The 144,179-nt window shown below is 42.1% G+C and overlaps 1 protein-coding gene and 3 pseudogenes across 4 annotated transcripts; 3 read left to right on the top strand and 1 right to left on the bottom strand.

Moving 5' to 3' along the window:
• Positions 1-10,289: 10,289 nt before the first annotated feature.
• Positions 10,290-11,128, bottom strand: LOC128576710 (60S ribosomal protein L6-like; annotated as a pseudogene).
• Positions 11,129-67,066: 55,938 nt separating this feature from the next.
• LOC128577851 (high mobility group protein B3-like) lies at positions 67,067-67,669 on the top strand (annotated as a pseudogene).
• An 8,707-nt stretch (positions 67,670-76,376) lies between these two features.
• On the top strand, positions 76,377-130,994 carry SMPX (small muscle protein X-linked). Of its 4 annotated transcripts, none has more exons than XR_008377715.1 (6): positions 76,377-76,585; positions 80,571-80,627; positions 91,161-91,244; positions 97,866-98,016; positions 101,626-101,669; positions 130,573-130,994. XR_008377715.1 is itself a non-coding variant. In XM_053580988.1 (5 exons), the coding sequence occupies exons 2-4, from the start codon at positions 80,589-80,591 to the stop codon at positions 97,998-98,000; spliced, it is 258 nt and encodes an 85-aa protein (XP_053436963.1). In that variant the 5' UTR covers positions 76,377-76,585; positions 80,571-80,588; the 3' UTR covers positions 98,001-98,016; positions 130,573-130,994. The 4 variants fall into 4 exon arrangements, 2 of the variants coding, with proteins under 2 accessions (XP_053436963.1, XP_053436964.1); XR_008377714.1 differs by having other exon boundaries at positions 97,866-98,020; XM_053580988.1 differs by lacking the exon at positions 101,626-101,669.
• LOC128576709 (max dimerization protein 1-like) lies at positions 126,269-141,485 on the top strand (annotated as a pseudogene).
• Positions 141,486-144,179: the final 2,694 nt, after the last annotated feature.

The following is a 144,179-nucleotide window of genomic DNA, read 5'->3' as shown; positions in this document are numbered from 1 at the left end:
GTTGCTTTAGACCAGTGGTTCTCAATTTTCCTAATGCTACCACCCTTGAATACAGTTCCTGTGGGTTGTAACCCACAGGTTGAGAACCGCTGCTTTAGACTATGACCTTCCTGAGGTTGAGACTATAACTTTGTTTTGCCACCCTGTCCCTAATATAGTGCTTATATATGGGAAGTACTCATTTTGTTTTTATTTGATGAATGTATACATGACGAAGAACAAATAACTCAGAGTACAGTTTGGTTTCAGGATCTGCTCAAAGGGATTTATTTCGAGAAATGTAGTGCATAGACATGGCCTAAAAACTCATGGTAATGAATATGTGAACAGTGTTTGCATTTTTCATATCCTCTTTGTTCTCTGTTTATTTTCATTACACAAAATCTCCCCTTTTTTAGACTTACATCATTCACATACTACATTGCAAGACAGCCTACAGGTGACCCTGGTAGTTTGAAGAGAGACTTTATCCTGTGGCTATAATAAAAAAGACAGATTTGAGCTGGTGATATTTGCAACAATTCAAAGGATGCAGCCCCCCACATGATCAGCTCTTATGGCTGATTGGATGCCAAGGGAGAAGGGAGGTGGTGATAGAGTTGCCCTTATAAGATACAGTACTCCAAGTTATTTGTTTATAGCAAGAAAACAAATTCTTTTTTTTTTTTTTTTTTTTTTTGTAGAGACAGAGTCTCACTTTATGGCCCTCGGTAGAGTGCCGTGGCCTCACACAGCTCACAGCAACCTCCAACTCCTGGGCTTAAGCGATTCTCCTGCCTCAGCCTCCCGAGTAGCTGGGACTACAGGAGCCCGCCACAACGCCCGGCTATTTTTTGGTTGCAGTTGAACCTGCCACCCTCGGTATATGGGGCCAGCGCCTTACTGAGAAAACAAATTCTTAATAGATGCATTTCTGAGTGAAGAGATCCAGATGTTATATGCTAATTTTCTTTTTAGAGTGTGTCAATTTATGCAATTCTGGCTTGAGGGCCATCAGGCACACCTGACTAACTGCTCTGCATGAAAATATGAACAATAATGTTTTGTCTCTGAAATTTGAGGAAGAAAATCTCATTAAAAACAGGAGCCATTCCTAGTCCCCAATAAAGGGCAGCTAAAAAGGCTGATTAAGGCTTTGAAAGTGATTGGTTGGTGAGTGGTGTGGGGTGGGGATGGGGCTGTAGGGGGTGTAGGGGGTATTGGGGGAATGGGAAAAGTAATGGAAGAGACCCAAATCTTCCCGGGTCCCAGCACATGGATTTGTTTACTTTAAGAGGTAATTGCCAGCTAAGGCCTATGTTCTTGTAGCTTATTTCAAATTTTGATGATAGAGAAATTATTCCTTTTTCTGATAAGAAATTTGATCCAAGTTGCATAGGCTTAGAAATATCTATGCTAGTAATTTGCTAGATTTAAGGATCTAGTATTTCACAATTAGATTCTCATTTAAGAAAAACCGTCTTGCTTTGTTTAGAGAATTAGTCTTTTATTAGTCAAAATGGATTTGCTTCTGAAGCCTAAACTATTTGGACTCATTTCAGGCAAATGTTTTCTAGGAGCTGGGTTCTTAAATTGAAAGAGAAACATGGCCAACATAATAATATATTTAATGAACTGCATGAATGCCCTGGAAAATCCCATCCTGGCCAAACATTAGAACAGAAATCAAGACTGAAAGTGCCAAATGGTTTCCATTTCCCCCAAAGGCCAAATCATCTTAGGTTACGGTATGCAGACTTATGCTTTTATTTATTTTTTATATTCTGAATTTCTTCTTGTATAAAGCCTGATCCTTTAAAAATTTGTCCTGATTTTCCTGGCTCACTTAAGGGCAAATTTGGCAACAGTGAATGGATTGTTTTTCAAATGAGAACAGTAATTAAGAAGAGAGCGTATGTGTGTGTGTTTATGTATGTTAGCATGGCAGAATTATGAAGAGACTTTGGGAGCTGCACTTGAAATGTCTAAGCAGGGATTACTCTAGACAGGATGATTAGCCTCTTCCAAATTGTGTATCTCCCATCCTTTGTGTTGTGATTCTTTTTTTTTCTTTTTTTATTGTTGGGGATTCATTGAGGGTACAATAAGTCAGGTTACACTGATTGCAATTGTTAGGTAAAGTCCCTCTTGCAATCATGTCTTGCCCCCATAAAGTGTGTGTTGTGATTCTTTATCTCCCAATTGTTTCAAAAGTTGCCATGAAATTCTCAGCACAGCTGCTTGAACTATTAATAAATAATGGCCTCGGGGGCTTCCCCTCTTCCGCTTTATTCACTCACCTTGAGAGTGAACTTCTCCAAGTCTAGGGGGGAGCTGTTCAATGGCCAAGACAGGAGCCTGGCAGGGTGGGTCCTGGGCGAGGAGTGGTGGTAAGGAAGAGAGGGTTGAGAGTGGAGGGAGAGGGTCCTAGCAGGATCTGGAGTACTGGAGGATAAAGAACTGTAAGGTGAAGAAATATCGCAATGTATAGATTTCTTTTTTGTGTGTATGTGTGTTTTGAGATAGAGTCTCACTCACTTGCCCTGGGTAGAGTGCCAGGGCATCATTATGGCTCACACAACTTCAAACTCTTGGGCTCAAGCAATCCTCTTGCCTCAGCTTCCCAAGTAGCTGAGACTACTGGTGCCCCCCACAACTCCCGGCTATTTTTTAGAGACAGGGTCTCACTCTTGCTCAGGTTGGCACCATATTCAGCCTATGTACACATTTCTTAAATTCCAAGGAGGACCCCTGGAAAGAGAATTTTCATGGATGGATGATCTGCTGACCATTTTGTTCTGACTCAGCCCTCCTAAATATTACTTCTCCTTGGAGTTCTCTCACTGGTGATGCTGCCACTACCACCAGCACTGTTAGAGCTCTTTTTTTTTTTCAGTTTTTGGCCAGGGCTGGGTTTGAACCCACCACCTCTGGTATATGGGGCCAGCACCCTACTCCTTGAGCCACAGGTGCCACCCTGTTAGAGCTCTTATAAATGAATCTAGGTCATCAAGGCTGCTTGGTAATCGCCATGTTCTTTGGTTAGTATAGAAAAATACAATCAGAGATAGATAAGTATCACCTACCCTGCAGCCACGTGGGATTTTTAACTGTAAAAGCAAGCACAGACCAAATTCTGCCAAATAACAAGTGCTTAAGAGCAAACAGTCGTGAAATAGGCAACCTGTGCGCGTGAGCTCAGTGACCCTCTTACCCCCAGTCCTGCAGGCATTCCAACAGGCACCAAAGGTTTCATGCAAAGCAGTTTCGGCAGTACTGGGCAGCACCTGTGGCTCAAAGGGGTAGGGTGCTGGCCCCATAAGCCAGAGGTGGTGGGTTCAAACCCAGCCCCGCTCAAAAACAAAACAAAACAAAAAACAGATTCAGCAGTACTCTGAAGACAGATGAGAAAGCCTTTTACTCCTATGAGGCTCCACTGTCCTTCATGAAGGGAGGAGGACACTAGATCAAATAGGATGCTGAGCCTAGATGTTAGTAGGCTGCTGAGTGTGCTAGATTCTTCTTTTCATTTATGCAAGAGCTGTGAGTCCTGTGCGGTCTTTCTGGCCCATCACTTACATCAAACACCACTCATTCCATTGATGAGAAATTATTTATAATACCTCTTAAGTTAATATAGAAACCCCAGGGCAGATTCAGATGGCCACATTTGCATAGCTACCCTGAAATGTGGATTACTGGCCATGGCCCTTTAATGTTAACTGGCTGCCCCTGTAGTGTATGTGAAAAGCCATTTTCACTCATAGCAATTCCTGTGTTCTTCTCTCCTCACCAGTCTCCATAAACAATATTATAAACATCATTCATGGAAATAAAATAATTCAATAAAAGTCCCTGCCATTGACTCAGCACCTGTAGCTCAGCGGCTAGGGCGCCAGCCACATACATTGGAGCTGGCGGGTTTGAATCCAGCCTAGGCCTGCCAAAACAACAATGACAACTGCAACCAAAAAATAGCCGGGCGTTGTGGCGGGCGCCTGTACTTCCAGCTACTTGGGAGGCTGAGGCAAGAGAATCACTTAAGCCCAAAGAGTTTGAGGTTGCTGTGAGCTATGACACTACAGCACTCTACCCAGGGCTACATAGTAAGACTTAAAAAAAAAGAAAAAAAATCCCTGCCATTCAGGGTGAAGCCGTGTGCAAGTTGGTAAGCCATTGTTTCTCAGTTCCAAACTCTTCTTTGTGATGCCCAGGCTAGGACTCTGGAAAAGACATTTTTGATTTGCTGGCTGTCTCTCTTAGGCTCTGCCTAGAGAGGCACTAGAGAGAGACTGCAAGTCCTGACAAAGAAGAAGGAACTGTTCTTTCATGTCCGCTTCCTGTGTCTGTCAGCATCAGCCCATCAACTGCCCTCACTTTGTCAACAGCTTCTGGTACTAGCACAACTGGTTCTACTTTCCAGGTGGATTTTGGCATTCTTGGAGCCAGCCTCTCATGCTTTCCTCAGAGGCCTGGGTCTCAGCCATGAGACCCACTTCTTAGCTTCTACAGCACCTGCATCAGCCAAGCAGAGGTCTAGGTCCCACCTTCATATGGGGTCCCCCTGCTTTGTGCTTCTGGGCTCTGCAGGTTTATATACTTTTTTTTTTTTTGCATTTTTTGGCTGGGGCCTGGTTAGAACCCACCACCTCCGGTATATGGGGCCGGCGCCCTACTCCTTGAGCCACTGGTGCCGCCCTGAAGGTTTATATACTGAAAAGCAGTATATAAACCCCTAGACCAGCCCCCGTATAGCTGGAATTTCTCTATCAGGTCCTTGATCTCATGGTTTGAAGAAGGAAACCACGGACCATGCAAATAAGTGAAATGACAGAGTTCATTGAAAGATATAGAAATACAGTGGGTAGGGCGCTGGCCACATACACTGAGGCTGATGGGTTCGAACCTAGCCTGGGCCAGCTAAAACAACAATGACAACTGCAACAAGAAAAATAGCCGGGCGTTGTGGTGGGCACCTGTAGTCCCAGCTGCTTGGGAGGCTGAGCAACAGAATCACTTAAGCCCAAGAGTTCCTGTGACCTGTGACACCATGGCACTTTACCCAGGGCGACAGCTTGAGACTCTGTCTCAAAAAAAAGAAAAAGAAAGAAAGAAAAAGAAAAACTGAGGCAAAAGGATTGCTTGAGCCCAAGAGTTGGAGGTTGCTGTGAGTTATGACACCATTGCACTCTACCCAGGGCAACAGCTTGAGACACTGTCTCAAAAAAGACAAAAACAAAACAAAAAAACCCCCTGTAATCCTAGCACTCTGGGAGGCTGAGACAGGTAGATTGCTTGAGCTCACAGGTGCAAGACTAGCTTGAGCAAGAGCGAGACCCCCATCTCTAAAAATAGCTGGACGTTGTGGCAGGCACCTGTAGACCCAGCTACTTGGGAGGCTGAGGCCAGAGAATCTCTTGAGCCCAAGAGTTTGAGGTTGCTGTGAGCTATGATGCGACAGCACTCTACTGAGGGCAATAAAGTGAGACTCTGTCTCAAAAAAAAAAAAAAAAAAAGAAAGAAAGAAAGAACAGAACCAGAACTGATGAGAGCTAAAGTTCTCAGCACGCAACCATGAGGCCTGAGCTGCCATAGTATCAACCTGATTCAGAAACACCAGATTTCTCAAGAACAAAATCAGAACTGATGAGAACTAAAGTTCTCTGCATGCAACAAGAATAAAGCAGGTAGACCTCAGTGACAAATGGCAGGTGTGTGAGTGCAGAGCCACTCAAGAAATCTCCTGGCCACTCTGCTAGGAGTATTCAAGCACTGTACCCCTGGGCCTGCTTGTCCAGGCAACTGTTAGGGGTTCCTTCATGGTCACCAGAAATGTTATTGGATGAAGAGGATCTGGCTGCTTATTACTGTCAGTTAATATGTAGAGACAGGTGTTGTGCCCAAGAGTTCTCCCAAAGACCACATAGCCAGACAAGCCAAATTTGCAGGGGAGTCCTTTATCAGAGAGCGGGCTGGAGACTGCTTCAGTCTCCCAACGTGGGGTTTCTGAGAGCAGCCCCGAATTGTCTGTGGCTCTGGTTATTATAGGGAAAAACTTTTCTGGGGGGCAGGGAAGTGTTATTACAGAAGCGAAAATAGCAGTTAAAAGGGTAGGGGAAATCACGAGGATAGGAGGGTAGTCATTTTACACAACACTATGATCACGAGATCGATTAGTGATTTTTTTTTCTTCCTTACAAAACAGGTACAATCCACAATGTCCTGAGGGGGAATGCAGGGAAGGGAACTTATAGGTAAGGGTCATAAATGGCATGATCATAAAAAGCTATAATCACAAGGGCTATATGGTCAGTTACTTTCATTACTAACAATTTTAGCTAAAGGCATTTACAGTTACAATGGGAGGGCAAACAAGAAGAACTAGTTTTGAAGGTAAAAAGGAGTAAATAGTAAAATGGAGTTAAGCTTGTTCTCTTAACACTTCAATATTATATACAGATGGTATGAAGACCACCTTAACATAATCACAAGGGTTGTTGTCACAAGGGTAGTTAGTGACTTTCTACACAATATTAATAATTCTAACAGTTCTAATCGGGTACATTTAAAATACTATGCAATGGGTGGGGAGGCAAGTGGAACCAGTTTTTTAAAGCAATAAAATGTAACAAAACAACAGAATGGAATCAGGCCTGCTTTGCTTTCCCACTGATTCTCAGGAACAAGAATAATAACAAAATGGAATTAGGCTTGCTTCTCTTTCACCTTAACACAGGGATAGATCCACCAAATTTTATTTGTTTGGAGGCCAGGATTTTGGAGAAAAGTGAGAGTTGTCTTTTTAAGACTTTTTCTTATTTTTACATTATATATATATATATTTTTTGAGACAGAGTCTCACTATGTCACCCTTGGTAGAGTACTATGGTGTCACAGCTCACAGCAACCTCAAACTCCTGGGCTTAAGTGATTCTTGTGCCTTAGACTCCAAGTAGCTGGGACGACAGGCGCCTGCCACAACGCCTGTTTTTGTTGTAGTTGTCATAGTTGTTTTAGCTGGCCTGGGCCGGATTCGAACCTGCCAGCCTTGGTGTATGTGGCTGGTGCTATAACCACTGTGCCGTGGGCGCCGAGTCCTTTTTCTTATTTTTAAAATTATAGTTTTATAGGCCAGGCTCCGTGGCTCATGCTCGTAATTCTAACACTCTGGGAGCCCGAGGCAGGTGGATTGCCTGAGCTCACAGGTTCCAGATCAGCCTGAGGAAAAGCAAGACCAGGTCTCTAACAAAAATAGAAAAACAAGGCGGCGCCTGTGGCTCAAAGGAGTAGGCCACCGGCCCCATATACTGGAGGTGGTGGGTTCAAACCCAGCTCTGGCCAAAAACTGCAAAAAAAAAAAAAAAAATTATGGTTTTATATATAAAAGTTTAAAGATCACATCAACTCCCATTTTAAATAGTAATAAGTATAATTTAGTGACTTATAACATTTTAATTTAAAAGTCAGTTTCTTAAATTAATCCACCTAAACTACTCAAAACAGGTATCTTTAGGGTGGGAGCTAAATTTATAAAACAATAAGAATGGGAGACAAGGGGTGACGGTCAGGCCGGATCTAAACTGACCAGACCAGCTGTATCATATCTGTCCTACCCTGTCTGACTCCATTTTATTTTTACTACATGTGTTTTTTTTTCTTTCTCTTTTATTTTTTATTGTTGGGGATTCATTGAGGGTACAATAAGCCAGGTTACACTGATTGCAATTGTTAGGTAAACTCCCTCTTGCAATCATGTCTTGCCCCCATAAAGTGTGACACACACCAAAGCCCCACCCCCCTTTAATGAGACTGATTTCTGAGCTCACCCAGGCCTAGAAAATGGGGGTCCCTGTCACGCCCTGAACGGTAGAACCCTGTATCACCAGGGTTGGTGTCTGCTTCTTATAGTTTATTATCTTTGTCTTACCACCCTGTTCCCTTTTTGCTTTTTTAGTCTTTTAATACCTGTTTTACTAAATCTGTACAATTTTCTCTGTTAAGAAACTGGTGTGGTGAAGGAGCTAAGGAAATTTCACCTCAAAATATGACTACTTTGTATAAGGAATACTTTGCATTAAAGACCACTGAGATCAGAAAGCATTGGAAGGGGCTTTCCCTTTATCTACATAAAACCTGACCTGTTCAAAAGACCAAAGGGGGCAACTGACTTCCTTTTCTCTCAGGGTTATCTCAATGTGTTGCAGGAAAGATGATCAAGAATGCTAACAGACTTGTGGCTCAAATCATTTAAAACAGGCCTGTCTCTCAGGCCAATTTAAAAGTCAATCTGTCTCCCTCATCTATTGTCCCTAGCATCCACTTACTGCACCTGTAAGCCACATTTTCTGCCTCCCTTCCAAAAGGCATGTCTAAAGGTATCTGACCAGCACTGAGACGCGGGGTAATCATTCTTGTGATTCTCTCCAGGTATGTGGTATTTGGAAATAAACATTTCTCCTATTAATCTGCCTTAATTGTGAGTCGATCTTTCAGCAAACTTTTGGGGGAAAAGGGCAAGTTTTCCCTTGCCCCTACAGTGGTTTCTGTATTCCAGACTGGATCCTGAACCCTATGGTTATGAGGGCATATGGTGAGAATAACATGGCATCAGTCAGGCTAGGGCCTACGTGACACAGCTGGTGTCATCAGTTTAGGTCCTATGTGACCTTTACCTCCTGAAAGGGTGGCACTTGACCGACCAGCAGAGATCTCACAGACCACCAAGGCTTGTACAAAAGGTTTTTATTGGTGAGGGAGGGATGCTGCAGAGCAGCACCAAGGAGGAGAGAAAAGAAGAAAGAGAGAGAGAGGGGAGAGAGAGAGGGGATAAAAGAGGAGGGTGGTGCCTGTGGCTCAAAGGAGTATGGCGCCAGCCCCATATAATGGAGGTGGTGGGTTCAAACCCAGCCCCAGCCAAAAACTGCAAAAAAAAAAAAAAGAGAAAGGGAGAGGGGGAGTGGGGGCAGGCAAGAGCGCTCCCCTTTATATAAGTTCTTTAGGGGGAAGTCTTAGAATGGTGATGGAATGGTAGAAGAGCCAATAAGGAGTTACTGCTCTGGCGGAAAGAGTCACTAGGGGCAGGCCATAAGTTTGAAATTTTCAGTGGGTGGCTGTAACTTTAAGAGTGAGCTAGCTAGTCTTGGTCAGTCAGTCAGGAAGGGGCTTTCTGGGGGAGGGGCTTTCTCTGGGGCAATTACCTAACACCTCCTGTCTCTCATTCTTGTTGTTTTGTAAACTTAACTTTAACCTAAATCTATATATTTTGAGTAGTTTGGGGCAATTGATTTAGGAGATTAACTTTTGAATTAGAAATGTTGTTTTGGGCAGTGCCTGTAGCTCAGTGGGTAGGGCACCAGCCACATGGACCCAGGCTAGTGGGTTTGAACCTGGCCCGGGCCAGCTAAACAGCAATGACAACTGCAACAAAAAAAATACCTGGGCATTGTGGCAGGCACCTGTAGTCCTAGCTACTTGGGAGGCTGAGGCAGGAGAATCCATTGGGCCCAAGAGTTTGAGGTTGCTGTGACACCACAGCACTCTACCAAGGGCTACATCGTGAGACTCCGCCTCAAAAAAAAAATGTTGTTTTCGGTCATGGGTTATGTCAATTATTATTTATTATGGGTCATGGGTTATCATGACCCATAATACAGTTTGAGAGGTCAAAGACGGAAAATAAAAGATTATTCCAAAACATGAACAAAAGGAAACAGAGTCCAGGTTCTGTGTGGGCAATGTCAGCCTTTATTCCACGGGATGCAAGTGGGCTGAGTTGGAGAATGAAGTTAGCACATGGGTTAAGGTGGATGGGAATTTATTGCAGTATTTTTTTTTTCTTTGCTAGGGCCAGGTTTGACCGGCCACCTCCAGTATATGGGGCCGGCGCCCTACTCACTGAACCAAAGGCGCCACCCTTAATTAAATTATTATTATTTTTTGAAACAGAGCCTCAAGCTGTCACCCTGGGTAGAGTGCTATAGCTTCACAGCTTACAACAACCTCCAACTCCTGGGCTCAAGCGATTCTCCTGCCTCAGCCTCCCAAGTAGCTGGGACTGCAGGTGCCTGCTACAACGCCCGGCTATTTTTTGGTTGCAGCCGTCATTGTTGTTTGGCAGGCCCGGGCTGGATTCGAACCCACCAGCTCAGGTGTATGTGGCTGGCGCCTTAGCCGCCTGAGCCACAGGCGCTGAGCCTAATAAAATTATTTTTGAAAGACATTCAAAGCACAGTAAGTATATACTGTTTTTACTCTCTCTCTCTCCCTCTCTTTTATCTATTAGCCATTTAATTAGGTTCTTTTTAAGAAATTTAAAGCACCATTTTATGAGGGTAAGCTCCATTTGTCAGGGCAAACACACATCGCAGGTAGCCGTGGAGCTGAGGAATAGCCTTGATTTTCGGTAAAATTTGCGAGTCCATAGCTTTTTAATCAACCTTGCGCTGTTCTGTTATCTCGTATTTCTCTTTTTCCATGGTGAAGATCTCATCTTCCTGGTGTCTGGGCTTCCAGAACTTCTGCTTCTTGAAATAAACATCAGTAAGATGCTTCCGGATTTTAACATTACTGATGTCAATTTTTGTGGTGGTGGCGATGACAAATTTTTAGTGTGTCCTTCGTAGAGGAACTGGATTGAGGGACAGAGGTCCAGTCACAAGTAGCAAGCCACTGCCCAGTTGCTTTAGGAAAACCACTCTCTTGCCTCTGTGGCGCCCAGTGAGGATAATTAGAATGATCCCAGGTGTGATGCTACATCTCAGTTTTCTCACATGCTGACTAAATGCTTTTTTGCCATGGCTCAACAGCTTTCGAGGCTCATCTTCTGTGGGATAAATAGGCGTTTTGTGAAGTTTAACCACCTGAGTATGGTTTAACCACCATTCTTGTCCCCACCAACTGGTTGTGTAACAGTGGCAAGGACCTTCGCCTTCCCTTTCTTTTCAATCTTTGATTTAGCTGCTTTGTATTTCCTCTTAGACATCGCCTTTCTCGAATACAAGGCAGATGGGGAATATCTGCCTATTCCTCTGAGGAGAACAGGATTTTGGCTGCAGTGGGGCTACCCTTTCTTGGCCTTAGGCCTCTTCTCTTTATTAACAGGTTTCTTCTCCTTAGAAACCTGCTTCTCAACTTTTTTCATCCCCACCATCTTGCAAGACAGGAAAGAGCTTTACTCTTTTTTTTTTTTTTATCAGCGTAACTTAAGTATGCCATGAATTTAAGTATATGTTCCAGTGTGCTGTGAAATAAAAAAGATTAAAAAACAATGACTCGGAAGAACAGAGTGATTAAATGCTGAGGGAACAAAGCACTAAAGATCTTATTTTCTTAGCTGAGGTTTTAATTTTTGGAATATGTGTGCTATGGACTTCCTTTAAAGTCCATGTCTTGTAAACTTAATTGACAATGCAACTGTGTTGAGAGGTGGGACCTTTAAGAGGTGATTAGGTCTCATGGATAGATTAATACCATTATATGAGAGTGGATTAATTATCTTGGGAGTGGGTTCCTGATAAAAAGGTTCCTGCCACCCTTTACTCTCCCTCCCTTTCTCTCTCTCTTCCCCACATCCCTCAACCCACTCATGAATGTGTGCACACATAAATTACCAGTCTGTAGTATTTGGTTATAGAAAAACAAAACAGACTAAGACATCATGACTTAGAATTCTCTTGCTTTCTGGATAGCTGCTTTTCCTCAAGTAGATGAAGAATAAGGACCTGCATTCCCTGGACAAGAGACAAGATAACAGAATAGAAAGAAATGTGTGAATAAGACTCAGCAAAAGCTGGAAATCTTATCAAGAAGTGGTCAGGAAATAGTATTTAGCTATAAAAAAGATGGAGACTTTACATCTTTTGTATTAACCTGGATAGAGTTGGAGAACGTTCTCTTTAGTAAAGTATCACAGGAATGGAAAAGCAAGCATCCAATATTCTTAATACTAATATGAAGGCAGCAGATGAACTAATACATGCTCATACAAGAGAAAAATTCAATTTAATTCAAGTTAGGGGGAGAGGGAAGGAGGAAGGGGGAGAGGGAAGGGGGAAGGAGGAAGGAGGGAGAGGGGAGAAGGGAGAGGGATTGGTGAGCTCTCAGCTAATGGACACAATGTAAGTGTACATGGCACATCTCCTGGGTGAGGGGCACAACTACAATAGGGACCTTACTGTTGGTGAAATTTCTTTCTGCAGTAGGTCATTGGACTAGCAGATTTGAAGAATGGACCACAGAGATCAGTGATAAGATAGGATTTATTAGATAGGAAGGAAAGGCACCAGAGCCTCTGGTGAGGAGTGGGGGACCCAAGTGGGAAGTCCCCCCATGGGTCTTTTTGTCCAGGGGTTATTCTGTTTTGTAAATAGGGAGATCTTGAGAATTACATTTGGCTGGGAATTGGCACTTCAATGTTGATTAGCAAATGAATGTAGTCCTTCCCAGCTCAGGGCAAAAAGGCAGGAAATCTACTCCAGAAGAGGCCCAGCTTAAAGTGACTTACTTTTAAACTGCTTTTCTCCTGTCTTGCTTCTATTCAGAGAATGCAGTTGAGAGAAAAAGTCTGTTTGCTTAGACCTGGAAAAAAAGGAGCCCTTACCCAGCCCTGAATGGGGGGAACCCTGTATCATTACCTAACAAATGCAAGCATTGTAACCTAATCATTTGTACCTTCATATTAATCTGAAATTTTAAAAAAGAAGTAGTCAGGAAATCGTGAGCTCCTGTGAATCTGCAGACATTTGGGAAGGGCTTGGAATTTTTCACAAGGTTGGGAGAGGCTTGAGTAGATCTCCAAATGTAAAGAAAAGATGCAAAATACAATTACAGCCTTTCTCAAATGGATTCCATGAAATAATTAGACTTCAGTGTGCTCTGGGTATCCATTGTATGCAATGAATTAACTTCTTTCCTGTAACTGTTGTCTCAGAAGTACCTTCTAGAATGGTACTTGCTATCACCTCTCCTTGGGAGAATTGAGAACAGAGTCACTCAAATTATCTTCTGTGTTTTGGGATTCAGATAAAGAACCCCTGTTGAGACATCAGGCTTCTTAAAACCCAACTAAGGTATCTTCTGTAGAGCCAGAAAAGTTTTCTTTTTATTTATTTATTAGAAACAGAGCCTTACTTTGTCGCCCTCTATAGAGTGCTGTAACGTCATAGCTCACAGCAACCTCCGGCTCTTGGGCTTAGGCGATTCTCTTGCCTCAACCTCCAGAGTAACTGGGACTACAGGCGCCCGCCACAATGCTCAGCTATTTTTTTGTTGTAGTTTGGCCAGGGCCGGGTTTGAACCCATCACCCTTGGTATATGGGGTGGGCAACCTACTCACTGAGCCACAGGTGCCGCCTCAGAAAAGTTTTTAGGGAAAAACTTTGGTGGTGTGCTCCAGTCCCTGGCTGGTAGGAGAGTCCTGGTTGTAGCCATCAGGAGTCTCTGATCACAGTTTCCAAGTTAGAAGGCACTTTGAGAGTCATGGAATTCAATCCCTTGGTTTTTTTTGTTTGTTTATTTTGTTTTGTTTTTTAGACAGAGTCTTACTCTGTTGCCCATGGGCAGAGTGCTGTGGTATCATCATAGCTCACAGTAATCTCAAACTCTTGGGCCCAAGCAATCCCCTTGGTTTAGCCTCCTAAGTAGCTGGGACTATAGGTGCCTGCCATGATGCCCAGCTAGTTCTTCGATTTTTTTAGTAGAAACGGGGTCTTGCTCTTGCTCAACCTGGTCTCGGACTCATGAGCTCAAGGAATTCACCTGCCACAGTCTCCCAGAGTGCTAGGATTATAGGCATGAGCCACTGCAGCTGGCCCCTTTATTTTTTTAATTGTGAAAGTGAAGCTCTGAGAGTTGGTTAGATAGCAGAGCTGGAAGTGGAACTTTTTTTTTACTCTAAGCCTTTTTTTTTTTATTCCTCAGAGAGATAATTCCATTACTTGTGGTAGATTGTGTTACTATTCCCCAAATATTCTTTTCTCCAATTCCTTCAGTGCTCCTGTAGTTCGTGATCTTACTTTTCCTTTTCTCTCCAGAGCCTAAGTGTGAAAGGTTCTGGACCCAAAGATAAAAGATTATTCTGAGACAAAAGGAAGGCAGAGTCTCGGTTTGTACAATTAAAATGGCTTTTATTCCACCTGGGTGCAGGTAGGGTGAGGTTCCTGATCGGGAAGAAATCCACATGTGGGCTATGGTGCATGGGGATTTTAAAGTATTAGACAGACTGGGATTGGTTCGTCCACCACTTCCCGGGGAGACATACACTCGATTCTGCCTGGGTGGGTCAGTAATCTTATTCTATCAAAGTATATACCACATCGTACAGAGCTGTGATAGATATGTAGTGTGAATGAGAATTACTTTTTTCTTGTCTTAAGCCAGGAAGTTTTGGAGTTGTTACTACAGACAGCTTAGTTTATCCTAACTATTGCAGTTTTCTTCTGCCTTGCAGGCAAGCTGTCTTGCAAGTGAGGGTCTATGTGGAAACTACCTTTCTCTTCTAGCTATTCAGAATGTTAGTACAAGTTTATTTTCTGAGTCTAGTTTGCATGAGCAGTGTCTGAACAGATCTAATCAACCTGGATAAAAGGAACATCAGAGCCAGGAGTTCAGAAAACTGACAGTGACCTTGAGGCTGTTGGGGGTCTCAGGGAAACTTGTCCATTCCCCTTAGGTTGGTTTGCTAAAAAGATCAACTCATAGTTATGATAGATTAATAAGAGAAATATTTATTTCCAAATACCATGCACATGGGGAGAACCACAAGAATGATTTCCCAAAAGTTCCAGTGATAGTGTAGGATAATATTTAGAAATAAACATATCCTACATCAAGCACACAAAGTGAACTCAGTGTGAGTTTAAAATGACTTGCTATTCTTCCAGAGGCTTAAGGGACCTGGGCCCCCCTGGGACACACACAGAGTTGGCTTACCTGGAGTTAAAAATTCCACAAGCCCATTCTCTGAAGCTGTGCACCCCGTGAAGCCTGAGATCAAAGGGCATGCTGCCCTTCCTCAGAGATACGGACCAGAGGGTTGACGTATGTTAACAACATATTGTCAGAGGTCTATAGGTGCTCTGCCCTGAGGAAAAGACACAATCATTACTTCATACTGAGTAAACTGAGTGAATGCTTGAAGATATTCTTCCATTAACTCTGTTCCCCTGTGGCTACTTTCTTCTTTATGATCTCTATTTAGATATCTACCCAAAGATTAGTCAGTGTCTAGAAGAAGATGTTTACTGCAAAAGTGATTGTGTTGATATGGTAACAGGATATTTCCTTTAAAGTTAATTTCAGATAGGTAAAATGAGGTAATGATGAAACTAACAGAAAATAGATTAAGTGTGTACGTGACTAGAAAGGTATAAAATCAAACCCCTAAATAAAGAACTTCGCTACATGCCATCCCATCCCGTGTAGTCTGTTTCTTGACTTAATAATTACAGGAGCGAGTTTACACCCATGACAAAGCTGCTGTTCGTTCACGTCTCCGGTCACGCAACAGATAGTAAATGCCTTTTAGAGAAACTGGAAAGTATATGTGTAGCAAGTGGTTGCTGGGGGGGACGGGTAGATGGAGGGAAACATATTGATTAGTAAATTAACCTGAAAGATAGCTATTGTGCTTCACATGACCGTTAGGGCCAGGTCTATTAGCATATGATAAGGAGTCTACCAGCCCTTTAAGATTTTAGGTAGATAGAGGAAAGTCTTCCTTCAGAGTTCCCAGATTATGAACAGCCTTTAATTCAAAATAATCTTTATACCAAGGAATCATATTTTGGGGTGAAATTTCCTTAGCTCCGTTTTTGTGTGTGTGTGTGGTTTTTGGCCAGGGCTGGGCTTGAACCTGCCACCTCTGGCATATGGGACTGGCACCCTTCCCCTTTGAGCCACAGCTGTCACCCACCTTAGCTCCTTTAAGACCTTTCCTGACCATCTCTTTGTCCACTAGAGAGGAAGCAAGGGAGAGAAATGGGAGGGTGAAGGGAAGGGAGCCAGGCCAAGAAAGGGACTTGAGAGATTGAAGACAGGCAAAATTTCCTGACTTCACACTTTACTGTAGGGCCAGAGGAACTTCTGAGTTGGTGGCTTTTGGACTAGATCCTAAATGTTAAATTTCATTTTCTGTCTTAGCAGTGCAAAACAAGATCTTCATTCTATATTGCTGATTTTTTCGTAATCAAATGTTAAATTATTGAAGCAATTGAATTAGGGTAATCATTGGTGATTATCACTTATGTCATTGATGTCACCCATTGTAAGTCATTAGAGTCAGACTAAAGTGAGGTAATGGCAGCCCCAGAATTGGATTATGTCACTAGAGAGTCACTCTTTAGTTTAATATATTGTTTACCTGCCCTGTGATTTACACATCCTCCAGAAGCAAATCCTAAGTCCTTGATTTAGGTTAAATATTATTATTAGTTTTTTTTTATGCTGTGTTGTTTTTATTTGTATTATTTATTATTGTTGTATTAGTATTTCTTTTTCTTTTTTTATTATTAAATCATAGCTGTGTACATTGATATGATCATGGGGCATCATTCACTAGCTTCACAGACCGTTTCACACGCTTTCATCACACTGGTTAACATAGCCTTCCTGGCATTCTCTCAGTTACTGTGCCAAGACACTTACATTCCACATTTACCAAGTTTCACATATACCCTTGTAAGATGCACCACTGGTGTAATCCCACCAATCCCTTTCCCTCCACCCACGTCCCCCCTCCCTCCCCTCCCTTTCCCCCTTCCCCCTATTCTTAGGTTGTAACTGGGTTATAGCTTTCATGTGAAAACCCTAAATTAGTTTCATAGTAGGGCTGAGTACATTGGGTATGGCTTAAGTGATTCTTTTGCCTCAGCCTCCCAAGTAGCTGGAACTACAGGAGCCCGCCACAGTGCCTGGCTATTTTTTGGTTGCAGTTGTCATTGTTTAGCTGGCCCAGGCCAGGCTTGAACCTGCCAGCTTGGGTGTATGTGACCAGTGCCCTACTCACTGAGCTACGGGCCCCAAGCCTCCATTTAGACTTCTTATTAACACAGCATGCTGCTGTTCAGATGGAGTGGTCCTCATGGCCCAATAGGTGCCATCGTGAACTACCACCACAGCACCAGACCCAGGGGGCTGATGAATGAATGAATGAATGTCCACTATTCTTTCTTCATTCACATGTTCACATTTCCTACTACCTCTGTGAGCTGCATTTTTTTTTTTTTATTTGCTGTGTTTGGTCCAAGCACTGCCAAAGTTAATCCTCTTGGATAAGAGGCATTGTGGTGGTTAAGAGCATGTATTCTGGCTCCGCGCCTGTGGCTCAAGCGACTAAGGCGCTAGCCATATACACCTGAGCTGGCAGGTTCGAATCCAGCCCTGGCCCGCCAAACAACAATGGCTGCAACCAAAAAATAGCCGGGCGTTGTGGCAGGTGCTGTAATCCCAGCTACTTGGGAGGCGTGGAAGCAGGAGAATTGCTTGAGCCCAGGAGTTGGAGGTTGCTGTGAGCTGTAATGCCATAGCACTCTACTGAGGGTGACAGGGTGAGGCTCTGTCTCAAAAAAAAAAAAGCATGTATTCTGGGGCCAGACTCACCAGCTTCAAATCCTGGCTCTGCCACTTACTAGTTGTGTGACAGTAGGAAGCTTCTTAATCTTTATATGCCTCAGTTTCTCATCTGTAAAATGGGGTGATGACAGCAGCATCTACTGACAAGATTGTTGTGAAGGCTAAATGAATTGGGCATATCAAGGGCATAGAACGTGTTTCTGGCTCATAGTAAATGCCACATAAATATGCTGTGACTATTGCCTCTGGTTACAGTTGCTATGATTTGGAATTGCATCTGTCAGGAGAGGGTTTATCTAGTTTATCAGGACACTCAGTTGCCAAGATACCTAGAAAGCCCACCACAGGAACTAATTTGAGGCCCTAACCTTCCAAGAGGCATCTGAGGAGGCCATAGTCTTTGGGGGCAATTTCATTAAACTTTGTTTGTTGAGCGGGGCATGGCAGCCCCAGGTTGGTAATGCCACCCTTCACCTGAGGGGGGCCAGGGCAGGCCTGGAAGGATGGGTTTCGGCATTATTTCTTATATCAACAGAGTATCTTGTACATGCAGTTTTAAGTTAAGAGGATTTTTTCTAAAACCATATGTTGTGCTAAAGACCTTAACCAAAGGTTTAGTCCTATATGGGCCCTGAGACATCTGAATGAGAGTTTCAGAATCCCCTTCCCCACAAGGAAATAGGGATCTGGAATTGGTCTGGCTGTCCAAGCCTGCTGCCTGAGATGCTTAAAGGGTTGACCCTGGACCCCAGCATTTCCCATGAAGCTGCAGCCTCCCTGCCACACTGTGGTTGCCTGCTTATTCAGTAACCATTCCTCCTTGTCCTTTGCTTGCTTCACACTAGAGAAATAAAAAAGTCAAATACTACTTGTTCTTGTGGGTAGTCATTTGACACAGCTCTGGCTAGTGAGACATAGAACTCTTCTGAGAAATATTTTTCCCCTCCTTTTTGTCTTTGGGGCCAGTTATGTGAGTATGTCATGCTTATAGCTGTGGCAAATATTTTGTGAACATTAGGTATTATAATATTTCCAAGGGCAAAAGAAGTCAGTATGTTGAAGAATGATAGAGAGGAAGGATGAAAAAAGCCTGCAATTTCAATGACATTATTGAGCTGCTTAACAAATCCTAGGACTGCTTATCTCTGGACTGTACTCAGTAAATAATGCTGCTAAGGTTTAAACCACTATTAGTTGTTTCTCTGTTATTTATAGCCAGAAGCATTCCCAAATGATACCTGAATTCTCACCCGGTGTGTTTAGCCTGAACTGCTGTTTTTTCCTCCTGAATTGGAGCCTTGTTTGACCAGGCTTGGATAGTCTTCCCGGCTCTTATATTTTTCTCTCTGTCTACGGTGCTGGACTTGACTATTCTCAAACACTGGCTGAGACCCAGAACACCTCACTTCTATACACTAGTATGGAGAATCTGGACAGAGATTCTGACCAAGGAGTCCCATTCACTAACTTGCATCCCTTCTGTGTTGATGTCCATTGAAACCCAAGGCTTCCCTATAATTTTGTTTTTCCTTTGTGAGACAGAATCTCACTCCATCACCCTGGGTAGAGTGCTGTGGTATCATCATAGTTCACAGCACCCAAACTCTTGGGCTCAAGCCATCCTCTTGCCTAGCCTTCTGAGTAGCTGGGACAATAGGCATGGGCCACCATACCTGGTTAGTTTTTCTTTCTTTTTGTTTTTACTTTTTTTTTTTTTTTAGTAGAGACAGGGTCTCACTCTTGCTTAGGTTGATCTTGTTAAGACCAAATTCTGCCACTGAGAGATCACCAGACACACATGCAAAAAAACAAAGGGGTGACTTTATTCAAGCATGCTTGGGCCGTACCTCCAGCAGAACTCTGCTCAGAGGGGATAACCCCGAGGTAGAAATGATGGTAGGTTTTATACTCTTTGGCGTGATGCATTTTGGGTTGCAACAAAATGTGGGGGAAATTTCCTGGGGGAAACCAGGACCAAGTTGGGGGTTGGTCGCAGCAGGGACTGAGGTAACTTGGAGGTTTAGGATTGGCTGGCTCTATACAGGACTGGCCCTACCTGGAGGCTGTGAGAACAAAGGAGTGCATGTTGGATTGGCTGGCTCTATCTGCAACTGACCCAGCCCGGAGGCTGTGAGACTCGGGAGGGCAGGCTTTCCCTGGTTTTGGCTGGGGCACAAAGGCCAACTCTCACCAGCCCCTGGTGAAAGACTGACTCTGCCCCCACCTCCTCACCCTGCTAACTAGCCTTTTTACCTTCTCTCTTTCTTATATCCCCTATGTCTCCCATTGCCCTTAACATCTCTGGGTGGGAGTTAGTTAACATTGTAGTGTTGCAGTCAAAACCCTCTCTTTCCAACGATTAAAGAGTTACTACAAAGTTTGTTAAAAACTATTTTTTCTAGCTGCAAAAAACAAACAAACAAACAAACAAAAAAACTGTGGTTGCTATGTTACAAGTAGTTTTGAGATAAGGTGCTGGCATTCCGCAGAAGACCCAAGGTCAATTACTCATTTAGAACTAGAGGGAAAAAAAATGGTCTTTTAAAACTGTAGCTGCTTTTCCCCCTCTCCTCCGCCCCACTGAATGGTTAGGATTTGCCACCGGGCCCTTCAGTCTCAAACTCCTGAGCTCAAGCAATTCACCCACCTCAGCCTCCCAGAGTGCTGGGATTACAGGTGTGAGCCCCTGCAGCTGGCATAGCTCCCCTATAATTTTTTTTTTTTTTTTTTAGACAGAGCCTCAAACTGTCACCCTGGGTAGAGCGCTGTGGCATCACAGCTCACGGCAACCTCCAACTCCTGGGCTCAAGCGATTCTCCTGCCTCCCAAGTAGCTGTGGCTACTGCCACAACACCTGGCTATTTTTTGGTTGCAGCCGTTATTGTTTGGCAGCCTGGGTTGGATTCGAACCCACCAGCTCAGGTGTATGTGGCTGGCGCCTTAGCTGCTTGAGCCACAGGCGCCGAGCCAGCTCCCCTATAATTTTGAAAGTAGCACTGTTGTCTTTGTGCTTTTACTTTCCATGTACAAATGGCTTGCACTGCCATTTACCTATTTAGAAAGTAAATTTTATTTTATTTTTTTTGTAGAGACAGAGTCTCACTTTATCACTCTTGGTAGAGTGCCATGGTGTCACACAGTTCACAGCAACCTCCAACTCTTGGGCTTAAGTGAGTTTCTTGCCTCAGCCTCCCAAGTAGCTGGGACTACAAGTGCCTGCTACAATGCCCGGCTATTTTTTTGTTGCAGTTTGGCCAGGGCTGGGTTTGAACCCACCACCGTCGGTATATGGGGCCAGTGCCCTACCCAGTGAGCCACAGGCACTGCCCTAGAAAGTAAATTTTAAATCTAGAGACAAAATAAAAATTATAGAGTACACCTTAAACACATTATTTAGAACATTAGGGACATTTCTCTAAGTACCCATGGTGTCTCATTAATTGTGAGGTTTGGTGAGTATAACGAAAATTTCCCTGGAGCCAATCTTTTTATTTTTTTTTTTGGAGACAGTTTCATACAGTCACCCTGGGGTTGAGTGTCATGGAGTAATAGTTCACAGGAATCTTAAACTCTTGGGCTCAAGTGATTCTCTTGCCTCAGCCTATCTAGTAGCTGGGACTACAAGCACATGCCACAACATCCAGCTATTTTTTAAGAGACAGGGTCTCATTCTTGCTCAGACTGGTCTTGAACTCCTGAGCTCAAGCAGTCCACCCACCTTGTCCTCCCAGAGTGCTAGGATTATAAGCATGAGCCACTACTCCTGGCCAGGAGCCAGTCTTAATTGGAAAAAAACAAAAAAAAAAATCCACATTCATGTCCCCTCAGGGTTTTTTAACACACCAGAAATAAATTACAGAAAGGAGGGAAAAAAAGCACTAAATAATAGTTCTGCCCAGCTGTAAACCTTACTGTGTATGTGAATTAAGTCTTTGATCCCTAAAAATCCATTTTGCTCTTAGACAAGTTCCAGATTCATTGCCCTCTTGGGGAAGCAATAGTGCCAGGGACAAAATTACTGTTGAGAGTCAAGGTTTCTTTTACAGTGGTGCTGATCCAAGAATGCAGCTTGAGGAACAGGGGTGGGGAGGGGGCTCAGTGTTCCTACTCTGGCATAAGATGGTGCCTTATCCCCCAGCCCCCTTTTTTTGAGAAAGAGTCTCATTTTGTTGCTCTCGGTAGACTGCTGTGGAGTCATAGCTCACAGCAACTTCAAACTCTTGGGCTCAAGTGATTCTCTTTCCTCAGCCCCCCAAGTAGCTGGGACTACAGGTGCCTGCTACGACAATGCCTGGCTATTTTTAGAGACAACGTCTCACTCTGGCTCAGGCTGGTGTGGAACCTGTGAGCTCAGGCAATCCACCCACCTCAGCCTCCCAGGCCTTACCCCTTTTCAATTGACTCTGTTGCTTTTCTCTGCCATCTTCAGAGACATAGTCCTTGACTCTTTCCATGATGAGTGGATTTATCTTTGTAACTCTGCAAGGAAAGGCCATGGCACTCTTGCTCAGTAAACTCTGCTTGAAGTGGTAAGGTCTTTAGTGTGTAGTCAGTTACATTCCTTTTTTTTTTTTTTTTGCAGTTTTTGGCCAGGGCTAGGCTTGAACTCGCCACCTCTGGTGTATGGGGCTGGCGCCCTACTCCTTTGAGCCACAGGCACTGCCTATCAGTTACATTCTTATATAATAGCGGTTCTCAAACTGTGGGTCGCAACCCCTTTTTAACAATGAAAGTACATTGCAGCATTAGGAAGGTTGAGAACCACTGTTATATAAGCTCTTCTGTTTCTGGTATCTGAGCTATCTATGTGCCAACTATGGTCCACAGATGTATTGAGAGTCGAAGTGGGTAGAGGGCACTGAAAGGAGAAAACTTCTAAAAAGCAGTTTCTAGAAAATTGAAAAAGAAGAGACTTAAAACAACAATTTTAAAAGAATCATAGTAAATTACATTGACAATGCTGTGTAACCATCACCACTATCTATGCCTAAAACTTTTCCATCATCACCAACATAAACTCTGTACCCATTAAACAATTCCTTACTTCCCTGAGCCTCTTGTAACCTCTATTTCATTTTTTATTTCTATGAATTTGCCTATTCTAGATATTTACTACATTTTGTTTATCCATTCATTAGTTATGTACATTTGGGTTGTTTCCACATTTTGGCTATTATGAATAATGCTGCTGTGAACATTGATTTACAGTTGGATTTCCTGCTTTCTTTTGGACATATACCTGGGAGTGGGATTGCTAGATTACCATATAGACATGGTATCAGTAGTATTGCAAAGATGGGACAGGTAGCCACGTCCAGAGAGCTGAGGCAAGGGTCAAGTGAAGGATCAGACCAAGTGCAAGAAGAGTTGGAAAAGATGGACTATGTGTGATTCAATCAGGCCAATGGTGATGGCAGAACCTTTAGGAGCCCAGTGAAGTGTCCTTTTATAGAAAGACTACAGGTTTTCCAGGGAGGGCAGGCCAGAGAAGACAGACAGGGAGACTGAGCAGCCAGGAAGGCAACAGGGAACAGGGAGGCACCACTGAATCTGGTGGAGGTAGCAGGAGGACTAGCTGCTGGTCAAATGCTGGGTGTGTAATCAAGAGCCAGAGAATCCATAGGAACCTAGTGGCGGGGCACAGTAGGGATCAGGGGCCAAACAAGCCATCCAGGAAGCAATATGGGCCCTGGCAACCAAAAAACCTTGATCTTGTGGGATTTTTTCCCAACCTAGAAAACCTCTTGTATCCCTCCTACTGATACAAGGAGAAAACGCCTGATGCTCTTGGTTCTCAGAGGAGGTATTGAGATATATAGTGCTTGGGTGCAGTGGCTCACATCTATAATCCCAGCACTCTGGGAGGCTAAGGTGAGTGGATCACCTGAGCTCAGGAGTTTGAGACCAGCCTGAGCTAGAGTGAGACCCCATCTCTAAAAACAGCCAGATGCTGTGGTGGGAACCTATAGTGCCAGCTACTTGGGAGGCTGAGGCAAGAGAACCACTTGGGCCCAAGAGTTTGAGGTTGCTGTGAGCTATGATATCACAGCACTGTACGGAGGGTGACAAAGTGAGACTCTTTCTCAGAAAAAAAAAGAAAAAGGAAAGAAAAGAGATACATAGTAAGGACAGATCCTGACAAGGAAGCTTACTTGTGTGAATCTCTGAAGCAATTCCCTTTGGAGACCAAAATGAGCAGCTAAAGCGTCAAGATGACCCACCATCCTGGACTATAATATGAACAACTACTACAGAACAGTTTTATTAATGTTACACCTGAGGACAAATATATTGCTCATGTACCAAGAAACATTTTCCATTACAAGGCCAAGAAACACATATTAAATTCTATGTGATGACTAATCCCCCACTACCTGGCTTAAAAATAACTGCAAAGGCCATTCAAGGCTACCGCAGTTAGTAATTCCATGAGGGTACATATCAGGTGGCATCCTAATCCCCCTGACCTACAGCCTGCTGGGAAGGGAGTTTACACCTCATTTTTAGGTTTATCCCTAAAGGTCATCTAGTGAAGACAGCCAGGAGAACAGCTGCCTGGGACACATCCAGAGTAGGTAGGCTCTTAGCCTGGGATCAGGCAGCTATACACTTCTGGGCTCACCAAATGAGGCTATATAAACCTTGGATGGTACAAAACCTACTTATATGGAAATTCCAGGTGTTTTTTCATCAAAGGGGCCTTCTAGACAAATTCATTCTGGGGTGATAAGTTGCAGAGGACAATCCAGCCCAATCTGTGAGCATTCATTGGGACTAATTTATGCTAAAATAACATCCAGATGTAATTAGAAAGGTTCTCTCCTCTGCCATATTCCTGCCAGATAGAATTGCACCACTGCTGTTCAGAAAGCACACAGGCATTGCTTTGAATTTGCAAAATGCTCTCTGGGAGGGGAATCCACATTATGGGAGAATTTAGTTCATGTTCTTTAGAGAGTCCCTTCCCCTAAGCATTCTAAAATAGTAATAAGTCCAACTGTAGTAATTTGGACTCTGAGAAAATTCTGTGTTTTCCAGCTTCTGATGTGTTTATTTAGGCCAGCCCCTTTCTCTGGTGGGTTCTCCCACCCTCTCCATTTGTACAAATTGGAAACTTCTTGAGGTTCAAAGATGCCTTTTACGATACTCTCTCTGAGATTGCTTGCTGCTCCCAGGGGTCTCTGCTTCCTCTGAAAACTTAATGGCAGTTCCGTATTCTGTTTTATCTGTGTATCTTTAAACCTCTCCCATATGGTAAACTTTTGAGGACACATGTTTTTCTTCATTATCTCCCTTTTCCAGTATGTACTGCACTGAAGAGACATGCAATAGATATTTATAGAAATAATGAATAAACTCATGAATATAGGAGCAAATTATATTTAGTATAACTTTTTGAAATCCCTAGTTCATAAAATGGGATGTGCCAGTATATTTGGAGGAAGTGTTTTTAAGTATCTGATTTAAATTCCCAGTGTTTCAATATATCTATTTTTTTCTTGTTTTAGTAGAAAAAGCACCATCTGCTATATATTTACTTAACTAATTAATTAAATGATTGATGAAGTCCTAAGTATCTCTGTAGCTCCTCCTCCTTCAGGCTGGCTAACTCCCATTCTTTTCCCCCTCCTTTCCTACTCCCGTGCCTTAGTTTTCTCAGCTGTGAAATAGGTCAGTATATTACCTCACTGGGTAGTTGCTATTAGGACAAAATAATATGGTACTGTGGAGGTGTTGGAAAAGTGAATAGTGCCAAAGCGATACTGGACTATGAACTTTTCAGCGTACTGCTAGCATGACACATTTGACTGGAGAAGACAGCTCCATAGAACAAGTTCTTTGCCCTAATGACATCTTGGGGAGGTCATGAGCCTCAAGAGTCGAGGGAGGAACGGGCGGAGAGCAGGACTAAGAAAATTTCTCCCATTAATCATGGTACTGAGAACAGAACTCTCTGGTATATCCTCTTATCAAAACAGCACACCTACCCTCCAAAGCAGACAATCCCTAAAACGCACAGTGCGTTATTATTTCAAAGTTGCAGGAGTTACCTTCCAGAACAAGACAGCCTATTTAAAAATGAGTAATGTGCATTTCTTCCTGGAAAGAACAAATCAATACCCCTCAGTGGGCCCAGTGCCACACACCAGTCTCCATACAGTACTTTGCCTTTATCAAGAAGGGGGGATGGAAACACCTGCTTTTCCATCCCCCCTTTTCCTCCCTCCAACTCACCCGACTCACCCGTTTTGCCCCAGTAGGAGCACTTCTTATCTATACTCTCCCCTTGGTGGCCTAGTTGAAGAAAAAAGTTCATCTCTCTCCTCTTCCCCACAGCACATTATTCATTTCAGTTGTGCTGGACACATGGAGGGCACACATTCTTTTTTTGAGATAAGAGTTTCACCATGTCGCCCTTGGTAGAGTGCAATGGAGTCACAGCTCACAGCAACCTCAAACTCTTGGGTTTAAGCAATTCTCTTGCATCAGCCTCCCAAGTAGCTGGGACTATAGGCGCCCACCATAATGCCCGGCTCTTTTTTGGTTGTAGTTGGCATTGTTGTTTGGCAGGCCTGGGCTGGGTTCGAACCCTCCAGCCGGCGCCCTAGCCACTAAGCTACAGGCACTAAGCCCACATATTCTCTTCTGACCAAGTGCACTTGGGTGTCAGATTACTCAGAGAGGTACAGTTGTCCATTTTGTAGATTCAACTACAATCCCTTGGCAGTTCAACAGATATTTATTTTTAGGTTAATATATATATATATATATATATTTTTTTTTTTTTTGCAGTTTTTGGCTCGGGCTGGGTTTGAACCCGCCACCTCCAGCATATGGGGCCAGCGCCCTACTCCTTTGAGTCAAAGGCGCGCCCAATTTTAGGTTAATATTTTTGAGCATCTATGTACTAGACACTGTGCTAAGCACTTTCCATAAATTGTGTCTTTTAATTCTTTCATTTTATAAACAAGGAGACTGATATCAGAGAGGTTAAGTTGTAAGTGTGCCCAAAGCCACACACTTAGGGGGTACAGCTGAGTTTTGAACCCAGGTCTGTGTGGCTTCCGAACCCTTGCCTTTAACCACTGGGCTCTATCAGTCATACACTGTGTGCGAAGCCCTATATTAAATGCTGGGGCCCAGAAATGAATCAGATTTGCTCCTTGCCCCTCCCCTTCCCCCAGCAAGTGTGAGAGACTGGCATATTATCTTGCCAATCTTACCTACCTTTCATTTAAAGTTCAGTGGACTGAGTTCCACTCTGAGGTGCAAACTGCAGTGCCCCAGAGTTTAAGATCTTGCCCAAAGTTGGGTTAGTAGGTGACAAAGTGGGAATTCAAATGCAGGCAATCTGACTCCACAGTCCACATGCCTAACTACTGTGCCATATTCCTCCCTGCAAATATTTGTAAACAGATATTCACTAAAGGCGTGGTAACATTTTTTCACAGAGGTAAGTAGATGCATAGTGTAACATAACCATTGCTTGGGTCAAGCAGGCAGGGACACCAGATTTGGAGCTTCAATAATGCCACCAAGGGAGGTGGCCTCCATGCAGGAGGCCTCAAAGACCAGAAGAGTGTATCTGTGTCCCTCATGTATATTTCCTCATGCTGGTCTTATTCGAAGTGACCCAGTAGCCCCTACATGGCATAATAGACTTCCCAAACCAGTGGGGTTTTGTTATTTGTGTGTTGTTTTAATTAATTTATTTTTATTTTTATTTTTTTTGCAGTTTTTGGCTGGGGCTGGGTTTGAACCCGCCACCTCCGGCATATGGGGCCAGCGCCCTACCCCTTTGAGCCACAAGTGCCGCCCTGTTTGTTGTTTTTAACTTTTTATTGATGTTTTACTTACATACTGTAAAGTGCACTGATCTTAAGTTTGATGAACTTTTTTTCTTTTGAGACAGAGTCTCACTTTGTCTCCCTGGGTAGAGTGCTGTGGCATCATAGCTTACAGCAACCTCAAACTGCTGGGCTCAAGCAATCCTCTTGTCTCAGTCTCCTGAGTACCTGGGACTACAGGTGCCTGCCACCATGCCTAGGTATTTTCTCCATTTTTAGTAGAGACAATGTCTCACTTTTGCTCTGGCTGGTCTTGAACTCTTGAGCTCAAGCAATCTACCTGCCTTTGCCTCCCACAGTGCTAGGATTACAGGCATGAGTCACCATGCCCAGCTAGCTTGAAGAATTTTTTCATAGATAGCTATATACCCATATAAACACACCACTCAGGGTAAGATATAAATTAATAATTCCCAGTTAGTTCCCTACCTTTCACCCGATATTATCAGTATTCTGATCTCTGTCACCTCTATGGTTGGTTTTGCCAGTTCCTAAATTTCACATAAAAATAATCATACACACTATGTATTGTGTTGTGTCCAGCTCAACAAAATGTCTCTAAGATTCCTTTGTGTGATTGTGTTTAGCAGTAGTCAATTCTTTTCAGGGCTATCTCATTTCCAATTGTATTAACATACTTCGATTTACTCATCCATTTTAATGTTTATGGACATTTGAGTTGTTTCTAGTCTTTGGGTATTATAAATAAAAGTACTATAATCATTCTTTCACATGTCTTTGGTGGACACGTGCTGTCATTCATTTGAGGAATGTCAGCCCAAAAGATATACACACACACAAAATATATATATGTAAATATATGTATATATATATATATATATTTTTTTTTAGCTTTAGTAGGTTTAGCCAAACTGTTTACCAGAGTGGTGACTGTATTAATTTGTACTCTCATCAGCTGTGTATGAAAAGTTCCAGTTACTCTGCATTCTTTTTTTTTGAGACAGAGTCTCAAGCTGTCACCTTGGGTAGAGTACCATGGCATCATAGCTCAACTTCCAACTCTTGGGCTCAAGAGATCCTCTTGCCTTAGTTTTTCCATTTTTAGTACAGATGGGGTCTCGCTTTTGCTCAGGCTGGTCTCAAACTTGTGAGCTCAAGCAATCCACCCACTTCAGCCTCCCAGAGTGCTAGGATTATAGGTGTGAGCCACCACTCCCGGCCTGCTAGCCTTTCTTGACATCACTCTGGCAGGGATAAGGAGGAATGCTGCCTCATTACTACCAGGTGATGGTAGAAATCCAGGTTCTCTGTTGGCCTCTACTGATAGCTGGGGCTTGGGGAGGGGCTTTTGATTATTGCTGGGTTGAGGTAGGAGTTCAGATTCCTTCCCTACTAGGCCTCTGCTGATACAGCTCTGGCTCGGAGGAACAGAAATAGCTATTTACTGCTCCCCTTGTAGCCTCCACCGACACCATGGGTGAGCGGCCCTATCACCACTGAGTGGTGGTGAAAGTCCTGGCTCTTCACTAGGCCTTTTCTGATACCATTCCAGTGTGTGTGTTTGTGGTGTGTGGGGAGGGATGCCTCATTACTGCCAGGTGTGAGCCACTGTGCCCAGCCTCTGAGTCGTCTTTTTTTTTTTTTTTTGAGACAAAGTCTCACTTTGTCACCCTTTGTAGAGTACTATGGCGTCATAGCTCACAGCAACCTCAAACTATTGGACTCACGCAATTCTCTTGCCTCCGCCTCCCTAGTAGCTGGGACTACAGGTGCCTGCCACAGCAACTGGCTATTTTACTTGTTAAATGCTAATTGGCCATACAAAAGGCACTTACTTAAAGGGCCTCTGCAATACTGTCCACTTACTTAAAAGGCCTCTCTAATACTGTCCGATATAGCAAGCAGCAGGTACATGAGCATTTGAAATATGAATGTGACTGAGGAATTTAATTTTATTTAATTTGAATTACAACTTTAAAAATAATACTTGATTCAGTTATTGGTAAACATTGATATATTCTTGGAAGAACTTGAGTATTAGTATTTGGAACACCTTGAGTATGGAACAACTATAAATGTTATGAAATCTAAATACAGGTCAAGCATTTCTTTTTTTTTTTGAGACAGAGTCTCACTTTGTTGTGCTCAGTAGAGTGCTGTGTTGTCACAGCTCACAGCAACCTTCAACTCCTGGGCTTAAGTGAGTCTCTTGCCTCAGCCTCGCAAGTAGCTGGGACTACAGGTGCCTGCCACAATGCCTGGCTATTTTTTTGTTGCAGTTATCATTGTTGTTTGGCAGGCCCAGGCTGGATCTGAACTTGCTAGCTCCAGTGTACCTGGCTGGCGCTCTAGCTATTGAGCTACAGGCGCCAAGCCAAATGGCAGTTTCTTAAAGGTTGTAATGTGGAATCAGGAACTATCAATGAACTTTTCACATTCCATTAAATTAAAATTCATTGTTCAGTCTTACTTTTTTTTTTTTTTGAGACAGAGTCTCACTATGTCACCCTCGGTAGAGTGATGTTGTGTCACAGCTCACAGCACCTCAAATTCTTGGGCTAAGTGATTCTTTTACCTGAGCCTCCCAAGTAGCTGCGACTACAGGTGCCCGCCACAATGCCTGGCTATTTTTTTGTTGCAGTTGTCATTGTTGTTTAGCAGGCCCAGGGCCAGGTTTGAACCTGCCAGCCCCGGTACGTGTGTCCAGTGCCTTAACCACTGATCTACGGGCACCAAGTCAGGTCAAGTATTTCTTTTTTTTTTTTTGTAGAGACAGAGTCTCACTTTATGGCCCTCAGTAGAGTGCCGTGGCATCACACAGCTCACAGCAACCTCCAACTCCTGGGCTTAAGCGATTCTCTTGCCTCAGCCTCCCGAGTAGCTGGGACTACAGGCGCCCGCCACAACGCCTGGCTATTTTTTGGTTGCAGTTCAGCCGAGGCCGGGCTTGAACCCGCCACCCTCGGTATATGGGGCCGGCGCCTTACCGACTGAGCCACAGGCGCCGCTCCTAGGTCAAGTATGTCTTTTCTTTCTTTCTTTCTTTTTTTTTTGCAGTTTTTGGCCAGGACTGGGTTTGAACACACCACCTCTGGTATATGTGGCTGGCACCTTACTCCTTGAGCCACAGGCGCCAAGTATTTCTAACAGAAATTTAGTGTCTGAATTGTGTTATGCTGTAAGTGTAAAATGCACTGGATTTTGAAGACTTAGTATGAGGAAAAAATATATAAAATATTGACGACTTTTATATTTTGTATATATTGAAGTGATACTATTTAGGAAATATGGAATAAAATAATTTTAAAATAATTTTATTCCATCCTTTTTATTTTTTAAATGTGGCTATTAGAAAATTTTATTTATTTATTTATTTGAGACAGAGTCTTACTTTGTTGCCCTCGGTAGAGTGCCGTGGTGTCATAGCTCACAGCAATCCCCAGCTCTTGGGCTTAGGCGATTCTCTTGCCTCAGCCTCCTGAGTACCTGGGACTACAGGCACCCACCACAATGCCCGGCTATTTTTTGTTGCAATTTGGCCGGGGCCGGGTTTGAACCCGCCACCTTTGGTATATGGGGTTGGCGCCCTACTCACTGAGCCACAGGCACCACCAGAAAATTTTAAATTACATATGTGGTTTATGTTGTATTTCTATTGGATAGTGTTGCTCTAGAGCAGTGATTCTGAACCTCCCTAAGGCTGCGGCCCTTTAATACAGTTCCTGTGGGTCGCCACCCCCAGGTTGAGAACAGCTGCTCTAGAATGATACTTAAATATGATGCCGGTAAGTAAATTGCATACTTTTAACTTTGGTGAGACAGAGTGATTCCTTTAGATCAGTGGTTCTCAATCTTCCTAATGCTGCGACCCTTTAATACAGTTCCTCATGTTGTGGTGACCCCAACCATAAAATTATTTTTGTTGCTACTTCATAACTGTAATTTTGCTACTGTTATCAATCATAATGTAAATATCTGATATGCAGGAGACCCCCAAAGGGGTTGTGACCCACAGGTTGAGAACTGCTGCTTTAGATAGTTTTATCTGCTTAAGCTATTAAAATATTATTTTCCTAAACAACTGAGGATTTATGGGATATGTATAATTTTTGCCTAAAAATTAGCTGACTGAAGTGGTGAGATATAAACTCCTCTCATTATTAGTAGGAATATAAATTGATACAATCCTTACCAGATGACCATTCATTCAGGAAATGGTTTTTGAGCTTCTGCTGTGTACCAGCCACTATACTGTGTCTGCAGACACAAGGGTAAGTAGATATAAGATGCCTGGCCTTAGAGAAGTTACTAGTTACAGGGAATAACTCATGGCTAGGTGTGCAAATATCTGGGACATTACTAAACACTTTGTTTTTACGGCATATGGTTATGGCTACCATGTTTCCCAAACTAAAAACATAGACACATGTTCTTCACAAAAGATTTTTACACTTCTTTCAGGCATGAAAGACAGTGAGGGAGATATACATTGGGAGGCAAAATGTTGTAATTTACTGACTACTTGGAAAATCAGTCACTTGAAGAATAATCACAAGTATAGTCATTTAGTTGCAATTGTGATAGGTTTTGCAGAATAAATAATACCACTAAAAAAACCTTTTAAAATGAGCATCTCATTTGTACAGAAACTTCTCTCCTAGGAATTATCCTAGAGAAATAATCATGGATGTGCCCAAAGATGTATGTACAGCAATGTTCCCTGAAGTGTTCAAAATAGCAAAATACCTAGAGATAACCCAAATGTTCAACCATTTGGGACTGGGTATTTACATTATCTATTTGATGGAATACTCTGGAGCTAATGAATATCACATGGAGAAAGACACTGAATAACAAAAATGTAGTTACAAAAGCAATATGTGCAGTATGATTCTGATTACATAAATCATACAAATGCATAGAAAAGTACAAGAGCAATCATCACCAACATATTAATAATGTTTATTTCTCTGGTGGGGCTGTGAGAGATTTACTTTTCTTATTTCTTTTCTTTTTTTTTGCAGTTTTTGGCCTGGGCTGGGTTTGAACCCACCACCTCCGGCATATGGGGCTGGCACCCTACTGCTTTGAGCCACAGGTGCCACCCTTTCTTTCTTTCTTTTGAGATGGAGTCTTACTTTGTCACCCTTGGTAGAGTGCCTTGGTGTCATAGCTTACACCAGCCTCGAACTCTTGGGCTCAAGCAGTCCTCTTGCCTCAGCCTCTCAGGGAGCTAGGACTATAGGCGCCTGCCACAACGCCCAGCTAGTTTTTAGAAATGGGGTCTTGCTGTTGCTCAGGCTGGTCTTGAACTCCTGAGCTCAAACAATCCACCTACCTCAGCCTACCAGGGTAGAGATTTACTTTCTTGTTTGGCTTTTGTGAAATTTTTATATTTCTTTTACAATTAACATCTATTACTTTGCTGCCCCCATGAGTTTGATATATATATTTTTTAAGTGAGCTGACTGAATCAGGTTATATTTCTTTTCACAATTTTGTTGAAGTGGGAAAGAAGACAGGGAATGGAAAGTGGGACTGCTAGTCTTTTTTTTTTTTTTTTTAAGACAGAGCCTCAAGCTGTCACCCTGGGTAGAGTACTGTGGCATCACAGCTCACAGCAACCTCTAACTCCTGGGCTCAAGCGATTCTCTTGCCTCCACCTCCCATGTAGCTGGGACCACAGGCGCCCGCCACAATGCCTGGCTATTTTTTTGTTTGTTTGTTTTGGTTGCAGCCGTCATTGTTGTTTGGTGGGCCCCAGGCTGGATTCGAACCCTCCAGCTTAGGTGTAAGTGGCTGGTGCCTTAGCCGCTTCAGCCACAGGCGCCAAGCTGGGACTGCTAGTCTTATAGGATTTCATGGTTAATAAAAAACTTAGACCATGTTTATTCTATATTCATCACTTATTATTGTTTGAAACAATAATAATGCAAAAAATTTTTATTTTATTTAATTTTTATTTAATTTTTCTTTGTTTTTGTGTATCCAAGTTCTTTTGTAAAAAAAAAAAAAATAAATTTAAGGTAAATGAAAAAGAGCAACCTCAGCAACCTGAGTGAAAGAAGAAATGATTGTTTCTTCTGTGCTTGGGTTTGTCACCATATGCCAGATTTCTCTGCACAATTCACTTTCTCAGGAGATGCAGTTTGCAAATTCCAGATGCTTTATAAATTCACGATGAAGGTATTTAATCAAAGCTCGGATTTGGTCAGTTTCAAAGATTAAAGGTCCCATTCAACAAAATGAAGATTATAAGTAAATTATAAAACAAGAAGCAGTCTCCATTTTTCAGCACCTACTTGATTGATACCCCTTAGCTTATCCTATGTTTCATGGGACCAGGATTGTGGTTCTCTCCCGTTTTACCTGTTCTTTGGGCTACTCCTTCTAGTGTCTAAATAAGAAACTGCACAAGCCTGTCTAGAATGGAGATTTCATAGTACCACAGTCTGTTTGGAGTAGTGGTCTCTAAATGCAAGCACCCTAAGGACTATTTTAAGCAATAATCCAGCTTCCCTGTCTCAGATAAAAATACTTATATCTAAGCAATGACTAAAAAGAATTTGGTAGCAGTTAAAGAATGCCAGTGGGGGAAAGAGTACCAAAGAAATCAGGGAATGAGAACTTAGAGTGAGGGCCAAGCCCAAACCAGCTTTCCTCAATGCTGTTTTATGAGGTTCATAGACATTTCTAATTATACATTGGTGCTTCATGGTGGAGAGATAGTTATGGGCCACTAGCCAAATATCTGACCTCTAGGGATTTTGAAGAAATGTCCAGTGAGTGGGGATGAGGATCAGTGAGGGAAGGTCATGAGGTCTTGGGCAAATAAAAGCAAGTCAATAACAATAGCTACTGCATTAATTAAATACCTACTATGAGCCAGACATGGTCCTAGGCATTTAAAATAAATTACTTCTGGGTGGTGCCTGTGGCTCAAAAGCGTAGGACACTGACCCCACATGCTGGAGGTGGCAGGTTCAAACCCAGCCCTGGCCAAAACCGGAAAAAGTTACTTTTTTTTTTTTTTGAGACCGAGTCTCACTATGTCACCTTCGGTAGAGTGCTATGGTATCACAGCTCACAGCAACCCCAAACTCTTGGGTTTAAGTGATTCTCTTGCCTCAGCCTCCCAAGTAGCTGGGACTATAGGCACCTGCACAATGCCTGGCTATTTTTTTTTTTTGTTGTTGTTGTTGTTGTAGTTGTCATTGTTGTTTAGCAGGCCTGGGCCAGTTTGAACCTGCCAGCTCTGGTGTATGTGGCTGGGTCGCTAACCACTGAGCTATGGGTGCTGAGCCTAAAATAAGTTACTTCGTGATCTTGCAATCCCATTACTAGGTATCTACCCAGAAGAAAAAATCATTTTATTATAAGGATATTTGCACTAGATTGTTTATTGCAATTGCCAAGTTTACAATTGCCAAGACATGGAATCAACCCAAGTGCCCATCAACCCATGAATGGGTTAATAAACTGTGGTATATGTGTACCATGGACTACTATTCAGCCATAAAAAGATGGAGACTTTACAGCTTTTGTATTAACCTGGATGGAGTTGGAGAACATTCTCTTTAGTAAAGTATCACAAGAATGGAAAAGCAAGTATCCAAATGTATTCAATACTAATATGAAGCCAGCAGACAAACTAATACACACCCACATAAGAGAAAAACTTGATTTAATTCAAGGTTGGGGGGGCGCAGGAGGGAGGGAGGATAGGGGAGAAGGGAGGAGGATTGGTGTGCTCCCACCCAGTGGGCACAATGTAGGAGTACATGGCACACCTAGGTGAGGGACACAACTACAACAGGGACTTTACCTAACAAATGCAAACATTGTAACCTAATCATTTGTACCCTCATATTAATCTAAAAATAAATAAAATAAGTTGCTTCATTTGCAAAATTCATTCTCAGAATCTTTATAAGATGGGTCTTATTTTTTTTCAATTTACAGATGAAGAAAATAAGATTCAGCGAAGTTCTTAAGTAATAGTATCATTACTACTGTGACAGCTGGTTAATTTTAAGGAGCAATTTCTATGCACCAGGCACATGCTCTGTACTGCTCTATCAGGCACGTGATCTGTATTTCTCTATCTCATCTAATCCTGGCAGCAACACAATTAAATAGGCAGCAGAACACACATTTAGTGACTTGAGATTCATATCCAAATGTGTTTGACTTCAAAATCTGCCTTTTTCCTTTGCATCACACAGTGTCATTCACTATCAAACATCTTTTTTTTTTTTTTTTTGAGACAAGAGTCTCACTTTGTTGCCCTTGGTAGAGTGTGCCGTCACAGCTTGCAGCAACCTCCAGCTCTTGGGCTTAGGCGATTCTCTTGCATCAGCCTCCCGAGTAGCTGGGGCTACAGGCGCCTGCCACAATGCCTGGCTATTTTTTTTTTTTGTTGTTGTTGTTGTTGCAGTTTGGCTGGATTTGAACCCACCACCCTTGGTATGTGGGGCTGGTGCCCTACTCACTGAGCCACAGGTGCCGCCCCAATCATCTTTAAAATAATAATTTAACCATACAAATGAAGAATTACTGAAGAGTGAAAGTGAATTTGATTTTTCTTCTAGTTCCAAGTTTTATGTATATTTCTTTTGGGGGGAGTTGTTAATAAGTTATCTATGTCCTAATTTTTGTCCTCCTTGAAGAGGTAAAAGTTGAGAGACTCACATGTATGGCCACATTCATTTCCATCCCACTCATTAAAGTAAGAACCCTTGGTTCTCTCAGTGATAATCCTTGAGGCTGATCCTTTATCTGTTGCCATCCTGGGAGTCCCTGCCACAAACACTGAACAGTACCATTGCTTTCCTTAAATGCTTGTCCAAAATCAAATCAAAAATTATTTTCTACCCAAAATCAGGGCAATAAAGATCATGAATAAGAGTCATCTAATCTATTGAATTTGTCTCCCGTGAGGTAAAAGGAACTCCTGGGCCTATCTCACTTGTGCACATTTGTTCATTCTTCTTAGAGATTTTGTAGATCAAATGCTTCTGAGAAAAATCGTTGTTTTGAATCTAAAAAACTAGCCTAGCTTTGGTGTCGTGATACAATTAAAAGAAAACCTAGTCTAATTCCAAAGCCTCCAAGAGTAATGTAGTTATCTATCAACACTCAGCTAGCTTTCCTTGTCTTTCCTCCTCCTTTTCCATTCATTTTTAGTCACTTGCTCTTACAAGTATGCGTTATAGCTATTCTCCTGATCACACCAGTACCGTACCAAATATCAGAGCAGCACAAAGCAGGTATTGGAGGAGCAGAAGAGATAGGAGATGGACTCAGTATATTTATAGTTGTGTGAATGAGCCCTGAGTATTGTTTTTGGTTATTTTTATTAATCTTCTCCGATGATTTTAATGTGCAGCCTAAGTTAAAAACCTCTGCTGTAAGTACCCTATCACTGGATTCTTCTGTTTCATCTTTTCCAGGATGTGGCAAGTTTTTAGTGTTTCCTGCCTCTTATTGTTTTGTTTTTCATATTCACTTTCAGCCTCTTACTTTTCCATTCTCATTTGTTCCTTCATATATACTTTCTTATCAATATATAGGATGTGAATTCAAGTAGTTGTTTCTTTGGGAGGTGACAGTAAGGAGTGAGAAGTGAGAAAGGGCAGGGAAGGCAGCCACTAAAGGATGTGTTGTCAAGGGTGCCCACTCTGAGCAATGAGAGCCAATGAGAGCTTAGAGCTTTACCTCTTGCTGGAGAGGTGAAATGTGTATATCTCATTCCAGGGGGACAGGAGCTGAGGTATTTATCTACCAGTTTCTGTCAGCCATTGGTTGAAGACTGTTCCCTGACTCCTGAATTCCCTGCCACTTCTAGTCTGTTATATGTGCAGGCAGAGTAGGCTGTAGCAGCCAGAAAGAGCCCACAAGCAAAGGGCTAGAGATGTTGACACCTGGAAGTCCAGCCAGTACACAACAGAATTAAGTTATGCCATACTCTTGTTCTCAACTGCTGGTAAACAGATGCTAGTTCAGCATCTTTACCACTTCTTAATGCCTGCGTCTACTCTGGTCTCCCTTTCTTTCTTCTGTTTTTCTCACTATCTTATTTCATAACATGATGCCTCATGCTTCATCATTCCTTAAATTTTCTCTTTTTCTCTGGCACTCTCCTTTGATGTGTAGGCCATGATTCCCCTTTCTCCTGGGCAAGTCTGCATGAGGCCCTGGTGGTTAATTAAGGTGAATGTAAAGAGAGAGAGACTGGGCATGATTCACACTGCTGCCAGGTCTAAACCCTTGTGTGTTTCCCAAACTCATAGCTGGTCAGTTCATTTCCCCAACTCTCTGAGCCCAAGATCTAGCCTTTCTTTGCTTCATGCCGTTGCGACATCATGCCTTTACTATATTTTGTACATGGATAACCCATCCTTCAATACCCAGCTCAAATGTTACCTTCCCTGTAAAACCACTGTGCACAGCCAAATCAATCCCCCTTCCCTCAATGTTGTCATAATGCCATGTGCAAACCTTGATTGCAATCTAGTGATCATCACTAACCATCCTAAGTATACGTTTATATGCCAGTTACTTCACACAGAATGTGATTTTAGGGAAGACAGAAGTTATTTCTCTTTGTATTCCTTTCCCAAGTGAAATGTGCCACAAAAGTATGTGTTCCAAAAATCTTAGTAGGATTACACCAAAGTCATATTGAGTTGAAATTTTTTTTGGAATATGAGCATTGTTTTTTAAGTATGCTAACAAATATATTTATGCAAGACATAACTAATAGATCTAGTCAGAAAAGCTTTAATCAGAAATGAATCCTGGAAATTGGCTTGATACCTGAAAAGTGATAATGAGAGTTGGGAAGTGACAGAAATTTGAGATAATACAATTATATATAGCCAAATCATACTTTGGAGAATAAGTAATTAGAACATTTATCATGTTAGAATAACTCTTACAGTGAACTCTTATTTGCATGATAATTAGCAGAATATTAATCGAAGGAACACCAGTGTATCGGATGTTGTAAAAACTCAGGTACATTAGTCATAATAGCTTCCCACAGCAGCAGGCAGAGGTGGTGGAAAGAAGTATTAGGGGTTTGAAATAACGGTGTATAAGAAGAACTCTCCAAAAGAATTTGAGGCATATTCTCCATTGAAATTAAGCTATTTTCATTGTAGTCTTGTCCTGTACTTTTGCCTGCAGCCTTTGACCTTCCTGACTTAATCATCAACTCATTAGCAATTTATCACAATACTTTTCCTCCCTGGGATGCCATTTTACCTAAGCTGTAGGTGGAAAAAACACACTGAACTCCAAGTACTTTTTCTATTCTCTCACTCAACAACAATCAATACTGAAAACTTTTGTGCCCAAGCATATGGGGATTTCTCCCCACCAACAAGCAAGTAATCAAATGTGCCGTGGGCACTAGCTAGGTGTCCTTCAGCTCAATTCTGACACTATTTACTTGGAGAGAGCATCAGATCCTACAGGTTGAGAGCTCAGTCCCCCAAGACTGACCCTGTCCACTTCTGCTGCCATTCATAACCTCAGCTTGTTTTACCTATGCTTCTGACTGACTGGCTATAAATCAGGGATTCCACAACCCCCTCTTTGTGTTTGATTAATTTTTATTTTTTTAGAGAGCTCTGTCACCCAGGCCAGAGTGCAGTGGCATCACTATAGCTTACTGCAGCCTCCAACTCCTGGGCTCAAGGGATCTTCCCACTTCAGTCTCCCAGAGTGCAAGGATTACAGGTGTGAGCTACTATAGCCAACCAGGTTCAACTAATTTGCTAGAGTGCCTTACAGAATGCAGGGAAATGTTTAATTAGGTTTACTGGTTTATTATAGAGGATTTACAAAGGATACAGATAAAGAGATGCAGAGGTGATGGCATGTGAGGAGGAGCATAGAGCATCCGTGATCTTCTCAGTGCTTCTCTCCATCCAAACTTCCACATGTTCAGCTATCTGGAAGCCCTCAGAACCCTGCTCTTTTAGGGGTTTATGGACACTTCATTACATAGGCATGACTGATTAAACCATTGATCATTGGTGACTAATCTTCAGCTTCTCTTCCTGGAAATCAAGGAGTGGGGTTGAAAGTCCTAATGCTCTAATCCTGCCATGTTCTTTCCAGGAATCAGCCCCTATCCTGAAGCTATGTGGGAGCTGCCAGCCATTGGATGACTTATTAGTATACAAAAAGACATCACTTTGGAGATTATCTATCTATCTATCTATCTATCTATCTATCTATCTATCTATCTATCTATCTATCTTTTCAAGACAGTCTCAGTTTGTTGCCCTCAGTGGAGTGTCCTGGCGTCATAGCTCACAGCAACCTCAAACTCTTGGGCATAAGTTATCTTCTTGCCTTACCCCCCAAGTAGCTGGGACTATAGGCACCCATCACAACACCCGGCTATTTTTAGAGAAGGGGTCTTGCTCTTGCTCAGGCTGGTCTCAAACTCTTAAGCTCAGGCAATCCACCTGCTTCTGCCTCCTAGAGTGCTAGGATTACAGATGTGAGCCATGGGACCTGGCCTATATATTTTATTTTCTTTTTTAAAATTTATTTTTTAAAAATATTTTTTCTTTTTTTATTGTTTGGGATTCATTGAGGGTACAAAGAATTAGGTTACACTGATTACATTTATTAAAGTCCCTCTTATAATTGTGTCACACCCCAAGAGGTGTGCCATATACCATGACCCCCCATCTCCCTCCCGCCTCCCCTCTCCCCACTTGCTCATTCCCCTTATCCCCCCTTGTATTAGCTCTTTACTGCCTTCATATTAGAATAGAGTACATTGGATTCTTGCTTCTCCATTCTTGTGATCCTCTACTAAGAATGTGTTCCACCTCCATCCAGGTTAATACAAAAGATGTAAAGTCTCCCATTTTTTTTTAGTGGCTGAATAGTATTCCATGGTGTACATATACCACACCTTGTTAATCCATTCCTGGGTTTGTGGGCATTTAGGCTGTTTCCACATTTTGGCAATTGTAAATTGAGCTGTGATGAACAGTCTAGTGCAAATGTCCTTATGATAAAATGATTTTTTTTCTTCTGGGTAGATGCCAAGTAATGGGATTGCAGGATCAAATGGGAGGTCTAGTTTGAGTTCTTTGAATGTTCTCCATACTTCCTTCCAAAAAGGTTGTGTTAGTTTGTAGTCCCACCAGCGGTGTAAAAGTGTTCCTTTCTCTCCACATTCACACCAGCATCTGCAGCTTTGAGACTTTGTGATGTGGGCCATTCTCACTGGGGTTAGGTGATATCTCAGGGTAGTTTTGATTTTCATTTCTCTGATGATTTGGGATGATGAGCATTTTTCTTTTTTTTTTTTTTTTTTTTGAGACAGAGTCTATGTTACCCTTGGTAGAGTGCCAGGGCATCACAGCTCACAGCAACCTCAAACTCTTGAGCTTAAGCAATTCTCTTGCCTCAGCCTCCCAAGTAGCTGGGACTATAGGTGCCTGCCACAACGCCCAGCTACTTTTTGGTTGTGGTTGTCGTTGTTTGGCAGGCCTGGGCTGGATTCAAACCCAGCAGCTCCAATGTATGTAGCTGGCACCCTAGCCACTGAGCTACAGGCATTGAGGCATCATGAGCATTTTTATATATTTTATTTTCAACATTCTTGATCAGAAGGTGGGAGTTGGAGGTATGGGGTAAGGGCTCCAAGAGGGGGTTCGCTGTGTTGGTAAATGGCATGGGGGTAGACCAAATAAAATTTTTGGATGCCCTGGTTGATCTGTAATTTATGAGTTGGGGATGTATAAAATATAATTTCTATCTTTCTTCTAATTGAATTTATTAACTACCTTAACCTTCTCTACCTTAAATTCTTTAGTAGTTTTTGTTATTTATTTTTAATTTTGACAAATTTTTAGAACTGTATCAAAGTACAGAGACTAATATAATAAACACCTTTGTGTCCAAAGCCACAACTGCTAATGATTGACATTTCATCAAACTGACTTTGCTTTTTAACATAAAAGTAAATCAGTATCCAGCGGTCCTCAAACTGCAGCCCGCGGGCCACATGAGGTGGTGTGATTGTATTTGTTCCCGTTTTGTTTTTTTTACTTCAAAATAAGATATGTGCAGTGTGCATAGGAATTTATTCATAGTTTTTTTTTTTTTAACTATAGTCTGGGAGGCGGAGCATGACGGCAGATGGGACGGACGTGTAGCCCACCCCTCCCAGGTCATCAGGTGAGAGGAAGGGGGGTCTGGACCTTTTCCCTGTGTGGATTGTTGGTGTGGACAGAACACTGGAGATGCGCAGTGAATTGGCGGATTGCTGTATATGAGGTGTAATTTAAAACCACAGACTCTGTTGTAGAGATTTTCCCTGTTTGGTCGTGCTGGCCGGCAGGCCCCTCCCTCATGGAGAACAGCAGCTTGTAATTCCTGGCAAAACCCAATTGACGAAAATTTATTCCTGAGCTGAGTTTAGTGACCCGAAAGGGGTCCTGCTGAGAGCCACAAGGAACTAGGCAACATGATGGAAAACTGAAGGGAAGGGATCCTGTCCAGGAAATAGACATTTTGAATTGTCCAAAATGGCAGACACCTTCCCCCAGAACAACAGGAGTGATTAAACAGACTGGACCATTCCTGGTGGGGAATATTGGTGTGGACTGGCAGTTCAGCCTGTGAGGTGAACTGGCGGGTGGCTGGACTCAAAAGTGCAGATTCAAAAGTGAGACTCTGAGCCACAAAAACTGAGGATAAGGTCTCTGTGTGCTGCAGCCAAGGGAGCCGGCAACAGCTAAAGCCGGCGGCAGCCCCCACAGCCGATTGCAGTTGCCAGTTTACAGGAGAATGTGGGAGCAGAGTGGAAATATTTGTGAAGCGTGGACTCCTACACCGAGTTGGGAAGTCGGATAGGAGTGCTGTCTGGAACAGACCAGCTGAGGTTGGACAATAATTAGGTAATAAACTTTTACACAAACTCCAAAATGGAGGCTTTTTTGTTTGTTCTTTTTTACTTTTTTTTCAATTATCTTACGATAATCATTATTTTTATTGTAGTTGTTTTCTTTGTTGTTGTCTATATGTTTATGTGTTTCTGATTGTTTGTGCATCTGTGGGCTTGTGTGTCTGGTAGCCTTTTTATCTGTCTATTTGCTCATTTGGCTTCAATGAGTTTGGTGTTTTACTAAATCCTCGGGTTGGCTATTTTCCCTAACACCAATTTTCACATCCAACAAGAAGAAGCAGGAGGCTAGAGCTGACAGCTAACCATGCTGCGAATACAAACCTGCAGGAGTAAAGACAGGGCCTGAGGCACAGGTTCTGGGAACTCAAAACAGCTTCTCTTCTGCAGGGGAATTTAGCAGGGACAGAAACAAATTCCAACAAAGTTGTTCTGTTCTGTCAGTAACATCAATCAGGGGTAGGGCTGGAACTGAGTGAACACCCTCCAGCCTCCATCAAGCACCCAAGGTTGTCAGGCCTCACCTCACCCAGCTGGATAGAGACAGAGACCAGCAGACTGGCTGAGCAGATATAGATTTCCTTGTGATTCAGGCAGGTGCAAACCACTGGAGTATCTGCTCACTGGAGGCAACTGGGTCACAGCCCTGTAGGGCTATTAGTGACTGGGTGTGACAGAGGTGCAAGGTAGGGAAGGAGGCATCAACCATCCCAGACTAATCTATTTGCTGGGTGGGTCCTCCTGACTTCACGGAGCACCAGAGCAAGTCATATTTAAGTTGTCAACAGACCCCTGCGATCCAGTTGCCAGAGACCTTTTAAGCTCTCCCACCTGAGACAGGTGGTGACTGAGACAACTGATTTGGAACTTTTGAACTGAGCCAATCGCCTGAGGACTATTCAAGTGGTGCCCTGGGTGTGTGGTTGTAGGAAGGTTTGATTTTCCTTTTCCAATTGTTGCCTGTTGGGGGCGGGGTGACTTAATTGCTGGTATTTCTCCACAGCTGAGACTTCAACCCAGAGTAACTGTTTCACTACGGTCGGACAGAGACCAGCTGAAAAAAGACAGAACCACTTAGCCCCACCACACCAAACAGGTCCCCAGTTTCTCAGGCCATAGCACTATACGGGTCCTCGACAAGCTCCAGGGGAAAAGTCAAATGGTGTAAAATAATCATGGGGTGGAATCAGCGAAAAAGCTCTGGTAACACGAATAACCACAATAGATCAACTCTGCCAAGGAAAGATACGGCAGATGTAATTGAAGATCCCATCCATAAACAGCTGGCCGAGATGTCAGAAATCAAATTCAGAATTTGGATTGTAAACAAGATTAATAGAATGGAGGAAAATTTGGAATTAGAAATCCGAAGAGCAATTCAAAAGTCAGAATTAGAAATTCGAGGAGAAATTCAAAAGTTGTCTCAAGAATTTAATGAATTTAAAGACAAAACCACCAAAGATTTTGATGCACTGAAGCAAGAATTTGCACCCCCCCAAAGATCAGAAAAATACAGCAGAATCCCTCAGTAACAGAGTAGAGCAAGCAGAAGAAAGAATCTCTGACATTGAAGACAAAGCTTTTGAATGCTCCCAAACTCTAAAAGAGGAAGAGAAATGGAGAACAAAAACGGATCATTCTCTCAGAGAGCTCTGGGATAATTCAAAGAAGGGATTCCTCATTGGAATCCCTGAAAGTGATGAAGTGGCCTTGCAAGGCACAGAGGCCTTTCTCCATGAAATTATGAAAGAGAATTTTCCAGACATGCCAAGAGATTCTGAAATTCAGAAAGCAGGCAGTTTCAGAACCCCAGCATGACTCAATCCCAATAAGACATCCCCCAGGTATATCATACTTAACTTCACTAAAATTAATATGAAGGAGAAAATTCTGAAAGCAGCCAGACGTAAGAAATCCACTACCTTCAAAGGGAAGAATATTAGAATGACTGCAGATCTCTCTGCTGAAACTTTTCAAGCCAGAAGAGGGTGGTCATCAATTTTTAGTCTCCTAAAACAAAATAACTTTCAACCCCAGATCCTCTATCCAGCTAAACTGATAATTTCTCCATTTATGATGGAGAAATTAAATACTTTAATGACCTTCATATGTTGAAGAAATTTTCCATAACCAAACCAGCTCTTCAGGATATTCTCAGACCTATCCTCCATAATGACCACGCCAATCCTTTACCACAAAAGTAAATTCATGCAGAAACTTTTCATCAAACTCCAACTTCCACAATGTTGAAAGGATTAAAAATGTCCACTGGACTTTCGAAAAACTCGATACCCAAAATTTTACCAGACTTATCAATATTTTCCATTAATGTGAATGGCTTAAACTGTCCTCTAATGAGGCACAGGTTAGTTGACTGGATACAAAAACTCAGGCCAGATATTTACTGCATACAAGAGTCACATCTTACCTTAAAAGATAAATATAGACTCAGGGTGAAAGGATGGTTGTCCATATTTCGGGCAAATGGTAATCAGAAAAAAGCAAGTGTTGCAATTCTATTTGCAGACACAATAGGCTTTAAACCAACAAAAGTAAGGAAGGACAGGAATGGTCACTTCATATTTGTTAAGGGTAATACTCAATATGATGAGATTTCAATTATGAATATTTATGCACCCAACCAGAATGTGCCTCAATTTATAAGAGAAACTCTAGCAGACATGAGCAACTTGATTTCCTCCAGCTCCATAATAGTTGGAGATTTCAACACTCCTTTGGAAGTGTTGGATAGATCCTCCAATAAGAAGCTGAGAAAAGACATTTTAGATTTAAACCTAACCATGCAACATTTGGATTTAGCAGACATCTATAGAATATTTCATCCCAACAAAATGGAATACACATACTTCTCATCAGCTCATGGAACATACTCCAAAATCGATCACATGTCACAAGTCTAACCTCAGCAAATTTAAAGGAATAGAAATTATTCCTTGCATCTTCTCGGACCACCATGGAATAAAAGTTGAACTGAGTAACAACTGGAATCTGCATACTCATACAAAAACATGAAAGTTAAATAACCTTATGCTGAATGATAGCTGGGTCAGAGATGAGATTAAGAAGGAAATTGCCAAATTTCTTGAACAAAACGACAATGAAGACACAAATTATCAGAACCTCTGGGATACAGCAATGGCAGGTCCTAAGAGGGAAATTTATAGCACTCCAAGCCTTCCTAAAGAGAATGGAAAGAGAGGAAGTTAACAACTTAATGGGACATCTCAAGCAACTGGAAAAGGAAGAACATTCCAACCCCGAACCCAGTAGAAGAAAAGAAATAACCAAAATTAGAGCAGAATTAAATGAAATTGAAAACAAAAGAATTATACAACAGATCAATAAATCAAAAAGTTTTTTTTTTTAAAAAGGTCAATAACATAGATAAACCTTTGGCTAACCTAACCAGGAAATAAAGAGTAAAATCTCTAATCTCATCAATAAGAAACGACAAAGACGAAATAACAACAGACTCCTCAGAAATTCAAAAAATCCTTAATGAATATTACAAGAAACTTTATTCTGAGAAATATGAAAATCTGAAGGAAATTGACCAATACTTGGAAGCACATCACCTTCCAAGACTTAGCCAGAATCAAGTGGAAATGTTGAACAGGCCAATATCAAGTTCTGAAATAGCATCAACCATACAAAATCTCCCTAAAAAGAAAAGCCCGAGACCAGATGGTTTCACGTCAGAATTCTACCAAACCTTTAAAGAGGAACTAGTACCTATATTACTCAACCTGTTCCAAAAGGTAGAAAAAGAAGGAAGACTACCCAACACGTTCTATGAAGCAAACATCGCCCTGATCCCCAAACCAGGAAAAGACCCAACAAGAAAAGAAAAGTATAGACCAATATCACTAATGAATATAGATGCAAAAATATTCAACAAGATCCTAACAAACAGAATCCAGCAACACATCAAACAAATTATACATCATGACCAAGTCGGTTTTATCTCAGGGTCTCAAGGCTGGTTCAAAATCTGTAAATCTATAAGTATAATTCAGCACATAAACAAATTAAAAAACAAAGACCATATGATTCTCTCAATTGATGCAGAAAAAGCTTTTGATGATATCCAGCATCCCTTCATGATCAGAATACTTAAGCAAATTGGTATAGAAGGGACATTTCTTAAACTGATAGAGGCCATCTACAGCAAACCCATAGCCAATATCATATTGAATGGAGTTAAATTGGAATCATTTCCACTCAGATCAGGAACCAGACAAGGCTGCCCATTGTCCCCACTGATCTTTAACATTGTAATGGAAGTTTTAGCCACTGCAATTAGGGAAGAAAAGGCAATCAAGGGTATCCATATAGGGTGAGAAGAGATCAAACTTACGCTCTTCGCAGATGATATGATTGTATATCTGGAAAACACTAGGGACTCTACTACAAAACTCTTAGAAGTGATCAAGGAATACAGCAGCATCTCAGGTTACAAAATCAACATTCATAAATCGGTAGCATTTATATATACCAACAACAGTCAAGCCGAAGAAACAGTTAAGGACACTATTCCATTCACAGTAGTGCCAAAGAAGATGAAATATTTGGGAGTTTACCTAACAAAGGACATGAAAGATCTCTATAAAGAGAACTATGAAACTCTAAGAAAAGAAATAGCTGAAAATGTTAACAAATGGAAAAACATACCATGCTCATGGCTGGGAAGAATCAACATTGTTAAAATGTCCATACTACCGAAAGCAATATACAATTTTAATGCAATCCCTATTAAAGCTCCACTGTCATACTTTAAAGATCTTGAAAAAGCAATACTTCGTTTTATATGGAATCAGAAAAAACCTCGAATAACCAAGACATTACTCAGAAATAAAAACAAAGCAAGAGGAATCATGTTACCAGACCTCAGACTATACTATAAATCGATAGTGATCAAAACAGCATGGTACTGGCACAAAAACAGAGAAGTAGATGTCTGGAACAGAATAGAGAACCAAGAGATGAATCCAGCTACTTACCGTTATTTGAACTTTGACAAGCCAATTAAAAACATTCAGTGTGGAAAAGATTCTGTATTTAACAAATGGTGTGGGTGAACTGGCTGGCAACCTGTAAAAGACTGAAACTGGACCCACACCTTTCACCATTAACTAAATAGACTCTCACTGGTTAAAGATTTAAACTTAAGACATGAAACTATAAAAATACTAGAAGAGAGTGCAGGAAAAACCCTTGAAGAATTCAGTCTTGGCGAGTATTTCATGAAGAGGACCCCCTGGGCAATTGAAGCAGCTTCAAAAATACACTACTGGGACCTGATCAATCTAAAATGCTTCTGCACAGCCAAGAACACAGTAAATAAAGCAAGCAGACAGCCCTTAGAATGGGAGAAGATATTTGTAGATTATGTCTCTGACAAAGGTTTAATATCCAGAATCTACAGAGAACTCAAATGTATAAGCAAGAAAAGAACCAGTGATCCCATCGCAGGCTGGGCAAGGGACTTGAAGAGAAACTTCTCTGAAGAAGACAGGTGCATGGCCTACAGACATATGAAAAAGTGCTCAACATCTTTAATCATCAGAGAAATGCAAATCAAAATTACCTTGAGATACCATCTAACTCCAGTAAGATTAGCCCAAATCACAAAGTCCCAAGACCAGAGATGTTGGCGTGGATGTGGAGTAAAGGGATCACTTCTACACTGCTGGTGGGAATGCAAATTAATACATTCCTTTTGGAAAGATGTTTGGAGAAGACTTAGAGATCTAAAAATAGATCTGCTATTCAATCCTATAATTCCTCTACTAGGTATATACCCAGAAGACCAAAAATCACATTATAAGAAAAATATTTGTACCAGAATGATTATTGCAGCCCAATTCATAATTGCTAAGTCATGGAAAAAGCCCAAGTGCCCATCGATCCACGAATGGATTAATAAATTGTGGTATATGTACACCATGGAATATTATGCAGCCTTAAAGAAAGATGGAGACTTTACCTCTTTCATGTTTACATGGATGGGGCTGGAACATATTCTTCTTAGTAAAGTATGTCAAGAATGGAAGAAAAAGTATCCAATGTACTCAGCCCTACCATGAAACTAATTTATGGCTTTCATATAAAGCTATAACCCAGTTATAACCTAAGAATATGGGGTAGAGGGAGAGAGAGGGGGGAGGATGGGCGGAGGGAGGGATAAATAAAAAACAAACAAACAAACAAAAAAACCTATAGTCCGGCCCTCCAACAGTCTGAGGGACAGTGAACTGGACCCCTTTTTAAAAGGTTTGAGGATGCCTGTAAGATGAACTTTGAAATTTCCTATTTTCTCATTTTTTTTTCTCTTTTTCCTGGAGTGTATTATTTTCATGCATTTCATATATATCTTTCTTATCCCGATTTCTAGACTAATATTTTTAGGTATACTTTTCCAACTTTAATTAGTTTTGTTTTTGAACATTTTATATTTCAAAGCTAGAGGGTCATCTTTCAGGCTTCTCCACTGGAAAATTCCTGTGTCCTTCAGGACCCAATGCAAAAATTATTATCTTTTTGAAGTCTTTCTTTAATCCATACGGAGATTAACTGTGAGCTCCTTAGTACTTCTACAGCATTCAGTCCCTTCCTCTGTTATACCCCCCTCAGGTTATATTGTGGTTAGGTTTATCTGCCTTCTTCACTATGAGACCATCTGGGATCAGAGTACTTCCTTTTTTTTAGACAGAATCTTACTTTGTCACCCTCTGTAGTGTGCAATGGCATCATACCTAACAGCAACCTCAAACTCTTGGGCTCAAGCGATTCTCTTGCCTCAGCTTCGCAGGTAGCTGGGACTACAGGTGCCCACCACAACGCCAGGCTATCTTTTAGAGATGGGGGTCTCGCTCTGGCTCAGGCTGTTCTTGAACTCTTGAGCTCAAGCAAACCACCTACCTCAGCTTCCCAGGGTGCTAGGATTTATCTAATTTATCATAGCATTGCTAGGTCTAGTTCACTGCCCATCATATAGGAGGCTCACTGTAAACATCTGTTGAACAAATGAATGGAAGCTGAGAACATTAGAGCAGCTAAGAATTGAATAAACAATGCTTTTATATAAGGGACCTTATGGAGTAGGAATGGGAAGAAAGAATTAGATGTGTTAGATAGTCTGCAAGGATTGAGACTGATTCAATTTAGTTCCATTTGAGAAATATGTTTACACAAAAATTAATGAAGAAAACTAAATTTGGTAAAAATTTATGCTTGTTTGAAATTTGCTATGCCTGTTCTTCTATGACAAAATAGAAATTTTAAGACGTTTTGTTTGAGGGAGATATGTAAATACAGTAAGAACAGAAGAATTGTGAATATTCATGAAGCATTATTACTGTATTAATAGAAAAATGAGTCAGGTCCAAATTTGTTCAATATAGGCCATACTTGTTTGCTGACAAAAAGTGTGAGCTCTAAAAAAGGATTGCCATTTCAAGTTTTTTGAAAGTACAGTATCCTCCAAAATATTTTAATTAAAAAAACCCCAGTAAAACACTTAGAAGCAAATTCAAAGTTTTTTTTCTCCTTTTTTCTAGTGGGGTGGTAAGGAAGAAAGCAGGTCAGAAGTAGCCCTTTGGAGATAAAGGACAAGACATCTCACACCAGCCTCTGAAGTGTCAATTGCAATTAACATCTTGTAAACCACATAGTTCACACCGTTTTGGCAAGTCATTTTCTTTTTCTTTCTTTCTTTTCTTTTCTTTCTTTTTTGAGAAAGAGCCTCAAGCTGTCGCCCTGGGTAGATGCCGTGGCATCACAGCTCACAGCAACCTCCAACTCCTGGGCTAATGCGATTCTCCTGCTTCTGCCTCCCAAGGAGCTGGGACTACAGGTGCCCGCCACAACGCCCGGCTATTTTTTGGTTGCAGCCATCGTTGTTTGGTGGGCCCCAGGCTGGATTAGAACCCGCCAGCTCAGGAGTATGTGGCGGGCACCGTAGCCACTTGAGCCACAGGCGCCAAGCCATGGCAAGTCATTTTCTAATGCTGAACTCTCATATTCCCAATTTTTGGTGCTTTTTAGGTGTAGGTGTTCCCCCAAGGGCTTTATTCTTACTTTTTTCAAGGAGATTGTGGGTACCTCTGTAGTGTCTAACCTTGTTTCCAAGGAGTATGAGATAGCCTCTGACCCTGAAAGAGATAGGGACCACTGAAGCTTCCTAGGAGCCAAGTCACTGGTCATAGCATTTGACCTGATGGAATGCAACACAAACTTGTCTGTGTATGTGTGTGCACGTGCCTGAGCTACTTAAAAGTTTATAAGATTGGCTTGATACCTGCCTTCTAAAGGCTTCTTAACCTAGAGTTAATTCAAGGGGCATAAGAACTTACATCTTTCTTGTCACTATCCTTTAACTAAAATTTTGTATTCATTTTCGTTATGGATATAGGTGATGAACCCCAGTAATATTAAGCCTTGGACTTGTACCTTTATCACTAATAGAATATTATAATTGTTCTAGTTACATCATCTCAGAAGCTGACCTAGAATCCGATGGGACTCTACTGGATTAGTGTGCTAGGGCTGCTGTGACAAAGTATGATGACCTGGAGGGCTTAAACAATAATTTGTGGTCTCACAGTTCTGGAGACTGGAAGTCTGAGATCAAAGTATGGACAGGGTTGGTTCCTTCTGAGGGCTGTGAGGAAGAATCTATCCCATACCACTTGCCTTCCTTCTGGTGCTTTGCTGGTGATCCTTGGCTGTCCTTGGCTCATAGATGTGTCACCCTGATCTCTGCCTTGGTGTTCAATAGTATTCTCAACGCGTGTGTGTCTGTGTCCAAATTTCCCCTTTCTATAAGGACACTTAGTTATATTGGATTAGGGCCCACCCTACTTCAGTATGACCTCATCTTAACTAATTACATCTGTGATGATGTTTTTTCCAAATAAGGTCACATTCCTAGTTACTAGGGCTTAGGTTATCAACATATGCATTGGGAACAGGGGACACAATTCAACCTATAGCACCTATGAATGGGAAAGGTATCAATTATGAGTTTAAAGCTTAGCTGTGCCTAGAAGCAGATTGCTAATGAGTAATCTGTTCTCTTTATATGAAGTGTAGACATAAAATATATTCAGAATTGATTAGCAAGAATATTTCTAGCCCCTTTCTCTAACCAAACTGGATTCTTTCTTTGGCTTGAAGACATTTCTTTTATCTGCTTTCCAGTTTTCTTACATTAATGCTTATGCTTCTCTCTATGGCTTTCCTTGTCCTAGACTTCTTTTCAATTTCTATTTTGGGACAATTTTGGCTTTTGCAACACGTGACCTAATACTTCCCAAACTACTCAATGGATGGTAACTAGAAGAAAGCATTAAAAGAGAATTCAGGGAATAGGGGAGTGATATGTCCAAATGGCAATAATGAAGAAAACTGTGAATATTAAGCATGTCTGTATTTCAAGTTTTCAAAGTTGATATTTGCCTGGTCCTTAGTTTTTTTGGGCCTCAGAAGTGGTTTCCTAAGGTATAGTTCAAAAACAAACCAGAGGCTTTCCCCCCCCAAAACCTAACTCAGTGTCAAAGGATAGTAAGCCTATTAGTTCTAGGTGAAGTGATGATTTTTAGAATACATATGAAATAATACTTGGCAGGGAACAGGAAGGTTTATACTACCATCTTCGTTAGGGCACACAGCTGTGACTTCAATTTTTTAATGACCAGAAATACCAGTGTGAAGGCCGGGTGAGGTGGCTCATGCCTGTAATCCTAGCACTCTGGGAGGCTGAAATGGGTGGATTGCCTGAGTGGGTTGCCCTGAACCTGAGGTGGGTTCGAGACCAGCCTGAGCAAGAGCGAGATCCGGTCTGTAAAAATAGCCAGGCATTGGGTGGCACCTGTGGCTCAAAGGAGTAGGGTGCTGGCCCCATATACCAGAGGTGGCGGGTTCAAACCCAGCCCTGGCCAAAAACCGTAAAAAAAAAGAAATAGCCAGGCATTGTGGCGGGCACCTGTAGTCACAGCCACTTGGGAGGCTGAGGCAAAAGAATCACTTGAGCCCAAGAGTTTGAGGTTGCTATGAGCTGTGATGTCACAGCACTCTACTGAGGGTAACAAAGTGAGACTCTGTCTCAAAAAAAAAAAAAAGAAAAGAAAAGAAAAGAAAAATACCAGTGTGGGATTAATCTAGTGCCAACTAATATCTTAGTTTCTCAAAGGGAGTTTTTACTGCTGGATATTTGCTATATTCAAAGAGTAAATGGTAACTGAAACCAGCCTTGGGTCTAATGCAGCTGTCCCAGAGTTATGTTTCAGTGTTTGCATGGGCTACATTCATAATACACTTGGTAAGAGCTTAATATAAATTCTCGGAACTCAGATAATACCTCTATGTCTATTAAAAGAAGTTGGGACTTTGGGATTTAAGATGGGGTGGCTTGGCAGTGATAAACAGAATAAAGCAATTACTTTTTCCATGAGACTGATTGTCGTGATTTAAGGAAAAAAGCTTTCATTTTAAAAACATGGAAAAAAGCAAGTTACCGGATTGCAGAATATATTTTTTTCACTTATAAAAGCAAAATTTTATTTCTAATAATTCAGTAAAATAGAAAACAAAATAGGCAATAATTATACTTCTGTATTATTTTACTGTTGGAAGAATTGAAAGCATACCATCCTATGTTTTTCACACACTTGTAAAGAATTTTTTGAATGAGGGTGTTTTTTCCACATGTGAAAACAAATACAGTCATTCCCACAGGGAAAATAAAGAAGATTCAGAAGAACTGAATGACCCAGAGAACATTTGAATGACTCTGTGTATCAGAGGTTGGCAATCTTTACCTGTGAAAGGAAGATCGCCAATATTTTAGGCTTTGTGGGCCATGCCATTTCTATTGCAGCTCTTCCACCTTGCCTTTGTAGGGAGAAAGCAGCCATAGGCAGTAGGTAAATCAATGGCTGTGGCTATGGTCCAATAAAACTTTATTTATAAATACTATAGTTTGCCAACCCCTACTACATATTTTAGCGAGACTTATGATTAAGTGCTTTGAAAATAATATAGAATTTTATGCTTAATAGCCTTTTACATAGTTTAACAAATATTTTTTCATTGGATCACTTCATCTTTCCAACTCTTTTCCCACCACTGAGTAAAAAAGCTTTAGTGAACAGTGTAGGAGAGCCTCCACCAAACTATGAGTTTCTTTCTTTTTTTTTTTTTAGAGACAGAATCTCACTTTGTCGCCCTTGGTAGAGTGCCATGGCATCACAGCTCTTGGTTTTAGGTGATTCTCTTGCCTCAGCCTCCTGAGTAGCTGGGATTACAGTCACCCGCCACCCTCCATATATGGGGCCAGTGCCCTACTCACTGAGCCACAGGTGCTGCCCAACTATGAGTTTCTTTTTTTGTTTTTCTTTTTTTTTATTTTTTTTTTAGGGACAGAGTCTCACTTAATTGCCCTTGGTAGAGAGTGCTGTGGCGTCACAGCTCATAGCAACCTCCAACTCCTGGGCTTAGGTGATTCTCTTGCCTCAGCCTCCCAAGTAGCTGGGACTACAGGCACCTGCCACAAAGCCTGGCTATTTTTTTGTTGCAGTTTGGCCGGGGCCCGGTTTGAATCCGCCACCCTCAGTATATGGGGCTGGCACCCTACCCACTGAGCCACAGGTGCTGCCCCCAACTATGAGTTTCTTAAAGACATGTTTTATATCTTATTCTCCAATGCCAGGCAGTATTTATTGAATTGAATTATAAAAGTGCATTTCCTATAAACCCGATGTACTTACTCTATTTCCTTGCCTATACCACTTTCCCTGTCTCAGTGATGCAGTTCACCCTTCCCAGCAGCTGCTTTCTTGACCCTGTGCACATTTGGAATCTTCCCTATTTATGCTGAGTATTTATACATGTTCCTAAAGATATTTTAGTCGACCTAAAGAATTAGGGTGGAGTAAATGGATATCTCCCCTTATACATAACTGGCCTGTGTGGATCAACTTCATTGAGCATCCATCACTAGGCACTTTAAAAGGAAAAAAACTGTTTATACAGTATAGCGTCAAAGAAGGAAAAGAGAGAATTCCTTATTCCTTTATTGTTAACCTTGGTAGTAAGACAGGATGTTCTTTCAGTCTGGTTACCTCCTTGAGATGGGGGTAGCTGAAGAGTGGTTGAGATGCTAGCGAGCACTTTTTGATCAAGTCATGGCTTTTTCTCGTCTGTACTTAGAGTCATTGATTCCCAAGCAGCAAGTATTTGAGGTTGCTAAATTGGATCTCAAGGCATCATCTAAGCAAGAAGAGACATACTTCAGTGGTTTCCCTATTAACTTCACTAGCCATCCTAATCTTTGTCTCTGTGGTTGATTGAAAAACATGGCCACACTATTTTGCAGTTTCTCCCATCAACAATTAGAGTTTTAGGCCTATGCGTTGTCTTCACTGTTGTAAATTTATAAATATCTTGAAATTTCAGTTTTAATTTTTTCTTCAGGCCCTGAGTTATTTGGAAGAGTATTTTAGAGTTTTCTTAATAGTTCTATTTTTCTTTTTGGTATTAATTTCAAGGTTTTTATCATCTGGGTCAGAGATTGTGGAACATGCAACTTCTAAATTTGGGAATTTGAGATTTTCTTGGTCTTATAATACGTTAAAAACTCTTGCAAATATTTCATGGCAGTAAAAAAGAAATACTGAACTAAAAGTTTATGTGTGTATATACATGTATGTGTGTATTATATCTGTGTATATAATATATAATATATACCCATAAACATTGCTATGGTTTGGATGTGGTCTGTCCCCTCCAAAATTCATGTTAAAATTTGGTTCCCAGTGTAATAGTGTTGATAGGTGGCGGGACCTGTAAGAGGCATTTGGGTCATGGGGACTTTGACCTCAGAAGAGGATTAATATCTTTGTCTCAGGACTTGGTAAGTCATCTTGGGCATCTAGCCTCCTTTTCTGTCATGCTCCTGTGCTCTCTCAGCCCTTCCTCTTTCCTGCCATGCTTAGCATCAGTATGAGGCTTTCTCCAGATGCAGCCGCTATATCTTAGACTTCCCAGCTTCCAGAATCATGAGACAAAATAAAACTCTTTTCCATACAAATTACCCAGTATTAGGCATCCTGTTATAGCAATAGAAAATGGACTAAGATATATATATAATATATATAAAATGTATAATCATGTATGTGTGTATATATATTCAATCACATTTTATAACTGTAGTATTACGATCTTTCCATTTTTAGCTAGAATTTTTTCAAATTCAAAAGAGGTGTTTTGTCAAAACTTTTTTTGTATTTATAATAGTCTCTGCTCCATATATTTTGACAAAATGTCAGTAAAGATTTATGATTGATGTATTTTGGTGGCTTGTAATTTTTAAAAAAATTCCTAACTTCTTAAAATTATTTAAAAATGCTTGTCTATAATAAGTGAATCAAAGAGGAAATAAAACTGAAATTATATACTATTAAGAAAATATTGATGATAAAAATAATACATATTCAGATGAAAATTGATGTCAGCCTCACTTTACATTTTTGACCGCAAACCTTAATTAGGTCCTAAGAGTTGCATCACAGTTCTACTACGTTTCCTATGTCAATTCCTGCTCTTTCTCTCTAAGAAGGTTATTTTAAACCTTCTTAAAACTCTGAAGTCTCTTCTCTACTTCTCAGCTGACAACCTTGCTTCTTATTTCACTGAAAAATTATTCTCAGTTAGAAGAGTATGTGTTACTCTCCCCCTGACAAATGGGCGCACCTGCTCACCTCTGCATCCACATGCCTTGTCCTCTTCTTGACACGACAGGTCAGCTGCATGTGCTTTGCTTATATGGAGGCCAGTCCTGCCATCCCTCTGTGTAAATGAAATCCCCAATGCTCTTATCTCCTCAGGGACTGAGGGTGGCTTTCACAAATGTCCCCCCACACCTTGCCTTATCAGTGTTTCTCTGTGGGATCATTGGCAACTTTAGCCCTCAAAGAATGTGTTATCCTTCCTGTTAAAATAAGACTCCTCCTGTTACTACTTCCATCCACTACCCCCATTTTTTTGCTACTCAGAGCTGACTGTCTTTTCCATCTTGCTTTCCTCATCCCCCATTGTGTCTTTGAGTCCATTTCAAGCAAGTGTTGACCAACACCTGCTCTGCTATCAAGGTCGCTGCTGCTGTCCACATGCCCAAACCAACAGTTAACTCCTCATTGATTTCTCAGTGGTATTTGATCTGATTGATCATCCCTGCCTTCTTGAAACACTTTCTTCGTTAGGGTTCTTAACATCCATTTACTCTTCAGACTCTCTGCCTCTCTTCTTTTATTGATTTTGTGGTAAAATACACCTCACATAAAATTTACCATTTGCTATGGTTTGAATGTGTCCCTCAAATTTCACGAGTTGGAAACTTAATCTCTAAATTTATATGTTGATGGTATTTGAAAGTGGGGCCTTTAGGAGGTAATTAGGATTAGATGAGGTCATCAGGGTGGAGACCCCATGATGGTACTGGTGGCTTTATAAGGACAGGAAGAAAGATCTGAGCTGGTATGCACTTGTCTTCTCCCCATGTGATGCCCTCTGCCCTCACAAGATGCCTGCACCTTCATATTGGACTTCCCAACCTCCAAAACTGTAAGAAATAAATTTCTTTTCTTTACAAATTATCCAGTTTGGAGGCTGAGCCAAGAGAATTGCTTAAGCCCAAGAGTTTGAGGTTGCTGTGAGCTGTGATGCCACAGCACTCTACCGAGGGCATAAGACTGTTTCAAAAAACAAACAAAAACCCCACATTATCCAGTTTGTGGCAATCTTTTATAGCAATGGATTCAGATACCATCTTTTTTTTTTTTTTTTTTGCAGTTTTTGGCTGAAGCTGGGTTTGAACCTGCCACCTCCTGCATATGGGGCTGCCCATAAGACACTATCATAACCATTTTAAACGATCTAGTTCAGTGGTGTCAAGTACATTCACATTGTTGCACTTACTGTCACCACAGTCCATTTACATAACTTTTTATCATGCAAAACTGAAATTCTGTACCTATGAAACACTAACTTCCCCCATCCCTCACTCCTCAGTCTCTCTTTAATGTCTAAATACTGTCCTGCTTCAGGGCTCAGTCCTTTGACCTCATCCCTATCCTAGTTCCACCCCTTCTCTAAGTGATCTCATCTGGACTCCTGGTTTTAAATACCATCTCACAATGGCGACCCCTCAATTTGGATCATAGCCTGGACTTCTTCCCTGCATATACTGGGATATCCATCCTCTTTTATATCTCCATTTAGAGATCTAAAGGTATTATAAACTTAACATTATCCAAGTTAAGCTTTGTTTTCGGCCCCTGAAACTGCCTCTCCCTTAAAGTTCCCCACTCCAGAAGTCTCCTACCTCACCAGTTGCTGACTTGCTCAGGTCCAATGCTGGGGGTTCTTCCTAGAATGTAAGGTCCAAGAGAGCAGAGATTCCTCTTTTGTCTGCCAAGGTACCTCCAGTGCTTAGAACTGTACCTGGCACATAAAATGTTCTTTCAGGGGTCCTCAAACTACAGCCCGTGGGCCACATGAAGCAGTGTGATTGTATTTGTTCCCATTTTGATTTTTTATTCAAAATAAGATATGTGCAGTGTACATAGGAATTTTTCATAGTTTTTTTTTTTTTTAAACTATAGTCCGGCCCTCCAATGGTCTGAGGGACAGTGAATTGGCCCCCTGTTTAAAAAGTTTGAGGACATCTGCGTAAGTGATCTAACTTTGGCTAGGTCTTTCCTTCTACCCTCTGACTTGCTGCATTAAAGCCACATGGTTGAGTGTGCCAAGCACTTACAACTTCTATAGTTATTATTCTTCAACCTGCTTCTGAGGTGATATTAAGAGGATGAATCTAAGAGAAAATTCTTAGGGGACTCAGGAATATCCAAATTTATCTTTTTTTTTTTTTTTTTTTTCTGTAGAGTCAGAGTTTCACTCTATCGCCCTCGGTAGAGTGCTGTGGCATCACACAGCTCACAGCAACCTCCAACTCCTGGGCTTAGGCGATTCTCTTGCCTCAGCCCCTCGAGTAGCTGGGACCACAGGCGCCCACCACAACGCCCGGCTATTTTTTGGTTGCAGTTTGGCCTGGACTGGGTTTGAACCTGCCACCCTCAGTATACGGGGCCAGCGCTGCCCCCAAATTTATCTTTTACTAGTAAGTATCATCTGCCTTCCCACCCACTGTCAAATGTGGCCCTTAAGATAAATAGATGCAGGCAGTGCCTATGGCTCAGTGAGTAGGGCGCCAGCCCATTATACTGAGGGTGGCTGGTTCAAACCCAGCCCCGGCCAAACTGCAACAAAAAAATAGCTGGGCATTGTGGTGGGCGCCTGTAGTCCTAGCTACTCGGGAGGCTGAGGCAAGAGAATTGCCTAAGCCCAAGAGCTGGAGGTTGCTGTGAGCTGTGATGCCATAGCACTCTATTGAGGGTGATAAAGTGAGACTCAGTCACTAAAAAAAAAAAAAGATAAATAGATGAACACAAGAGGCAAACCAGGCTCTATTACTTCCTCGGCTGTGTCTCTAAATCACACTGCAAACTCATGGACATCATGGAAAATTCCTTTACCTTGGCTAAGTTCACCTAAAAAGCCAGTCTTCTCCTTTTCTAAGTGCAAACCTAAGTTTAGTCTTGGCCCTTCCAAGTGAGGACAGCCACACCTTCCACCTGTACAGGAGTAAATGGAATGAGAGAGACCCGGCAAATGAGCATATTTGTCTGAGGGAGCAGAACTGCTACCCAAACCTTTTAATACAGGGACCATGAGGTGGGTGGTCATGGCAGAGAAAAAAATTGGAAAGAAGAGTCAGTGGCTTGGGGAAGGGGAGACAGAGACAGGCAGACAGACAGAGAGAAAGAATGATAAGGAGAAGCAGGGCACAGAAAGAGACAACTGCAAAGAGATCTTGGGAACGTGACAGAGAGCACAGCCAGGGCAGAAAGGTAGCTGGTGACAAAGTGCCCATGGCAGGAGGAGCCAGTGGCCTTAGGGCAGCAACTTAAAACTTAAACTAAGCTGCACAGTGCTATGTTCCTCCTCCATACCCCCTAACCCTGTACACCTCAGCCTTTTGTACGTGGTGAAGTGGGGCATGAAGGGATCGGGTGATTTGCAGGGTGGGGCCTGTGGCAAGGCTGCTGGATGCACACGGGGGTGGACCTAGGGCAAGTGGGGCTGAAATCCAGCCCAGCATGAAATGCCAAGCCCTGTAGCTGTGGGGCTGTATCCTCTTGGGGTGGGGGTATATTGAAGACAGCGTGGTTTCCCTGGAGCTCTGTCCTTGTGCTTTATCTGGCTTATGCTTCTTGATGTTTCTGTTGATATGAAGTAACCCAGGCTTGAATTACTGAGCTTCTACTAAACGTGGTGGGGCATTGTGCTGGCTGCTGGGGATCCCATTGTCAACAAACAGATGTACTTTTGATCTCATTGTTTTCCATCCCTAAAGGAGAATTCCCACCCATTCTTTAAGTGGCAGTGTACACCTCATAGCATCCTTGGGGAAGCTGCTGTAGCTGCTGTTGACGCTAGCTCCCTGGCCCCCAATCTATGTCTCTTCTCCAGCATCTTTCTCCTTCACTAACTTAGGGCATTTTCTGGCACTGTGGATCCTTGCTCAGCTGCATGTAGGCCAGGGGATATTTGGCAATGTCTGGAAATATTTTTGGTTGTCACTCAGTGGTGGGGATGAAGTAGTACTAGCTTCTACACATGTAGTGGGTAGAGACCAGAGATGCTGTTGAACATCCTGCAGTGCACAGGACAGCCCTGTAAGAGAGGGTGAGCTGGCCCCAAGGTCAATAGTGCGGAGGTGGAGAAACCATAATGTAGGTACAGCTTACAAGTGAGTGGTGGGTGGGGGGTGTTAATGCTCCTGAAAGATATCCCTGAAGAATGAGGGACAGAGCCAGTGGGTAAATACCCAAGGCTCCCTAGCCTCTGGAGAGAGAATTCTGAGATGTGTTTTACACAGTTCCTCAAAGGTTCCCAGTAGGACTGAGCCTCAGTTGTCCACAAAAGCCAGTTGCTCATTATAGCACTCTTTGTTGTCTTTTAAAAACATCTTTCTGTCTTATTCCCCCTACTCCCTCACTTCTACTCTTGGGGATCACCTCCCAAATCAACTGCCTGTACCCAAATCCTTCTCTCAGTATCTGCTTTTATTTATTTATTTTTTGAGACAGAGTCTCACTATGTCACCCTTAGTAGAGTGCTGTGGCATCACAGCTCACAGCAACCTCAAACTCCTGGGCTGAATTGATTCTATTGTCTCAGCCTCCCAAGTAGCTGGGACTACAGGTGCCCTCCACAATGCCTGGCTATTTTTTGTTGCAGTTATCATTGTTGTTTGGCTGGCCTGGGCTGGGTTCAAACCCGCCAGCCTTGGAGTATGTGGCTGGCACTGTAACCACTGTGCTATGGGCGCCGAACCATGCTTTTATTTTTAATTTTTTTTAGTTAAAAAAAATTTTTTTTTGAGACAGAGTCTCACTTTGTTGTCCCTGGTTAAGTGCACTGGCATCATTGCTCACAGCAACCTCAAACTTTTGGGCTCAAAGATCCTCTTGTCTCAGTCTCCCTAGTAGCTGGGACTACAGGTGCCAGCCACAACACCAGCTGTTTTTTTAGAGACAGGGTCTCACTCCAGTTCAGCCTGGTCCCGAACTCCTGAGCTTAGGCAATCCACCCCCTTCGGCATCCTAGCATCTCCTTTTAGAGGCACCCAGATTAAGACAGAAGTCTTCCTGGATGTCCACACAGATCAGGTTTCTCTAGCTTGAGCATATCTGTTCCTCTTTGAAGTAATTACTCAGTCAATGTCATCCTCCTCCATAGACTGTTGACTCTGTAAGGACATTTTTTTTTTTTTTTGAGACAGAGTCTCACTATGTCACCCTCTGTAGTGTGCCATAGTGTCACAGCTCACAGCAACCTCAAACTCTTGGGCTTAAGCAATTCTCTTGCCTCAGCCTCACAAGTAGCTGGGACTACAGGTGCCTGCCCACAACGCCTGGCTATTTTTTGTTGCAGTTGTCATTGTTGGTTAGCTGGGCTGGACTGGGTTCAAACCCAGCAGCCTCAGTGTATATGTGGCTGACGCTGTAACCACTGTGCTATGGGCACTGAGCCTGTAAGGACAGTTTCTATGCCTGACTTATTCAGTGCTGTATTTTCATGGCCTAGCGCAGTACTCAGAACACAGAAAGTATTCAAAAAAAAATTGTTGAATGACTGAATAAATAAAGGCGTGGTGAGCTCAGGCTTTCTTCCTTTTAATTCGGAGCCTCTTTAATATATTAATACCTTCCCTTATACTTTGAATGGCTTAACAAGACAACAGGAAAACCTACAAGAGAGTGGGAGGTCAGGTCTTGGGTGACTTGATGGCAATGTTCTTTGGGCTAAAATGAGGGCATTTTGTCAAATTTTTCAGATTTGGGGTTAGGATCTTGGAATATTCAATGTAGTTTGAGAACATTCACAATAGTTTTGTTTAACAAAGCAGAGACTCAAAACCTGTAACATAATAAAGAGGATTATCTCAAGACTCACAGGAAAATAGACAAGTTGGAAACAATGGGAGATTTTAGTGAAGGAAAAGGAAAGGAAAATGATATTGATGTAGCATCTCCTAGGTGCCCGGCCCTGTACTTTAGTTCCATTAGCTCACTTAGAGGTAGGTATTTGCACCCAAATTTGATCCTTGACTGGTCCCTCTTCAAGGTTGATGGTGTTTTCTGTTGCAGCACGAGGTGATGGTGGGTAGCTGTCCACAGACTGCATAGATGTGAAGCTAGTATGGTGGGTGTGGGCAGCCACTGAGTGAGAGGCTGAATGGGATGCCCTTTGGGGGTTTTTACAATGTTATGATTTGCTGACTGGACTGACTGTGGGTTCTCTATCCAGCCTCCTTGGTTGGCTCATCGGTTTCAGCCCAGAGGTAGCAGGAATTTTCACTTTTTTTTTTTTTTGAGACTGAATCTCACTATGTTGCCCTCGGTAGGGTGCCGTGGTGTCACAGCTCACAGCAACCACTAACTCTTGGGCTTAATCCATTTCCTTGCCTCAGCCTCCCAAGTAGCTGGGACTACAGGCGCCTGCCATAATGCCCAGCTATTTTGTTGTTGTTGTTGCAGTTGTCATTGTTGTTTTCGCTGGCCCAGGCAGGGTTTGAACCTGCCAGCCTCTGTATGTGCCCATTGCCCTACCCACTGAGCTATGGGAGCCGCCAATTTTCACATTCTTTACTTGCCTTTTGTTGCTTCTCATTAGCTAAGTCTTTCTCTAGGAGCTGTAGAGTCTCTGGCATTTACTATATTTCATCTAATAAGCTTCTGGTTGGATGATACATAGTTATCTTATGTAGCCCTAAGAAAGAAAAAACAATGCTAAATATCTTCATAAGACACCATAAGTTTTAACTAGTGTCAATTCCAGACATATTAAAATGTGAAAAATGCTGTAGTCCCAGCTACTCGGGAGGCTGAGGCTAAGCCCAGGCGTTGAAGGTTGCTGTGAGCTGTGTGACTCCACGGCACTCTACAAAAAAAATTACATAAATAGATAAAAATAAAATGCGAAAAATGTGTATCTTAAAGTCCATGAACTATTCCCATGACCTCAGACACAGTTATCAAAATTAGAGCAATATTCTTGACGCCCCCCTCCTTATCATCAACACATACTTAGTGGGTACCTGCTATGGGTAAGGCTCTGGGCCAGATGGTTTAAAAGGAATACAAGATATCTGGAACCAGAGACTCAAATTAAATCTTGGTGAGGTAGTTTTAAAATATGACCAGACATTCTGTAACACTTCTGCTTAAAGGTAGGGGTGCATTCCTCTTTTGAATCTGTGCAGGCTTGTGACTGCTTCAACCAGTAGAGTACAGCAGAAGTATTACTATGTGACGTCCAAGGATGGGCATAAAAGGCCATGCAGCTTCTGGTTTTATATTGCCCTGAACCCTGAACCTCCATGTAAGACATCAACTACTTTGAGGCCACTGCCCTGGGTAGGCAGTCTGGTTAATAATCCCTGACCAAGGGGTGCCAGTCACGTGAGTAAAGCAGCAATCTTTGAAGTGGATTCTTTGGTCCCAGCTCATCCAGCGACCAGAATAAGGGTAATAATTCCATGTAGAAGTCAAGTAATCCTAGGCTGTGCTTCAGCCCAAACCCAAACTTATGTACTTTTACATAGTAAGTTTGTTTTCTGCTCACATTAGAGTATCACTTGGGTTGAGTAGTCTTTGTCCATCTTGCAGCCATAACATCTGAGACAATGGCTTTAAATTGCTACAGGTGGGGAATAAAGGTCTGGATTGCATAGGATGTTTTGAAGGGGCGGGCCTAGAATGGCTTGCAGCATTATAGTGTTTCTCAAAAAGTCCAAGGACCAGGCTTAAAGATTTTTTAAATCCATTATGGACCAATACTTTTGTAAAGTATAACAAAAAATGAATTCCTAGGAAAAGGAAATACTGCTTGGTATAGTTGCAATATCAAATAGCTATAAAAGCCCCTAAGTGCTACTTTAAAATGTCTGTATTTAGCTCATTTGCAAACTGGTAACAAATAGTTTGCAAATGAGCACTGGTCTATGGACCACATTTAGAGTAGCACTGGCTTAGAGCAACTGAGCCTGCATCTTACTGGCTAGAACTCAACCACATGGCCCCAGTCCAATTGTGAGTGAGCCTGGAAAACACAGTATCCTGGGTACCAGGAAGAGGGTACCATGTGCTGAATTTTAAACATTGTCTCTGTGACATACTTTAAGTTCAGGTTTTATTTCTTTCTTCTCTTTACAAGGACCCAGTTGTTTACAAATTTATTGTGTCATTTGTATTCATAGGTCTAGTTATTTTTAAAAAAATTTTAAAAAGGACTCTGCATGGGCAGGAGGGAAAGGAGACCAGGGAAATTGCCCTTTATAGTGTGTGGTGCAATTGTGATTCTCCCCAGTTTTACAGCTCCTGACCTTGGGTAAAATTCCATGTGGGTAAAATCTCATTCAAGGGTACAGCAGGGATGCATGTGCCAGGATGGCTACTGTTACTGCTTTAGTCCTTGGAGGAGTACCCCCCTTTTCTTATCCCATCTACCATGTGTCACCAAAAGGACTAGAATTACCTCATTTTTGGAAAAGAGCCAGGTTATAGAGGTCTCATGTGACAAAGTAGGAAAATGTAACTCTAAATCTATTTATAGGCTGACAAAACCCTGCAAAAATAGTCCATTTCAACACTCATTAGAAAATGACCAATAAGAAACGGATCTCAACATTGCAGTATAACTTTGTAAGACTGATCCAAATCAATTAGGCCTTTTAGAAACAAGATGTCAATGTAGTTAAGTACAAGTTTGTGAGGCTTATATGCCATAATGGACAGCTGTGCAGGGACAGATAATGACCTCATGCTCTTCCCAGATCTCCTTCCCCTGTTTGTTGTCTGCTCCTGGCTTCAATGTGCTTTTGCTTACAACACCTTAGCGCCCTTTTGGAGGCCTGTCCTAGGGCTTCTGGACCATACCTTTCCAGCTGGTAAAGAAAGCCAGAAGCTCTTGGAATTTGTTCCCCTGGGCAGCCCTTAACCAGTGACTGATGAGCACAGGAGTATGACAGCCTCCATGCCTTTACCTGGGTTGGGACAAGAGAATACCTTCTGTGGGACCTGAGATCACACTCTTGTGTTTCAGTTTTTCCTGGAATCACTTTATAAAATAAATCACTTGTACACAAATCCTCATTCCAAGATCTTCTGGGGAGCCCAACTGAAGACATGTGTTTTTTAGAACCAGCGCCCCAACAAAGCAGTCTCCATGCTGATGAAACAGCCATTTTCAAGGCAGCCTCAGCTGGATTTTCAACATTTCTGGGCAATCTGTTCAGTTCTTCCCAATTTCCTACACCTGATTTCTTCTTGGAGCCCCTTGGAAAGTTGGGGTAGGCCTTCAGGTGGCTTTTATTCTCCCTGTTCTCCTTTCTGAGCCCCACAGACTCTCACAGACTTTTTGGTATCAGCTTTCTGCTTTAGGTCCTTCTCAAAGGAAAGAACATCTCTTCCTGTCTCTGGAGGTTGGATTTCGCCCCCAATTCTAGACCTTGCTCATCAATTACCTCCTCTTGACCTCTGTCACTCTCTTCACCTTGGCTTATGAACATGTTTAAGTATTGCCAACATTGAGATAAGATACAGCCAAAATAATTTCTCTCTATATTGGATATCTCCAAACCCAGCTATTATCCTTTTCATTCTTTTTTCTTTTTTTACTATCCTTTTCTTAAGAGTTCTTAGTCAAGGATCTTAGAAAAGATGGATCCACTTGCTACCTTAACCCTTCATTCATGCCACACCCCACAGTGACCTGGTTTTTGAACAGTCCTCACAATCGATTGTAACTTTCTCTCTGAGGTCAACATGGTTTTTTATGTGCCAGGCCCAATGTCAAGTACTTAAGATGTGTACCTCATTTTTGCTGCTACCTTTGCTTCTCCTCAATTCACCATTATTCTTTTAAATCTCATGATCCAAATCTGAAATGCCACTTTTCCATCCTGCCATATCCAATTCATTAGTAAGGATACTTTTTTTTTGTAGAGACAGAGTCTCACTTTATCACCCTCAATAGAGTGCCATGGCGTCACACAGCTCACAGCAACCTCCAACTCCTGGGCTTCGGTGATCCTCTTTCCCAAGCCTCCTGAGTAGCTGGGACTACAGGCGCCCACCACAACATCCGGCTATTTTTTTGTTGCAGTTTGGCCGGGGCCGGGTTCGACCCTGCCACCCTGGGTATATGGGGCTGGCGCCCTACCCACTGAGCCACAGGTGCTGCCCTAGTAAGGATACTTTTGACTCTGTTACTAAAATGACATTTTGAACCTCTCTTGTTCCTTTGTCTCCACTGCCAACACCACAGATCAGGTCACCATCCTCTCTATACTTTTCATTGTTTTTCCTCCCCTCCTCCCCTTCTTCTAGTGCAGTCCATTTCCATATAGCAGGAATACAGAGCTCAGTAATGCTCAAGCCTCAACCAGGCATTGTGGCTCATGCCTGTAATCCTAGCACTTTGGGAGGCTGAGGTAGGAGGATCATTTGAGGTCAGGATTTTGAGACAAGCCTGAGCAAGAGTGAGACCTAATCTTTACAAGAAATAGAGAAACTGGCTTGGTGCCCATAGCACAGTGGTTATGGCACCAGCCACATACACCGAGGGTGGTGAGTTCAAACCCAGCCCAGGCCAGCTAAACAACAATGACAACTGCAACAAAAAATAGCCGGGTGTGTGGCGATGCCTGTAGTCCCAGCTATTTGGGAGGCTAAGGCAAGAGAATTGCTTAAGCCCAAGAGCTGGAAGTTGCTGTGAGCTGTGATGCCATAGCACTCTACTGAGGGCAACACAGTGAGACTCTGTCTCAAAAAAAAAAAAAATAAATAAAAAGAAAGAAAGAAAAGAAAAGAAAGGAAAAGAAATAGAAAAACTAACCAGACACTGTGGTGTACGACTGTAGTCCCAGCTACTCGGGTGGCTGAGTCAGGAGGATGGCTTGAGTCCAGGAATCAGAGACTGCAGTGAGCTATTGTGATACCACTGTACTCCAGCCTGGACAACAGAGTGAGACCTTGTCTCCAAACAAAACAAAACAAAACAAAAACAAGGCCATGTGTCGTGCCCTGTGCTGCCCAGACTAGCGAACAATACCGTCAAGATGGCTAAAGGTGACCCCAGGAAACCAAAGGGCAAGAAGTCTGCCTATGCTTTCTTTGTGCAGACATGCAGAGAAGAACATAAGAAGAAAAACCCAGAGGTCCCTGTAAATTTTGCAGAATTTTCCAAGAAGTGCTCTGAAAGGTGGAAGGCAATGTCTGGGAAAGAGAAGTCTAAATTTGATGAAATGGCAAAGGCTGATAAAGTCCGCTATGATCGGGAAATGAAGGATTATGGACCAGCTAAAGGAGGAAAGACGTAGAAGGACCCTAATGCCCCCAAGAGGCCACCGTCTGGATTTTTCCTCTTCTGTTCAGAATTCCGCCCCAAGATCAAGTCTACAAATCCTGGTATCTCTATTGGAGATGTGGGAAAAAAGCTGGGTGACATGTGGAATAACTTAAGTGACAGCGAAAAGCAACCTTACATCACTAAGGCAGCCAAGCTGAAGGAGAAGGATGAGAAGGATGTCGCTGACTGTAAGTCTAAAGGAAAGTTTGATGGCACAAAGGGTCCCACTAAAGTTGCCAGGAAAAAGGTGGAAGAGGAAGATGAAGAAGACGAGGAAGAAGAAGAAGAAGAGGAGGAGGAGGATGATGAATAAAAAACTGTTTATCTGTCTCCTTGTGAATACCTTAGAGTAGGGGAGCGCCGCAAATGACACATCTCTTAATTGAGAAATGTCTATTGCCCTCATTAGGTTTAATCACAAAATTTAATCACGATCATATTGTAGTCTCCAAGTGCTCTAGAAATTGTCAGTGGTTTACATGAAGTGGCCATGGGTGTCTGGAGCACCCTGAAACTGTATCACAGTTGTACATACTTCCAAACATTTTTAAAATGAAAAGGCACTCTCTCGTAGTCTCCAAGTGCTCTAGAAATTGTCAGTGGTTTACATGAAGTGGCCATGGGTGTCTGGAGCACCCTGAAACTGTATCACAGTTGTACATACTTCCAAACATTTTTAAAATGAAAAGGCACTCTTGTGTTCTCCTCACTCTGTGCACTTTGCTGTTGGTGTGACAAGGCATTTAAAGATATTTCTGGCATTTTTTTTTTTTTAATTTGTAAGGTGGTGTTAACTATATGGTTATTGGCTAGAAATCCTGAGTTATCAACTGTACATATCTATAGGTTATAAAAAGAACAAAACAACCGAGACCAACTCTTGCTGCTCCTTGCTTGGCGTTAAGGCCCTGGGGAAAGATGCCCTCCTGAGGGGCCCTAGCTCAGGGCATGCACTGTGAGCTGCACCTGTTGACACTGCGGCGGGTGTCCATTTAGCTTCAGGTTGTCTTGTTTTTGTATATAGTGACATAGCATTCTGCTACCATTCTTAGCTGTGGACAAAGAGGGGTCAGCTGGCATGAGAAGTGTTTGGATTTTTTTTTTTTTTTAGTTAAGTGCGGTAGTTTTTAAATTGTTTGTTTTAAAACAAACCGTAGAACTTTTCATTGTTGGCAAAGCGGCAAGCAGAAGAGCCATTGCATCAATGAAAGTTCAAGAACCTTCTGTTCTTAAACACATTTGCAATGTTCTGTTATTTTTTATATGTTTAGAATGCTGAAATGTTTTTGAAGTTAAATAAACAGTATTACATTTAAAAAACAAAACAAAACAAAAACAAAAACAATCAAACAATAGCTTAAGCCAGGTACCTCCACTGCTTAAATCCTTCTAAAGATTTCCACTACATATAGGATAAACCAGCACCTCTTGCCAAAATGGCCTACAAAGGCCCTGCTAGCCTCTGCCTAGTTTTCTCTTCTCATCTCATGCCAATTTCCTGTGTGCTCAGGCCACACTGTTTTCCTTTGCGTTCTGACAACATACTTTCCTATCTTAGGGCCTTTACACATGCAGCCTCGTATGCTGTGGTGTCATAGCTCACAGCAACCTCAAACTCCTAGACTCAAGCAATCCTCTTGCCTCAGCCTTCTGAGTAGCTGGGACTACAGACACCTGCCACAATGCTCAGCTAGTTTTTCAGACGGGGTCTTGCTCTTACTCAGGCTGGTCTCAAATTCCTGAGCTCAAGTGATCCACCTGCCTTACCCTCCCAGAGTGCTAGGATTATAGGCATGAGCCACCATGCCCGCCCTCTCTAACCTTCTTGTTATTGAAAGCTACTGGCCCTGGGAGCACAGGTAGAGCCATTACTTGATGCTACGATATGTAGTATAGAGAACTGCAGCCAGTTCCTTAGTCAGAAACCATCTACTTCATTACTTGGGTTTTACCAGTATTTTGATATGTTTTATTTTTATTGTTATCAACTGAATATCCTTTTAATATAAAATCATCTAGGCCTTATGAAATGTTAGGACTACTATGATGGATGTTACGGAAAATGTTGAATTACTTTCTGTCAAAGCCAAGAGCCTGGATTGGACAAATGAAGCTGTGGGCCAGGTGGGGGTAAGGAAGGCAGGACAGGCCACACTTGCACGCCTGTCTTTTTAAGAACTACCAGGAAAGGAAGCATGTCACCACACAGCATGCATCCCAGGGGGCAAACCTTGTCACCTGTTCTCCTGGATTAAAAACCAGCATTGAGCTGGCATTCTTCCTTTTTCTCTTTGGGATGCCATGTCATTCTCTTGCTCCTTTTCTCTTCCCCCCTCCTCTTCCCTTCTCTCACTCCCTGCTTTCTGCTATCTTCTTTCTCATCTCTTGCCCCACTCTTCCTCTAATATAAAATAAATTTATACTTTTATGTCCTAAAAACTAAAAGCATTGATTTGATCATAGTCATGATGTCAAAAATGAAACTTTAACATAGAAGTAAAATGGGAGAATAAAGTATTTTCATAGATCATAATTTTGTTTTTCATAATCCTTTCTAGCTAATCATTTATCATTTGTTAACTTTTCTTCTGTCAGCCTATAATGGGTTTTTGGTTACATGTTTATATATAATGGTACCAAGAGTTATCTATTAATTCACTTATAAACTTCCATAATATGATGTATTTTACCATTTTCCCAAACAATAGGCAGACCTAGGATAGAATAGAATGAAGCGAAGAGGAACCCAGAAGAAGTCTATAATTTGGAGCACATGATAAGAGTCTTTTTTTTTTTAAATTTCAGGTTAATGTGAGGGTACAGACAACTAGGTTACAATGTTTGCATTTGTTAGGTAGAGTCCCTCTTGTAGTTGTATCCTGCACTCAGGAGGTGTGCCTTGTACCCTTACATTGTGCCCCTTCAGTGGGAGCACACCTATCCCCTCCCTCCTCCCTCCCCCTCTTACCCTTCCCCCCCAGCACAAATTGAATTGAGTTTTTCTCTTATGTGGGCATGTATTAGATCGTCTACTGGCTTCATATTAGTATTGAGTACATTGGACACTTGCTTTTCCATTCTTGTGATACTAAGAAGAATGTATACCATGGAATACTATTCAGCCATAAAAAGACAGAGACTTTACATCTTTTGTATTAACCTAGATGGGGATGATAAGAGTCTTATTCATGAGGGCATTCACAGACGGGGTGACGGTATGAGAGACCACAGCTCTCTCTGTTGGTCTGTGTGTAGAGGAACAGGGGAGGCATATGAATACCTAGATTACAGTTTAAACTCTACCACCTCTTCGGCATGCGACTTGACCTTTTTTTTTTTTGTTAAGCAGGCCTAGCTGAGGTTTGAACTCACTGCCCCTAGTGCGCAGGGCCTGAGCTCTAACCACTGACCTATAGAGCCCAGCTAATGACTTGGCCTTTTCAGTGTATTTTGTCATTTATAAAATGGAGATAAATAAATAACACCTGCTTCATGAGGAGGCGAAGACTAAATGAGATGTGTGTGAAAGCATATTTTCCATTAAAGCTCTGTATGTGTGTGCACATCTTGTCTATATCACTGTTGTCTTTTTTTTCATTGCTAAGAGCATTCTGATTTTATATGGGGTATTTGATCTCAGCTAATCATTTCTGTTCTATTCACCGTCTGCAGTTTGTTTATTTCTTTAGCTTTCTTTGTAACCATGAGAGCCAGTTCCAGCCAATGAGACTAAGAGGATGTCAGCTGAGGGTTTCTGGGGAAGTTTCCTTCTTGAGAAGAAAAGCTGCTTTTCCCACCATCACTACTGTTCCTTCTGTTTGGAAGCTTATGAAAGAGCCCAATTCTTGGATCTGTGGTAGCCATCTTGGGCACATGAGGTAAGAAGCATGAGGATGAAAAGACTTGTTGAGAGTGATAGAGGAGAGGAACTGGGAAGAGTTTTTTTTTTTTTTTTTTTTGGACTTCATAGAATTTCTGAACCAACTCAGAACTACCTCCTTTCAGATTCCCAGGCTCATGAGATGATTAAATGACATTGTTGACTGAGCCACTCCTAGTAGGTATTCTGTTACTTATAACCAATTGCGTTCTAACTGATGCCATATTTATACTTAATGTGCTGATGTGGGGCATAAATGTGAGTGTGGCTCCTTGAGGGTACTATGGCATAACAGGAAAGGGCACTAAATTCGACAGTTAAAAGCTGGAGATAACTGGCTCTGAATCAATACTGTGAACCTTGAGTCTCTGATTTATAAAATGGGAGCGATACCACTTAACCCGCAGGGCTATTGGGAAGACCAAATACAATAATACAAGTGGAAGTGCTTTGCAACTGAACAAGGACTATGTAGATGTAAGATGTTGTTGGATATCCCACTGCTCTTAGTGGAGGAGAGATGAAGGCGTAAAGGTCAGGATGACCTAAGTTAATTTTGGTTTTGCCACCCCCCCCACCCTGAAATATGCCAAAAGGTCTCAAGGTACCCCTTCAATTCCAGGACCCTCCAGCTCCCCATTTTCCATACTTTAAGACTCGGTTTCTTTTTCCAGTTTCTTCTCCCATCTTAATCCTCCCAACAAGAAATGGACTCTTCTTGTGCTCCATCCCCTCAGGCCCAGTTGTCACTCATTAACCTGGTATGTGTTGGTATATGTCAGGGACTTCCTCTGTTACCCTTCCCACATTGTGTCTGTTTTTGTGGGGGCCTTAAACTGATCAAGTGACAACAGTAGTAGAAATTTCAGGGAGCTATGGCAAGAGGTCAAGGAAAAGCACTTGGCTTCTTGGTGCCCGTGGGAGACCCCAGTTGGGAGGACTGTTCAGCACACAACTATTCCCCTCTCTGGGAAGGACCTAATGCATAGATGTGCACCAAAATGGCCTCCTCTATGCTAGTTGACTTTGCCCCTAGCAAAGGAGTGGGTAATTGATTCAGATTAGGGCAATCAACTCCCCAAGATCTTTAAGAATGGAGTTGGGGAAATATATTTGTCACTCTTTAGTGATGTCTGAGTTCTTGATTCTGGTTATTTCTGAGGCCCACCTGCACCCCTGCCATTCCTGTAACAATACAAAACCTTCCCAATGAACCCTTTTGTCTTGGTTTTGGTTGCCTCAACTCCAGATTCTGAACAAGGACTTAGTTGCAGGTAGTTAACTTGGGGAATGATCCCAGAGAACACAAGTGAGGGAGTGGAGAAGTGAGACAGGGAAACGAGAAAACAATAAGGGTGTATTAGTGAATGGATCCCAACTATGGACAGCTGGGGTTCAATCTTGCTGGGGACCTCTGGGAAACTGTAGACCACACCTTGGAATCATCTGACCAGAGGACAGAGAGGTGTAAACATTTATCACTTGACTTTCATCCCCATTGATTGAAATTTACCCCTAGTGGGGTTGCTCCCTGGCACTTATGGGTCATGTCCACTGCTGCTGAATGAGGAGAGAGCCCCAGTACAGAGAAGGAGAGGCCTACAGGGTTTTGAGGTAGGAAGTTGGTAGCATACTAGGAATTGTCTACAGCTGCAAGAGAACTCAGGTGGGCAGAACCAATACTGAGAAAGGCATTGACAATGTCTGCCTCACCTCTTCTTGGCTTAAACTACTTTGCTTTTGTATTTCTGTCACTTGTGACCAACAGAGCCCTGGTTATGCAGCTCACCTCAGATCTTCCCACAGAGGCAGCCATGCCCATAATGGGCTAGCATTGTTGCCAGGAGCAGTTTCCTTGACATATACCCTTTCAGTGGGAACTGATAGGTCTGTGGGGGCAAAAGGACTGGACAAAATGTATGAGTTGACCGCAGGGGAAAGGGTTAAAAACAGGTCATTGTTGGGTGGCACCTGTGGCTCAAAGGAGTAGAGCGCCAGCCCCATATCCCGGAGGTGGCGGGTTCAAACCCGGCCCTGGACAAAAACTGCAACAACAACAACAAAACCCCCAGCTCATTGTTGTTGGTCAATGGAGTGATGCCATCTTTTGTCTGGTGAAGAGCTCTGAACAGAGCTACAGAAGTAGCCAAACACTGGAAATATTAAAGACTCGCACTATATTCTCTTCTCCAGTGTACAAATAACTCACTTTTGGCACCATATTGTCTCAAAGCATGATGTCTAAGATGAATTTTAAAGACGACTCTGTTAATCAGCACATGTATGGAACTTACACGTATACCATGGAGTACTACTCAGTCATAAAAGAATGGTGAACTAGGCTCAGCACCTGTAGCTCAGTGGTTAGGGCACTGGCCACATACACCAAGGCTGGTGGGTTTGAACCTGGCCCGGGCCTGCTACACAACAATGAAAACTACAACAAAAAATAGCCAGGCATTAGCACCTGTTGTCCCAGCTACTTGGGAGGCTGAGGCAAGAGAATTGCTTAGCCTGAGAGTCTGAGGTTGTGAGCTGTGATGCCACAGCACTCTACTAAGGCAACATAGTGAGACTCTGTCTCAAACAAAACAAAACAAAAAAAAAGAATGGTGAACAAGTACTACCTCTTGTAAAAACCTAGATGGAACTGGAGACCATTCTTCAAGTTTCACAAGCATGGAAAAACAACACATGTGCTCACTATTAAAGTGGAATCAATCAATCAACACTCATGTGCCCATTTGGTAGCAAAACTTAGCAGAAAGCAAGCAGGTAGGGGGAGTAGGAGGGAGGGGTAAATTTATACCTAACAGGTACAATGCACGCTGTCTGGGAGAGGGGCATACTTCTAACGTTGACTCAAACTGTACTAAAGTGATTCATGTAAGCAAAACATTCACATAATACCCTGAAATAAAAAATACATAAAGCAAATTTTAAAAGAAAGTTCAAAAAAAAGAACTTAATGGTGAATCTCAAACTGAAATGAACCATAGTTGTCTGCTGACCCCCCAAATTCCCAGAAAGTTGGTTTTCTTTTTACAGAAATGAAAACAGCCAGCTGCTTCCATCTAAAATGCATTCAGCTTCAGGAACAGAAACCTGACTTCAGGGGCTCATAGAAATCAGAGCTTCTTTTCTCCACATAACAAGAGGACTAGTAGGCCGTGGTTGCTGGTAAGAGTTTGGTGGCTCAAGCTTGTAATCCTAGCACTCTGGGAGGCTGAGGCAGGTGGATTGCTTGAGCTCATGAGTTTGAGACCAGTCTGAGCAAGAGTGAGACCCTGTCTCTACTAAAAATGGAAAAACTAGCTGGGTGTGGTTGTGCATGCTTGCAATCCGAGCTACTTAGGAGGCTAAAGCAAGAGGATCACTTGAGCCCAAGAGATTGAGGTTGCAGTGAGCTATGATGATGCCATGGAACTCTACCCTGGGTGACAGAGTGAGACTCTGTCTTAAAAAAAAAAAAAAAAAAAAGAGTTCCGTGGCTTGATCATGCTGTCAGAACTGAAATGTGGGGCTCACGTTCATCTAGTAGGTGGACTTTAAGTCTGTCCACTCTGTTTAATATTTCTGTTGAAGGGAAGTTGTATGTAAAGGTAATTTCAGGGGCTGGCAAAGTTCAGAAACAATTAAAAAAGTAGTGTTAAAAATAGTGAGCATATGGGCAGCGCCTGTGGCTCAGTGACTAGGGCACCGGCCCCAGATACTGAGGGTGGCGGGTTCAAACCCGGCCCCGGCCAAACTGCATCAAAAAAACAGCTGGGCGTTGTGGCAGGCACCTGTAGTTCCAGCTACTCAGGAGGCTAAGGCAAGAGAATTGCCTAAACCCAAGAGCTGGAGGTTGCTGTGAGCTGTGACACCATAGCACTCTACCGAGGGCGACAAAGTGATATTCTGTCTCTTAAAAAAAAAGCATTTACCTCAGACTGGGCATAGTGGCTCACTCTTATGATCCTAGCACTCTGGGAGGCCGAGATGGGTGGATTGCTTGAGCAAGAGCGAGACCTTGTCTTTAAAAAATAGCTGGGCATTGTGGCGGGTGCCTGTAGTCCCAGCTACTAGGGAGGCTGAAACAAGAAAATTGCTGGAGCCCAGGAGTTTGAGGTTCCTGTGAGGTATGACACCACAGCACTCTCCTCAAGGTGACAGAATGAGACTCTGTCTCAAAAAAACAAAACAAAAAAAAAATATTTGTACCTGTTACCTGGTCTTGGCCCTTGTCATATTTAAAATAGACATTTCCTCTTTGTTTTGTTGCCTCCTGTGCTCTGGGGTCAAAAGCACTGTCTGCAGTAGAGCCAGGAGAGCAGAGTGAGCAGGACTCTGGGCCCCGGAACCACACTGGCCTATCAATTTTCCACTATTTTTTTTTTTTTTGAGACAGAGTGTCACCATGTTGCCCTCAGCAGAGTACCGTGGTGTCACAGATAACAGGAAACTCCAACTCTTGGGCTTAAGTCATTCTCTTGCCTTAGCCTCCCAAGCAGCTGGGACTACTGGTGCCTGCTACAACGCCTGGATATTTTTTTGGTTGCAGTTGTCATTGTTGTTTAGCAGGCCTGGGATGGGCTTGAACCCACCAGCTTTGATGTATGTGGTCGGCGCCCTACTCACTAACCTACAGGCACCGACCCAATTTTCTGCCATTTTTAACCTACAGAAAGGGTAACGTCATATAGTTCAACTTACGATGGATGATTATCATCATTTGGTGACTATTTATTGAGTGCTGATTATTAAATAACTATTCCCAAGTGACCAAGCTGGGATTCAAACACTGTTTGGTGCCAGTGCTCCTGCGCAGAAGCATGGAGCCTCACTACCTCCCCCAAGTTTTTGTTGAATATTCCTCATCTTCTGGCCTCCAGATAATAAAACTAAAGATAGGCTTTTCCTACTTTTTGAACTTGGCTGTACCCACTCAGAACATGTGAGAAAATGCAGCCAGCATCTTCCAGAAGATTAGGAGGGCAGTAAGATACTGTAGCCACCTCCTGGCTGACATTCGAGCCCTGCTTTCTGCACGGTCAAGCCTTTCGGAGGCAGCCAGTGTATGGCTTGTATCAAACTCTATATTTAGGAAGAACAACTGTGAGCTATGACAGGAATTCTCTTTAACACTTAGCCTTAAACCGAGTTCCCCTTCAGCCCTGAGCCAGGAGCAGCTCTCAATACTGGGAGAGGCACAGAGCACTCGAGCTATTTCAGCCACATGAAAAGCATCGGAATTGAGATCGCAGCTCAGAGGACACTGGGCGTCCCTTCCACCCTCCAAGGAGCTTTGTCTTCTTGCACCTGGCTGCTTTGGACTTTCCTTAGACAGTAAACAAATACCTAAAGCAGGTAAGCAGAAGGATCTAGCTCTGGAAACTGGGCTTTCTAAAGGAAATTTCCTTGATACCTAACATGAAGTGACTACTTATAACTTTGTAGGTTTGTAACCAGTGGGTGTAGCTTCCTTGTAAATTCACTATTCATTGGTGATATCGCTGCTTCTGTTTTATAAATTGTGAGAGGTGGGGGTACTGAAAGAATATTGAGCTAAAGGTAGTTTTCATCAATAGTGACATTAACGAAATGTCCACAGTACCGATACAATAACTGTGACCTTGAAGCTGTGCTGGCCAGGATTACAGTCGGTCAGCTGCAGACTGATTCAGGCTCTAAGCCGAGAAATAATCAGGAGAATGTGGGGCAGAGAAAAGCTATGATGCTAATTCTTTGGTTTACTTAAATGCAAATCATTGTCAGAATTTTTACACTGTACAAGTTTAAAGTGCCTTTTTCCTTTCCATAATGCCAGGCATGGTCTCGTGGTAAAGTTCTGTCAGTGACTTGTACATAGATAGAACCATCTTTTCAAAAGCTTCACTTTGGTCAGTTTTCCTGTACTCAGCAGGGTAGAGGGCAGCACTCACTGTTTTTCCTCTGTGGGCACCAGGTTCTGAAACATGGGGATGCCAAGAGTACCTCTTCCTTCTCAGTATATTTAAGGCAGAATGAATAAGGAGTTAGTCAGTCCAGACAACTGAACATCTTTCTACACCCTTATCAGTAATTATTTTTAGTTGCAGGACAGAAGACAATTCCCTCGGAGATGGAGATTTATTTGACCTTTAAAAAGCATAAACAAAGCCTTTCTCTCCAAATACTGATTTTCTTCTGAATCTCTTAAGTTAGTGATATTAATGTTGACAACTGTTTAGTAAGTCAAAGGGTTTTATTTAGAAGTCAGATATTAGGTGCTGCCCACTCAAAAACAAGCGGTAGTATCTTGTATGTGACTCAGCAAACAGATTAAAGGTCCCCACTGACTTGCAGAACTTCCAGGACAACTCAGGTTTAATGCTGGCAAGCATTTCCATTATACTACAGGCTTTGTAAAAGTCAATATATACCTTGTCCAAATTGCTATGTTTCCTAATTTCAGCCAGAACCAGGAGACGTAGTAATGGAGTCCTGTACAGAGTACCTCCTTGGATGAGAAGCAGAAGCCCTGGTGGGAGTAGAGTATGTACACGCATCTAAAGCATAGTTTTCTTTTTTAGTCCTGAAATGAAGCATGCAGATGAGAGAAGGTGTGTGCTACACTCTACGTCCCTGATGGAGGTGAATGCAGGGGCAGGGAAACAGCCAGGGAACACTGTCTATTTTTATTCATCAGTGTGCTTTGCCCTGATTTCTCTGTGAATAATGAGGACAGCAGGAGCTGCTGCTGAACTGATTTACACAAATGTTATCTAGCCTGTTTGTGAGGAATGAGAGCTGGGATCTGACCAACTTTCTATAGATGTCTTTTTCAAAGATTGACACATACGTTAAGAGATTTGGATACAAATGAGAATAGACCAAAACTGTACAGGAGACAAGGCCCATCCAGCCATTAGGCTCAGAGGTCCACAAAAAACAAAGCAACCCAGTAGTTAGTACTATCAGCTTAGAGAAAAAAAACAAAATCAGCTTATTTAAAAAATCAATGCAATATAAATAAAATAATCATTCATTGCCTAATTTCTTTTTACATTTCAACCTGCTATGGGCATAGCATAATGAAGTTTCCTATTCCCCATTTCAAATTGATGGACAGTAACTTTTTTAAATTTCTCAAGTGATCTTAAACTTTAGTTGTACAGAGAATACTATATGCAGAGATATTTAAAGTCCTGTGAAAATTATTGCTTTGCTTGATTTCTAATAGCTTTTGAGGAACAGAAACATTAAAATTAAGCCACTGAGCTTTTCTTTTTGGAATTGAGTTTTATGTCCTAGATCCAAAAATTAAAAACACTTCATTTCTCTTTGATACTGCAAGAAAGACAGAAATCTATTTGAAACTTGTCACAGAGCAAAATATATTCCTGATTATCCAATTTGATGTTGCTTTAAAATTTTTTAACCAGGGCTGGGCATGGTGGCTCTGCCTATAATCCCAGCACTTCGGGAGGCTAAAGTGGGAGAATCACTTGAGGCCAGGAATTTGAGACTACCCTGGGCAACATGCAGAAGATTTAAAAAATTAGCCAGGCACGGTAGCAAGTACCTGTATAGTCTTAGCTACTTGTGAGGCTGAGGCAGGAAGATCCCTTGAGCCAAGAAGTTGGAGGTTGTTGGGAGCCAGGATTGCACCACTACACTCCACCCTAGGCAACAGAGTGAGACCGTGTCTCAAAAAAATTTTTTAAATCATATTAAAAATAATTCTACCTAGACCTGGATGTATGGGGGCTGTATCTACATATTACCAAGGCATTAAGCTGAAACATTTTTGAAAAGTCCCATTGTTGGGCAGTGCCTGTGGCTCAAAGGGGTAGAGTGCTGGTCCCATATGCTGGAGGTGGTGGGTTCAAACTCAGCCCTGGCCAAAAAAACCAAAAAGAAAAAAAAAAAAAGAAAAGTCCCATTGTTTTTATGTAGTGGCTCCAAAAACTATAAATTTGGATATGATAATTACAAAGGAATATGCAGTTGTTTAATGTAATAGAGACTTTGAAGAGCTCAAAGAAACTTAATTTTTTCACAGAATTCTTCTCAGATCTTTTGTATCCCCCAGGTGCTGAGAAATACCATTACATCAGTTCTTAGTTTGTACTTAAACCTGCAGATCAGTACAGCACTCAAAAGTCATAAGCTGTGGACAACGGCAGTAAATTTTTGCTGCCAATATTTGCATCAGGCTTTATAGTTCACAAGGTCTTTTCAGGAGCATTATGTCACTATGTTTCTTACACAACCTATGAAGAAGGTAGAATTTAAGGAAGAGGAAATGGGTCTAGAAATAGTGAGTGACTTTGCCCAGGTTACATAGGACTTGTGGGAAATGCCAACACTGCTCTCTGGGCTCATTCACTCACCAGTTAACACACATACTCATACCAGTCAGTAGAAAGAACGTGGTCAACCTGTTTTATAGTTTGGGTTTAAAACGCAGCATATTTTTAATTGCATGAATTTTTAACTTTTCAATTGGTCGTGCTGACATTTAATAGACCAAGCTGTAAAAATAGACTAGAGCTGGGCCATTCCTTGCTCCCCTAACCCCAATAAATCATGTCCTATGTCCCCAAATGTGCTCTAGTCACTGTCCTCTAAGGCAGGTCTCACACCCTGAAAGAAAGTAAACATCCTTTGAGAAGGAAACCCTTCTAAATCTTGGGGATCTGACAGGGTCACTTGTAAGTCCTACTCCCCCAGTTGAAACAAAACAGGGAGGCTTGCTGTCTGCCGGTGTTTACAGAGTAGGGACTTTATGTGAGGTATCCTGTGGAGGGCCTGGGGGGCCACACAGAGGTCTCTCCCAGAGTGTTGTGCACGGTAGAGCTTGGTGGTAGTAAGGAAGTGGTACAGGCCATTTCTCTTTGGGCCAGTGCAATGGAGAGGCAGAGCTCCCAATGGTCTGACTAGCAGCCCTGGCAATAATGAATTCAGATCAAAAGTTCAGTTTCAAGCAGAGAGCTTCTGAGGCCTAGAACAAAGGTGTTTTATTCCCACAACCTCTTTGCTTTGCTGCTCTTGGCAGAGGGTCAGGAGGGCAGAGAAGGAGATGATAGCGCCTTTCAAGTTTCTGATTGCATATCATTAGCATCAGGGGCAAGGCATCTCAGCATTTCTCCTTCTGAATGATTTATCCTGGGCTCTAGTGTTCCTTCCCCCCCAATCCCCCAGGCATTAGGAAAGAGAGTCTCTAAGTAACTTTGGAAACTGAGACTGAAAGAATATATGACCAATGAAAGGGGTGACTACCCGGTTGAATCATGAGTTAAATTCTAATTTATCAAGACCGAGAATCTGAATGCTACCACATCTAACAGTTTCTTACTTGTTTTTTCAGGGATAAGACCTTGTGAATATGTCGAAACAGCCAGTTTCCAATGTCAGAGCGATCCAGGTAAGTAGGTATATTTGTGTTTTAACATCAGCTCTGCAACTTCTTGCCTGATTGCTTAATAAGTCATACTTTTTGTGATTGTTCACCTGTAATTGGTGATTAACTTCAAGAAGAAAAGAAAATTCCTCTTTAAAAGACTCAGAAGGTATAATTCAGGAAGGATACAAGACCAATTAGGTACAACTGAGAAAGGAGAAGCTATTTTTATTTAATTGTCCTAACTGTAAGACAATCAAAGTTTACAAATGAGAATTAAATTATCTCCTCCAAGGATGTAGTGTATATATATTTTTTGCTATGTATACTTTTGATAGGCTCATTAACAGAGAATAAAATATTCAGTTTCCATTTTATATCCAGTTGATAAATGTATATATCAATGGGTGACAGTTTGTTGACCCATCTGTTTAAAATACATTTTTCTTTGAATAATATCTTTTTGTACTTAAGTGTTCTTCCCAAGGCTTGAGAATTTATCTTCTAAAGTCCCTATGCTATTAGTTCTCTTCATACCCTCCAGGCAAACAAATTCTTTGGTTGTTTAAATTGACTTAAGAGTCACCCACAAAAAGGGAAGGGAGAAGCAGACATTTTGAAACAAAAATACAATTATGAAAATAACTTTCAGAATTTGTTTTTACTCAATATTTGTTATTTCTCTTAAGGGCTCTATATTTGACTCTCAAATGGCTCCTACCCTGAGGTTCTGGGCAAAATGCTTTATTGTAAAATTCCATCTTTCCTTTTCATCAACATGGAACCCATCTGTGCTTTCTCCAAAGGAACTTTTTTTTATCCTGAACTTTTCTGAATACTGCAGAGCATGTGACAGTTCCTGAATATTCCCAGTTGATGCATCATCTCAGCACAAACACAATCACAAATGGTTGACTGTATTTTGAAGAGGTGTGCACGTGGCCAGGTTGTGAACACATCATAGGAGGTTTTAGAAATCCCAGCATGAACCGCTGGTAGAGGTGGGTGGAAGGACAGATCTTTTCCTGTTATAACTAATGCATATTCTTAAATTGGAGGGGTTCTTAAGTGGCAAGATATATAACAACCTCAGGAAACTTGTGATTGAACAAACCACCAAGGAGGGGCCTATGCATTTGGCAAGGATTGCATTTTGCATTGTCACATTTAGACCTCTGGTGTCTACCTAGTGAGTCTGGAACATACCCTAACAGTGGTAGTGGAGTTTATCTTGTCTCCAAGACCTGTGAACATCATCGAACCTTTGAGTCTTCTCTTTTACAGGTGTTCAGGCAGTTAGCATGGGCTCTGAAATCAGATTGCTGGGGTCCATAATCCATCTTGTACTGGCGCAAGATTATGGGAAAATTACTTGACCTCTCTGTGCCTCCATTTCCACATTTGTAAAACGGGGAACATAATAGTACTCATTGGCTAGGGCTACATGTATAAGATGCTTAACCAGCAGAGTGAGCACTCATTGCGGGTCAGCCATTACTGTAATTATTATTTGGGAATGCTTTATCTTAAACTTATGAGCAATAATACCATTAAATCACTGCATTTGAAACTCCTACAGTACAAAACATAAAATTTCCTTTGTATTTTGCAGGACATAAAAACCATCTTTTCTTGGGCTGCTTTTGCTTCTCTTCCTTCTACAGCTAAAAGAGTGTTGATTTTTCTTCCTTAGTGCTCCTGACCTCTCTACTTACACTGAAAATTTACCAGTATTTTATTTACTAATTTTGACCTTGATATATTTTTAGAGCAGTATTATTTTAAAAGCTGCTATTGACCATTCTCAATAGCTGTTATTATACCGCATTACAAAAAAATCCATCCATTCTATCAACCAAGGTAATACAGTAGATCCTTATGGGTGTGGTATTGCCTTTTTCAATATATTTTATGCTACACAAAAAGCCAAATTTAATGTACCTTCGAATGAAACATCCTTTCTTGTGGCTAAATACGATCGGTACCATCTGACATTTTCCTATCATCTTTGCATTAACTTTAAGTAGTGTACATTAAATAAAACATGAAAAAAGCTACACAAAATGGCATATAGTAGGAACATCATCTAGGTTACAGTCCTGTCTGGAACAATTAGAAGCCTTGATTGATGAGAACCTACCTCTACTGTGTAAATGCCACTTACAGCTCTTTGATGTCCTACTCAGTACTCTCTAGTCACTTCTTTTTATTAGGCCCTTATCTCCAATTCAGTTCAACTGTCATTTCTTGGAGGCATAATATGTGCCAGGCACTGTGCTGCGTGTAGGGTATACAAGGATGAATTCATACCTGCTCTTAGTCTCACAGTCTTTAGTCCTTGCTAGCTGCATGGCTTTGGAAAAATTGTTAGCCTTTTTGCCTCGGTTTCCTCACCTGTCAAGAGAGGAATTAATAGCAGTCTTTATCTCATAGGATTGCCATGAGTGTTAAATGAGTTTAGTGCTTGGCTCATTGTAATTGTTTAAGAAACATTAGCAGTTATTATCAATCACCATCATCATTATCTAGTTTAACAGTTCCCAAAATGTGTCCCTCAGAATACTAGTTTAATGGGATGCTGTTAATTAGATTAAAGGTTTCCATGATTCAATGTTTCTAAGAGCCCTTAACTTGCTGATAGCATCGTGTTATTTCCAAGAGAGAAGAAACACAGGCAAGGTTTTCTAAACATAGTGGACCTTTTCAGTGGGTATCTTATAGGATAGTGTTTTACAGTGCAAACTTCTAGAAATAATGACTTCAATTTCTATTTTGTCCGGTTTGGGTGAGCTAAGCCACTTTAGACCATACTTCTAGCAGTCAAACATTTCAGGAATTGAATTACTCCACCCATGTGTGTCAGACAATATGGAATCACTGACAAATCTCTGACCTTATTTTGTGCTCAGTTTACCTTTCTATAAAATGGGGACAATAATGCTACTTAATAGGGCTGCAAAATAATGTATGGCAAGTGCCTTGTTTATAGTACACAGATTCCTTAAGAGAAGGCTCTTCTAACTATCCAAGCAATGCAGGGAATGGGTTTGCTTCCTCTTCAGCTGGTTTCCTCTTCATCTCCATGCACCAGAGTAAGAGGAAGGCCAGAGCTAGACCCACCCTTAGAAAATATAGACCGTTGTCTTTCTCATCCACACTGAAGAACAGATGGCCTTCGAATTGGTCCTTTTTTTTTTTTTTTTTTTTGACAGAGTTTCACTTTGTCACCCTAGGTAGAGTGTCGTGGCATCATAGTTCACAGCAAACTCCTGGGCTCAAGCAATTCACTTGCCTGAGCCTCCCGAGTAGCTGGGACTACAGGTACCCGCCACAACGCCCGGCTATTTTTCAGAGATGGGGTCTCGCTCTTGCTCATGCTGGTCTTGAACTTGGGAGCTCAAGCAATCCACCCGCCTTGGCCTCCCAGAGTGCTAGGATTAATGGCCTTTGAAGTATAAGGGGACTCTAACTCTACACTTCTTTTCAGATGTATTAATTAAATCTCAGGCAGGGGCAGGAAAACATCCCGAAGGGATTGGTTAATTCTTCCGTAGTCTGGAGAGGGCCTTCATCTCCTAAGCAGCTAATAAAGTTCTATACCAGAGGCTGGCAAACCCTTTGTATAAAGTACCAGATAGCAAATATTTTAGGCTTTGTGGATTGTTTGGTCTGTTCAACTACTCAACTTGCCTCTTATACCACAAAATTGTCCATAGGCAATACGTAAATGAATGTACGTGGCTGTGTTACCATGAAACTTTATTTACAAAATCAGGTGGTAGGCTAGATTTGGCCTGTGAGTTGTACTTTGCCAACCCTGGTTCTAGACTCTCCAGACTTGCTTCTTACATATACCACTGTTGATGGGAATGGAGTTGCAACCAAGGTAAGATCAGCACACTTGGCCCACTGGGGCTGCTCCCTCCAGATGAAAGAATTTGACATGACAGGTGGTAGGGAAAGTTAAAACTGCTGGGAAATCCAATCCTATCAGCGATCTGTTTGGTGACCCTCTCTAATGAGACCAAGTGACACCAGCTAGTGGCAGCACCTGCCTGTCCTTCCTCTTCTTCCTGAACACATCCCCTTTGGAACACCACAGGCCTCCCCAGGGCCTCATTTCACACAGAGTCAATCTTTTCTGGGTAGTCACTGGTCCTTTCTCTCTACCATTGACCAAAGTAAGCTGAATATCTATTATGTGTCCTCTCTTGTGAGATCTCAGAGCTTAATGGCTGACCAGAAAAAGAGTCCCAGGCCCTCGTCTTAGCTCTGCCATGTGATTTCACGCCCCCCCCACCGGTTCTTGTGTCTGCAAAGGGAGAGTGTTGGGCTACATGCTCTCTAAGCCTCTTTCAGCTTTTAATAATCTGTAAACTTCTTGAGAATAACTTTTAAGGCTTATTATTAGGATGACAGTAATAGCTTATTCAGGGTTTACCATATACCTGGCCCATGCAATGGGATTTCCATAAATCATAATGAGAAACAAAATAACTCACTTAGAATTACACAGCCCCTTAACTAGGACAGTCAGGACCCGAACTCAGTTGTTCAGTCTGATACCAAAGCCCTTGTTTGCAACCACTCGGCAATGCTGTCTAGTCACATTACTTAAACCATCTCTACCTTGGTACAGAGCATAAGTGGATATGGACCATCTCAAGGGTAATCATGAGTATCAAGGCTACTTGAGAATAATTACCCTTTTATGGATGCTGGATCTTCCCTTTTAAAGAACTCAACCAGGCATTTAGAAACACTGTCAGAATTTCAGTGAAGAAGTTGATAGCCCACACTGATTGAAGTCAGTTTAAAATTGTCTTGGAGTAAAAAGTACAAAGTAAAGTGACTCAACGATAAACATGGCCTTGAAATACAAATGACCATGGCCCCTGAATCACCTCTCAGCTGCATTGACTTAATCAAGCTGCTTGTGAAACTAAATCTAACTTCTTTATCAAACATTTTAAAGAATGATTATATGAGCCCTGCATTATTGGTGAATGCGTGGCTTCTTAGCGTGGGAAGTTTTCCATTGCTATACAATGCACACATAGAACAGAATATTTTGGTGCTCTGCTTTTGAGTACTTCTTTCCCTTTTCTGCTCATTACCATTGGTCTTCCACTCTCCATTGCCCAAGGACTAAAGGATCTGTGGAAGAAGAAAGTAGCCTCCATGGGAGACAATAAAATTTACAGACAGGTATTAGAGACTCAAAGTGTTTCCTATATAGTATTTCTAGTTTAAAGAAGATTCCAAGTATATGCCAATCCTTGGTGCAGAGGAGTAGACTATCACCAGGCATGATTGTTCACTTAATCCAATGCATTGATTAAAGCTAGAAATCATATTTCACAGACCCTCTCAGTTTTTGTTAAAAAAAGCTAAAGACATAATAATACATGCTAATTAACTCTCATTTGCCCTGTGTTTTAACGTAGAGCCAAGGCTTTTACTTTGATCATAGCTCTATTTCTTTCTTATGTAAACCACAATAATACATTGTTTATAATTTCCAATGTTGATTTCTTTAAAGTGTAGTAAAAACTCTAGTGTAGGAGTCTGACTTTCAAGTGGATTCAGTATTACCTCTAGCTAATGATCTCTGCTGCTCTGACCAGGGCTCTTTATTTGTGACATGAAGCATGCAGTCATATACTGGCTACAAGATGTCATTTTTTGATGCTGACATTCATAAGCACTTCAGAAATACCTCCTGCCCCCAACCAATTGTGCACATTATCTTAATAGCTGTACAGTACATTCTTGAAATCTGCTTTTCCTTGGATGATGAGACTATAGTTGAGTCATTCAGGAAATTATTGAAGAGAACAAAAAGTGTTGAGAACAGAGAAAAAAGAAAACATTTTAGTATGAAATATCATGGGTGAAGAACTGTGGCTGGGTGGGAGTTTCTCAAAATTGTGTTGTGTGGGGAAATCTTGTGTGTTTTGAATCTGCTTTACATTTCAAGAATCTCTAAGCAGTTATACATTCTAGTGATGTAGAATTTTATTTTAAAATAGGCTGACTATATTTTAGTTGGTAGATATGTGTGCGTGTATGCCTGCTTGTCTCTCTTACATCATGAGGTTAATATACCAAACAAGAATCTTGTTTTCTTTTTTTTCTTGAGACAGAGTCTCAAGCTGTCATCCTGGGTAGAGTGCGGTGGCATCACAGCTTACAGCAACCTCAAACTCTTGGGCTTAAGTGATTCTCTTGCCTCAGCCTCCCAAGTAGCTGGGACTACAGGCGCCTGCCACAACGCCTGGCTATTTTTTTGTTATTGTTGCAGTTGTCATTATTGTTTTTAGCTGGCCTGAGCTGGATTAGAACCTGCCAGCCTCAGTGTATGTGGCCGGTGCCTTACCCACTGAGCTACGGGCACTGCCCAACAATCTTGTTTTCTAATCAGCCATGAGAAAACACACCTCTTTCTGAAAGTCTTCTGTAAAGATGCCATAAATGACAAAATGTCATGTCCTGCTCTGTTCAGAGAATGGGAAAGAGCAGAAAGAAATACTGCAAAATGCAACCCTATAGAATGTCCTGTGCCAGTGCCATTTAAGAATGGCAAGGGAGAGGCTGCAGATTCTCACAGGAGCTGCTGGGGGCCTTTGAAAACTAAAGATCAAATCAGTAGGGGGTCATCTGAAACAAATATGCAATGGGAGGAAACTCTGAACTGTTCAGAAAACTCAAAGTGGGTTCAGAAAAGGAGAGACAGGAGTAGGGACAAAAAGGGAGGAGGAGATAAGAAAACAATAGCTGTGGAAAGCAAAGTTCAACAGGAATTGTCAGTACCCAGCGGCTGGCAGTATCAGAATCCAACCCACTAGGGAAAGAAGATGTCATTCCATTGTAAGCCACACAGGTGGGGCAGTGGAGGGAATATTGTTTCCAGAATCCTCCCACTCAAAGCCTGGAGCCAAACAAGGAGAACAATACAAATAATTAAGGGAGTAGGAAATTAACTTACAGGGAATTCTTTCTACTTTTCTTCACCTGGTGAGATCAAGTGTAGTATTAATTTCACATCAGATAGGTCTTCTATCAGGGAACTGTATCCTGTCCTGGCAAAAGATGATCTAGTAGATTTTTTCCATTCCCAATTTGGAGGATGTAACAAATTATGTATAGCTTGGGAAACTGATGCACCAGGTATTCTGCATAAGGGCAAATTTTAAATATCTAAAATGAATAAACCTTAGGCAGGGAAAAGAAACAAAGTGTTGCATTACAAAAGAAAAAACAAGAGTCTGCTTCCTTTGCATTTATACAGAATCTATACAGAGAAGTAAGGCCAACCTTACATTAGCTCTAAGTCATTGATATTAAACCTTTTTGGTGTTTATTCTTACACAAAAATTTAGCTTATACCAAACACATTTTGAGTAGTAAATATCATACCCAAGTAGCAGGTGGACAAATTAAGTCACTCAGAAGAGATTTCATTTGCAAACATGAGCAAGTCAGTAAGAGAGACACGAATATGACCCATTTTTGTGGCCAATAGAACAAAAACAAAGCTACAGGTTTACATATTTTTATCAAATTCAAATTATAGGGAATTTTCCTTATGGCTATAATTTATTCTACAATTTGTCACTCAAATATTACTGCCCTACAATTATATTAATGAAACCTCTCTAATCATCTTACTACTAATGTAATGCATGCCGCAGTGATGAAACACTCCTCCTGTCCTCCCCCATTGGTGCACATAAATGATTAAATGGTTGACATTGTTTTTAGGCTGCTTTGTTTCCCATCAATATTTGCTATCAAAAAAAAAAAAAAAAACCCACTTAGGTTCCTGATTCTTGAGTGAAAAAGCATCAGGTCAGGGAGTTAATGGCTCATTTTTCAATGTGGCTTTTCTTTGGGACCTATTCTGAAATTATCCATTTTGCATGTCCCTTTTTGAAGGCCACTCTCAAAGGATAAGTCTGCAATTTTAGAGCTAATTTAGAGAATTTTAGAGCTGGTTAAAGCTATCTTTGGCCAAGTGAAAAGAGAGCTCTCTGGAGATGGGTTTGGTATGAAAAAGGGTGTCCCCAAAGTTAGGCAGCTTCAATTTGGAAACTCTATTTGCGTGATCTTGAGCAAATTAACCTCTGTAAGGATCCATTTCTCCATCAGTAAAATGAAGATGATAATATCAACCTCAGAAATTTGTTGTGAGGATGTAGGTGTTTGAACCCTCCACCTCTGCCTACTTTGCATTTTAGATGTTCTTACAATACTTTATTTAGAGCAAGGGTTCCAAGGGTTTCAAGAGGCTTGAAAACCATTGATGCAGCCAACATTCATATTACAAATGGGGACAATGAGACCTAGAGCAGCTATCACTTTTTTCAACTACAGAAAACCTGTTGCAACTATTAGCACTGGGCTCTTTTCACTACTGTAAGCCACCCACAAACCATGGAGGGGTTAGAGAGGGGTACGTCACTAAAATTAATCTCCAAACAGGGAAAGATGATCATCCCACAGCATGCTCTTTACCTTACGGTATTATTCTGGATGACCTTTAAATGTCCCTCACTGAAAGCTATAATTTACTAGAGAGCATACATACTTGATTCGGTGGGCTACGACAACAATCATGTCTTTCATTAACAATATGTTAACCTGAGCTCGCTGTTAGGGATACATCCTCTGTAGATGCTTAATAAATGAGCTGGGTTGGGGGCAATCTAATGAAACTTTTAACAGGTTAACCTTCTCCAAAACAGTCCCTATTTTAACTTTTTCTCTCTTTCATCCAAAGTGTAGTGACAGAAATAGTTGATTGGTCCAATATAGATCAACTTCTATGAGTCTTATTTACATTGTTTTGATATTTTTATTTCACGCTCCCATGATACTTCATCTAAGACACTGTCAATTGTAAAATACCATTATTTTATGTCCTGCCAAGAAATAAAGCAGGTGTGGCAATTAAAATTATAAAATACCATTGGTTATAAGATACATTCTAACTTCAGATATTAAAAGAGGTACATCTTGAAATTAAGTGTGGCTCGATATTTGCTACCATAGAAGTTATATCCTTCCCCCATCCTATGCTCTCTTTTCCTTCCACTCTAAGCCACCTGATATTTCACTTAAGCAGAGAAATAGCACAGGAGCCTCAGCCTCAGATTTTCCAAAATGCTTCCCTCTAAAATTGTGCTGTACTTCAGTTAAATAAAGGAAAAAAATGTGTTGTATTTATATCTTAGCATATATGGTACATCCTGATCGAAAATACTTCTTGGCTTGTTTGGCCCTAGGAATGGCTCCACGATGATTTACCTCATTTGTTATCTGCCACAAATACTTTGGCTCTGTTCCTTTCTGTGGGATAGGCATTATTCTCCTGAGGAGGAGGAATTTTAAAGTCTCAAGGTGGGAAAAGACACCTTTATGGGAGTAAAACACAGACCTGCTGCCACATACATGAATGTGGGCACTGGGTACTTCCAGTATCACGGGTTAATCATTCCCCTGGCAACGGAGCTCATACAGGGCCGTTCCAAATGGACCTTGCCACACTTCCTAATAATTTTATTTGGTGTAATACCAAAATCATCCCATCTGTGTTATGAGATAACAAAATACTTTGCTCCCTTTGCTCAGGCATCCCTTTTGTGCGCAGCATCAAAATGAAATTTCACCTTTTCAAACCCACATATTCAATTACTCATAAGGCAACACTTTATCTTCCGTGGGGGAAAAACGTGTTCTACTTTTAAAAAAGTATTTAATGCTCATTTTATATGAGTGATACTACTGAAGACATTTTGTGTTTGCACTAAATATTTTCGCCTTTGACACCAGATGCAATATAAGCAAAATCCAAATGTACATATTCTCTTTCTGAGTTCAAATTACTTTGGCAGTATCTCTAAACATGATGTTTAGAATATGTCATGTTTATCAGAAGACATTTTGTGTTTATTGCTGATGGAGATTAGTATGTTTTCTAGCACCCTCCTTACTCTTTACTGATCTGCACAGGCATGTGTGTGGGAGAAGGTGGAAGAGTGTGAATCCAGAGACCTAAGGCCTTGAAACTGCAGGATGTTATGCGGAAAGAGGAGGAAAGCCCCCTAGGTGGCTCAGGAGGTGTAAATGTGTCCCTTTCCCCGTGGTGTATGGGAAGGAACCTGAAGGAGCGCTAAGATGCGCTATGGCTTTTGCATATCCTCCTTCCTCCTTTCCTATCATTGTGTGTTCCTTCCTCATCCCAGAGAGGGGAAAATAATATGCACCACAGGAGGGCAACAGCCAGAACAAACTGTCTTTAAATGCTTCTATTTAGTAGGGAATTGTAAAATCACTGCACAGACCTACGGAGGAGTAGCAGAAATGTGTAATAAATGGAAGTCAAATTTTCTTTTGCATATTTTTTGTGCTGTCATTACAGCAATTTTCCTGAAATAAAAAGCTTTGAAGATGTACTTTTCAGACACATTTTGCATCACAATGATTACTGTCTCAGAGTGTCATCGCAATTTCTTACTTTTCTTGAGCTAAATCTAGCCCTGTTTTCTCTTTTAGGCAAATATCAATATTCCAATGGGAGCCTTTCGGCCAGGAGCTGGGCAACCCCCCAGAAAAAAAGAATGTACTCCTGAAACAGAGGTGAGCAAAACCTGGTCAGCAGAGCTCTGCAATGTCTTTCCCCTCCCAAATCCTCACACCAGGGGGCAGATGCAAGGCGAGAGCCAGCTCTCTAGGACAAGGGAGAAGGCCAGTGACTGTGTGTGAAGGAGTCACATTTAGTCTATACATTTCCTTAATTGTCTTGCTCAGTCAGCCATGAAGCACTGCCCATGCCTTTCCTTCAGCCAAATTTAAGTATTGTTCCTGGCATAGTTACTTGAAGGCTCCGAGTTTAACTTCCAGTTTATTAACTGATTGTGTATTGTGGGAGGTGGGCAGAGAGGACACAGCCTCTCAGATGCTTCTGCTTTAGTGATCATCACTAGATTAGTAAGGTTTCACTCGGGAACTTTTATGGATCTGAGCAGGATGTATTTAGTACAGCTTCTGAGGAATCCAGTGGGAGCTCAGAAGTAAGCACAGCAAATTACTTGGGGATTCAAACAAGCAAACAAAAACTCAATCTCTGGATGTTTCCTTTGAAAAGGGGATTTTGCAAGGGAGTCTATTAAGCCTCCATTTCTGTATTTTTTCTTCTAATTCAAGTACCTGGTCTGCTAAAATAGAAGCTAAAATTAATGATAAATGCAGTAAATAGGGATGAGTTCCTTCCTCAGATGTATTTCTTTTTTTTGAGACAGTGTCTCACTTTGTCACCCTGGGTAGAGTGCTATAGCATCATAGCTCACAGCAACCTCAAACTCTTGGGCTTGAGCAATCCTCTTGTTTCAGCCTCCTGAGTAGCTGGGACTACAGGTATGCACCACTATGCCCAAGTAGTTTTTCTATTTTTAGTAGAGATGGGGCCTCACTCTTGTTGAGGCTGGTCTTGAACTCCTGAGCTCAGGCAATTCACCTGCCTTGGCCTCCCAGAGTGCTAGCATTACAGGCATGAGCCACTGTGCCTGGCCAGATGTCTAGATTTTTTACCCCATTGTGACTCTTCTGATGAAACCTGGAAGGTCTGATTCTAGAAAAAGAAAGTTAAGATTTTGGAGCATCTCATTAGCACAAGACAAGGAAAATGTTGAGTAACATCTTCAAGTTCTAGAATTTTAGCCATTAAGTTGACAAAAGTTTAGAACATGCCAGTTGAAAGGCCTGGCACTACCCTATTTTGATGGTTACGTAACCTCAATTTTGGTGCTGCTCATTTTGCCAACCAGATGACTTACTGTCATTAGCTCTCCCTTTGGAACTTTGGTCAATCATTTCTGAGTCTGTAACCGCAAAATAGGAGCTCTTCTCCATTCTTCAGAGGGTCACAGTGAGGAGTCAGTGATGTAATGGACATGGCAATAGCCTAGTAGGTATTTGATAAATGATTTTTCATCAATTTATCTAATTATCCAATTTTCATGAAGTATTCCTGAGCCTCTTGCTTTTGCATGTTGTAAGAGAAAGCCAGTAGGGAGGTAAAAGAGATGACACGATTCTTCCGACCCCTCCATTTATCTGTGATTTGAGTTTTTCTCCTCTGCTTCCTCTTAAACTGTGTCCGGCACTACCATGACAATCAGTCAGAAGGTAGCTTGACACTCTTCTCACTACATGACTGATGTTAGAGTGGTTTTGGAGGCTTGCATCTCATCTTGCATCCCTGGTACAGGTGGCGTTGGTTCTTCTTTGTACAACTGGTACTTTCCTCCACACGAGTGGAGCAAAGGGGCCTGAGGAAACACTTTGCTTTCACTCTTTCCTTGTCCCCAATCTGATGTTTCCAGCATGTTCTAAAATAGCTAAGAACTGATACAGCCTGGTTCGTGAACACCTACTTTATAACCAGCCACATATACAAATGGCCAATCAGTATTCATCACAGGATAGAGAGAGTAAGGTATCCACAGAGGTCCAGAATCCCTGGGAGTGTTTCTTAAACTATGCCACACCTTTCTCATGGGGCTCACTGGGCAGGAGGGTAGAGCGTGTGTGGGGTGGCATTCCCTTACCATAAAAGCAGAAATGAACTTTCAGGATTCAAGAGTTCAGACCTCGGGGCAACGCCTGTGGCTCAAGGAGTAGGGCGCTGGTCCCATATGCCGGAGGTGGCGGGTTCAAACCCAGCCCCGGCCAAAAGAAAAAAAAAAAAAAGAGTTCAGACCTCACAATAAGTTTCTAAAGGAAACAACATTGTAAAGGGAGTAGTTAGGCAGCGTGGCTTGGCCATAGGGTAGGTTAGGTAGGATTTTGTAGGTTAGCTTGAGGCCCCAGCATAGTCTGAATGGGAAAATGGAATCTGAATTCAAAATAACTTACATATCCACATTTATTATTACCATCCAGTTTGCAAACTTGAAATTGCTTGGGATTTGTTACCTACCCTGGCATTAAGATAATTACTACATAGTGGAATTGTGGAGATCATAACATACTTTTGCTGATCAGAACAGGTCACCTCAATTACAGCAAGTAGGTTCCCCATCTAAATTCAGAAGGTTTTTTGATGCTGACACCCTCATGAAGAGGACGCACCCCAACTGGCTGAAGTTCTGGCTGTCTGACAAGGCCTGTGAATACTGGCTATGTCTCCAGCCCACCTGTGGTCTCTGGTGAGCCCTGTGCTCTGCTCACAGAGCTGGAGCACACCCTTCTGTTGGCTTTGCCCAGCCAGAGACAGGCACGTGCTGGAGGCAGAGGCCTTACAGCCAAATCTTAATGAGAGGATGTACGATGTACCCCAACTGGATGAAGTTCTGGCTGTCTGACAAGGCCTGTGAATACTGGCTGTGTCTCCAGCCCACCTGTGGTCTCTGGTGAGCCCTGTGCTCTGCTCACAGAGCTGGAGCACACCCTTCTGTTGGCTTTGCCCAGCCAGAGACAGGCACGTGCTGGAGGCAGAGGCCTTACAGCCAAATCCTAATGAGTGGGGTTGGCCTTTTGCAAAAGAAAAGCAGCTGCTTGCTTGAAGTGTTTTGAAGGGTATCATTGACAAGATGCCACTAAGCCTTCCAAATCTCTCTTTTGACTGAAATACCATCATTATTAAGCCACAAAATAACACGTTGGGATTTTCTTTTAATTATTTCCTTCTTCACCTGGTCCCTTCACAAGATGCAAACACGTTTAATTCTAGTCCAGCCACTTCCTAGCTGTGTGGCCTTGGGGAGATTCCTCAGTCCTTCTGTGCCTGAGTCTCCTCAACTGTGAGATAGGAATGATAATAGCACCAGATTTACTGAGTTGAAGTGAGGATTAAATGAGTTAGGAAGAGTAACTTAGAACAGCTAGCAGTGTAAGTGCTGGCTGTTAGTACATGCTTCAGTGTTTGAGCATGAATGAGCAGGTCAGATGGTACTGCCCCACACAGAGAGCTTAGGGAAAAACTCAGTAGGCCATCTGTAGTAAAGAGGGAGATGCGATGAAAGTAGAGAGCTGGAAAATGGTTCACCATTTTGGAAGTTTTACAGATACTCTGTGAACCCCAAAGGAAAGATTTCCCTTCGCAACAGCCATTCCTGAAGCTGGTAGGAATGATTCTGTGGCTAATAAGGCTTCTTTCACACTCTCTAGTTTATCTAAACCACAGAATGTCTTTCATGTCCCTTCTTAATTCAAATATCTACTTACAAAAGTAAAAGAAGAATTGTATTTATTAGCCAGATGGGGCCATCTGGAACCTTACTTATTTGTGCCTCAATTTACTAAATTTACTATAATAACAAATTCATGGACTATATGGAATCTGATTCCTGTGTTTTTAAAAGATGAGAGGATTCAGTTAAGAAAATGTACCACTATTAACCCCCTTCCTGAGTCAATGTCATAATGTCTAATTACTAAATATATCCACTTATAATTTTCCATTATACATGATCTTATAAATCAAAGGCTAAAAGTCTTTCATAAATAAAAAAAGTGCATTGAGGTTTGAATAACTTGAAGGAAAGGTGCCCAATATCAAATATTATTAATCTGCATATGTTCACATCATGTTTGCACATAAACACTTAAGCACAGACATTGGCTTTATGTGTTAAATGTGCCAATTTTGATGTTACAAAGATAGTGACTGTGACTTACCCAGGAATTTAACAGAAGGAATTGGAAACATTTTTCTCCTTCATGCTTCTTTATTAAGATCTACCCACCTAACAACTGTGAGGACATTTATAAGTGAGGAAACATTTTTCATTTCACTGTTACACATATTTAAAAAAAAAAAAAAAACCCACACAGCATTTTATAGCCTTGTTAAGAATTTCTTTCTGAAAGCCTAGCAAAGAACATTTTGGAATACCTAGTCCTCTAAGTGGATGTTTTACAGTTTTAATTATTGCTTCTAAATCTACATTTATCAATGATGAATGTGTGTGCATACTGGAAAGCAGCCACTCCTATGGCTGATGGGGGGAGGAATAATATTTTCCAGATATTTACATCAGATATAGTCTACATTTGATCATTCTGTGTGGATGACACATTAGCTATTTCATCAGCACTGTACCAGATTCAAAGAAAGTGAATATAGAAAAACCATTAGCCCTTAGAGGAAGAACAGCACCTCAATATTTTATATGTCTACTCATCCCCTCCAAAAAGCAATTTAAAAAACATTTGTATAAAGGCCGTGTCTGCTAAGTAATTTGTCAGAATTTGGGGAAATTTGAATACTTTCTTCCTTCAGGTTCTAACCAATTTGAGAACTAGACATAGGATCAAGGCGGGGATTAACACACAGCATCAGCATTAATACTCAGGTGACAGGGCTTCACTGGGGGCAAGCATGCAATTTCTTATTCCCTGTGGCTGGAACAGTATTGGTCCACCCAGTTGTTGGCCAAGCAGAGGGCGCTCTGCCACTCTTGCATTAGGGATTGTGTTAGTTTGGGTCCCCCAAGAAGCAGACTCAAAGGTATTTATTAGGGAAAACACTTATGAGGAAGAATGGGCGGAAGCTGCACGGAGTCCTCAAGAGTCAGACCTTGAGAGAGGGAGGAGCGAAGGACCGAACGCTTGGGCGGAAGCATCTCCGACCTCAGTGTTGTTCGAAGGCCAATCTCCAGCGGGCAGAGCTATGCCTCTGCTCCCAGGAGCAGGCCCGCCTTAGGATTCCTGTTGCACTCTTGTCATTGGCTAGGAGAGGCCGTGGGAAGCGTGACCTCAGCGTGAGGGATGGATTTCAGGGTGAAACAGCTGGGGCTGTCATTCAATTACACTCCCCACAGTAAACCAATCTGAGGCGTGTTCTTGTGGCTGCCACGGGGATCAAATGTTCTTCCAACACCTTTCTCCAGGGTGAGGGAGAATAGTTTCCTCATCTCTAGCAAATAGAAGGAATGGGCCAACAAGCAACTTTGTCCTGTAGTACTGAGCTGGAGTTTTTGGAGCCACACACAGCAACTGATCTTATGGTTTTATAGTCACTGTTACATGTGTGTTTGGTGTGTGTACACAGAGGCATAGATTTGTCACTGTTGTCCACACTTGGGATTTATCAGTTGAACAATCCATAAGTATGAACATGCACTTCCGTGCCAGGCTTTGGAGGAGCCCCCAAAATGAACAGGATGTGGACATAATATTCCGTGATAAGAAATTTAAAATATTTCCAAAAGCAGGAAGGGAGAGCTGGGCGTTCTATGTAGCTGTCTCCTATCCTGCCCATATCCAAAGAGGTTTTGCTTATGTTACTTTCAGTCCCAAGATGTCATTGGAACAAAGGCTGGCAGCCACTGCACCCCAAATACAATTTTGAAAATTCCTGGACTATGTCATTGTTAGACCCAGCTGTGCACTAACATTTTAGAAAACTCTGCTGTTGGGAAGATTATGATCATACAATACCAAATTAAATTCAATCTTTTAAGATACTTTTTTTAGGGCTGGGCGCCTGTAGCTCAAGCCGCTAGGGCGCCAGCTACCTACATCAGAGCTGGCGGGTTCGAATGCAGCCTGGGCCTGCCAAACAACAATGACAACTACAACCAAAAAATAGCCGGGCGTTGTGGTGGATGCCTGTAGTCCCAGCTACTTGGGAGGCTGAGGCAAGAGAATTGCTTAAGCCCAGGAGTTGGAGGTTGCTGTGAGGTGTGACACCACGGCCCTCTACCCAGGGCGACAGCTTGAGGCTCTGTCTCAAAAAAAGATACTTTTCCTGGAAACACAAATCCTCCCTCAGTTCTTTTCAACCTTTTTTTAATCTCATGGCACACTTGAACCTATAGTTAAACTTCCATGGCACACTTAAATTATGTTGATGAAAAAAATGAAAAAAATATACTTACTGTGCCTTGAACCTCTTTAAAAAATAATTAATGATCTTTAAAAATTTTCACAGCACACCTAAGATCCTCTCAAGGCACGCTGGTTGAAAATCACTGTTCTAATTGATGGTAATTTTTATTAGTTACTAGGTTGAAAAGTACTCCAGTGTTTTCTAAGTCACATAGAAATCACTTGTTTTCTTCTTCTAACTTTATTCCACACACTGATACAAGCTTTCGGAGATCTTACTGAAACTCTGAGGCTGTCTCAGCAACACAAGAGAAAGTCATCCTGCTAGATCACACTCTGATGTTATTCTTGCTTGCAGTTTATTTATTTATTTATTTATTTGGTTATCTTTTTTGGTGAGTTGAACTTCCTTTCCTTTCTCTTCAGGGTGCTCCTCCTACTTTGGATGAGGAGAAGAAGCCAATCCCAGGAGCGAAGAAACTTCCAGGACCTGCAGTCAACCTATCTGAGATCCAGAATATTAAAAGTGAACTAAAATATGTCCCCAAAGCTGAACAGTAGTTGGAAGAAAAGAAAAGTGAGTGAAAAACTATTTTCTTTGTCTCAGAAAGGCCACTGTAAAATAGTTTAAGGAAGCCTTTCACGGAAAGAATCTGGAATTCTAGAAGCATTGATTAAGTTCCAGGGACTTTCAATTTAGACCTGCATTTCTGGTGCAGTTTTCTAGTAAAGCCAAGCTTTTGGATCTATCTTATTCCATAATCAGCTGGAGATCCATTGAGGGTGTTTGCCTGCCATCTCCTTTCTGATCATCCTTCTGGGTTGGGGAAGGATGAAGCTGGGAGAAGAAAGATGCTTGGGAAAGGATCCTGAGGAGCTTTTGAGCTTGGGGTCTAGGTAGCCCTTCCTCATTCCATGCCTCAGAATCAAAGGAGAAAGGAGCAAGGAGCTGACCAGTTTTAGAAGTTCAAAGGGGCAGAGAGGCTCAGTTCAGGCTTTAAAACAAGCAACCCAGGTGTCTATAAGGAGGCCTGGTAACGACTCTAGGTGTGAACGGGGCAAGATAGGTTCCAGACTATACATGCTACCTGACAAGACACTATAAGCAGGGCATGTGACCTTATTTTCATTTTAATTGGGTCTGTTCAGTAATGATTCCTGGTGAGGGCTCAGCCCATCCTTCATCTGTAGATCTGGCTTCTGTGGAGTGATGTGGAAATTCTGCCAGCAGTGGGAGTGTGGAATCAGCCTAAGTCATTGTTTTTTCTTCTAGGAGACCCTTGGAGCAATTCTGCCCTTTCCCAACACTGCTAAAGCTCACCATGCACAATTTATTCTATTTCTTAAGCAAAAATTTAAGTCTAGAGGAAGGGACTCTGTATTAGGAACCCCAAACAGGTTTCTATCTGGTTGATTGTCCATTTATTCATCCATTCGTCTACTCACCCATTTAGTCAATATTTATTGAGTATCCTCTATGTGCCGAATACTAGGAACATTAATCACAGGAGCATGATACAGTACAATGAGCATTTTATATCCATTGTTTCTTTTAAACCTCACGATCCCCAATTATTGCCCATCTAACACACATCCCAAAAAGTTAGTGTTGTCATCTACTTGTTCTATTACTTCAACCCCATCCTCCTACTGCACCTTACAGATGGATTGCATACTCCCTATTGGTGTCGGGGTAAAAATCTTCTGACCGCATCACTGGCAGAGGCAAGTCGTGGGGCAGATGGGACCCTGTTGTATCTTCTCTTTTGGACAGAATGAAGAACAAAATGTTCTGAGAGAGAATCCAATGCAGTGTGGCAATGTTATTTGTGTCACGCTTACGCTGACTTACTAGGATATTTGCAAATTAGTTCTGCTGAAAAGATTTCTTTATAGTCTAGAGAAAGAGAAGAGCTGTTTTGAGTTAAAATAAAAGAACAATATCTGGTGTTTTCAGCACAGTTACATAAAAGAACAAAGGAGTAAGAATAAAACACTGTGGATTCTATGACCATAGAATGACTCTCAGGAATCTGGATGCTGGTGAAATGACGCAAGGAGGAACTGACCTGAAACACGGCCATACACGCTTGTTATTATTGATGACAGAGAGGAACAAATTGATGACTTAGTATCACATTCAGTCCTGATTGTGTTGCCAAGCTGAGGTGGAATCTTCCAGTATGTTTGGGATGAAGCCACAGAACTTTCTTGTGAGAAAGCAAGAAGATAACTTTTGGTAATATTTATTATTACTTAACTGAGGCTGTTCATTTGGACAAATGTATTTTTAACACAAACTTTAAAGGGTTTTGCTTTTATGAAACTCATGTCAGCCTAAATTTAACCCCAGTTTGTTTCAGAAGAATTTGAAGATTCAAAAGAATGCTATTTTTTTTTTTAAATGAGCTCAGAGAGGATTTTGCAGTGTTACTCAGCAGTTCAGTAGCCATGGATATGTTACAGGGAATAGGGAAAAATAACAACTCAATAAAATATTGCAAAGGCACCAGAATATCCAGCACAAATTTTTATTTCATTTTTCTTATAGAAGACTTTAATGATTCTTCTCTCCTAAACAAATTCTTATGCAAAGCCACTCCAAGAGACCTATTTGTCCTTATTCTTACAGGAATGTGAAAATCTAAGTTGTCAGGGTAATGGATCTTAATTTTAAATGAGTACAGTCATTGTTTTAAGCCAAGGAATGATCTTTCTTGTAGGAGAGATACTAAGCTGCTTTGCTTGTGACTCATGTGTTCTTCTCCTGCATATGACTGAGGTTTTGAGACTTCCGTAGTCCTGGTCTGCAATCACAGAGGGAGAGCGTTTCTTAACACTGATTCAGTGGACTCGCAAGCAATAAATACTGTGGACCAGACATCACTTAACCCCTCACTGGTTGAATATATTTCCTCCTCCTTGGGCCACCATTTTGTCCTCCACCCTCATCCTATATTGTCCAATTATTTCAGGGGTCTTCAAACTTTTTAAACAGGGGGCCAATTCACTGTCCCTCAGACCGTTGGAGGGCCGGACTATAGTTTAAAAAAAAAAACTATGAACAAATTCCTATGCACACTGCACATATCTTATTTTGAAGTAAAAAAACAAAACGGGAACAAATACAATCACACCGCCGCATGTGGCCTGGGCTGTAGTTTGAGGACCCCTGAATTATTTGATCGAACATATAATTGGTTTGAAGATTGAATAAGTCCACTGTGTTCATACTGTCAGATGCTGTGAAAACCACAAGACTCGACATAGCACGTACCAAGTCAAAACCAAAAGACACAGGAGTGTCCCCAATGGGGTCCCAATCTAGACTGAACTGACATGAGGGAAGGTAGGATGCTCAGCTATAACTTTTGGGATTTTCTTAGCTGTGATTTTAGGTGGCCAGATGGTGATTTTAAAAAAGTCTAAGAGCCATATAAAGAGGCAGGGCCAGCAGCAAAGTCTGAAAACCAGGCATCCTTCGACACTCCCACACCTGCTTGTTTGCCACGTTATCAGGAATTCTGCATGTCCACCACCAGAAGCCACTGTCAGCTTGTTTGCGTGTAGCTGTAGTAGATGCCACCTCAGGCATCATGGACAAAGGTCTGGGGAATGTGGAGAACTTCTCAGGGCTGGTGTCCAAACAGACTCTATGTCCATTTCTGCTTCCTCCCAACTCTTAGATCAGAGCACAAGTGCTCAGTAAAGATCCCTTGTAACTAGCTTCTGTATCACAGATAGTTTCCTTTTCCAGTCCTAAGATGGGTAGATACAACACTTGGTCCCTTCTCTCGGGATACTTAAGTCTTGATGGAAAGATAAAGTACTTTAAAAGGTAGACAATTCAAGAATCAGGTAGCAACTCAGTTATTGAAGCTATCTCAGGGCTATCTATGATCCAGTGATAAGTAGGCAGCAGAAATAATCAATATTATGACTTTTAATGGAGGGAGGCATGATAATTTGGGGTCAGAGAAAATTTCAAAGAGGTAGTGGGAGTGGAGCAGTTTAAACAGAGGCTCAGAGATAGCCTCTGGACATACGGAGTGTGACTGTCCAGGGCATCATTAGAGACCAGCCTAGTGAGACCAGACTGTTATTCTGGGGTACTACTTCTTAAACTCTTGAGGCAGACTAAATAAGACCCCACAATCTGCCTATACCATCTTTTCTCTTTTTCCAGTGGTAAAAGAACTCAGTGATACCAAATAATTGGAGAGGAACAAAGTAAGTATCAAAGTGGTAACAGTGCAGCAATTACAAGAAAAGAAATTATTAACAAAGGTAAAATCTAAGACTAACTTCACAATTATGCCAGTGAGCCGCAAGTGAAAGCTTTAAGTCTGATGAAGATCTAGAAGGAAATGGTCATATTGATGTTGGAGGAATCCCTTCTCTCTGTTTTGGATTTTGCAGCATGGCCAAATGTTGTGTGGCAGTCAGACTTCATGATTACGTACTTAACCAGCATCTCAGAAAAAAGGAAAACTTTAGTGATTCCTAGTAACTCACTTAGTAGCTTTGCTCATGTATAGAAGTAAAAACCTGTGGAATTAATCCTCATTTGCTATTAAGAATGAAGAAAAGCTCTTGCATTTTTGCACAAGGGTCTTTTGAGGTGAGTGAATAGGCGTTGAACTAAACGTTGTAAAACATTGCCAGGGCATGAGTGAGTTGGAATGATTTGCGACTTCCATGTATACATACACAGCCCCATAATCTCTAGTTAGTCTCTATCCCATATCCCACATTGACTAACCAGTCTTGACTCCGGATTTTGTAGATTTGGAAAGAATCATCATAATGCCCTTTGCCTTACTCAGCTCAGGCTGCTCTAACAAAATACCACAGACTGGGTGGCTAAAGCAACAGACATTTATCTTTCACAGTTTTGGAGGTTGAAAGTCTGACATTAGGTCAGATATTTAGTGAGGGCCCTCTTCCAGGCTTGTAAATGGCTGTCTTCTTGCTGTGTCTTTATGTGGTAGAAAGAGGAAGCTCCGCTGTCTCCTCCTCCTTCTTTCTTCATCTTCTTTCTTCTTCCACTAATCCTATCATGGGGGCCTACCCTCATGACTGCCCCTAAATCTAATTATCTACCAAAGGCCCTATCTCCTAATACCATCACATTGGAGGTTAAGGCTTCAACATATGAATGGGGAGACACAAACATTAAGTGCAGGACAGCCCTCTTCCTCTAGTACTCTGCCCCACTCCTAGCATCTTCTGTTTATTCTGTCATAATACTTATCAAATTGTAATAGATGGGTTTTCTGACTTATGTCTTCCTTGTGATGCCAACCTATAAGTCCTTAAAGGCTGCAATGCACATGACATATATTAGGCACACAAAGCACATCTGCAGGCTGTTACTGGCACCCTGACCACAGCAAGTCTAGTGTCCCCTAGAAATGTAGACATCCTAAGTCCTTGTATTCTTAGGGAGATTAATGTTTTAAAGCTAGACTAGCCGCTCTCCTAAGAGCCGAAGGTAACATTGTTGACCATATGTAGTAATGGGCTCAGAAATTTGACTTTAATTCATCAATTCTATTCCTCTGGGAAATTGAAAAATTAGAGAAAAATCACCTAATATGTACTACGTGAAGGTGTTCAGCATGCCTCCTGGGTGAAGGGCTCAACTACAACCTGAACTTTACCTTTCATAGAAATGAAAACTATGTAACCTAAACATTTGTACCCTCATATTAATCTGAAATTAAAAAAAATTAAAAATGAAATAACTCGTCTTTAAAAAATAAAAATTAGAGAAAATGCCAAGTTAGGTAGTTTTTTTTTCCCCCCTCAAAGGGAAGAAAGATGTGTAAAATCAGAAGAAAACATACTTTTAAAGAATTCTTTGGCTTTATTTTGAAAGAACATCTATGTCCAGATAGGACATATTTACCAACCAGTTATCCAGAGAGATGTCATCTCTGATAGAGGAGAACATAAGGTGCTCATTGCTCTTAAATGTTAAGCATTATGCATCACCATCATTCCTGCTGATTCAAGGGCTAATTTTGAGAGTGTTGGCAGGAGGGCAAATTGATGTACCCAGATACTTGATAAAAAGTGCATTTAGCACCTAATGACAGAGCCCCAGAATACATGAAACAAAAGCTGAGCGAACAGAAGGGAGAAATACACAATTTAACAATAATAATTGGGGGGCAGTGACTGTGGCTTAAAGGAGTAGGGCTCTGGCCCCATATGCTGGAGGTGGTGGGTTCAAACCCAGCCCCGGCCGAAAACTGCAAAAAACCCCCAATGATAATTGGGAACTTTAATGCCCTGCTTTCAGTAATGGCTAGAACAACTAGAAGATCAACAAGGAAATAGAAAACTTGAATAGCACTATAAACCAAATAGACCTAACAGACATCTATTTAGAACACTGTGCCCACAACAACCAGAGTACACGTTCTTCTCAAGTACACATGAAACATAGTGTAGGACAGACCATATGGTAGGCCATAAAGCAAGCCTCAAATTTAAAAGGACTGAAACTATGCAAAGTATGGTCTGTGATCATAATGTAATGAAATTAGAAATCAGGCTCAGCACCCGTAGCTCAGTGGCTGGGGTGCCAGCCATATAAACCGGTGCTGGCGGGTTCAAACCTGCTCTGGGTCTGCCAAACAACAATAACAACTATAACAAATAACAAAAAAATAGCTGGGAGTTGTGGGGGGCGCCTGTAGTCCCAGCTACTTGGGAGACTGGAGCAAGAGAATTGCTTAAGCCCAACAGTTCGAAGTTGCTATGAGCTCTGACACTACATCACTCTACTGAAGGGGACATAATAAGACTCTGTCTCAAAAAAAAAAAAAAAAAGAAATTAGAAATCAATTGTTATTGAAGTTAGGGAATTCACAACTTGTGGAACTTAACACACTCCTAAATAAATAAGGAATCAAAGAGGAAATCACAAGATAAATTAGAGGACACTTTGAGACTAATGAAAACCAAAATACTTTTTAATAAAATCCATTCTAACTGGGGTAAGGCGATATCTCATTGTGGTTTTAATTTGCATTTCCCTTACAATTAGTAACGTTGAGCATTTTTTTCATATATTTACTGACCATTTGTCTATCTTCTTTTGAAAAGCTTCTGTTATTTGTACCTGTGTAATATTTTGAAATAGTAATTTAAAAAAACAACATACCCAAACTTATGAGATACAATGCAAGCAGTAAGCAGAGAGGAGTTTATAGTTATAAAGGCTTATACACTTATTAACAGAGAGGAAAGATCTCAAATCAGTAACTAGGCCATCAAACAAATAGTAGCAGCTCCATGTTTGGGAAACATGTCCTTTATCTTCCTAGAGTAAACTTATGACTAAATTAATGCATGAATGGAAATATCCTTTTCGAATGGGAAGGCATAATACATGTAAAAATTTTATTTGTATAAATGCTATAACAACATAACAGAAGCTGAGAAATGAAAAATAATTGCCCATAAAATCTCTTCTCTATCTTAGCATCAACACTCCCTTTGATATCTTCCTTTCTCGTCTTTTCCTCTGGGTTTGCAAATATGGGTGTGATGCAGCCAGGTTGCTAACAATATGGTGATTTGGGATCATGAAGACTCAGTCTTATTTCCTTCTACCCTTGCGACTCTGAGCTCTATGCCTCTGTTTTCTTGTTTCGTAAAAAGCAGAAAATGACACCTCTCTCATAGGGTAGTTGTGAAAGATTAGGGAGGTATATTTTTAAAAGTATCTCCAGGCGCAGCACGTGGGATGGGGTAATTTAATTCCTCAGCACATGGGAACTGGTTCTCTTTCTATTTTTTCTTATGTAGCATCATTCATAGCACTCGTGTAATTTTATATCTTGCTTTTTCCATTTTATATTTTATCAGAAGAATATTTTCCATGTTGCTTTGCAGACTTCGGGATTAAGATGATTTATTTCTCATAGTCTTTGACTTATCATGCCTTCCTAATCTTTTCTCTCTGCCAAAAGACAGAGGACTGATGTATTGTTTTACACAGAACTAAACTGAAAAAACAGTATCTTCTCCAAATGTCTTCTCTGTGGTTTATGGAAATTTTTTGTCCTCAATTTTGAAATGTTACTTGCTTTGACCCAATTACAGAGCTTTATTCACTTTCTCTGAAGGATGTGGTTTTATTCTGAGATTTTTCACTTTCTAGTGAAGCCACATTTCTTTTGATTTGTGATGCTCTTTTTCTTTGCTCTTTACTTGGTTAGGATAAAGACAAGTTTTACAGTGGCTCTGAACTGCATCAAGGTTTTATTCATTTGTTTTCCTGTCTGGAAAAGCTCTTATTCTAGGTCCCATTTCAGCCTTTGTGAGCATAAAGGACTCCTGAGAGTGAACGCAAAAGCCTTTGAGTTGATTGTGTCAGTTGCTGTAAGAGCCTCTCCACAGCAAACACACAGAAGCTACCTGGGTGGTTTCTATTAAAACAGAGATTGGGAGGATGTAGATTTCTTAGGAGGGAGTTGGAATTGGTGAGCAAGCTTTTAGGGAGCAGACTTGATGTGTGAATACAGAGAAGCACATCTTCTCCAGCCAGCGTGGTGGAAGGGAGAGGCGATTCTGGACCCGATTCTGTAGGTCATTCTATGCAGGCATGTAAATTTCCAGAGACCAAAGGACAACTATGACTGGCAATTGCCCTACTCCCAGTGTGATAGAACTCATGCTATCTCAGATGTTCTCAGTGGGGGGTGGGTATGGATTTTGACCCTTAAGGGACATTTGGCAATGCCTGCAGACAGTTTGGGTTGTCACAACTAGGGAAGAAGATTGGGCTGCTATTGTCATCTCGGGTGAGGGGAAAGCCAGGGATGCTGTTACATGTTCCACAATGCCCAGGACAGACCTGAAGCATGATCCAGCCCCAGATGTCAATAGTGCTGAAGAATGAGTAACCCTGATTTGTCTGCTTGAAAGGCTGATGTCAGGTTCAGCTTGCTGAGTATTTTCCTTTCCAAACAATCAATGTACTGCATTTTACAGAAATGTTAATAAAGTGAATATAGTAATCATTTGTCTACTATTTATAATCTCTTCACAGTAATTAGAAACTTAGGAATGAAGCAGTCTTAAATATGATTCTTTTGTCAATTGATAAACATATTCATGGCATATGGTATATATGGAAAACCCTGAGTTATGATATTAAGCCTCAAACCCAACTATTCTTTATAGGTTATCTTTTCATCTCAAATGTATCAGGAAGTAGTAGGTTATCTCAGCAGCTCACCAAGTCTTTTGAAAGACTCGTGTTTAGCATTAGTACTCATCAGGACCAACATTGGTATTGCTTTTCCTGTCTCATTAGCAGCACCATTTATGATGTGCCTGTGATATGCCCGGTACCACGTGTTGTGCTTCACATGTCATTTCATTTACTCTTTGTGCTGACTGCATGGGGACATTTTGTTTATGGCGGAACAAAGCCTGGGAGAGTTTGTTTACTTGACCAAGGTCCCTCAGTGTGTAAGTCACAAAGGTGAAGTGCACTCCATCATCTGTCACAGTCTGTGGCCAGTCCTTTCAATCCTATCACCCTCTGCACTCTTACAAATGTTCTTTCAGATATTGTAGTTTTGCAGATATTTCACTGTGTTGGGTCAGAGTAAAGCAAGCGAAGGCTAAACAGACTACAGAAACCGTTGCCTCCACAAAGAGGAACACTGAGCCGCAACTCTGACTTGTTGGTTTATTTGTTCCTTTGTTTGCCTGTTCGTTCATTCGCTCGTTCAGTCCTTCAGCCAGTCTGTCAGCATCTATTAAGCCAAAGGACACACCAGGTGTTCAGTACATCAGGCTCTAGCGATTCAAATACGTCAGAGTGTCTGCCCTGGTTCAGAGTTTAATGGGCGAAACATGGCATGGAAGCACAAATAATTTGTTCTTTTTAAGAGCCGTGAAAATAAAAGGGTTAATGCCTATAAATATCGGGGGGAGGGGGAGAGAGAGAGAGAGAGAGAGAGAGAGAGAGAACAGAAGGGAAGGAAGGAAAGGAGGGGAGGGGAGGGGAAAGAAGAGGAGTGAGCGGGGACAGAACACCACCGGTTATGGTGATGGTGAGGATATCATAACCTTGCCCGGTGCTGACAAAACTGCAGCAGAGAAACCCCAGGCCTCTGCAGAGCGCCTTGCTCCTGGGATGAGCGATGGCCTGTCAGGCGTCTCTGTGTCATCTGCGGTGCAGCCGTCTCCTACCCACGAAGCCTTTTCTCTCATTCCCTCTCACGCTGTGTGCAGCCCACGCAGAAAACTGGGGAAGTGAATTCCAGGCTGTCTAATCAGGCTTGGCCGCATCGTGACAACGCTGCTCGTTTTAACTCCATGCACATGCGGTGGCATTTGAGAAGGAGAAAGAATCACGAGGAGCAAATCAAGACGTGCAAATTTAACTTGTGCCCCCTTGTACTACTCCCCGCCTGAGAACTGATTATTCCACACTCTTCAGTTTAGGGTTTTATGCAGATGTCAGGGTGGCTAGTTTAATCCTTAGGCAGGGTCAGTCAATTGGCCTCTCCCAGAAGGAAATTTCTATTAAACAGTCCCAGATTGTAGTCTCTTTCATCCAGGCAGGTGGCACAGAGGCTGCTGAGAACAATTCTTCTTGACTGCTAGATAAACAGCAGAAAGCAAGCATGCCCTATTGTCAGAAAGTCACTGGATACCTTCTGCGGGAAGGACAGTGGCACTTCCTTCCACCCCAGAAGACTTGCCCTGATGTGTAGCCGTTACAATCGAATCCTTAATAAGTAACACACACTTCACTGCCTAGCTTTCGCCTGACCTCAATTTTGGATACAAATGATAGGAATCATGGTTGCTCTTTAGTTCCAGAGGCAACAATAAATTCCTAAAACTTACCCAACAGGTTTGTTAAATTCTGAGTGTCCAGACATCCATTTATTCATACAAAATTTTTATTTCCTAGTCGTTTTGTACACTGGCTAGTTGGAATTTGCCTTGGCTGAAGTAACCGTTTTCTTCATAACGTAAATTAACAGCATGGACTGGATTTGAATAGGAAAGATTAAAATTCTGGAATAAACCCATTCATTTATTAAGTGAGCATCTGTGCACCTATTGGGCCAGGCACTCCTATGTTAGAAGTAGGCAATACAAGATACCATCCCTCAAAGAACTCACAGTCTACTTGGGTAAGGATGTGAGAGGGGATATTAACATATAATGGTTACGGCAGGAATGAAGAAGAAATGACAAGGCACAGCCTTTGAACATAGGTGACAAAGGACGATTCTAGATGGGATGTTGGAAAACATATATTGGACTGAGGAACTGTTGAAGACAGGGTCAGGCATAGGTCTATGCCATTGCCATGCTACTCCCTCACTCTGTGATTTGGCACAGTTGTTCTGCCTGAGTTTCCTCATCTAAAAAAGGAGAAAGGGACACTTAGCAATGTTTGAAGACATTTTTGACTGTCAGACCTTGGGCGGATAGTATTGGAATCTAGGGGCTCCAGGCCAGGAATGGTGCTAAACTTCCAATGGTGCAAAGGACAGTCCCCACAAGTACCACCAACACTGCCAAGGTTGAGAAGGACTGATTTATGTAGTGTGTATGTGTGTCTAAATTCCTCAGCACAGTGGTGGCTATTACTATTAACTACAGACTATTATGGCAGAAGGAACTTAATTTAAGCCCCCGCCCCCAACAGGCATTGGAAACTGAGTCCTGGGGACAAGTGAATCAAAGTCAGCCCCAGCCTGCAATCTCAGTGTCCTATTCCTCAGCTCTGTGCTCCTACTTTCCAGGGAACATGAACAGTTTTCCCTTTGGTGGCATCTCTGTTTTATTGTTGAGATGGGCAGGGGCCCGAGTGTTGCAGGGAAGAGATCGCAGCAGAGTCGGCTGTGGCTGTACGGGGTGGTGGGGACAGGATTTTTGCAGCACATTTGCCCACCTTGCAACAGGTACTAGACACAGGGCATGCCGGGAAAAGTGGGACACACCTGTGCTATGACACTTCCAGCTCTGTCAGAGTATTCTGTGACCTTGGGCAACTTTTGGACTACTCTAAGCCACATCTATAAATAGGAATAATAATGCCAGTTGAGACAGTGAGTTGACCCAGAGCACCTAGTACAAATCAGCATCCAGAAAGTGTTCCTTCCCTTTGCTGTCCTCACAATCTACCCATGCCCTCTGCCCTCTGCCCCTTGCTTGCAAGGCTAGGAGTGAGTTGGTTTTAAAATGAAACAGTGTCTAAACAGTAGCTCTGCATATTTCCCCAGGGACCATGAAAACAAATCACTAAAATTAAAATCCATTAATTTTCCGTGACTAGCATGAGCTCATTGAAGCACTTGCTAGCATCCAGGAAGATCTCTTTCTCAGTCACCACCTATCCGGAATTGTTCGAGCTTGAGCCAGTTCGTGAGATGATTCTAACCTGCAAGTGTCTTCTTCCTCCTGGAGGAGGCACTGCAGTTCCAGTTTTCAAGACTACAGCAGCTCCGTTTCTAAGGCCTTTGTCTGGAGACAGCAAAATTACAAACATTTCACTTAAGCGCTTTCATTTTGTTTTGGAGACTTCAGGGATTTTCTTCCTTTCCTGTCAATTTTTAACTAGCAAATGCGTATGGTTTGTAATTTCTGATTTTCCTCTGAAGAGAATCAGTCTAAGAAACACTTGTGCAGTTGTGCCATTCCCCAACTCTCAAACAAAAGTCAAATGATGAATTTCATACATCATTTTCCTGAGCATTTCAGATGATTTGGATGGCCAGAGGAAGAATTTTGTCTTTTAAATAATCTTTCATACACAGACTATACGCTACTGGAATATGGTCCAAAAAATAAAATGAGAGTCATGGTGATCTCAATGTCCAAAAGTGCCCCAGGTGTCTCCTCTATGGCATTCCTGTTCTAGCTTACGCTCCATTTGCATTCAAGTTCCATCCCCACAGAAGTGTTTTTACCCTCCTTCTGATAGTTAGCTTGAAGATCAAGTGATGTTTACATTGCAATAAGAGTGAAGCAGGTAGGCAGCCACTGATAAATACAGGTGCCAAACAAAGAACCTGGCAGCGGAGACTGCAGTGGCTCCTTAAGGAGGCCAGCCAAGGAAAGAGAGGCTTCTTTTGAGTTTTGTGACAAACATGAAACCACATCTTTTAACCGGGGCTAACAGTAGCAATAATAATAAGTCCTTGAACTTCGTTTTAAGAATTTAAAAGTACTTCCATGTTCATTCTCTCTTTCAAGCCTCATAACAGGGATTGATTTTGCTATTCATTCTTATGCGACTTCCAACTGCACATCAGGTAGAAGGTTATGGGATGTATTGTCATCTTCCTTCAGTGAAAAATTCATTTTTAGACTAATTATTAATTAAGCCTGTTTGAGCCCATCTGTAGAAAATGGATGTAATCCCCTTCTCTTATTGTTAAATCATAGCTGTGTACATTAGTGCAATCAAGGGGTACAATGTACTGGTTTCATATACAATCTGAAATATTCTCATCAAACTGTTCAACATAGCCTTCATGGCATTTTCTTAGTTATTGTATGTAGACATTTGTATTCTGCCTTTAGTAAGTTTCGCTTGTACCCATTCTAAGATGCACCGTAGGTGTGGCCCCACCCATGACCCTCCCTCCACCCTAACCTCCCCCCTTCCTTGGCCCTTTCCTCATAGTCTTGTGCTATAGTTGGGTTATACCCTTCATGTGAAAGCTATAATTGAGCTTCATAGTAGGGCTGAGTACATTGGATACTTTTTCTTCCATTCCTGAGATACTTTGCTAAGAAGAATATGTTCCAGCTCCATCCATGTAAACGTGAAAGAGATAAAGTCTCCATCTTTCTTTAAGGCTGCATAATATTCCATGGTATACATGTACCACAATTTACTAGTCCATTCATGGGTCGATGGGCACTTGGGCTTCTTCCATGACTTAGCAATTATGAATTTGGCTGCAATAAACATTCTGGTACAGATGTCTTTGTTATATTGTGATTTTTGGTCTTCTGGGCATAAACCTAGTAAAGGAATTATAGGATCGAATGGCAGGTCTATTTTTAGGTCTCTAAGTATTCTCCAAACATCCTTCCAGAAGAATAGGCTCACCATGCAGTTTGCAACAGGTGCCCAGGAGGGGGGATTCATTACAACCCATTCCATCGGCTAGAATTGAACAGATGATGGCTTTACTTATACCCAGAAGGACTGTTTTCACTGACACAGAAAGATGTTCAAGGTTAATCTACCAATGTCTATCTCTAGATATATTTCACAGGAAATGTGTTATTTCAATTGCTACCTCTATTTACTATTTTCTGGCTGCCTAGTTTTTAAAAATCATGCTGTAACCTTTATATATTGACAAATATACCACACACACAAGACAGATGTGATCCAGGATTTGGAAATCAAGTTGGAATGTCTTAATTTCAGAAAGACCAGGTGGTAAACAAAATGGACCCGGGGAAAATTTCATTTCAAGATGCTCCAAATTGGGGTGGCACCTGTGGCTCAAAGGAGGAAGGCGCTGGCCCCATATACTGGAGGTGGCGGGTTCAAACCCCACCCTGGCCAAAAACTGCAAAAAAAAAAAACAAAAAACAAAAAACAAAAAACCAAAAAGATGCTCCAAACTGGCTGGATGTGGTGGCTCATACCTGTAATCCCAGAACTTTGGGAGGCTAAGGTGGGAGGATTGATTAAGGCTAGGAGTTTAAGATCAGCCCACGCAACATAGTGAGACCCCATATCTGGGTGGTGCCTGTGGCTCAAAGGAGTAGGGCGCTGGCCCCATATGCCAGAAGTGGCGGGTTCAAACCCAGCCCCGGCCAAAAACTGCAAAAAAAAAAAAAAAAATATATATATATATATAATAATAAAAATAAAAGAGACCCCATATCTATAATAAATAAATAAACAAAATATTCCCTGGGTGTGGTGACATAAGCCTCTAGTCCCAGCTATTCAGGAGGCTGAAGCAGGAAGATTGCTTGAGCCCAGGAGTTTGAGGCTGTAGTGAGCAGTGATGATGTCCCTGCACTCCAGCCTGCATGACAGTGACACTCTGTTTAAAAAAAAAAAAAAAGTGCTTGTTAAAATATGTATCCAGTAAAAAGAAAAAATAGATGCCCCCAAACAAACCATCACAACTCTTCTGGAAAACTCTCCATTGTCACTGACAGTTAAGAAACGGTATCCCAGACACCCTGCAGAATCATATACAAAGTTTACTGCTTGTTATCTGTCAGGGGAGAGCTAGCCCAGGACAAATCCAATCCAATTATGGGCCAATTATAGACCGGCTTTTGGTACCAAAGCAGGCCACCCCAGCAAGCCAGCTAGTGTCAGAGCCTCTGGTTGGGACTCCCAGCACATAGGAAGAGGAACTTGTGGCCCAGATAAGACAAAACAGTTAATAGTACCTTAGACCAGCACAGATGGCAAATGCAAATGCATGAGAATGGCCCCTGACCCTCCTCACCACCCCACTACCAGACCTTCATAACTGAGTCCAGACTCAGTTTTCACTCCTGGGTGGCACCTTTTCTTACTAGGTAGGCAGAGCTTTGCTCCTGTTATCAGAGTCAACCTTTCATTACCAGCTACAATCCTGCAGCCTGTGCCATGTGCCTGGACATGACTGGATACCCACATCACTGACAATCTCACTGAATGCATAGGAGTGAAAATGCCAAGAAACTTGAGTTAGGTGAAAATAAAACTATATTAAAAATCAAAACAACTCTGTGAATTTTGGCTGGCACTTCCGACCTACAAAGATCATTTCAGGTCCACATTCTAGCATCAAATAGTGTTGTTATTCCTCCAGGCTGGTTTTGCACGGATGACCTGCCAATTTGAGAAGCAAGCTTTTCCCCATCTTTAACTGAGACCTTGAGGAGAGTGGGGACAGGGCAGCACCAAGGACAGCATCTTGTGGGTGGCTGCAAAGGAAATTCTTTTTAGATTGGCGTAGAACAGTGGTTCTCAAACTTCGACATGAATCAGAAGCCTCTGGAAGGCTTACTGAAACTTAAGATTGCTGGGCCCAAGACCCAGGGTTTCTGATACAGTAGGTCCAGGGTATGTCTTTGAGTTCGCATTTCTGAAGTTTCCCGGGAATGATGCTTCTGCTACTACTAGTTTGGGGATAACACTTTAACAACTACTGACCCATGGCTCGGCACCCATAGTGCAGTGAGTAGGGCGTTGGCCATATACACCAGGGCTGGTGGGTTTGAACTCAGCCCCAGCCTGCTAAATAACAATGACAACTACAGCAAAAAAATAGCCGGGTGTTGTGGCGTGCGCCGGTAGTCCCAGCTACTTGGGAGGCTAAGGCAAGAGAATTGCTTAAGCCCAAGAGTTTGAGGTTGCTGTGAGCTATGATGTCACAGCACTCTACCCAGGGCTACAGCTTGAGACTCCGTCTCAAAAAAAAAACCAAAGCAAAACAAACAAACAAAAAAACCCTCTGACCCAGAGCCAGCCATTCATATGTATTATTTAGATATGGATATTCAAAAATCCCCTAAAACTATCCCATCGCTTGCTTCACAGTTTTATAGCTCGTGTCCAAAGGTATTGTAAGAAGCTTGCTCAGATTTCTGTGCTGAAATTCAGATATACTAAGCATCAATGAAGCAATAATCACAAATGTTTACAGTAATGCTTCCCAGGGTCAGGCACTGTTCCGAGCAATTTACCTTGTGAAACCTAAGTGAGTTAGTATGTGTAGGAGTCCCATTTTACAGGTGAGAAAACTGAGGCACAAGGAAATTATATGACTTCCTTCAAGGTAACACAACTTGGTTCTGGCTCCTTGAGTGCAGCCTTTTGACTGAATCCAAATTTTACAGAACAAATCCTTTTAATAAAGGGATTTGTTTTGTGAAATTTGGATTTAGTTGAGGGGCCCCATTTGGCGATCTGGAGGGCCACATGTGGACTTAGGGCTGCAGATTCTCCACCCCTGAGTTTGGCAAATTGGATGGCACTATGGGGCTGAATGTGCTGCCAACAGCACCCACTTACCTATCAGTCACTTAATCTCACTGATACAATGTCCCTTTCTGTCGGTGTTTATTAAGTGCTGACACTATTACAGTCCAAGAGTTGGTAGAGCAGAGCCCACAGGCCAAATCCAGCCTACCACCTGGTTTTCTTTTTCAACTTTGAGATCATTCTAGATTCACGTGCAGTTGGACAATGAAATAATACAGAGAGATCCCTGAATGTGATGATTAGGGAGAAAGAAATCCTTTTTCCCAATCTCTGTGGAAGTATAAAGAGGGCCTTGCTAAGTTTCAAATGCATGCTGAGACAAAAAACTGGGTTTGATAATCTTCATTTAAGCATGCTTTTATGGCTATCCACGTAGTGAAGTAAAACATAAAAGAGGTTCTATTGATAAATTTGAACACTTTTCAAGTCCAAGAATACAGGACCAAAGGATCACAGCTACATGGCTGACTGATAGGCCGCTTTATAGTTTTTCTCAAATATTATGACATAAGAATTTAAGCCAGTTTATGAACAACTGAGTTGTCCAGCCTTGGGCATTGGGTGAGAATCACTTATTTTTATTCTGATTATCTTAGTTCCAGAGCCAGGCAGGAGCAACATGCTAGATATAGTTAGATCTGTGGTCCTCAGTATGGACTGCGAGCTAGAATCACCTGTACTTGTCTGGTGCCACTTCTGATTCATTAATTCTTTGAGGGAGGGATAGGCCTGGGGATGGGTATGTTTCACAAGATTCCTAGGTGATGCTGATGTGTAGCTTGAGCTCAGAAGGACTGAGTTAGAGGGTGTTTCTCAGATCCTCCCTTGATGAACTACAGGGTGTCCCAAGGATCGCCCCTAAAGTTGCCATACAGAGGGAAAATGGGAGATTGTAGATAAATGTACATTTACTTATAAATTATTCATTACAAAATTTTACAAAATATTCTGTACGTGTCTGCTACCTCTTTGTAAAAATGTGTGAAGAATATTTTGTAAATACAGCTACATTTAGCTACAATTTCCTATTTTCCCTCTATATGGCAACTTTAGGGGTGACCTTTGCGACATCCTGTAGATTAAAATCTTTCTTGCTTGGCAAAGTATTTCTTTGGCTGAATGTCTAGGTTTCTGGGATTAAGGTCTCCAAGTATAGAAAACAATCAAGTATTCTTGGAAAGCTGTGTGCATAGATGTGTACCAATGGTGAGTCATAGCCTCTGTTTGGGACAGGACATGGGGAAGAGAGATTGAGTTATCAAAACCATATCAGGCTTAGAAGGGATTGAAAATACTCTTGTTCCCACTAGTAAGTGTGCTGTGCCCTGTCAGTGTTGTGACGTGTCTACACAGCAATATGTAGAGTCATAGTATCACAGGTTAGAGGACCATCAATGTTACTTATTCCAACCAAGCCCGAGACCAATGCACAGGTCTTCTATACATTCCCTGCTTTCCAGATATGTCCCTTACCTCGGAAATTCCCTGGGGTTTAACTATCAGCTCAGCAATGTTTTTTTATTTACTTGCTTATTTTTTATTTTGATTTCTTTGCCATTTTTTTGGTTGTTGTTGTCGAGACAGAGTCCCACCCTGTGCCCTGAGCAGAGTGCAATGGCATCATAGCTCACTACAACCTCAGACTCGGGCTGTGGGCATCCTGCTGCCTCAGCCTCCAGAAGCTGCTGGGATTACAGGTGCTAGCTGGGGTGCCCAGCTGTTTTTTTTTTTTTTTTATGAGTTGGGGTCTTACTCTTGCTCAGGCAAGTCTCGAACTCCTGAGCTAAAGCAATTCTCCCTCCTCAGCCTCCCACAGGGCTGGGATTACAGGCGTGAGCCACTGCGTCTAGCAGCTCAGCAACTTTTGACCCCCATCCAATTTACCTCCCTTGAAAAACTGCCAGGGCTGCTGTTCCCTCCAAATAATCTCACTTGTACCCTCTGGAGTGGCTCATTATGAGGAGAGCCCAAGTCAGGCCTCATTTCATTGCAGTCTCTTTTAACTCATCTTTTCTCCCCCTTTCAGAAATGTCAAAGCAATATGGTCCTATCCTGTAGCTAGGATCCAATTTTTGACATGTCAAATAAAACACCAGCTTTTCATGATTCCTACCAATAACACCTATTTCTTTCTTTCTTTTTTTCTTTTTTTTTCTGAGATAGAATGTAGCTCTCAATAGAATGCTGTAGTGTCACAGCTCACAGCAACCTCAAACTCTTGGGCTTAAGCGATTCTCTTGTCTCAGCCTCCCAAGTAGCTGAGACTACAGGCACCTGCCACAACACGAGGCTATTTTTTTTTTTTTATTTGTAGTTGTTATTGTTGTTTGGCAGGCCCGGGCTTGATTCAAACCCACCAGCTCCGGTGTATGTGGCTGGTGCCCTAGCTGCTGAGCTACAGGTGCTGAGCCAACACCTGTTTCTTGACACATAAAATATAAGAGCTGGGCTTGGCCTAAGGCAGCTGTATTGGTTATCTATTGCTGTAGAACAAATTACCTAAAATTTAGCAACTTAAAGAACAATAAATATTATCTCAGTTTCTGTTGGTCATGAATTCAGAGTAGCTTACTTGGGTGGTTCTAGCCAAGGGTAGCTTATAAGGTTACAGTAAGACACTGAGACTGCAGGTCTGAAGCTTTGACTAAGACTGGAGGATCCATTGCTAGGACAGTTCACTCACATCAGTAGCTAGTTGGTGAGGACTGTTATCAGGAGGCCTTGGTGCCTTGCCACATGGACCTGCCCATTGGGCTGCTTGAGTGCTCTCACAACATGGCCAGCTTCCTCTGGAGTGAGTGGTTCAAGAGAGAGCAGGGTGGAAGCAGCAAAATATTTTGTGACCTAGCCTTGGAAGTCATACTCTATAATTTTAATAATATGTTATTGATCACATAAGTCAGCCCTATTCCACATTGGAGGGGAATTCACGAGGATATGAATACTAGAAGACAAGGATCATTGGGGTCCATCTTGGAGGCTGCCTACCATAGCCATCTACCCCTCATTTTTTACAGATGAAAACACCAAGCTCCAGAGAAGTGAGGTTCCCAAAGTCGCACAGCTGTAACATTCCAGTACTTACTTTTCTTTCACTCCTACTGATCCTCACCACCCACATTTTCTTATGTTTATTTAAAACACCAAATGGTGTTTATCTTTGGGGAGATTGGAAAGATTATTTCCAACTGTGAAGCCATTTTCTCTGATGCTTCTAACAGAGAGAGCCCTTATAAATCCAGACAGCACACAAGCAAAGTGCCCAGTCTGAGCACTGAGGAAAATTCTTTACTTCCTTGAGCCCTTAGGGAAGAAAGCACTCTAAATGGAGGGGAAGGAAGGCACAACCTCAAAGGCAGTGGTTTTCAAACTTTTTTTTTTTTTTTTTTTTTATCTCACAGCACACTTGATCCTATGGTTAAACTTTCTCAGCTCACTTATGTTGACCAAAAAACCCAGAATATAATTATTGTGCTTTGAACTTCTTTCAGAAATAATTTAATTGATGATCTTTAAAAATATTTGCGGCATACCAGTGTGTCATGGCACACTAGTTGAAAATCACTGCTCTAAGGTGAGGCCAATCCAGGAGTGAACTAAAAATCCAGGGTTTGAGGGATAAATTTTAGCTTTCTCGCACTGTTTCCTCTCCTTGGTTTGCTCCCGTATGTGATAGGTTTCCTGCTCATTCTTTTGATTTCTAAGGGTAAAAACCAGAACAACAAGAGAAAAAAACCCCAGACCAATGGAAGGGACAACCGTCCTCGAGGTTGGGGTTTCATTAATCCCAGATGAAAAAGAGTGATCCAGCCCCAGTAACTCCCTAGGAGAAGCACAATTTTTTTTTTTTCTGTAAAAAAGAATGTTTCTGAAAACACAAATGCACCCATGCCCGCCTACACACGTTTTCAAGCACAAAACTCAGAACTGTGCTAAATATTATTAGTTCTTTTCTTTTCAGGATCCTCTTTGAGACAGCCATCTTCTAAGAAGGGAAACAATGAGAAAGAATCCTCTTGTCTTTTCTGTATACCTTTTCAGTCAGTTCAAAAACGACGAGGCCTGTCATCTCTGATCAACTTAACTAGTCAGGAGACGGGACAACTTTCTCCCCGCCTGACCTATTTTGTCTAATGGGGGCCACTTCTGTGCCCTCTGACAAGCTACTTTCCCTCCTGAGTTCCATTTATAGCTGGGCTTTATTAATGGCTAAATCGTTAGGAATGGATCTGTCTCCCTCACAAGGTTTACTTGCCCTGTTCAGTAAATTAAGCCATGGGATCCAAGAGACTGTCCATTTCTGCGCTGTTTGAGCTCGGATTCTTCCTGGCCCACAAAGTACTGGGAACCGACAGATGAGAGCTCAGCGTGAGCTCCCGCTGCCTGCCCAACAGTCTGTGTTCACTTGTGAGTTGTCTTGGATTTACTGCTCCAAGTAATGCTTGTGGGGCCCCTGGGAAATTTTCCTCAGCCCCTGATGGAAGTTTGAGATCTGAAACTCAAGTGCTTCAGCGAGGAGCCCCTGGGCCTTTGCTAATGGAGAAGGGCCTCCTTTCTCAACTCCTAGGCAAGAGCCCTCGGACAAGTGTCCTCCAAGTGCCATGAGCTTCTTGTATATTTGACCCTTCTCTCCTCACCGTGAAGGAAGGTTTGCAAACTCTATTCATCTATGATGTAGTCTTGTTGCTGTCACACAGGTAACCTCACTGAACAATTGGAGCATTAAGGGCCCACAGCTGTCAAAGCAACCTGTGCACTTCGCCACACAAAGCCTTTTCTTACTATTTTCAGTTGCCAGACGCTTGCGGTCAGCAGGTATTTCAACCTTTCCCCCCAAAGAAAACCCCCACAAAATGCATCAGCCCACTGCCCTGGTGCACATCCTTCAGTGGCTCCCCATTACCCTGAAGGCCTACATGACTCAATCAGGCTTGCCAAGCTTTCCTCATCTGGCATTTCTGCCCACCCAGGACAACCCTTGCTCCAACCTGAGTGAACTCTCAGTTCTTGGAGGTGCCATGCTGACTCCAGGCCTTTACACATCCTCAGAATATTTTTTTTCAGTCTTTCTTTCCTCCCCTGCCTATAGCTGGCTAACTCTTACCCATCAGTCAAGTCTCAGTTAAATACTGTTTCTGAAAAGCCTTTCTATTGCCCTGTCATCTGGATAAAACACGTGTGTTTTCCTGTGTTTGTCCCATCTTGGCAGCATTTTACGGTCTGACTTTCCTTCTAGACCTTAAGTTCCATGACAGAGGATAAGTTCTCTGATTTGTCCACAAGTGTATCCACAGTGCCTAATTTTCTGGCATAAATGTAACCAAAGTAAGAACAGGAATTCTGGTTTCCACCTTTAAGCACAGAGCCACATCCAAAAGAAACATAAGTTGATTTCCCAAAATGGCCTCAAAACGGAATGCAAATCTTCACCTACGAAAGATTTACGTAGTAAAAGGCACAGTGAAACTATCTAAAAGTCCTCTCATTATCAGACCAAGATGTCTTCATCCTAGATATTTCTTACCTCAAATCTCTTCTTTCTTTCCAAGAAATCCAATTTCCAACTGGGTCCCTAAGCCCCTTTTGTTCTGTAATTCAGACTCAATCCACTCCTTTCAGTTTTCCTGTCCACCCATTTAGATCTCCCCCAGTCATCAGCACCACAAAGAGCTTGAAGCCATGGCTCAGGGCTCATAGTTCAGTGGTTAGGGCGCCAGCCACATACACCAAGGCTGGCGGGTTTGAACGCGGCCCGGGCCTGCTAAACAACAATGCAATAAAAAATTGCTGGGCATTGTGGCGGGCACCTGTAGTCCCAGCTACTTGGGAGGCTGAGGCAAGAGAATCGCTTAAGCCCAAGAGTGTGAAGTTGCTGTGAGCTGTGATAGCACAGCACTCTACCGAGGCCAACATAGTGACACTCTGTCTCAAACAAAACAAAACAACAACAACAACAAAAAAACTTGAAGCCAAGAGAGCAAGGACGGAATCTTGTTTGGAAGATGGAGGAGGAGGAAGGGATGTGTAGATCTGTAAGCTTTCTGTGGGTCTTTGTCAATAGCGCAGGCTGACTTTGTGGGAGGCATTCTACGAAATGCTTTCATGTTACCCTCACAACTATCTTGTGAACTTGACGCTGTTATTTCCCTACCTTCAGAAGAACACAGAGGCACATGTTGTCAGGTAACTCACCCGGGTGGCACAGGCAGGAGGCAGGAGAACTGGGCTTTGAAGGCAGAGTCTGTGCTGAGAACTTCTCCACAGCAGGCACTCAGGAAATACTAGCTGACTACAGAGACAGGGTCCCACCTGGGAACTAGCTTGGAGACTGGCAGGGCAAATGGAGTTAAAGCAATTTTCCTGATGAATTGATTGCAAACACATGTCAAAGCTTTAGTTCAAAGTTGCTTAAAGAGGCTTCAAAAATCCAGTTCAAAAAACTTAGGATAGAAAAATATGTGGTTAGAGACCAGTTATGAGTGATCATGAAACACTGTTACAAGGCGGATGTAGTGAGGCAGGTCAATCTAATCTACAGTATTTGTTCAGAGCAGTCCAAGGTGAGCCAGCAGCGGATGGTTGCCCCAGTGGTGCCAGCTGGGCTCTGGTGGCCTGTGGGAGAGCAGGCTGCCAGGGGAAAGGCCAGGCTTCCCTCATTAGGTTTTGTGGGAATTTTAATTTTTTTAAGTAAAAAGTAAATGTTAAAGCTTTGAAAATTGATGATTTGGGTTTTATTTATTATTATTATTATTTTTTTTTCCTTTCAGTCCTCTGACCCTCCCTGATGATTTGGGTTTTAAAAAGAAAAAAATACTAAAAAAGACACTCAAGGCCAGTGAGTTGGAGTCTCAGGGTTGGGTGGCAGTTTCCCTTGAGCACAGCGGAGAGACACTGGATGGGTTTCCCGGGATGCAGGCTATCTCTCGAATCTGGTGTGACCTTGGCCCAGGAGTTCTGTTTGTTCCTCCTCTCTACGGGGGTGGGGGTTTTGTTTTTGTTTTGGGGGGCTTTTGGGGAGGCCTTGTTTTCATTCTCCTTCATACCTTTTGGCAGGTGCTCATTTCTGTGGCTGTTGATCAAAAGGAATGTTCTGGAGCTGCCAAGAAGGGAGGAGACTTGGGTTGCACCCGCACCCCCTCTTCTATGCGCAGTGTTAAGGAGCTACTTTGTCTGGATTTTGTTTCTCCACCTTATATGTCATGGGTTTGACCAGTGCCACCACAGGCTTACATCAGCCTTGTCACCACCTGGTTCTTCATGAAGAGCAGACACTTGGAGGTGGAGTTGGGCACAGGGATGTCACTACTGGGAGGACAGGCTCTGCAGTTTTCAGTTCCAAGCCAGTTTCTCTCCCAGGTGCCTAGTGCACACATAGTTCAGTTAGTACCTGGTGGCAGGAAGCCACCCTGCTTTAGATCACACAGGGCTCCACCTTAGAGGGGTCTTAGATCTTAGATCAAGACACCAAGGCACATCTTACAATGTCTTTTCTTTTTTCCATCCCTTTCCCTTCTTTTTTGTTTTTGGCACAGAGTCTCACCCTATCACCCTGGGTAGAGTGCCATGGTATCATAGCTCACAGCACCCTCAAACTTTTGGGCTCTTCTTGCCTCAGCCGCCAGAGTAGCTGGGACTACAAGCTCCCACCATGACACCTGGCTAATTTTTGTATTTTTAGTAGAGATGGGAGGGGGGTGGGGTCTCGATGTAGCCCAGGCTGGTCTCAAACTCCTGAGCTCCAGCTATCCAACCACCTCCACCTCCCAGAGTGCTAGCATCACAGGCATGAGCCACTGCGCCCGACTAGGATAATTTTCTCTCTCCAGTTATGGCTCTCTCTACTTAAGCAACACTCACATTTGGGACTGGATAACTCTTGTGAAGGCTATCCTGGGCACTGTGGGATGGTTAGCAGCATCTGTGGCCTCTACCCACCAGATGCCAGTAGCACCCTCCCCCTCCTGGTTGTTAATAGCCAAAAGTTCTAGGTATTGCCAAATGTCCACCAGGAGGCCAATCACTTCCTCCACCCCCACTGAGGACTACTGCTCTAGACTCCTCATTCTCAAAGTCGTCTGTGGACCAATAGCAATAGCATCTCCTGGAAGGTTGCTAGACATGTATGGTCTCAAGGCCCACACCAAACCTCCTGAGTCAGAATCGTCAGGGATCCCCTAGGTGACTCGTACAAACGTTTGATATTAAGAAGCCCTTCTGGGGCGGCGCCTATGGCTCAAAGGAGTAGGGCGCTGGCCCCATATGCCAGAGGTGGCCGGTTCAAGCTCAGCCCCTGCCAAAAACTGCAAAAAAAAAAAAAAAGAAGCGCTTCTAGTTCCCTGGTCCTCAACCTTGGCTACACATCAGAGCATTCAGAGAGCTTTCAAAAATACTAATGGCATCCCCAGAGACTCTGGTCATGGTTTGGGGTGGGCCTTGGGATGTTTAAATATGCAGCCAAGTTTGAGCTCCTATTTTAGGCGGTTTAACCTCCCCTCACTAAACACACACCTCTGCCTTTGGGAGTGATTTACAACAGCCTATAAACTAAATCCCAAATCTCCACAGTTTTTTTCATTTATGAGAGCAAAATTGGTTAAGAACCTAAGTGTCCAATAATAGGATTCCAGTTAAGCAAACTGATGCAGCTCCCTGATGAAGTGGTGTACTATTTGTGGTCTAATAAATGAACGCTAAAAAAAGAATTGAAATGGTAGAAAACTTGTGGCTTCAGTGGTGTAGTAAATCATGAAAATGCTACATGCTATCATCACCATAGCCAACACACACAATATACATTTGTATATTTAAAGTTTTGAGGAGCCCTAAAACGAAGAAAGTGGTTTATCTTTGCTTCACCCAGTATTTCTCAATTTATCTGATCATAGGTTTCTTTTTTCCCTCTCTTACTCTCCCTTTCTTTCAAAAGTGAAACTTGTCCTATTATCTCTTGGAACTAGTATTTCTCAAGCAAATGAACAAAACCCAAGGGTATGATGGCATATATGGTGGTATTTAAGAACTAAAAAAAAAAAAAGTGCCATACATGGTGTGTACAAAGTAAAAAAATTCATCAACTTCTCTTAAAATTTGTGCCTTTACTCTATATGAAGTATTTTTAAAAATACTTCTAAATTCTGAGACGGGGCCGGGTGCAGTGGCTCACGCCTGTATCCTAGCACTCTGGGAGGCGAGGTGGGCGGATTGCTTGAGCTCAACAGTTTGAGATCAGCCTGAGCAAGAGCAAGACTCCATCTCTTAAAAAATAGCCGGAATAGTCCTTGTAGAGGGTGCCTGGAGTCTCAGCTATTGGAGAGGCTGAGGCAAGAGGATCACTTGAGCCCAGGAGTTTGAGGTTGCTGTGAGCTATGACACTACGGCACTCTACCGAGGGTGACAAAGTGTGACTCTGTCTCAAAAAAAAAAAAAAATTCTGAGAAGTCAAGAAATATTTTTAGGGCAGCGCCTGTGGCTCAAAGGAGTAGGGCACCGGCCCCATATACCGGAGGTGGTGAGTTCAAACCCAGCCCTGGCCAAAAACTGCAAAAAAAAAATAAAAGAAAAGAAAAGAAATATTTTTAAATTTTGGTGTTCATTAGAACAAGTGCACAAATATTTGGTAAGGACTTTTTTGATATGTTACAGATATATTTCTGTGTATCATTTCATATGAGGTACCTATAATATACTGTTGATATATGCAGATTACTTATGCCCATTTATACAAGTTTTGAAAAAGAATTTAGTGGAGGGAAAGAGCTTCAGAAAGGCTTTTTATCCTAGATCAGCCATTAACTAGCTGTGTGATCTTGGACAAGTGACTCAACCTCTCTGAATCTTAATTTCTAAAATGAGGAACAATACTAAAACTCTACTTCCATTCATCTTTGAAAATAGCTTTACTACTTTAAAAGATTATAAAGCTTTATAGTTATATTTTTGCTAGATAGTACATCAAAGGCCTTTTTTTTGATTACTGAATCTTTGAATCACTCACTACAATCATTATTATAGTAAAAACGAATTAGTCAGTTTTAAGGTGATCTCTGTGATCGTGTGGTTTCCAGAAATGCATCATCAGAAGAAGGCAGGGAGGCCAATATTTGTTTCACATATTCGGTTAACTACATTTCAAGACATTGGTTTTCTGTCTGATTGTTCTAGAACCCTTGGCTGCCATAAACTACTGCTATACAGTTGTAGGGGGATTCTGGGTATTTCTGATAAAAGTATCATTGTGTCTAGACCTAGAATGCTTAGGCATAAACAACATAGGATTTTGTCATATTTGGAAAATATGAGAACCTCTTGATTAAGACAGCAGTCTCCTCTATTTGTCACTTTGTCTACCTTTAGGTGTTACTTAGCTCTGCTTTGGTAGGGAACTTTGGGGTCAGTGTCGCTCCAATGAAGTCTGTGGCCCCTTTAGAAACAGGAGGACTAGGTTCTGTTGGATGGAGAGAAATTTCCCACAAAGCCCAGAACTGCCAGTGCTGCCTGGCCTTGGATGCCACCCTTTCTCCTACCAACTTCTCACCAAGTTAAATGTTGTCTCTCAGTCTCCAGCCCCTAAGTCTGACTCAACATACAATGCAACAAACTCTCAATGCAGCAGGATCAAAAACTCCTTTTGAAATTTTTACAATGAGATTTGACCTGGACGTGCAACTTGCCTTTTCCTTATGGTTACTCCAATTCTCTAGGTCCTGCACATAAAACTACTTTCATCTGGACTGCGGGGACAGAATTTGACCCACACAAACGTCCTGCTCTTTGTGCCTTCTTCATCTTCCCTGTTTTTATGGCAGTTATTATAGTAGAAACATCTCAATTTTCACTATAGCCACCAAAGGATTCATGAGTTGCAAAAGCCAATTTGGGTGGATGTTTTATCATTTAGGAAAAAGCTTTTCTAATTTTTTACTTAGAGTTTTGTTTCTCTGACTTTGTGGGTGGCTGTTTGGAACAAAAGAGAGTTCTGAGTTTGGAGGTGCTTGGGTGCAGTTCCAGTCTGAGCACATCCTGTCTCTCTGACCTTGGGCGCGTGATAATCCTTATAAGCTTCAGCTGTAGCTTATACTGCCTTCCCGTGGCTAGTGGTGATGAGTACACGGGACAATGTGTGTGAATGTGCTGTGTAAACTAGAGGTCACCACAAATGCCAGGATTTTGTCTTAGTTCCAATGCCTTCTAGCAAACCTCAGAGCTTTAACCAGCTTGCTTTGGGTATGTGGCTGGCCATTGCATATGGAACCAGAACATGAGGCACCCAGTTCTCTCAACTGCATTTGAGTGTCGCTGTGTTTATGGCTCTGTGATTTAGTGCTGAGTCAGAAGGCGTAGTCATTGCTCCTCCCCTGAGTGTCTGGTTAAAGGACCAAATGCAGACAAGTGTTGAGTGGACTCCATTTCTTACATGATGTATGTGGGGACACAGTGACTATGAGTAACACAGCTATAAATGGGGCATGGCAAGGCACAAACATCACATGCTCCTCAGTCTGGACTTAGGGTGGCACATGGGAGATATGTGGTGTATCATCTTCCCAGCAGCCAATGTACACCCTTCTCGAGTGTAAACTAGAGGTTGGGCTTCTCTGTCTTTTTTAATTTGGGTACAAAAGGTGTGCAGCGAAGGTGGAGGGTGACTTTTCAGCTGGGTGCCTCACCTTCCCTATCATTCTCAAAAATGTCCCCTACAGGAGAATAGGACACAGGAAAATAGTTGACAGCTGTTGTCTAGGCAGCAAAGCACGGTGGCCCTGGAGACAGCACAACACAACTTACATTCCAACACTCAACAAAAAGTGTGCTTTACAGCATGGACAGTTTTAGCTTTGAATCCCTTCCCATTGTTCCTCCTTCTGACACAGAGCAGAGGGCCGAGCTCTCTGGATTCCCGAATTTTGGTATTCTTGTGTCAAATGCAGGCATCCCAAGTATGTGCTGAGTTCCCCAAGGCCAGGGATAGAGATTCTAGCCAGCTGGGGGCTTTGTGCTCTGGGAAGGACTATATCTGACCTTATCTGTCAGCAGAGATAGGTGCTAAGCCCTCTTCAATTCTACTGGGACCCTGGAGAGGGAGGGGGATCTGGGAGGACAGGGTGACCTACAGGAGGACAACTACAGTGACTCCTCTGTTCCGTCTGCTGCCTGGCTCCTTCTACAAGGATGGATTGTAGATTGAATGGAGTAACTGAGTAAAGTCAGTGGTGCAGTGCCTGGCACATAGTAGGTGCTCCAAACTGGCACCACCACCATCAGTTTTTCTCCACCTCCATGTGAAGCACAGGCTGAAGGCCCTGGCCCAGAGCATCCTCCTCTTCAGCCTGAGTTTTCCAAGGCTGCCTTGGTTCTCAGATGCAGTGAGTGAAGGGGAAGTGCCAGTTCCTCTGGGTCTGGTGTCACATAAAGAATTCCATGCATTTGTTTTTCTAAATAATATGGTCATCAAACAGTGGTCATGGTGCTCTGGGCAAACTGGACTGAGAATTCTCTATATTTACAAAACTGTCTCAGAGCCAGAGAGGTCCATGAACTGAGCCCAGTCACAAAGGGCATCTCAAGGCTTATAAAAGCAAACCCCTCATCCTGCATTTCTCAGTATAGCCATAATTTCACCTTCCTGGGGCAGATACATCAAGCCTGGCATATAGATGGTAGCCATCTGGGGGTTGCAGATTGTGCTTGACAGTCTGAACACTTCTTAGAGAAAATCACACCTCAGTGACAATTTGCTATGGATCATCACTCTGTCCATGCTGCTCAGACAAGCCCAAGGAATGTCGTGACTTCAAGGGCAGCTCGTCACAGGCCTCTCACTTAGCCAGAGAGACTGGCCATAATTCACCCAGCATAGTGACCATAGCAGAGAAGTGGCTAAAGCATACCCTGGCCATGATGGGGCGCTATGGCTGGGGCTTAGGGCAGAATGGGCGGCACGGTGGGGATACAGCAGATCAAACCAACACTCCTGGGTTATTGCACCCATGGCCCCTCACGTATTTCTGCTGTCTTTTGTTGAAGAATGTGGATTTGGCTGTCACTACAACACTAGTTCTTTTCCTGTTTTTATTTCTCCTCTGGTCCAAGTCATCAATCCCTGGGCCCCTGCTATATTTCAGATGGCATCCTAGGCAATGGGCTGTAATGAATAGGACATGTTCATATCCTTCAGAAGGTCACAGCCTAGCAGCATGACAGCTATAGTGGAACACACACGAGAGGGGTGAGATGCTGCATAGAAACAGAGGACTACAATTCAGCAGTTACATGCCGAGTCCTGGGGAGGTGGGATTTTAGTCGAAAGTTATAAGCAAAGAGGGAGAGGCCTGCAGGCTCCTGTCATGTTACAGAAGCAGTAAGTGGTCTAGGGAACTCGGCGTGTGGGGTGCATGAGAAAGAATGATCAGAGGCGGGACTGGAGTGGTGCTCCAGGAGGAGGCTGTAATTGTAAATTGCTGTTTGCTCAGAAACTGTAGGATGGGAAGGAGGTGGTGTCTTACTTCCACTTGGTGACTGGCTTGGACCAAAAATCGATCATTTCTTTACAAAATGGAAACAATCTAAATGCCCATCGGTAGACGAATAAAGAAGACGTGACATACGTGCGCGCGCGCACACACACACACACACACACACACACGAATGCTTTTCGGCCTTGATGAAAAAGAAGGAAATACTACAATATGTGACAACATGGATAAAGCTTGAGGACGTCATGCAAAGTGAAATAAATCAGTCACAGAAAGACGAATACTGCCCGATTCCACTTCTCTGAAGTAGCTACGATAGTCAAACTCATAGAATCAAAGAGTGGAGTGGTGGTTGCCAGTGCAAGGGGGAGGGGAAGATGGGGAGTGGCTAATCCATGGGCATAAAGTGTCAGTCAGGCATGGTGCTAGAGCCCTGCTGTGCCACATTGTACCCACAGTCAACGATGATGTATTACACACGTAAAATACATTAAGAGGGTAGATCTCATGTTGTGTTCTTTTGACAATAAAATAAAATGCTAGACAAATATGAGAGCCTGTGCTCTCTGCTATTGATGGGACTCTCAGTTTTATGATCATTAATACCTTCCTACTTTTCCCTCTGTTCAACAACCATCCAAACCTTTCCCGTTAGTGGGATGGAAAGACCCCAGAGTTAGGACACCTGGGTTTAAATCCCACCTTTTCCATTTGCCAGCTAGGAGATTTCAACCTAGTCACTTTGCTTTTTGAATCTCTATGTTTTTCATCTCAACAATGAACGCAACACAACCTACATCACAGCAATGCTTCAGGGGTGTCCAACCTTTTTCCCCCCCTCCAATGTGGGCTGCATATTAAATACACAAACACTAAGGAAAGCTGATCAGCAAAACAAGTGTCCGTGCACACGTTTTGTGATGTCTGACATCACAGATAAGCAAAAAAAGTCTTCACAAAGCCAGCATGTGGCCCACGGGCAGCAGGTTGGACACCCCTGACTTTAAACATTCAATTAAACAATGGGTTTTTGATCTTTAGAGACATACACAGGAAAGCAGAGCTTTTAAATAGATCTCTGCTGCTGACTTCTTCTTAAGGCTTACTAGCCAGAACTGGGTCCCCTGGCTCCCCTTAGCTGTAAGAGAGATGGAGAAATAGGCTATAATATTTGGCTCACCAGCCTTTGCAGTAGAGAAAAGCAAGAGATGTGGACAGTGCCAAACCCTAGTTTCTGCCCAGTAGGGGGAGGAACCTTGTTTGTGGAAGGTGTTTTCTTCCAATCATTGGTGATAAAAGGAGGGGGAGGGGTAAACATTCTATTTTTTTTTTTTTTTTTAGCATTCTATTTCTTAGAAAGGATTCAGCTCCTGCACATAAGCACACAAGAAATGACACCAATGATTAGTGGAAAATAAGTGTGCAAATAATGTTCAAGAATCCCTGCATTACAAGAGCTTTGAAAAGAAATGGTACCATTTCAATTAGCTATTGCTGCATAACAAATCACCCCCAAATCCAGTGCTTAAAACAAAATCATTTCTTATTCTAGCTCCTGTGTTTGTGGCTCAGTTGACCTAGGTTGGACTCAGGGGATCTTGGTTGTACTCTCACTGATGCGTCTGTAGGTCAGCTGGGGGCTCTGCTCTAGCTGTGGCCTCGTTGGGACTCTTTAACTGGGGAGGCTCTGTTCCACCTATTTCTTGTCTCCTGGAATCAGAAGGTGAGCCTGGGAATACCCTTGTTGCAGCAATGGCAAAGGCATGAGAGAGTAAGTAAAAACATGTCATAACTTTTTAGGGGTTGGCTCAGAATTGACACACCAACACTTCTGCCTCGTTCTGTTGGCCAAGGCAGGTCATATGGCCAAGCTTAAGCATGAGGGATTATATCCCACCCACAATGGTAAGTGATGCAGATGGATATAGGGGGTGGTGAAGAATTAGAATCAGAAATGCAAATTTACCTCAGGCACCAAAGTCTTTCAAGAAATAAAAATAAGGGAAGCCATCCTAATTTAGTCTGGAATTACTTAAATCACTACACCCAAAGTTGATAGGTATATCTTCAACTCACTTTATATTCATGGAATTGAGAAATGAAATTTTCAAGTGAAAATGGGGTCTTCAATTTTTGACTTTTACTTATCATATTGATGTATAGACTGTCCCTAAAAGTATCCCATGCAAACTAAAGAAATGATGAACCTGCAGGGCATTATAAGTGAAATAAGCTGGGCACAGAAAGACAAATACTACATTCCAAATTATATGTGGAATCCTAAAAAGTTGAACTCATAGAAGCAGGAGGTAGAATGGTGGTTGCCAGGGGGCTGGTGGCAGGCAGGAGATGTGGAGATGGTTAAAGGATATAAAATTTCAGTTAGGTGAGAGGAATGTGTTTTGGAGATCTACTATACAGCATGGTGACTCTTAAAAATTGCTAAGAGATCTTAAATGTTCTCGCCACAAAAAAATAAGGGTGTGAGGTGCCACATATGCTAATTAGCTTGATTTTATCATTTCACAATGTATGGATATATAAAATATTGTATTGTACACTATAAATATATACAATTTTTATGTATCAAATATACCTTAATGCAAGGGGTGGGGGAAAACTAACGATTCCTTTGGTTTTTCTTTTGCAGATTCAATGTGAAGAATTAAAGAGGAAGACGATGGATTCAAATGAATATAGCTTACTAAGAAATTTTATATATTTGTATGATGACTATGAACCTCCCGAATGCCTAAGACCCTAGCAGAAAAGGCCTGTTTGTACATTTATATCTTTTCCCTCTAGATGGCTGCATTTCTCATTTTAATTTATCTTTATCTTCATTTTTGGCATCTTGCAGAATCAGTCAGTTCATGGATTCATCACCTGGATGATGTGGTTTTGAGGAGGGATATGATTTCATGGAGGAGGGATATGGCAATGTGCATAACAACGATTTTCACGGAAAGTTCTCTAAGCTAATTCTCATAGCATTTTGGTCAGAATTTGGAATGTATTTTAGTTCTTCACCCTTCAAATTATGTCAATAAACTTTTTATGAGTTAAAATAAATATCTGAGTTAATGTAAAATGTGAATCTAAACTAAATTAATTTCCATATCTTCAGGTAGTTACATGTTGCCCTAATATGAAGAGAAATGAGATAGGAGTCAACCAAATCCCATATTGCTTAGGTGGGGGCTTCTCATTCTGAATTATTTGGTACTGTGGGCATCTGATCACTGCGTATTAAGTTAAATATGCCCGAGGAACTGGGTATCATTGATATTCCTCCTCCAAGGGTGACCTTTATGGTGAGTCCATTTTACTTCCATAGAGGCTCAGAAATTCCCTTTCCCCAGATGGAATAGAGTTTATTACAAGGCACACTCATGTAAAGCTAAGAGATCAGAATGGAGGTGGGGCAGAGCAGATGTTCAAAGATGAAAAGTGTCTCCTGCTGCTAAGATGGAGGGTCTCTTATGTCAACTTAACGTGTCCAACATTATTATAGACCAAGAAATCACCCATGCTCCTCTAGAGCCTTACAATCTTTCAAAATGCCCTGATAACTTCACAATATGAACATTTGAGGGGCCAGGTTATCAAGTTCACACTGTTTGAAAAGCAAGCATGTCACCTACCTGGAATGCAGAGACCTCAACACCATTTTTCAGGCTAAGTGACTTTGATCTTGCTTCAGAGCTTGCCATTGTAAAAAGTCAGGTATACTTCTAAGCATCCCAAGTGCAGATTATTTTCTTACCTTTTGTTTCGTAGAGATTGCTTTCCAAAAGCAAAACTGTTATTGCTTATGCAGGACTGGCTGCAGAGTCAGTGCCACCTGATGTGTTTAGGTTTTCCTGAGGGACACCCATCTGGTTGTAGGTCCCAGGTGTTTTGCAGGGCTGTGGTTTATCCTGGTGACATACAGGGTGGGGAATATCAATCAGCAGAAAATAACCAAGTGTGCCAGTTTAATCATCTATCAGCAGACCAAATAAATAATAAGGCCTTGGGTTGCCTCAGGCCATCTCACTCTGTCCTAATTAGAGTAGTTGGCTAGGGTTATAAAATCTACCTCAGTGTTCACTTTGTTTAAATATAAATTATCTATGTTCAGTTTCAAAATTAAGCTCCAGTTTAATATAATAAAAACTGTCCCCAAATTTTAATGTAGTCTCCCAAGGCAAATTTGTAGCATAATACAAATTTATTAGACAAATTCAATGGATTTTAGTTTTAAATTTAGTATGTATTTTACTTTGTTAAGGTTCCAGTTTAATATTTATGGGATTTAGGAGGCTCTGTATTCTATCATTCCTTGGACAGAACATGGAATGTAAAATAGGAAAAATTGTAAGTTCATCTATGCTTTCGATGAACTTATAATTAAAAAAATCCACATATTTCATGCTAAATGGCTCCTTAAAAACTCATACATCACACTGAAACAACCTTATAGTCATCTTACAGGTTCATAAACAACCGGTCATTATGCAATGATTACAGGGGGGAGAAATAAGGTACAAATAAACTGAACATTTATTAGGAGAGAGAGAGAAACAAAAACAAAAACAACTAGAAACAACATTGGTTTGAGTAAGTAAAGCCTAAGTACCAGACCTCGTTTTTAGTGTGTACTCTGCAAGTGGTACAGCCACTCTACTGCTAGGTATCTTTAAGTACAATATAATATTCACTCTACTCACATTTCCTGGAGGCCTACTATGTGCCAGTCTCTGTGCTAAGTGCTGAGGGAACACTGCAAATTCCTCCAGAGAATCACCTGGCTTAAAACAAACCCGTGAACCCCCTCTTCTCCCTCCCCCACATATGGGATTTTCCTGTTTTGGTAGTGAGGCACCAGGAAAGGAGAAGGCCCTGCTGGGCCTAGGACCTCATGGGACATTTGGAAAGTTTCTCCCTTCGGAGCAGAAGCCATCAGGAACACACGAGCTCTCCAGAATCATCTCAAGCATTCATTTTGCATGATCTTATTTCAACAGCACAGATTAGAAGGTAATTAGCTTTGTTTCCAAGGTTACTTACTGAGTAGCTGAATGACACAGTAGTAGTCTAAAAGTTAGGCCCAAGGCATGGGGGATGCTAATTACTCAAATGAATCCCTCACTTTTAACTAGAGCAGTTAGAGGATTTACAAAAAGCCTCCCATTATGATTAGGGCCATGCTAGGAACACTACTAATTTGAATGTTCCATCCTGTGAAATCCCCTCTCCTCCATTCTTGGGCAGACCTAGAATTAGGGTTCCCCCTTGGCAATGAGAACAGGGCTCATTTGGATTTAAGGACTACGGGTTGATCAATTAAAATTAGTTCCCTTTGAAGGCCTGTGGCATTATCTCATTGCTTTGCAATCTAGCTTGAAATAGAAACTGCATTTAACTTGATAATTGATGCTCCCCTGGGCTTTTAACCTGCTGCTGAATGTATGCATCCTTGGCCCATCGCTAGTTCTTTGCCTCACATACCATTAATGAAATTGTGCTTCTCTGAAGGAGAGGATATATCATCACAACAGACTCAATCATATACTCACTCAACAAGCCACACATAGAGCATTCACTAGGGGAGAAAGAAACCTACCAGCATGTTGCCAGACTAAGAAAACCCTTAGAGCTCATGTACTGAGTTCATTTTTTCCCCGAGCAAATGACTCAACTTGTTTAGATCCTGCACTGAAGGCAAATCATACTGTCAAAAAATATATATCGCGATTATAAAAAAGAGGATGTAGCTGTAAAATAAGATTCCACCCTTAACAACATCATCACCTAAAGGTGTTCTTCACAGAAAGAAAAACAACCGCAATTAGGCAATCATTTTCAGATTCTGGGATGCTCTTGGCCTCACATCCTTCACCCCATGTTTGTTTATTAAAGGAGAAAAATCAATCCCTTAACATTTGACATTTCCTGAGCAAAATAATTCAGTGACACCATTGACTAGGAGAAATCACACTATCAGATAACAAGGCTGTTTTTTATGACCAGCTCTCTCCCTAGTTCAGTGAGGCTATATTAAGATGCAGATTCCAGAGGGAAGGAAGGCTTTCCCTTGGGCTTCAAATGCCTGCAGACCGTGCTGCAAAGCAAAAACAGGTCTGCATTCTGAAACCAAATTTTCAAATCTGACCGTGGGTTGGAGGGAGCAATAGGTGGGGGAGGTGCAGGTGGGTTTAACCCCATTGGGTGGGTGGCTGATGGTCCCAGGACATACAAAATGTGGGCTAGACTGCTCTGGAAACTATTCCTCCTGCTTAATATTGCTCATGCATCCATGGTGCACCAGACAAGACACGTTCCTGTAGGAATTTCTTTCCTGAAGTATTTTGAAACACATCAATATCCAATCCACCCGCCCAGGCAAGCCACGCTGTTTTATGGCTAATGGCAAGCTTTAGGCCAAAAAGATCTGGGAAGGCATTGTTCTTGATTTATGGTTTTTTATTTTGCTTATATTGTATCTTCTGGCCCTGGCAATACTTGGAAAGATTCTTGGGCTTAGGTGATTTTCACCCTCCACACCCAGCTAAAAGTGAGTTCTTCCCACATAAGAAGCATCAGAGAATCCAGAGATGTCTCAACTTCCAGAAAGCCACTCATCAGAGCATTGAATTTCTCCTTAGCATTGGAAATTAGGCTTTGCTTAGTGTTCTAAGATCATCTGGTGCATCCAAGTTTATTATAATTTCTTTAAAATGGCATGTTGCTTTTATTTAAATGTGCAGACCGGGAAACAGGCAACAACATAGCTGTCTTTAGTGATAAAATAATAAGGATAAGGCATAGGCCAAGACTCAAATCTTGGAAGAACAAACAAAAAACCTTCTGAACTTATTTTTTCCAAATCTTGAATTCATTGCCAGGCATCATGGCTGTAATAATGATGGCCCAGGAGAAGGGAGTGGGGGAGGTCCATTTGCAATTCAGACAAACCATAAATACAGGGTGGGAAATTCAGAAGGAGGAATTAATCAGGGGAAAAGGCCCTTAATGAGAGACCCATTGGACTCCAAACTCTGCAGTTAGATCCTAGTCTACTGTGGGAACCCTAACCAACATGCTTAATATTTTAGCCCTATTTTGCTTAATGCTTATTTCTCTAGACTTTTCCCATCATATTCTTTTTACTAGCTTGGGAAGGGAACCACCCCCTCTCTGTTGTGTGGCATTAATTTCTTTGAAGAGCACACTTCCACCAGAGGCTTTATCAATATCTGCCATCCTGGACTCATTGGTTCCATTTGGCCTTGTATATAAACAATAATGTCTGTTGCTGGCTAGAAAATAAATGGTGAGAACTGGCATGGCTTTTCACTGAGGGGTCATCAGGAACAGCACTGGCAATGGCCTATTGTAGCCCCCAGACCTTTCATTTAGAGGCCCAACAGAGGCAATGATCTTTAACAGATGCACCATTAGGCAAGACCTACATCTAAAGGCTTTGTTAATTCACACACTCAGTAATTAAGTTGTGGGCCAGCGATCACATTATCTGCAATCAAACATGTCCCTGATCAGTGATTAGATGGGCAAACATGTGACCTCATTGTCTCCACCAAAGGATGATTATATAACAGTCTCTAGTCCTCAAACATCATGGTTATTTGCCAAATTTTGGTTCCAGTAAATAAGCTGAAATCACTTGCTACGGTCTGGGAATCAGATTTTTAGGACAACAGACTCATCCTTAGGAGGCCTGATGCATCCCATCTGATTACTAATGTACTGGGAACTTTACAGACACCCAACACCAGGAGGATGCGTCTTAGCGAAGTGGGAGTTGCAAAGAATGACTAGGGAGTGGCCTGGTGTCACAGCACTTTACCCAAAGACATGTCAGAGACATCTGCTTTTTAAGCTTCAGAGCTTTCTTGCTGCATAAGAGGTAGTAGAAAGGAAGGCATGTAATAGGACAGAGGGGAGCGGAAGGGAGAAAAAGAGAATTAAAAACAGAGAAGGAGAGGAGAGAGGAAGAATAATTTGTCCCTGGATCCCTTTGGGAGGTCATAGAAGACGATTCGGTGGCTTCTTTACAGTCTAGCTGAGTAGGGAAAGACTATCTGCTTCATGCATAATCAAATACTCATCATCTATTTTCTTCTGAAGGGTAGGGAGTACATGTGGAAGCTTCCAAGTGCAAGTGGCAAAGCCAAGCAATAGACTAGAAGATAATCTGCCTAAATGTCACGTAGTATCAATGCACATGTGACCTGGAACTGCCCTGGGGTGACTCAGGCACCAGCTCTTCCTTAATCCCCATTTGCTCTCCTTCGTGCAGTGAGATTCACATAGCCACAGCCCCTGCTTGCCGCTTCTCATGGGCCAGAGTGTGGTCTCTCTGCTCACATTGATCTGTATTTCAATCCTGGCTGCCATATTAGAAAGAGCAACAGTCACTGAAAATGGCTTCCTGTGTTCTCAAAACGAAAGCTGCAGCAAAATCAATAGGCAATAAGCCCTGGCACAGGGCCAGGTGCCACTGGAAGAAAGAATACTACACTACGGAGTCCCTTCACCCTGACACTTCCAAAGGGAATCATCCCTGGTATTTTCCTACTACAAATTAGTGAGCAGCACAACATTTGCTGGGTAGGGAAGTGTCATACTCGTTTCTCAAGTATGGAAAGGGCCCCCATTGTGGAAAGATTATTAATAATGAAAATAATTTTAAAAATAGAAATTCTACAGGACATCTGTGTCACCTCATCTCACAAATATTTGTCCCTCTGACATATTTCCCAAACTACTTTTTATTTTTAATTTTAATTTTTTTTTGAGACAGTCTTAAGCCATTGCCCTGGGTAGAGTGCTATGGCATCACAGCTCACAGCAACCTCAAACTCTTGGGCTTAAAGTGATTCTCTTGCCTCAGCCTCCCAAGTAGCTGGGACTACAGACACCCACCACAACGCCCGGCTATTTTTTTTGGTTGTAGTTGTCACTGTTGTTTGGCGGGCCCAGGCCAGATTCGAACCTGCCAGCTCCAGTGTATGTGGCTGGCACCCTAGCTGCTGAGCCACAGGAGCCGAATCTCCGAACTACTTTTTAATCATAATGATATAGAGATAATGACAGGGAGGCATACATTTATTGTTAGATATATAAATATAGGTAAGAATATGAGGTCTGACAATTAAGTTTGTGAACTTGCCACCGTGCACTTGTGTTGGCAGCACTGCACAAACTGAGTAAGGTTTCATAATCTTGGGGTATCAGTGTCTCACAGCTGTGTTTGTGTCAGTGTGTGGTGCTGTCTTGCTGAGTAGCATTCATTATAGTTGTGTGCTTTTATGAGAATGTTGGAGCTTGAATTAGAGCAATGAACAAACATTAAATTTCTTGTTAAACTTAGCAAGAGTGGAAGTGAAATCAGTGACTATGGGGATAATGCCATGAAGAAAATGGCAGTGTGCATTTTTCTGAGGGGACAGAAAGTACCACTGACAAAGAGAGGTCAGAGCCAGTAATGAGCAGAACTGACAAAAACACTGCAAAAATTCATCCAATTTTCCATTGAAATCATTGGCTGTGAGAAGCATAGTAGACAAAGTAAACATCAAAAGAGAAACAGGAAAATCTAACTGAAAATCTTGGCCAACAACTTATGGCTCTTGCATCACAACAATGCACCAGCTCACATGTCACTATCTGTGACAGAATTTTTAGCTAGTAAACCAATAACTGTATTGGAACACTCTGATCTGCCCCCCAGTGACATTTTTCTTTACCTGAAGATAAAGGAAATATTGAAAAGAAGACATTTTGATGACATGCAGGACATCAAGGGTAATACAATGACAGCTTTGACAGCCATTCTAGAAAAAGAATTCCAAAATTGTTTTGAAGGGTGGACTAACTGGCATCTGTGCATAGCTTCCTAAGGGAAGTATCTTGAAGGTGACCATAGCGATATTCAGCAATGAGGTATGTAGCACTTTTTCTAGAACGAGTTCACAAACTTGATTGTCAGGTCTCATATAACATGTTTATTACTAGCTCTCCGTATGCAATGAATGCATAGGTTTACTATTCCTATGAAGGCTTGTTTTCATTTTTAAAATATATGTGTCTCTAGAAAAATGGTTGATCAGACCTAAATGTTTCTTTTCAGTAAAAGCATGTTTTTTTCTATTAGAATTTTTTGAAAGTAACAATAAAATATCGTCATGGTTAAACCCCACAGTCCAAAAGCATCATAGACTTTCCTTCATCCTTATTTGCGAAAGTCATTGCAAAGCTGTACACAACTTGTGGCTTAAGTTTTCGTTTAATACTTGAATAAATTGGTGAAAAGAGAAAAGAGGAAGAGGACTTGAACACAATGAATAATCCATATTACTGGTTTGGTTACCCACTATGCTCTGCAGTGAAAATGGCAAATAAAGTAATGGGATCAAGAGGGAATTAGGAAATGAAGCCACTGGCAATACAATGTGGTTGAGTGCCTTTCATGCCATAGTGATTTGGGAGTAATGATAACAATAGAAAAGGTAGAGGGCAGACTTATCACTGGAAGATGTAACAGTAGCAGGGAGATCTAGGCACCCCCCTGTGTGCAGTCTTCCCTTCTTCCTCAATAATAAACCCCAATTTTAACTGGCTGCATGGTCACTTTTTTTGCAGCTTGAGGTGGCCCTGTGACTAAATTCTGACTACATTTAGTGAACAAAAGCACCAGTTATAATTCCTGGTAAATATTCTTGAAAGGAGAGGTCAGGTACTTCTTCCTCTTTTCCTCTTTTCTTCTAGCTGCAATTTAGATGTAATGGCTGGAGTAGGAGTGGCCATCTTGTGCCATGAAGTGGAAGTTATGGTGGATAGAGGCCTAGGTCCATAAAGCCACAATACTAGACTTGAATTGCCTACATTTCTGAGAGAGGAAAACAAAACTGCTTTCTTGTACCTTGGGTTTTTTGTTACTCACAGGTAAACCTTATTTCAACTAATACAAAGGCTATTCTTCCTCAGAAATGACTATGAGATCTTGTGGGTTACATGCTGGAATAGATTTCTTTTCTGATGAGGAACTATGCTCATTTCTGATGTATAGAGGTTCAGTCATTCTGTGGGAATCCCTGCTTCTCTATGCAGAAACGATGGAAATGTGCTTCCCCAGAGAGCTTAGGCAACTGCATTAAGGCAGCACATGCAGGCATTTGAACATGGACAGTATAGAACTCATTTAGAAACCATTCCAGACTGACAGTGTGGCAACAGCACCTGAGGTGAGGTTCAGTACTGGGCAGTGGTATACTCGTGTCCTAACCAAACTCTCTATGGCATGATTTGGTGACAGTTCTGTCACACTCACCCCTTTCTTTCCTACTCTTTCTCCAACTCCCTTTCTGCAACCCTTGCTCTGAGTATTCGAACAATCCAGTATCCTTCCGATGATGAGGCAGTATCTACTACCTGTACCTATAAACTTCAACTCACAGCAGTTCATATCTGGGTATGACTTGCAATAGGGAAATTGGAGTTATGTACATACAGCAAGTCTCAAAATGTCACCCCTAAAGTCGCCACACATAGGGAAATTGTAGCTAAATGTACCTTTACAAAATATTCATTAGAAGATTTTACAAAGAGATGGCAAACACACAGAAAACTTTTGTAAATATTCTATAAAATGTTATAATGAATATTTTGTAAATATAGGTACATTTATCTCCAAGTTCCCATTTTTCCTATATAAGGTGACTTTAGGGGCAATGTTTGGGATGCACTGTACAATGAATCATTTGTCCTAGTTGGGACTGAAGGCAATGTAGGACTCTGGCAGCCACTGGATAACTAGCAAATCATTTATGGTCGCCTGGAATAATGTATTCATTGAAGACTTGTTCCCTGAGGGGCTTCCCCATCTCCACTAGTAGGGTCAAAAGTGAAACCCGTGCTCATGAGGCAGGATCTTTTCTCTCCTGGCAGGAAAGAAGAGACCAGCAATGCAGACCCCATCTCTGTCACCTTCCCCTGACACTTGCATCCCTTCATTACGATCTGCCTTAAGACCACCAGGACTAATTTCATTATGTCCTAAATTCCTCTTCCCTCACAGGACACAATAATCTGAGATCACCATGTCACCTCCATCTTTGGTGCTTCCATCCCACATGGCTCTGCATGTCCCCTATTTGACCCTTACCTTCCAGACCTCCCCAACTCCTTGGAGGCTTCCTCAGTCCCTCCTCTCATCAACCCCTGAGCACTACATTTCCTAGTGGAGTGCGAGGCTTGTTGTAATGGAGACTTGGCTTTCTCCTGAGGACATCCTCCCCCAACCCTCTCAAATAGGTGCTGTTTTATTTTTACCTCCATCTTTCATATATCACAGGGCATGAAAATGGGTAGATGTCTTCTTTGCTCCTCATTGCCAGTCCCAGATCCTTTCCCCGTGGCCCCCTCAACACCCCATCCCCATTCGAATCTCACCTCATCAGATTCTATCTCCACCTGCCCTTCTTGTTGCGGTCTGCCACTGTCCCTCACTTATCGGGGGATTTATCTTGGCCTCCCGTTTTCTTCAGCACTGTTTCATTTGAAGCTTTCCGTAGGTGCATATTCCTTCCTATTCCATCGCTTTGCAATTCTTTGACCTGTCTCCAGTTGTCCATCCTACCTCAGCCACTCATTCTCACGTTCGGACACAGGCCTTGGCCATTGCTAATGATCGTGTCGCCTCCTAACCTCAGTCTCTAACACCCATTTTCTAACCACCACCTCCTATGTTTACAGCTCATTTCCTTTAGGGCGCAGACTCCAACAATCCAGCCCTATTAGGCTATGGCAGACTGTTGGTTTTCACCAGGGTGGGGGAATGAAGGTGTTGACCAAGGAAATTAAGATGGATAAAGAAGTGAGGGGTTCTGCTCCGGGTTCTGTCACGGTGTCAGCGGAGCCCAGCTCACTGGCCCCTTCCCCGTCCCAGCGAGGGTGGTGGCCAAAGAGGCTCCCTCAGCCCTGCTGCGCGGGGCCCTGGCGGCGGCGGTTTGGAAGAACATCCAGATGCTGCTGGAGGTGGTCGGCTATCTGGAGCAGCGGGAGAGGGAAGCTGAACATGGTTATGCCTCCAGGTTACCATACAGTAACAAGGACAGAGATGCCTTAAAATGGAGGGAAAATCCAAGAAGAACAGCGGCGGTAGCAGATCAACTCACAAGGAAATGGGGAAGAATAGACGGGCTCATCTTCGCTTACGCCTAGAGAAGTTCAAGGGGCTGGTGCCACTTGGGCCAGCATCAAGACAACACACTACGTTGAGTTTATTAACAAAAGCCAAACTGCACATAAAGAAACTTAAAGAACAGAAAAGCCGTTCACCAAATAATAGATCAGCTTCAATGAGAGCGGCGACACCTGAAAAGGCAGCCGGAGAAGCTGGGCCTTGAGGGGCTCGGCTCCACTGTGTCCTCAGAGCGCTGGGACTCAGACACCGGAGAAATTGATGTTGCCATGGAGAGCACAGAGGGCCACTGCTGCGCCAGTATCAAGAGGATAAAGCTCCAGGCCAGTCGCAAGGCGTGTCCCGGCCTCTGAGAGATGCTGGCTGCAGCTCCTCCTGGAAGTTGTCCCTGTCGCATCTGATCAGTAGTGTATTGGATCTGCCCACCAGGCCCCTGCGTGTACTCCCAGGTACATACTTTACCAAAATCACCTTTTAGACGGGGCTTCTTCCAGATTTGTTCTTTTCTTTTCTTTTTTTTTTTTTTATTAAATCATAGCTGTGTACATCAATATGATCATGGGGCATCATTCACTAGCTTCACAGACCGTTTACCAAGTTTCACATATACCCTTGTAAGATGCACCGCAGGTGTAATCCCACCAATCCCCTTCCCTCTACCCACCTCCCCCTCCCTCCCCTCCCTTTCCCCCCTCCCCCTATTCTTAGGTTGTAACTGGGTTATAGCTTTCATGTGAAAACCCTAAATTAGTTTCACAGTAGGGCTGAGTACATTGGGTACTTTCTCTTCCATTCTCGAGATACTTTACTAAGAAGAATGTGTTCCAGCTCCATCCATGTAAACATGAAAGAGGTAAAGTCTCTGTCTTTCTTTAAGGCTGCATAATATTCCATGATGTACATATACCACAATTTATTAATCCATTCGTGGGTCGATGGGCACCTGGGCTTTTTCCATGACTTAGCAATTATGAATTGGGCTGCAATAAACATTCAGATATGTTCTTTTCTTCGGTGTCCTGCCTTAGCCAGACAGGTAGTGGCTGCTCTTTATCTGTCACTCCTATATTCCCTACGGTTGTCCTCACCATTTTGTACCTAATCTCCTGCTACTAATTAATAGTTCTTTACACTAAACTTTCCTTGTTGAAATTACTGGGCGATTTCTGTCTCCTAACTGGATTCTGAATGATCTTACCTAAAAGAAGAGACTCAACAGAAAGCCAATTATCATACTCTGTTCCTCCTACCCCTAGGGTAAGATCAGCATGTTCTAGGAGCCAATATACCCCAGAAGAAGAAGGCTTATATACCAAAATAATTACAATTAATTTACAATCAGGAAAAATCTTGGAAATATATGTACAAATGGATTCTGAGTGTGGTAGACCAAAAAAATGGAAAAAACTCTTTATACATGGATTGGGGTCAATTAATCAATGAGATCCACTTACTAAAGAGCCCGGATCCAGTAGGCTAACCCGAGCCAGACAGTAGTTCTAACAGTTTACTACTTAGTTCATTGGTTAAAGCCTGGACTCAATTGTGGCATACTTTAAATGAAGTTGAGAAGCAAGAAATTCATTTTCAGGCATTCTAAAGGCTTGTGAACACTGTAATGCTTGATTTGACCCATTTACACATTTATACTAATGATTATCACTTGGGAAGTCCCTCCCTCCCAACAATCCTTTCATCTTGGCCTTCAGAAATTGATGAGGGGAATGCCTGTCCTCTTTTGGCTAGAATTACTGACAGGAGGTGATATGTAGAAATGGGTTTCCTGAAGTCAAAGTGTCATGAATATCTCAGAGTGGCGAGGGCAAGGAAGCACTGCTTAATTCCAGAAGCAAGATGATCATGGTTACTACAGTGAAAATCAGAAAGGTTTGAGCCACAGTGATCTGGGCACTAATGGATTGATCATGGGATCTCTGGGTATGAAGATGCTGGGTAGTCTACTAAGGCTTTATTTAACTTTTACAATACCAGCCCTCACCTTCCCAATAGCTGAAGAAGAGAGGTTAGACATATGCTGAAAAAGAAAAATAAAAAGCTGAGCCTTCTCACCTAATTCTAAAACTCCCAGACCAGAACTCCTTGAGTGAAAGACAGGCTCTGTGCTACAAGAAGAGACCCTGCAAAGACTTCCTCAGCACTTACAGGATCTGGCCCTCACCAGTAAGATCCACTGCAAGGCTCATTTACCATAGCAAATGTGCACTGGTGGAAAGGAAACATGTACCGTTTGGAGGATTATTGGACCCTGGCTCTGAGATAACATCAATTCCTAAGGGTCTAGAAAGTTACTATGGACCATTAATCAGAAGGGGAGAAGATAAATGGAAGCTGGACAGGAATCCACATAATGGTAAATCCTGTAGGGCACTGAACCCATCCCCAGGTTGTTCCCTCCATTTCTCAGTATTACTGAAACATATTCTCAAACTGGTGTTGGCAGACCATATTTTCCAAAGATGGTGGCAATGATACCTCCCATCCTATGAGTGTTAGGAATGTGACTTTGTGACTTCCTCAGTGAGAAACAGAGTCTATTTCTCCATCTCCTTGAACCTAGGTGGGTCCTATGATTGCTTTGATCAACAGAACACGACAGAAGTGACACCATGGTCCAGGTCCTGCTTCCTGACTTTTAGAAGGCAGCTGCCCTCTTAGAAGAACAACTACTCTGAGACTCCCACTGTGAGATGTGAGATGCCCAAGTCATGAGGAGAGGGTCTGGAATATAAGATGTCATGTGAGAAAGACAGAGGCAAGTCATGTGACAACACATTTGACAATGAGGACTGGCTTTCCCATATAAATTACAGTCCATGGCAGACATCTTCCATAACTTGAATGGGCTAAAGCTACAGTTTCAAGCTTTTGATGAGAAGCTAATCAAAGCATGTGTTGAAATAAAAGTAATTTAGAAATACTATAATAAAGAGTATTTACAACTTTTCAAAGCATGTTAGGCTAAACAAGATGCCTTTTAGAGAAAGAGGAACAAGTAAAATTAGTTGTGTGGTAAGCAATGTCTTTTA

The sequence above is a fragment of the Nycticebus coucang genome, chromosome X, assembly GCF_027406575.1.
Source record: "Nycticebus coucang isolate mNycCou1 chromosome X, mNycCou1.pri, whole genome shotgun sequence".
Taxonomy (NCBI): Eukaryota; Metazoa; Chordata; class Mammalia; order Primates; family Lorisidae; genus Nycticebus; species Nycticebus coucang.
This window is presented reverse-complemented; position numbering and strand designations above follow the sequence as displayed.

Bases quoted from the DNA above. Each gene is read 5' to 3' on its own strand.
- SMPX (XM_053580988.1), top strand. From the start codon at position 80,589: ATGTCGAAACAGCCAGTTTCCAATGTCAGAGCGATCCAG. The intron at 80,628-91,160 runs GTAAGTAGGTAT...TTTCTCTTTTAG, and splicing joins CCAATGTCAGAGCGATCCAG to GCAAATATCAATATTCCAAT. The intron at 91,245-97,865 runs GTGAGCAAAACC...CTTTCTCTTCAG, and splicing joins AATGTACTCCTGAAACAGAG to GGTGCTCCTCCTACTTTGGA.